Source organism: Balaenoptera acutorostrata, chromosome 3 (genome assembly GCF_949987535.1).
Source record: "Balaenoptera acutorostrata chromosome 3, mBalAcu1.1, whole genome shotgun sequence".
Classification (NCBI taxonomy): domain Eukaryota; kingdom Metazoa; phylum Chordata; class Mammalia; order Artiodactyla; family Balaenopteridae; genus Balaenoptera; species Balaenoptera acutorostrata.
The window spans coordinates 182,849,628-182,985,302 of record NC_080066.1 but is presented as its reverse complement, the minus strand read 5'-3'; the positions used below and the strand labels follow the sequence as shown (position 1 = coordinate 182,985,302).

Below are 135,675 nucleotides of genomic sequence, written 5' to 3'. Positions count from 1 at the left end.
ACCTAAGCACCTAAAGAGCTTCCAGGCCTCAGGGGTCACTGGGCTGTGGAAGCAAGGGCCACGTTCTCCGCTGTCACTGAGGCCACCCCAGGCCTGTCCAGCCTGCTGGCCACTCCCCTGGCCGGATCACGGGGCCATCACCGCCAGAGGCTGCTGCAGCCGAGGGGCAGCGCGAAGCTCCACCTGCGTCCGGGCGCCGCCTGCGGCTCCCGCTGACCTCGAGGGGCTGCTCGGTCCACAGCCTGCTGTCGGAGGTGCCCAGGGCCTAAACGGGACAGCATCTCCCGAGGCCAGGGCACAGGCTCTGGGAGGTGCGTGTCCCCCCACGGCCACCCAGATGTTCCTGTCGCATGGCAGGTCCCAGGGGCGGGTCAGGAGGGAGAGGGTCCAGGAGGCTCCAGGCACAGGTCAGGCAGTGGGTGCTGGGGTCACCGCCACGAGCGGGACCCAGGAGAGGCAGGCTGGGCGGGAGAGGGAGGGCGCCTGGGACACGCTGGCTTCCTTCCCCACGTCGTGTGGGGTCCCTCAGCCTGGGGAGCCCCCGGTGTGAGTCACCGCAGTGTCCGTGGATCCTTAGACGGGGGGCAGGGGGCTCACCCCTACAGCAGGGCCCTTTGTCCTGTGACTCATTCCTTGTCCCCTCGGAAACACCTGGTGGGGAGGCAGGTGAGGGGACCACCTCGCAGGTGCCTGGGGCCTGGAGCACCCCTCCGCACTGGCTTCTTTCCCCCTGTTGAGAGGGGTGGTAACTGGCGTCCCAGGCGGGGCTCAAGGGGAGGGCAGGTGGGCATCCAGGTCCCGCCTTCCTCCTGGGTCCTCCATGACAAGCAGGCACTGGAGCTTGGAGGAGCCCCCAGTGCCAGTCTGTGGTTCTTCCCAGCCCCCCATCCCAGCAGGGACCCCAAAGCCCTGGTGAGCTTCCACTTCCCACGCTGTGGCCCAGCAGCCCGGCTCTGCACGGTCCCAGTGCGAACCCCGCAAAGCCCAGCTGACACATCTGAAGAGCGTCGTGAAAGCTTGGCTGAGCCCACGGGGGTGGAGGAAAGTCAGGAGCGGGCAGCGGGCTGTGGGCTGTGGGGAGCCCTGGGTTGTGTGATGCCGAGGTCCCTCTGAGCTGGGCTTCATATGATGGCTGACGGTGGCGACTGTCCCGTGTAACTGACGCCTAGAATCAACAGAGGGAGGCTGACAGGCCTAAGGTTTCAGGGCTCATTTCATACTTATGGACGGATTCCTTATCGTTTGTTTCTTGAGGGCACAGCAGGTGAGCCCTGGCTCCCACGTGGGGAGGGCGTGGGCTCTGAATTGGGACACCTGCACAGGGACCCCAAAGTTCAGCCCCGCTATGAGGCCTGGATGGAAACCAGCCCTGGAGTAAATCCAAGCACTCCTGCCCTCCGGCCACCCGAGCTGGGGCAGAGGTCCCAGGCGGCCGGCTCCAGCCAGCCCACAACCCCTGGCAGGACAGCCCCTCCCACTCAGGAAACGCCCACGGATAACGCCCCATCAGGCGTGAGCTCACAACCGCCACAAGACGTGCGAGGGAGCTGGCCCGTGGGAGGGTGTGCAGGCACTGTGCCGTGGCGGGGGTCCTGCCTCCAAGACTGCAGGTGCTGGGAGGGTCACGTGCAGTGACATCAGTACGTTGGGTGAATGTAAGGAGATCAGAGACGGAAGGAAAAACATGAGCAGAGAACAAGAGACTCGAAAGGGAGCCAGATGGAGTGTCTAGAAATGAAAGACATGATCCCTGAATTTTAACGCAGTGAATGAGTAAAAAAAACCCGCCAATTAGACACAGATACAAAGAGCTCACAAACTCAAGTTCAATGTCGGTAGGTTGCCTGGACAGAAGGACGGTCCTGCAGGATGGGGGCGGGGGGGAGGGTGCAGAGCGAGGTGAGGACAGGGCGAGAGGTCCAGCACGTGCCTGACCAGAGCCCCAGGAAGCAAACAGAGGGGCATCCGGAGAGCTGGGGTGTACAGAGTCTCAGATTCAGGGGTCCGAGGGCACGGCAACTAGACAGCAGGCGGCCGCCGTCGCAGCTTCAGAAGCCAGAAGACGGGCTGCAGCGGGGCCGGAGCTAAATCAGACCTCTGGGGGAACCGTCCTCCAGAATCGGGGTAAAAGTGCATTTCAGATGAACCAAAGCTGGGGCAGGCTCTCATCCACAGGGCTTGCGAGGGCTGTCTTCAGGGAAAGGAGGGAATGACCTCGGAAATGCAGCAGATGAAGGAAAGGGAGCAGGCAGAAGACTGGCCGACATGTGGGCAGCTGTGAACAGGGATGGACAGTGTGAAGTCACAACAACAACCACGGCAGGAATAGTAATAATAATAACATCTGACCTATGGGGTTAAACAGGCAAAGAACCCCCACGACTCCCATAACTGGGACCAGAATTGCACGCCAGCCAAACGTGGGGCCGTTAGAGCAGCAGTGTCCCAGGGTTTGTGCCCACCAGGAGGTGAAGGTTTTCTCACTTTAGACACTACTAAGTATGCACATTAAAACATCCAGGGTACTCTCAAAAAGATTAAAAATGGCTTAATAATCTCCAAACCAATAAAGGGGGAAATAGACTAAAAACTAAACTCAATAAATCCAAAAGATGTATTGTTTGCTAGGGCTGCTGTAACAAAGGACCACAGACCAAGTGATTTATTTTTTTACTTTATTTTTTGGCTGCGTTGGGTCTTCGTTGCTGTGCACAGGCTTTCTCTAGTTGTGGTGAGCAGGGGCTACTCTTAGTTGTGGTGCACGGGCTTCTCATTGAGGTGGCTTCTCTTGTTGCAGAGCACAGGCTCTAGGCATGCAGGCTTCAGTAGCTGTGGCACGCGGGCTCTGGAGCTGTGGCTCATGGGCTCTAGAGTGCAGGCTCAGTAGTTGTGGCGCAGGGGCTTAGTTGCTCCGTGGCATGTGGGATCTTCCCGGACCAGGGCTCGCAGGCATTGGCAGGCAGATTCTTAACCACTGCGCTACCAGGGAAACCCAGACCAGATGATTTAAATCACAGATTTCTTCTGTTGTAGCCCTGGAGGCTGGAAGTCTGAGATGGAGGTGTGGACGGGCTGCATTCTTCCGAGGCCTCTCTCCTCGGCTTGGGATGGCCGTCTTCTCCCTGTCCTCACATCGGCTTTCGTTCACACGTGTCCCTGGGTTTAAATGTCCCCCCCCCCTTTTTTTTTTAAAAAAGAATCCAGGTACTTGTTTTTGGGGTTTTTTTTAAAAAATTTATTTATTTATTTATGGCTGTGTTGGGTCTTCGTTTCTGTGCGAGGGCTTTCTCTAGTTGCAGCAAGCGGGGGCCACTCTTCATCGCGGTGCGCGGGCCTCTCACTATCGCGGCCTCTCTTGTTGCGGAGCACAGGCTCCAGACACGCAGGCTCAGTAATTGTGGCTCATGGGCCCAGCCGCTCCGTGGCATGTGGGATCTTTCCAGACCAGGGCTCGAACCCGTGTCCCCTGCATTGGCAGGCAGATTCTCAACCACTGCGCCACCAGGAGAGCCCCTAAATGTCCCCTTTTTATAAGGACACAGTCATACTGGATTAGGACCCACCCTAAAGACTTCATTTTGACTTGATCACCTCTGTAAAGATCCCATCTCCAAATCCAGTCACGTTTTGAGGTCCTGGGGGTTAGGACTCCACATATCTTTTTTTTGGCGGTTGGGGACACACAATTCAACTCATAACAGAAGGCGAATAGAGAATAAACTCTCTTCAAGCCCACAAGCAACACTTTGGAAAATGACTCGGTTAGTGACCAGGATGCAGGACGCGGTATTGCCGACCTTGTATCCTCGAGGCCATCGGCTGGGGGATGGGTGATTTAGGGTCACATTAGGAAACCATCTGGAAAACTTTAACCCTGGCGCGTCCAGTCCGCAGCTGACAAGAGCCTTCTTGCCCCTTCTTGCGCTATCACATCTGATTCAGGGGGTTCCCAGCGACACCCGCCCTCACGCTGTCTCTGCCCCACAGGAAACGCCACGCCGGTGACCAGCCCTCTGCCAGGGGCCCTGTCGACTGGCGTATCTCCCCAGAACTGCACGGTGCCCTTCGACGACAGCAGGGTGTTCCTGGTGACCGTGTACAGCACCGTGTGCACGCTGGGCCTGCCAGCCAACTGCCTGACCGCCTGGTTGACGCTGCTGCAGGCGCGCCAGGGCCACGTGCTGGCCGTCTACCTCTTCTGCCTGGCGCTGTGCGAGCTGCTCTACGTCAGCACCCTGCCGCTCTGGGTCGTCTACATCCAGAACGGCCACCGCTGGCCCCTGGGCCCGCGGGCCTGCCAGGTGACCGCCTACGTTTTTTTCTGCAACCTCTACGTCAGCATCCTCTTCCTGTGCTGCATCTCCTGCGACCGCTTCCTGGCAGTGGTGTACGCGCTGGAGACACGAGGCCGCCGCCACCGGAAGACCGCCATCCTCGTCTCCGTGTCTGTCTTCGTTCTCGTGGGGCTCGTCCACTACCCGGTGTTTCAGATGGAGGAGGAGGAAACCTGCTTCGAGAAGCTGCCGATGGACCGCGAGATCGCCGGGTACTACTACACGCGCTTCGCCGTGGGCTTTGCAGTCCCTCTGTCCGTCATCGCCTTCACCAACCAGCGCATCTTCAGGAGCATCAAGCAGAGCACCAGCTTGAGTGCCGCCCAGAAGGCCAAGGTGAAGCGCCTGGCCGTCGCGGTCGTGACCATCTTCCTGTTCTGCTTCGCTCCCTACCACCTGGTGCTCCTGGGCAAAGCCATAGCCTTTTCCTACTACAAAGGAGACACGGGCCCTCTGTGCGCCTTCGAAATCAACCTGTGCACGGTCTCCGTGGTGTTCCTGAGCCTGGCCACGGTGAACAGCGTGGCTGACCCCATCATATATGTGCTGGCCACGGAAGTTTCACGCCAAGAAGTGTCCAGAATCCACAGGGGGTGGAAAACGTGGTCCATGAAGACAGACGTCGCCAAGCTCACGTATTCGAAGGATTCAGAGGAGGCACGATCGCCCACATAGCTCACAAACGGCTACGCCTTCCCCAAGCCTGTCCGCCCACCAGGGCCACCGCCGGGCACGTGGGCCTCGCCATGCACCCTGGAGGGCCCGACTGAGGAGCCCTGCCGAGCCCAGCATGGGAGTCCAGGGCCGATCGCTCGGCTCCCCGCGGAGCCTACCCGCCAGTGTCCACAGCGCCCCCTCTGGATGACACGTCACAGATGTCTTGTTCTGGGAGCTTCTGCCCCTTGGGGGTCCCAGCCCCCCAGGCTTTTCCACTGGGAGCGGAAGCCCCACAAGGGAGGAGGCAGGACGCCGAGGGTAAGGGCGAGTCTGCCAGCTGCAGGGAGAGCCCGTGGCAGGCAGGACGGCTTGTTCTGGCTGGCGCTCTCGGCTGTGAGCGCACCGCAGGGTCGCAGGCAGAGGCCGTGTGACCGCTCGGTGCTGCTGGCAGCCGGCACAGGCCGTGCGTGCGGTAGGTGCCTGTCAGCCTCCGCGTGATGGCTTTATTTTCCGTGCTTTTCTGCAAGCGTTGCTTGGATGACTGTGACAGTACGTGGCGGGGCCTTTGTTCTCCTGCCCCAGATCGTCGGTGCAAACTGTGCCCCTTCCTGCGGTGACTGCTCACGGGGCCTTGGCTGGGCCTCTCTGTGCCGCAGACCCTGAGGGGAGCCGGGGGGCGGGGTGCACTCACGTGGCCTCCGGAGGGAGCCCCAGGTGCTCGTGGCAGCAATGCCCATCAGCCGGGAGGGCCGGGGGGCACCCCAGGCAGGGTGACACGCCGCCAACGGGCTCCGAGGACGGCGGTGAGTCCTCCGCACCGAGGCTTCCCAGCCCCGCTGTCGGGGAGAAACCGCCGAGGGCCAGGCCAGGTCACAGCGCTACCTCCGTTCCCCCATCCGTGACAGGGCCAGTGACACCTACCTCCGCGGTTGGCATTGGGGGCTGACCACACCCACCGCTTACGTTCGCATTTCCCTAAGGCAGCGATCGATGTTTTGCATTGTTAGAGACCCTGAGAGGATATGTGATTCAGAAAATACGTTTAGAAATAAAAGCGCGGGCTTCCCTGGTGGCGCAGTGCTTGAGAATCTGCCTGCCGATGCAGGGGACACGGGTTCGAGCCCTGGTCTGGGAAGATCCCACATGCCGCGGAGCAACTAGGCCCGTGAGCCACAACTACTGAGCCTGCGCGTCTGGAGCCTGTGCTCCGCAACAAGAGAGGCCGCGATAGTGAGAGGCCCACGCACTGCAATGAAGAGTGGCCCCCGCTCGCCGCAACTAGAGAAAGCCCTCTCACAGAAACGAAGACCCAGCACAGCCAAAATAAATAAATAAATTAAAAAAAAAAAAAAAAAGAAATAAAAGCGCAAGAATACACGTCAGTGCCAACTTCCTAACCTGGGGTAATGTCATTTTATCTTGTCAGGCGAACGTTTCCCTCTAGGGACCTCTTGGAGGGCCAAGCCCTGGGGGAGGGGCGTGTGCCTGGGCTCTCCAGGTGATGGGCCGGCTTCTAGAACAGTCTGGAGTATTCAGGGCCGGGATCACAGGACGTTTCAACAACATCTGACGTATGACTTCCCGGGGCTGCTGTAACTAATTACTGCAAACTGGGGGGCGTAAAGCAAACAGGATTCTCTCAGCCTTCTGGGGGCTGGAGGTCGGAGATCAGGGCGCGGGCAGGGCTCCTTCTGGCGGCTCTCAGAGGAGCCGTTTCCATGCCTCGCTCTCGGCCTCTGGTGCTGCCACGCCGCCCCCCCCCAGCTTCACCCCCCTCTCTGTCTCTCTTCTGTCTCTTTGGACTTAGGGCTCCCCTGGATAATCCAGGGTGAGCTCAGCGCTGCATCCTTAGCCAAAGCCGATTTCCAAATAAGGCCCCGCCCCCAGATTCCGGGGAGTAGGTCGAGGCGGATCCTTCCGGGGGCCACCAGTCTATCCACTACGAATGGCAGGAAGGAGCGAGAATCCTGCTCTGAGGCTCCCAGGGGAGGAGTGGCCCCCAGACCCACCGCCCGCCCCTCGTCGCTCCGCACCTGTCACCGTCCACTTGGCGGTGACCGTGACAAACGTGGGAAGACACGGTTACCGCGCAAGCACCCCACGGCTGTGCTCTGGCCTCCCAGTTGCTGCGAAAACCTGCTGTACAAGAAGAAGAATGATGCCAGTCTCTCTGTCTTTTTCATTAATACCCTTTCTTGGCAGCCTCATGCCGCTTCCTTGGCAGTTTTAGGAAAAGTTCCTGGCATCCGAAATCCCAGCCTGGGGCTCTCCCTCCAGCCCCCTCACCTGGCAAACCGCCCCCCAGGACCGTCCTTGCACCCTAGCCTCTCCGGCAGCGTCACTGGCCCTGGGGTTTCGGCATCTTACGCCTCAATTTCAGTCACGGAGGTAAAGCTCGTGCTCCCACCGAGGGGAGCCGCAGGGCCTTGTGAGCGGGGTCCCCACCTCCACGTCCATGAGAGTCCGGGGCTGCCGAAACAAGTGATCACAAACCTGGACGAAATGTCTTAAAACAACAGGAATTTACCCTTTCACAGCTCCGAGGCCCCAAGTCCAAAATCAACGTGTCGGCCGGGCTGCGCTCCCTCCAGAGGCTCCAGGGGACAGTCCTTCCTGCCTTTTTCAGCCTCTGGTGGCTCTAGGGGTCCCTGGGCTTCTGGCTGCATCACCCCAGTCTCTGCTTCTGTCTTCACGTGCCCCCTTTTGTGTCCCTCCGGGTTGCCCCTTCTGTCTCAAGGCCGCGTGGTGGGCCCCAGTGGCCGTCTGGACGCCCGGCGCTCGCCCTGCCGGGTCCGCAGTCCTCCTGGCCCAGCGGCTCTGTGGCGGGGCACTGCTTTCTGTCCGCTCTCCCCGGGGAGCTCAGAGCCTGCCTTGCCCGCACCAGGGACCCCAGGCTGGGCAAGGCGCAGGGGAATCGGATGGGGGCTGGGTGAGAACTGTGCCCGACGGTCCGCACCCTCCACCCTCGGCCGTGGGGCTTCATCCGCACTGGTCCGGGCGTAGCGGGTGCGGGAGCCTTAGCGGTGGGCCCGGCCTGTCCCCCCTGCCCCTCGTCTCTCCCTCTGTCCTCTCACGGGACTGTCTCAGAGGACCGCCTGTGTGTGTGTGTGTGTGTGTGTGTGTGTGTGTGTGTGTGTGTGTGTGTGTCATGTGACCCTGGACGCAAGCCCCCAGCCCCCAGCCCCCAGCGAAGGGGCTTCCCCGTTAGTTCACCACCACCTCTTCACACCCAGGCTGGGAACTGCCTACTTTTCCATCTTTTGCTGACATTTTTGCAACCAATAAACGGCCCCTTTCTTCCCGGGCAGGGTCCCATCAAGCGCTGCCCGGCCCACCAGCTCCCCACTGTGGCGGAGGCAGGGCTCAGGCCCCGGAGCCGCTGGCTCAGGAGAGGGGCTGCCAGGACTTTGCCGGGAGGGGTGGCCTGGAGGGTCTCCGCCCCCGGGAGTCTCAGAGGGTACCTGCAGGAGACAGGGGGCCACGTGAAATTAGAAGGCGGCTGCGTGCAGGGGCTGTCACCGCTGGGGAGGGCAGGCTCCGTGCTCAGGGCCCAGCCAGGTCCCAATCCGCCATCCACAGGCCTTAGTGGAGGGGCTGCCCGGGGGTGGGGGGGCCCCGAGGGAGGGGCTGGGCTCCGGTCACCTGCCAGCTCCGTGCTGGACACAGGGCCACCCAGGGCGTGAGGCGGCCCTGCCCTTGCGGCCGAGACCCTGGGGAGCAGCTGGGGAGGCGGTGGTCAAGGGCCCACCTTGGCCCGAGGCACAGTCTTCCCGGACGCACACCTCCCCTCCCCCCAGGGCGGTCTTATCGAGGCTGAAGCTTCCTTCACCGACCACAACCTTTCTCCTTCGTCTGACTCACGCTGCTCAGGGAAACTTCTCACTTTCATAGTGGGGTTACAGAGCCTGAGAGCTGGCCAGACAGCCTCCCCTCCCTCCATCACCCCCCTCCCTCTGACCCTCCCTCCCCCTCTTCCGCCCACCCCCTCCCTCCCTCCCTCCTCCCTCTCCCACCCACCCCTCCACAAAGTGCTCCCCGCGGTTCCGCGAGGTGGGGAGGGAGCCAGGCACAGTGAGGCCCACCCTTGCTGTCCTGGGGTCCATGGAAGGAGGCAGGGGCTGAGGAGGGGAGTCCCGAGACCCCTCGGGGCTGCCCGGCCACCTCGAGCAGCCCAGCCTACACTCCTGGGCTCTCTCCTCAAGTGTGTCCCAGACCAGCGCTCCCTGGAGGGACACCCTGCTATTTGTTCACTGATGTATTCCCAGCTCCCTGGACAGGGCCCGTTGCTGTTCCCTGAGGGACCGATGGTCGCGTGCGTGGGCAAGCACCCTGCCAGCTGGGGAGACCCACCCAGGCTCGCCCGACACTTCAGCACTCACATGTGTCCAAATATTTGAAAAGCCAACAACCTAACAGCCCCGTCCCACCAGACACACCCCGGCTCCCAGCCCTGCCAGATACACCCGCACATCCGGTGCAGGGTCAGGCCCCCTCGGGGGCCCACCCTCACTCCGCCGGGCTCGCGAGTGGCCGCAGCCCACAGGTGTGCCCACCGGGCGGACCCCGTGGGGACAGGCCCAAGGAGAAGCCACGGCAGCGGCGGAGGAGGTGAGTTCTGAACGGTTTGGCTGGGAATCCTGGGGTCACGTGGTCTGGAGTTGGTCTAGAAGGGGCGGCACAGCCCCAGGAAGGCACACTGCTGCCCAAAGCCTCCTGACCCAGCGAGAGGGACCTGCCGGGGAGGCCCTCCTGAGCGGACAGGAAAGCACGCTGACATTCGTGGGAGCACTCGGTCCTAGTGGGGAAACAGCCGCGCTCCCCGTGTTACTCTAAGACCTTCCGGAAACCCCGGACGTCGGAGGACAGCTCGCTTTGGACGAGGTATTTCACCCCCGCCAGCCCAGCGTCGTCACCTGTGATCTGGGAATGGCCACAGGACCTGCCCGTAGGGCTGTTGGGGACGTTCACTGACATCTTGTCTGTCCCCCGCTTAAGCTGTGCCTGACACCGAGTGGGCGCTCAAGACTTAGAGCCTCGTTTCAGCTTCCTGGGTGGTCTTTCCCCGGGGTCCTGCGAAGACCCAAGTTCTTGATGACCAAGGCCCGCCCGTCCCAGTGACGGCCCCTAGAGGGCGCCCGCGAGGCTGAGCGCACCGTGCATGTCCGGCCCGCGGCCGCCAGGGGGCAGCACCACCCGAGGCGGCGGCGGCGGACTAGGCGGCCCCACCGCGGCCTGGGTCTCAGCGCCCCTTCCTCGCCGGATCCGGACCCCTTAGAGCGGTTCTAACGGGAGAAACCGCAAGGGGCCACGCAGGCAGGGCGTGCGGAGGCGGGCCCAAAGCCCGGTCTGAGAAGGGGAAGAGAAGCCGAGAGAGGCCCTGCGCCCGGTGACAAGTGACAGTGACGTGATGGTTGACGGTGACATCAACCGGTGCTCCCGGCCTCGTGCGAATCCGGAGAAACTGCAGGGTCACGGGGCTTCGGGGCTGGGCCCCGGGGGATGGGAACACACCCCTGGGGCGGGGAGGGCGGGGACCAGCAGGGCCGGCAGTGGCCCTGTCGCTGGGCGCTGGGCAGAGCGGAGGTGGCCAGGGCCGCGCAGCAGGGAGGCCCTCCCGGGAGGCACCCAGAGCGCACCCGCCACCAGCCGGGGCAGCTGCTGTGGACACGGTCTGCCGGTGCCTCAGGTTTACACGTGACCCAGCAACGCCACTCCGAGGGCGTAGCCAAGAACGTTGAAAGCATCCGTGTACACAAATGCTGGAAGCAGCATTATCCCCAGTAGCCAGGTGTCCATAGTAAAACGTGGTCTACCACACGACGGACTGTTACTCGGCCACGAAAAGGAATGAAGTTCTGACACCTGTTACAGTGTGGATGAGCCTCAAAAACATGCTGAGAGGCCAGACACAAAAGGCCACATAAAGCATGATGCCATTTCTAAGAGGTGTCCAGAATAGGGAAATCCATAGAGACAGAGGGGAGATGAGTGGTCGCCTGGGGCTGGGGGCGGGGCAGTAGGGCGTGATAGCTAAAGGGCAGGGGGCTTTTTCTGAGGGCATGAAAGTGTTCTAACATTGACGTATCTATGGATACACTAAAAACACTGGCTTGTACACTTTAAAAGGGTGAGCTGTATGGTATGTGGTCACATCTCAATAAAGCTGTTTTGTCAAAAAAGACACATCAGACCCCCTTCATCCAGCCTGCAGCCCCAAGGCCCCTGAAGGGACATTCTGGGGCCACCACAGCTCAAAGGAGGGTGGGCTGAGAGGCCTCAGCCCCAGTGGCCCCCATGTATCCCCCACTCATGGCTCTGGGGCTCCACAGCCCCCTAGTGACAGAGGCCTAGGTTTCAGGCAATGGGCAGGCAGGGTGGGCAGGGTGGCTGAGGGTCCCCAGTGGGCTCTGCCCTCAGCCCTGCCAGACCACCTCCCAGCCTCACCCCAGGGTGTCAGGTGAGGTAAGCAGGGTACCTGTTGTTTCTGATGCTCAGGAGATAATCACCTTCCTCCATCATGACCATTCCTGACCCGCCTGGAGATGACAGCACACCCTGCCCTGCCCGCCCCTCCACTGCTGGGTTTGGGCTCTGGGTGGGCTCTGATTGCTTCTCAAGTTTCAGCCTACATCAGAATCCCCTGGTGGGCCTGTTGAAACACAGACAGACAGAGCCTAGCCCCAGAGCTTCTGGGTTGGAGAATTTGCATCCATAACAAGTTCCCAGAAGATATCGCTGCTGGGGGGTGCAGGCCTACACCTGGAGAACCTCTGCCCTAAGCCAAACACCACTGGAAAGGCATGTGTTCAATTCTGGCCAGTGAGAGGTGGGCCAGGACTTCAGTTTGCCTCCTGGAGGAAAGGCTCTCTCTTTCCACAGAACTCCTGTGAGACTGGGTGCAAGGTCTGGTGCTGCTGCAGCCACTCTGAGACTCTGGGGGCAAAGCCATCTGAGCAGGAAGCCCACACACAGGGGAGGACCTTTGTGCTCTGCACCTGCCCATCCTGCTCCTTGGCCTCTTCAGGGCTAGTGGCATTTGCCTCCAGTCCACCACAGCTCCTGTGCCCAGGGCCTGCTCCACATCAGAAGGTGTGCCAGCCACACGCTGATCGACCCCTTTTACTTCCTTCAGCTCTCTCACGCTGCCTCCCCTGCCGTGTCTCTTCAGTTTCACAAAGACACCGTTTTCTTTCCTTTATTATTATATCCATGTATACTTATAGAAGTTGCACTTTTCCTAAACGTTTGCTTGCCTATATAGGTACCCATGGAAACTATATAGAATTATTTTGTGTATATACTTTTATCCAATTTTTAGTTTTGAAATAATTTCCAGTTTACAGAAAAGCAGCACACACAGTTTTGTGGAATTAAAGAGACTAAAGTAGGAGCTGGGACAGGCCTGTAGGGGAAGCTCTCATGCCTACTATGCATTATCAATTACCCCAAACAGGAAACGACGTTTACCTACATCTCCCACAAAAGGTGCCTCCAATTACAATCCAACAGGAAGAAGAAAACCTCTCTCTGCCCCACGACAGCCCAGTCAGGGGCTGTAACAGCCCAACCAATGAGAAGCCTTCATACTCGGGGCTCTGGGCTCGCTCCCACCCTTTGGGTATCACAGCCCCTCCCAACTCCCTTCTTTTCCCTATAAAAGCAAGTTCCTCCTCCTTGTTCCCTGGATTTGCCTGGGGTCCACCATAGTTCACATACGCAGAATTGCTGTTCCTCTGGCTATTTCTGAATAAACTCACTTTTGCTGGTAAAATAACTGGCTACTATATTATTAAAGTTGACATATTTGGTGTCAGAAGTGGGGTCCAAAGGAGGCAAACCCCGAGAGATGACAGGTCGTGGAATGCAGTGACGTGCCCACACTGAGCCCCTCGTGCTCATCACGTCTGTGAGTTGCCACCTGCTTTCGGTTTGGTGCGTCTCCTCTTGGATTCCACGCCCCGCTCTTTTTGTGTTTTGAGCTCTCAGACTTTACATGGGACCTGGAAAGGTTTTGTCCTTTCTGGTTCAAGGCGTTGTCCTTGGTAAGTGCTCAGTTGTTTTCTGGAGTGCGGCAGCAGGGTTCTCTTTTGGGGATCACGCTAACCGGGACCTTTATTCCCTTTGGAATCTGGGCTCGGACTCTAGCAACTATCTTGGGTTTCCAGGAGAACTGAGGGAAATGGCATCCCAGTCTCCTAAGTTCTCTGAGGGCAGCCCGCCTTCAGGGACTCTGGCCAGTTTCATATTCAAAAACTATGGACCCCCATATGCACATTTTAACTAAGTGGGCCAAACAAATTAAAAGTAATCCGGAATTACAGTGCACATTATGGGGAACTTTTAATCTCAAACTCATTTTTGTTAGGATTACATTGGAGGACCGTGGTCCTAAAATTAAACAAAATGAATGGTAGATTTATTTTTATTGGCACCTAAAAGCTTCCAAATGTGCACAAAACTCTAAAATTGCCTCTTTGCAAGGTACCGTTTCTAAATTGGCCAAAACAACAACAAAAACCTAGAAAAGAACAAAATGGCTTATGAAGCCTGGGGCTCCTTGTGTTACCTCCCCCAGCTTCTTTGTCTTGCTTGTCTTCCCTGCCTGCTTTGTCTCAGACTCCACCCCTTTGTCTCAGGCCCCACCCCCTTGACTCAGACTCCACCCCTTTGTTTCAGATCCCACCCCTTTGTCTCAGGCCCCATCCCCTTGACTCAGACCCCACCCCCTTTGTCTCAGCTTCAGCCCTTAGCACCATCTCCCTCTCTCCTCCTCAGCAAAAACCTGCCCCTTTAAAATTGGATCCAAATGCTAAACCTTTAATTACTGTTTCTACCTTAACTGGAGCAAATAACAACTAGAAGGAAAGATTTAAATAGCAATTGCCCTAGGTTTTTGATTATAGACAAATATACTCCAAAACTTCTAGGAGAAAACTTGCTTTCTGTTTCTGTTTGTTGAAGCCTTTCGGTAAGTCACCATCCTGTTCTAAAGGCGGAAACTTTGTTTGAAATAAGTCCACCTTAAGGGGCACCCTTAAAAGAGAGGATTCCAAACGTCTCTGGAGACCATGTAATGCGTTCTTTGATTGGTATGCAGAAGCTTCTAAAAGACAAATTGACTTCACAAACAGCTCTAAAAGGATCCTTACAGCACAGTTTGGATCTAACTATTCTTTTGAGCTTATATCTAAGACATGGCTAGAATTTTAAATGAAACTGTAAGGTCCCTGTTTGCATCTATCTGTATTTTCATGTGTGTCTATATATGTGTTGTAGTTGTGTGGTATTATTTTTCTCTTCTATCTCTGGTTGTTATTGTTAACATTAATTTGTAAAAGGGCTCTAATTAAGTGGTTTAAAAACAAACAAGTCATTATATGAATTAAAATATAACAGACTGGCCTAGGTGCTTTTGGGGTTTATGTGATCTGGGATTAATTTTGGTGAATTAAAGCTAACTTGGAGTTGTTGGTTTAATTAAAATAAACATGCCTCTGGGGTTATCAACGCTGAAAAGAAGGCAGCCATTCTAAGACCTAAATAGACATTTTTCCAAAGAGGATATACAGATTGCCAACAAACACATGAAACAATGCTCAACATCCTTAATCATTAGAGAAAAGCAAATCAAAACTACAATGAGATATCATCTCACACCAGTCAGAATGGCCATCATCTAAAAATCTACAGGGGCTTCCCTGGTGGCGCAGTGGTTGAGAATCTGCCTGCCAATGCAGGGGACACGGGTTCGAGCCCTGGTCTGGGAAGATCCCACATGCTGCGGAGCGGCTGGGCCCGTGAGCCACAACTACTGAGCCTGCGCGTCTGGAGCCTGTGTCCTGCAGCGGGAGGGGCCGCGATAGTGAGAGGCCCGCGCACCGCGATGAAGAGCGGCCCCCGCACCGCGATGAAGAGTGGCCCCCGTTTGCCGCAACTAGAGAAAGCCCTCGCACGAAATGAAGACCCAACACAGGCAAAAAAAAAAAAAGTAGCTATTAAAAAAAAAAAAAAAAAGGAGATATGTACCACAATGTTCATTGCAGCACTAGTTACAATAGCCAGGACATGGAAGCAACCTAAGTGTCCATCAACAGATGAATGGATAAAGAAGATGTGGTACATATATACAATGGAATATTACTCAGCCATAAAAAGAAACGAAATTGAGTTATTTGTAGTGAGGTGGATGGACCTAGAGTCTGTCATACAGAGTGAAGTAAGTCAGAAAGAGAAAAACAAATACCATATGCTAACACATATGTATGGAATCTAAAAAAAAAAAAAGGTTCTGAAGAACCTAGGGGCAGGACAGGAATAAAGATGCAGACGTAGAGAATGGACTTAAGGAGACGGGGAGGGGGAAGGGTAAGCTGGGAAGAAGTGAGAGAGTGGCATTGACATATATACACTACCAAATGTAAAATAGATAGCTAGTGGGAAGCAGCCGCATAGCACACGGAGATCAGCTCGGTGCTTTGTGACCACCTAGAGGGATGGGATAGGGAGGGTGGGAGGGAGATGCAAGAGGGAGGGGATATGGGGATATATGTATATGTATAGCTGATTCACTTTGTTATAAAGCAGTAACTAACACACCGTTGTAAAGCAATTATACTCCAACAAAGATGTTAAAAAAAAAAGAAATGAATATGCTCAAACTACAAACAAAGATTTAAAATTTAAAAAAAAGCAGGCATTCTACCGGAGTTATTTATTTATTAATATTTGTTTATTTATTTATTTAGGCTGCTCTGGGTCTTAGTTGTGGCACGTGGGATCTTTTTTAGTTGCGCATGCATGTGAGATCTAGTTCCCCGATGACCAGGGATCAAACCCGGGCCCCCTGCTTTGGGAGCCCAGAGTCCTACCCACTGGACCAGCATGAAAGTCCCCTACCTGGGTTTGTTGGTCAGACAAGACAAGTTCATGTTATCTTTGTTAAATAATTTGTCAGCAAGAAAAATAACTGGGTATGATAAAATTTTTCATGAGTGATCTAAATATGACTGTTGAAAACAAATGAATTGAATGGATGTGGATGAGATACAAGTTTGTAGGTAAACCTTTTAAATAGGTTCCTCAGACCTTTTTGGTAACCTGAAACCTTACAGTTTTGCTAAGTTAAATTAAATGATGGGTAGTCATTAAATATCTAGATTATTCCCAAATAAGATAAAATACTGAAACATAACTAAAAATAGTTTCATTCACTTTTGGCTTCCTTTACAAAGGAAATAACGATATTTGGGTCTATTGGTAAACATGCCGCATTGTAAAATTTACTACAAGGATAATATGCTTTTAAGAATTATGAATTGTATTGATAAATTTCTAGTAACAGACCATTCATAATTGTTTAAAACTAGTACAAATAATAAAAGAAAACAACTCTATACAAGGAAAGTAGGATGTGTGTTTTTGGTAAGAAAAGGTATGAGGAATGGAAATGCACTTTGTTGAGGGAAAGAAAGTACTTTTGTTCTAAAGTGAATCTGATTGTTTCAGAATAGGAAAAAGGAAAGACAGGACAGAAGCTGGATGGTAATACTAAGTTGTAGGTTTGTGGAAAAGGAATCTTAAAAAAAGGAAATTTATGTGTGGTCAAGATGGCTAAAATTGAATTGCTATTACAAGGGTTTTAAAAATAAGCTTTAAAAAATAAATAAATAAAATAAAATAAAATAATAAAAAATAAAAATAAGCTTTAAAATCAGTAGTGTACTTATGTAAAACTAAAACCTAAGTTTCATATGCTAACAGGACGAGGTTTTCTTGAATTGTTGCCTGCTTCTGATAAGAGATTGTGAAAGGTTTTTCCTTACCTTTTAGTAATCTGCTTAGAAAACCAAAATTGTGTTTTACCCAGATTATTTCCTGTGTTTCAGGTTGTCTTAATCAGGTATTTGATTACTTAAGAAAACTGAATCTTCTCAATATTAAAATAGCTACATTTTGCTTACAACTATGTAACTTTTTTTTTTTTTTTTTTAAAGGATTTTCTTATTTATTTATTTATTTATTTATTTTTGGCTGTGTTGGGTCTTCGGTTCGTGCGAGGGCTTTCTCCAGTTGCGGCAAGCGGGGGCCACTCTTCATCGCGGTGCGGGGACCGCTCTTCATCGCGGTGCGCGGGCCTTTCTCTATCGCGGCCCCTCCCGTCGCGGGGCACAGGCTCCAGACGCGCAGGCTCAGCAATTGTGGCTCACGGGCCCAGCTGCTCCGCGGCATGTGGGATCTTCCCAGACCAGGGCTCGAACCCGTGTCCCCTGCATTAGCAGGCAGATTCTCAACCACTGCGCCACCAGGGAAGCCCACAACTATGTAACTTTTTAATTTATCTTTGAAATCTTTTATCATTACTTCGGTCAAACAGATAATTAAGCATCATTTCTTAATGGTCCATTGTCCTGTTTGAGCAAATGTCCAAAATCTTTTGATATTTTTGACAAACTTTCCAAAAGTTGGGTTCTAAGTGAAGTCTTTCTGACCTTGAAGTAACTCTGGGCTCTTCCAGCAGGCCTTTGGAAAAGCTCAAAGGATTTGTCTCTCACCCGGTAAAATGTTAAACTAATCAGGCTTATTTGATGTTAAATTACATGGGACACTTGTTAAAGAAGAAGGAATACTAAACCTTTTAACTTTATATTTGTATACGTATGTATTAATATAACTATTCCAAAATTGTATGAAATTCCCAAAATTCTGAGATGTCCTGATACAATGTCATCAGTCATAATTTAAAAGTAGATGACAGAAATAATATCTTCGTTGAGCTTGGGGATTTCCCTTGTTGTGTAGTAAAGAAAGGAAAGTTGCCCAAGGAGAGGTGTGGTCTTTGCCCTCGGGTCCTGGGAGGGGATGTCCTGCCAGCTAGTAGTGTTTTGCTGGGGGCCTGGGGCCACACCACATAGTCTAAGTTGAGATTTAGGGTGGGGGTGTGGCCCCACACACGGAAGATGTAATCTTTATCTCTGCATCCTTTCGCAGTAATAAACCATGACAATAACAGTTTTCATCTAGTTTTGTGAGTCCTTCCGTGTATCCTATTTAGGACCTCTCCATTAAGAAGTTATTTTTTTAAAGAAACCTCCTCTCCTTTCCATTTCTTTTTAATTAATTAATTTATTTTTGGCTGCGTTGGGTCTTCGTTGCTGCGTGCAGGCTTTCTCTAGTTGCGGCGAGCGGGGGCTGCTCTTCGTTGTGGTGCGCGGGCTCTCGAGCGTAGGCTCAATAGTTGTGGCGCACGGGCTTAGTTGCTCCGTGGCATGTGGGATCTTCCCAGACCAGGGCTCGAACCCGTGTCCCCTGCATTGGCAGGCGGATTCTTAACTACTGAGCCTCCACGGAAGTCCCTCCTTTCGACTTTTGTGATTTCATTTCTTACAGGTAAACCTGAAGCCCCCGGAGGGACGAGCAGTCCAGGGAGCACAGGCGCCGGGCTTCCCTCCCCCACCCCGTCCTCTCCCCCTCCCCCACCCCGTCCTCTCCCCCTCCCCCACCCCGTCCTCTCCCCCTCCCCCACCCCGTCCTCTCCGGCCCTACCAGCCCCACCCTCCGGAGGCCAGCGCAGGCGCACTGGGGCCGCGCGCGGAGACCTGGGAGCCGCCGGGGGCGGGGCGGCCGAGGGCGCGGGCCCAACGGCCAACGCGGCCGCGCGGGAACTCGGGCGCCAGGCCCCGCCCATGGTTTGAACCAGAGGCTCCGCCCCCGCTCTCGGCCAATCAGCGGGCGGGGCGGCCGGCGCCACGGCGACCCATTGTGGGCGCTGCGCGGCACCGCCCCCGGCGGCCCCTCCCCGGCGGCTCCGCCCCTCCCGGCGGCCCCTCCCTCGACGGTGGCGCGGGCGGCGCGGACGCGGGCTGCCAGGTGAGCTTCTCGGCGGGGCTCGGGCCTTTGTGCGGCGGCGGGGTTCCCGGGAGGGTTCGGGCGTGGTCGGGGACCCTGGGAGCCTGTGGGGTCCTTGGGGGGCGGCCTGGGGCGGGGGACCCGGAGGGCTGAGGACAGCCTGGGGAGTTGGGGGTGGCTGGGGGTAGTCCGGGGGAGGGGGCGGCTTGGGGGTCCGGGGGCGCGTCGGAGAAGGGGGCGCAGTCGCAATGACCGGCGCCCCCCGCCAGCTCGACGAGTGACCGGCCTCCTGGGATTCCCCCTCTGCTGCCGCAGACTAAACTTTGGCTGTTCCGCACCATTTCAAGTCAAAAGTAATATATAGCCTTGCCTTTAACCTAATTGGGGGCTCTTTTTAAGAGGAGAAACAGTTACGATGGGTCTGTTGGGCTCCTCCGCAGGGAAGTCCCTACATTGTCTTCTTACCTTTGACTTGGAAGGGGTCAGTGCAGGCCCTCCTTTTCCTCCTGGTTCCCACGAAGACCCTCCTGGGAGACCTGTAGGGACCCTGGGGAGCCACTTGTCTGGCCGACTTGGATTTACAGCCCTGACCACAGTGCCACCAAGTTGCCGCTCCTCTGTCACTCATCCATCCCTCATTCTACGCCTCCTTCCACCCACCGGTCGATCCTTCCATCCATCATCCACCCATCTACCCACCCGTCCACCAATCCATCATCCATTCATCCATCCTTTTATGCACCCATCTGTCCATGTTTCTGGGTTTCCTTCCTAATCTGCATTCCTTGTAGAGTGAGGAGTGGGTGGTGAGTGTTCGCGATGGAACACTTGAATTTCATCCTAGGTCCTTTTAGCAGAACTGGGATTTGCAATACTATACTGCCTTCCAGAAGTGGCCCGGCCAGGGGCACCTTTCTCTGGAACCCCGGAGGGCAGGGCTGCCTCCCTGTAGTAGGCTGCATGCCTGCGAGTGTTCAGTTTGGGTTCTTTTCCTTTGTGTCTCAGTTTTCATTGCTTTGAAAAGGAATGTTAAGGATATTTTGCAATAGCTTCCCTCCCCATACTGTAGGAGACCCAGCTTCTCTCTAAGCTGGTCAAGGGGGTATCAGGGAGCAAGGAATGCCAGCCTTGGGTGGCCTGAAGCTGGCGCTCTGTCTGCTTCCCCTGCAGGCTGGCCTAAGCTGCCCAGTCCAGTGGAGACAGACATCAGGGAGGGGAGCAGGATGTGGGGGGAGGAGGACTCCCAGACCCTGGCTGCTAAGGGAGCTGTCTTCAGTGGGCTCCTTGTTCCGCCACATCCTGCTGCAGTCAGAGGACTAGGAAAAGTACCAGGCACTCACTTCCACAAGTCAGAGGCAAGCGCAGCTCTACATTTTCAAAAGCTTACTGTCCCCAAAGCAGGATTCCCAGGAAAAGCATCCACCAGGTAACTGTTTGCTGGGAGAAGCTGTGGTCCAAGTAGAGGGTTTCCATCTGCTGGAAATCGCCGTGTTTCCTCTTGTGGGGCCCTGTGTTGCTTACACAGAACAGCCAGACTGAGTTTACTGTTATGTTAAAATGAGCCAAAGAAGATACTGTCCGCTTACAAAATTAAGTTAAATATTGTATGAACTTCCTACATACAATTGCTCTTTATTTTCAAGTTTCACCATGTATTATAATTAAAGTAGAAATTCAGAATAAAAAAATCAGTTACAACCTTTTTTTTTTTCTTTTTTTTGGAGAGAGAGAATGACAGGTTTTATCTTGGAAGGAGGGCTGGAAGTTTCCCTCAACTTGCTAGGAGAACATATTCCCAGGCAGAGAAGGTTTGTGTATTTTATTCCAAGTAACAAAAGTACTTGAGGGAATTCCCTGGAGGTCCAGTGGTTAGGACTCTGCGCTTTCACTGCTGTGCGCCCGGGTTCAGTCCCTGGTCGGGGAACTAAGATCCCACAAGCTGCACGGCACAGCCAAAAAAAAGTACTTGAAAACAACTTTTTAGTGCTAGCTTATGAAAGCTGCAGACAGGCGACAGTGAAGGGGTGACCGCCACACAACTCAGAGGCAGCCTTCTCAAAATTTTGTTTTGCCTGCTCTGCCTTCAGTTTTCTTTGATGAGTATTTCAAAGCCAATCTGATAGTGAGACAGAAACTGAGAGTGTTCATGTTGATTTGCCTTAGAAACCTGAAATGCACGAGAGTGCTTGGCCGTGGCTGAAGGTCATGGTGACGAGTCTATCCCCAGCGCCCCCAGCCCTGCTGCTCTGGATCTGGGGATCTGCATTTCCACCGGCTCTTGGGATGGTGGCCACGTGGCGTGAGAGCTGCTCAGGAACGGGGACCTGGCTGTGACTGGGGTCCCCTCTGCTGGGAGTGCTTGGGGTGGGCGGGCGCAATGCTCCCCCTGGCTTCACCGCCACGTGGAACTCCTGACCTGTCTGTCCGTCTTCATGTTCCTCTGTCCGGCCTGCGCCTGGTCTGGAGGAGGCCTGAGGGCGGTGCTGTGCGGCCACGGGGGTCAACCCTGGCGGCTGGCTGTCCGGGGATGTTGGAGGGTTTTGTGTGGCACATGCTAACTGTGGGGACTCGGTGGGCCTCGGGTGTTTAACCAGCTACGTGGCGAGACGACTGTGGAGGTGACGGAGGTGGCTAATGCCTAACATTTTTTTGTTCAGCACTCAGCGGTGAGTCAGGCTCTGCGGTTAGGACAGCCTCAGAGGCGTAGGGCCTTGTGTCACCCCGTGTTGGAAGGGTTCAGTGCCCTCCGGCCACAATCACTGCTGGGCAGGGAGCTGTGCTCCACCAGGCCAGCCTAGGGGTTCTAGGTCCCCACCTCTGCCCTGAGCATCTCTCAGGGTCCCTTCTGAACCGTGCTCTGTTCTGACTTTGTCCCAGACACAGATGTCTGAGGAGGGGGAACCCTCGCAGGCCACCTTCTGAGATCATCGTGACCCCACCCACTCACCCAGCCTCTGGGTGGCGGGCACTGTCCACGGGCTGCCCCCTTCCGTAGATGTAAGTCGGCCAGCATCTTCTTTGTGGAGTGTGGCACAAATTAACAGTCGCTTAGGCTTTGGAACGTTTGTGGGAAGTAGTTTGGGCTGACTTGGAGCCTGTATGTGTTCTGGCCTGCCCATCGGGGCGCCGGGGGGGGGGCAGTATCTAAAGTGTTTAGATTTAATGTGGTAGCCACCCCCATCACATTGGTTATTGATGCATTTTTGTTTATTATGAAGGTATAATTTGATGCAATGAAACGAACAGACGTTAGTTGTGCAGTTCAGTGAATTCTGACAAATGCATCCTCTCGTGTGACCCAGGCGCCCATCTGGAGGGGCTGTATTCCCACCGTCCCAGGGAGTTCCCGCCAGTCGTGACTCATCAGTGGCAACAACTTGGGTTAGCTTTGCCTGTTCAGTGAGTTCATATACATAGCAGTACGGTCCCTGTGTTCCTGTTCTTGCTTTGTTACTCATATTCACGTGGTGTTTTGAGATCCATCGTGGCGTGTCCTTGCGTCTCATGGTGGGTTTTGTTTGCCAAGTGGTGTCCCGTTGTCAGATACACCACACTTCACCCATTCAACTGGCTGATTTTCAGTCTTAAGTAATGTTATGTCGGGTGGTGAAACCGGCTGGTGGGGGGGCCCGAGCAGGCAGAAGTGCTGTGTGGGGTGGGAGGGGTAGGGATGTGGTCGGGGGGGTCTAGCTGGGGCTGGGACCGTCGATGAAGCGCAGGGGGAGCTCATCAGCAGCTGTGACACATCAGTGCAGGAGAAATGGCGGAGGGAGAATTGGTTCTTCCTTCCTTGAAGGCAGCTTGGTAAAGTCGCGCTGCCCCTCGCCCTGCAGATGCACTGAGGAGTCAGTGCTGGAGCTGGGAGGGCCGCCTCCACCCGCCTGGAAGGCTGGGAGGGCAGAGCCCTGGGTAAGCCGTCAGTATGATCAGGGCGTTGTATGTTGGGACAGACTCGCGGCTGTCAGAAGTGGTGGTAAAGTTCTGAGTAACAGGGAAGGTGTGGTGAGCAAGGAAAGCAGGACTTGCCGAGACTCAAACATGCAGAGGAGAACGTGCTTGGGAAGCGCTGGGAGCCGGCGTGATGACTGCTTCCCGAGTGTCTTTGTCTTGTGCTTTCTGCTTCTTTCCCGATTATCTGCAGTGACTGTGGAGGTGAACGAAGGCTGCCTCGCGAGGAGAGCAGAGGCTGTTTATTCCAAGCTGCTGCGGCCAGGGAGCCGCCGCCACCACTGCCACCACCGGGCTGAGCAGGGACTCGGGCAGCAGGGGAGAGGGGGCTCGGGGGTCCTGATGGGGGCTGCGGGGCTGGGGAAGCTGGACGGCCGGCGAGACCCGGGCGCCACTGTGATGGCTGGGGCACGTCTGGTTTTCTCCGGTTGGTCCTCAGTCGGAAGCGAGGACAAAGACCGTGGAAGCCATGGGTTATTGATCAAGCTAGGCCATTGGGGCGTATGTCACAGGGCAATTGTAGGGCTTCCTGGGCTGTCGCTAGAGATGGAGGTCTGACTTCTTGCAGGTCTGGCGCGGAGGGAGCGGGCTGCTTCCTGGGCTGGTTCCTGTGATGGTGAATGGGTGTCCCAGGCGGATCGGGTGTCATCGCTGTGTCCCTTCCGGCTCTCAGAGCGAATAGCCGTAAGCCTGCCCTCTGCCCTTCTTTCCTGGTAGTGCTGCCCCAGGTGTTGACTACACCGGGCTGCAGCCGGCCCTGAGCTCAGCCCCCGGGGCTCCCCCTGGGTTGACCACTCGTGAATTCGTGGGCTGGGCGTTCTGAGGACCCCTCGAGGAAAGGGAGGTGGGGTCCCAGGGTTTCCTGGCTGTGGGTCAGCTGTGGTCTCCGGCCCGACCCCGCCAGCCTGAGTGGCCACTGACCTGAGCTGCATGGGGCCTGTGGAGGGTGGCTCGACTTCCTCTGTTGGTAAACTCAGGCTTAATTGTGTTATTCGAGGGAGTTTGGTTTGGGCCTTAAATAATCTTTATTTTTTTTTTGGCCACGCTGCAGGGCTTATGGGATCTTAGTTCCCTGACCAGGGATGGAACCTGGGCCCTTGGCGGTGAAAGCGCGGAGTCTTAACCACTGGACCACCAGGGAAGTCCCTGGGCCCTAAATTAAATTGGTCGCTGTGCAGAGTCAGGATTTTAGGTTTGGTCGAAAAGATGCTAAAAGCCAGAGGTGATTAACTTGCCACAGAGGAACCCTTGAAGCTTAATTTTTTTCACCCCAACACAGGGTGTCTCTTTATAGACATAATTCATATGAATTATAAATTAATTATAGTTAATTACAAATTGATTTATATTATAAATAAATTACGTCTTTATTGACATAATTTATAGTAATTCTCAATATGCTTAGACAATTTAAGCCAGTGACTTTTACACAAGTAACTGGGGGGAAAAAGACTGTAAAAGTTGAATTTGTAGCCAAGACAAAAAACCTGAATCCCTTATTACTAGAAGTCACTGAAGTATTTTTCCTGTATTTTGGTGGTAAGCTGCTGCTTTTGTAAACGCAAGTTCGTGTGCGGGATGCACACTGAGGCCAAACAAACTGAAACACCAGAGTCTGGAGCAGAGAAAGGCGTATTGCAGGCCCTGCACGGAGATGAGGTGGCTTCTGCCCTGAAAAGCCTCGAGCTCCCCGGGTTTCGGCAAAGCATTTTTAAAGGCCGGGCGAGGAAAGGGGCGGGGGGGGGGGGTGGTCGCAGGGTACGCGATCAGGTCGTGCACGATTTTCTGATTGGCTGATGCTGAGGGAACAGGGCGCTGTCACAGGGGTTCGCAGGACCAGTCCTTAGGCTCCAGGAGGCCTGGGGCTACGCGCTCGCTCCTGGCCATCAAGTGGTTAACGTCTTCCATTTGGTGGGGGAGGCTTTCACATCTGCAAAACAACTTCAGGAAATGTGCATCAATTACTATCATCTGGGTACTTCGGAGAGGAGCTAAAGCAGAGGCTGTGGGGGAAGGCCTGTACCGGGAAGGCCCCCATGGTGTCCTGCCCGGTTGCACTGTCATTCACTTAAAGACAGTTAATAAGCGGGTGTGTGCAAGTGTTACGATTGGCTGTGGCCTCGGGGTTATGTTGATAAGTTAGACCTGTTTGCTGTTCTGGGGAAATTAGTCTTGAGGGGAATGAGCTATAGTCACTTAGTTTTTAAACTTTTTGTTTTGAAATATCAATAGTTATGGGTCCAGGGGCAGTTGTAAAGAAGCGTCCTGGAGGTGCGTCCTTGCCCCGCCGCCCAGTGTGGGCGTCTGCGTGAGATGCCCAGACACGCATCCCCACCAGGAAACTGGCTTCCGAGCAGCCACGGAGCTGATTCGTGTGTGTGTGTGTGTGTGTGTGCGCGTGCGTGCGCGCTTGTGTGCGGTTCTGTGCAGTCGGAGCTCACGTAGCACTTCCTGGACCCCCCACCGTGGTCCCCACAGGAGCCATGTCCTCGCCCCAGAGAGCCCCTTGGGCTCACCCTTGGCCGCGCACCCGTCTGTCGTGTTAGGGTCCTTACATAGGTGGAGACTGCCCTGGGCAGCCTTCTGAGATTGGCTTTCTCGCCCTGCGTGACCCCCTTGAGACCCATCCGAGTCCCCCAGCCACTGGTCACTCCTCCGCGCTGTGTGCTGGCACCTGAGTGGCAGCCTCTCTTCGCCTGAAGGGCTTGGTTTCCAGTGTGGGGCCCTGACGAGTGGAGCTGCTGTGGACGTTCTGGTACATATTTTTGTACAAACATTGGTTTTCATTTCTTTGGGATAAATGCCCAAGAAGTCACTTTTAAAAAGTTTTTTAAATGTTAAATACACAGGAGGTGAGAGCTACGACCTTGAAAGGAGATTCAGACGACAGGGGACCTTTTTCCGTCTGTGTAAGGCTGCGGCTGGCGGGGCTGGGGGCAGGTGGGGGCAGGGCCGCTTCTTCCTTCACCACAGAGCTTCCCATCAGCCGGTCAGCACAGGCGCTGCCACCCGGTCCCAGAGCCCCTGGCCACGCCGCATCGGCCAGCAGCAGCCGCAGGGGGCCACGGGACGGTTTGGATTTGTTTTAAAGAAGGAAATCCAAAAATTAGCATATTTAAAAGATTCTAACTCTCTTGGGACTTCCCTGGTGGCACAGTGGTTAGGAATCCGCCTGCCAACGCAGGGGACACGGGTTCGAGCCCTGGTCCAGGAAGATCCCACATGCCACGGAGCAACTAAGCCCGTGCGCCACAACTGCTGAGCCTGTGCTCTAGAGCCCGCGAGCCACAACTACTAAGCCTGCATGCCACATCTACTGAAGCCTGCGTGCCTAGAGCCCGTGCTCCGCAACAAGAGAAGCCACCGCAATGAAGAACCCATGCACCGCAACGAAGAGTAGCCCCCGCTCTCTGCAACTAGAGAAAAGCCCGCACCCAGCAATGAAGACCCAATGCAGCCATAAATAAATAAATTTATTTAAAAAAAAAATTCTAACCCTCTTGATGAATAACTCAAATGGATTATCTGAAATAAAAATGTTTATCTACTTTATGAACTTGAAAAGAGTTCACGCGTTATAGCTTAACTTTGTGCTTGGAAGGACAGACCTCGCCAGAGTGCTTGTGGGGGAAATGCTGGGGCCCTTTCTTGCTCCGCTTTTTAATTCCCCGAAGGTCTCCCAACTTGGAGTCTGTTCAGAGGGACAGCTTCCTTGTGCCTCTGGGAGCAGAGGTGCAGCGAGCTGGCTGCGTCCGGTTGGCATCGGCCCGGGTGAGGCCCAGGAACCAGCCAGCATCGTCACGCCGTGGTGCTGGTACGGAGTCCACTCTGAGTGATGCCGCCTGGGTGGCCGTAGGCTGCCCCAAGCCCTGGTGAGGACCCCGCCCCTGGGCCTGGGCCTTCCAGACACGGAGGGAGGGGAGGAGCTGGAAGCGGGGCGGGTGGCCTAGCCGAGCAGGCAGAGCCCAGCCTGGCGGAGCCCGCCCTTGGCAGGAGAGCGCTCGTCCCGGCTTGCTCCGCCAGTGCCCCGGGGGCTCCCTGCAGGTCCGGCATCTCCCCTGAAACTTCTGGGGCACAGCTTTTCAGGGGGGCTGTGTGGCACGCGTGGGGGCCCCCTGCTGGTGAAAGCACTGAGGAGCCTGCGCCTGCGTGCACGAACGGCTGTTGGTGGCCAGGACCCCTCAGTCAGCCGGCTGCGCGTCACTCAGCCCGCCAGCGCCCAGCGAGCGCGAGGCCCCGTCCTGCCCGCGGCCCCCGTGCTGTGCCCAAACTCCTCCCTCCCAGGCGCCAACACTCGGAAAGTCGGTGTGCCCGTTCAGCCGAGCTCTTTAAGATGCATTTATGCTATTTTTGGTCCATTTATTATTTTTTAAAATTTATTTTATTTATTTTTGGCTGCGTTGGGTCTTTGTTGCTGCGCGCGGGCTTTCTCTAGTTGCGGTGAGCAGGGCCTACTCTTCATTGCGGTGTGCGGGCTTCATTGCGGTGGCTTCTCTTGTTGCGGAGCACGGGCTCTAGGGCCCGCGGGCTTTAGTAGTTGTGGCTCGTGGGCTCTAGAGTGCAGGCTCAGTAGTTGTGGCTCATGGGCTTAGTTGCTCTGCGGCATGTGGGATCTTCCCGGACCAGGGCTCGAACCCTTGTCTCCTGCACTGGCAGGCGGATTCTTAACCGCTGCGCCACCAGGGAAGCCCCATTTATCTTTTCTGATGGAGACAGTTGCGCTGCGGTTTAGAGGTGGCATCTAGAACAGCCTTTACAGCGTCTCTGTGGCTGGTCTTGAGCCAGAGGCGCGCAGGGGCTGCAGCCGCCTGGAGTTGCCCCTCAGCCCCGTCCCGCGCCCCTGTCTGCGTGGGTCACTCCTGACGTTGAGACTGAACCTGGGGCAGAGTCTGCGGGGACCCTGAAGTGGGCTCAACGGCATCTTTCTCGGTTTCCGCAGGGCACGATGTTTGCGCGAGGGCTGAAGAGGAAGTGCGCGGAGGACGAGGAGGCCGCGCCCGCGTACAGTCTGCAGCGCCAGTCGCTCCTGGACATGTCGCTGGTCAAGCTCCAGCTGTGCCACATGCTGGTGGAGCCCAACCTGTGCCGTTCGGTCCTCATCGCCAACACGGTCCGGCAGATCCAAGAGGAGATGACCCAGGACGGGAGCTGGTGCGTGCCGGTGCCCCAGACCGCGGGGCGGGCGTCACGCGACCGCCTGGTGTCCACGGAGATCCTGTGCCGCTCGGCGCGGGAGGGGGCGCGCCCGGCCCCTGACCCCGGAGACCCGGCCTCTGAGCTCCAAGTGGTCCCAGCAGCACAGGCTCCCGGGGCCCCTCCCGGGGCCGTTTGGGATGGGGACGGTCCTCGAGAAAACAGAGGAAGCTTTCACAAGTCGCTCGATCAGATATTTGAGACACTGGAGAGTCAAAGCCCCGGTGCGGTGCAGGAGCTGTTTTCCGACGTGGACGGCTCCTACTACGACCTGGACGCCGTGCTGACCGGCATGGTGGGCGGTGCCAAGTCGGGCCAGGACGGGCTGGAGGCCTTCGCCGCCACGGCCGCCCCGTCCCCCAGTGCCGGCTGCAAGTCGGACCTGGGCGAGCTGGACCACGTGGTGGAGATCCTGGTGGAGACCTGAGCCGCGGCCGCGGCACACAGCAGATGTGTTTGCGAGGCCCACGAAAGCAGCCGGCGTGCTGGGGGTGTGGGTGCCCGCTGCCCTGCAGCCGGGGCTGGCCTCTGGTTTGTCTGCGATTAGGAGACCGACCCAGAACAGCATCCGGTCCGCCCGCTCCCCCCTCTCTCCCTCCCTCCCAGGGCTGGGCTGCTTTCCCGCAGGCCGGTCATCGCGGCTGCCCTGGGCCCTCGTCTGTGTCCTGCTACGGCCCCGCTGGAGGATGCCAGCCCCCTTCCGCATCCAGCCTCATCCAACTTTAGATAGGTGAATTTTCTAAAATTAAGTTTTATATGTTTTGGGCAATATTTTGTCTTAAGATATATTTTTAAACTTTTAATACTTTTATCACTTTAGATTTTTTTAGCTATTTTCTTAAAAATATATTTTTTCTATAAACATTCTCTGCTGCTACATTAGAAACTTTTATAACCTAAACAGTTGCAGTTGGTGTATTTCATTTTTTTTAAGGTTTAACACACACTGTTCTTTTTCCAACAAGCGTCACTGCCCTGAGTCTGCCGTGTCCACACATTGTGATTTCCACTTTAGACTCGGGTGTGAGCCTTGCCCATACCCACTGCTGCGGTCAGAGCGAGGTCAGAGTTGAAGGCCTTGCACGGTGGTGCCTTTACCAGATCTGCTGTGCGAGCCACGTCTCAGTTAGACTTCAGTGTAGATTTTGGAGGGTTTTATTTATGCCTATTTATGTTTAAGTGTCTTCAGAGCCGACGGTCAGGTACGGTCTACCTGGAGATCATGCGTGCCCTGAGGTGTCTTGGGCGGTCCTCCAGAGGGTCTGTGACTCGGGGCCCCTCCTGCGCGGGTTCCCAGCACAGCTGACCTTCCTCCCGAAGATGCTGCCCTCCGCGTGCCCCTGCCTGGCCGGGCTGCTGGACCCGCGTCAGCAGGGCCAGTGTGCCAGTGTGTTTGGGGAAGGCGCGTGTCCGTGCACCACTGGATTGGAGAGTGGTGGCATAAGTTTAAGTCTAGGGTTACAGAAGTCTGTACCCATGTCATCTGTGGGCCCTCGATCTTGAGGGTCGTTGACGGTGGGGTTGGCTGGGTGGTGTGTGTGCCCTGTGACCCTGCCCCAGGCACCGAGACCGCCCGCGACTTTTAGATCTTTTTCACTTGTTTGCAAGTGAGACTGCACTCTCTCTGCACACCCACCTCACGTTTCCCGTTTCTCGTGCTTTTTCTTCCTTCTCCAGCCCTTAGCCAAAAAGGGTTGTTTTCTTTTGCGCATGTGCCATTCTTAGTGGTGTGCACCTCATTTTATTAAAAAATTATCCAACAAAGTGGAAATGTGTTGTCAATTATCTACCATGTCGTAGTCCTCGAGTGGGTCTTTTTACCCTAGCTGAGTTCAGCCAGATTATCTAAGGGAGACTGTGGGGCTGCGAAGGGATTCCCCGTGGGTTGTTGACAGGCAGGCGGTGGGACGACTTCATCACCTGACCTCGCAGGGCTCTGAGGCAACTCTCCCCACCCCAGCTCTTGTGGCAGAAGACAGGTGAGGGGCAGCGCCCTTGGATTTGGGCCGATGGTGGGAGCCTAGCCTGGTCAGGAAGCTGTGGGTGAGAGGCAGGCTGTGGCTCTCAACATCCAAGGGTTGCTTCCTTCCGAGTTTGAAAGTATTTCCTTGTGGAAAGTAGCTTAAGTATGTTTTATAAGCAACAAACCTAAAGCGGTACTTTGTGTCTTTATGGCATTTCTATCTTTTTAAAACATTTGCTCAGTTTCAGGGTAGCTACAGTGTCTTATCTGGCAGCCTTCCGCAGTATGACACAGGCAGGGCTCAGGGTGGGGAGCGGGCAGCGCCTATAGCCAGGCTTCGGCTTTAGGGTTCCCAACCCCTGAGAGGCTGAGACCCCAGCCTCCTTTCTGCCCTTGCTAGTGACCCCTCCTTCCTCCCTTTGCTCTTCGGGTTCTTTCCAGCCACCCACTCATTTCGGCAGCTCCATTGAGGTGCTGATGGCCTAGATGTCCCGGGCAGGGCGAGGTGGGGCCCCGCTGGACACCGATTCCTCTGGAAGCATCCGAGTTTCTCCAGAGAGGAGCAGAGGCAGGTGGCCAGTTGCTGACATTGGATTTGAATTGACTATGGAAGTGCGGTGCGGGGCGGGGCTTTAAACCCCCGTGTGCCTGTGGTCACGTGTCTGTAAACGTTGGAAAAGGAAGGCTGCTGCCTTCACCCCACCTCCTCTCCTGGGCTGGTCCTGGGCTCCGGGTAAGGAAGCTGGGTTTGTGCGGAGCGAGTCATGGTGTGTGTTTGCAGTTGCTTCTGAGCACAGCTGAGCTCCGGCCAGCTCCTCCCCCGGAAGGACTTGGAATTCGCTTGCTGCTGTCTGCAGGGCCTGATGTCCCGGGAGCACGTGGAGGGAGGGGAAGTGGGGTTTCGTGGAGGGAGGCAGCAGCCAGCCCTCGAAAGGAAAGACTCTGGAGGGGTTCCCAGCCCTGAGGACAGTTCAAGGTACAAGCCTTGGCCAGTGGCAGGTCCTCACACTGAAACTTCTGAACCGTCGCTAATAAACATACATCGAGTTATCTTTATGGACAGTAAGTGATATGAGATTATCATCACACACGAGAAGGTGATTAAAAAGCTCGTAGGCAATGCAGGTTGAAGTACTGAGATGTGTCAGGCAGTGATGAATCCCAGTTCTGTTACTTTTCTGGAGTTTGTGAATTCCACTCTAAGCACTGCTTGCGTTGCTTCCCTCCATATTTTGATGTTGTATTTTCCTCGTCATTCATTTTTAGAATAAACGTTGTCACGTGTCCTCCTGACTGTCTGTTGCTTCCTCCCCCATGTGGCTGGTTCCTGGGCTGGCAGACTCCAACACTGGGTCCCTGGGCATCTCTCGGCTTCCGTCTGTGTGGTCACTCAGGACCCCTTCCCTAGCGTGGAGGCATCAAGGAAGCCAGGCTCCTTTTTACACAATGGCCAAGGTCTCTCCAGGCCTGTGTCTCTGAACCCAGCTCTGTGACGCTGATTGAGACTTGGTGGCAGAAACCCCAGAGTGCCCGCCAGAGGGGCTTTCTCTCTGCTCTCCGACCCCCACTTCTGCGAGAGCTGCCTCTGCTCGGGGGGGGGGGATTTCTTGCAGCTCTCCCCCTCACGCCTGGGCTGGAGGATGGGCCCAGACCTGCCCGCCGCTGGGGCTGCTCGGGACTGGACTCTGCTGGCCCAGCGTGGAGCTGAAAGTCTCCTCGCTCGCCGCTGGGGTGATGAGAGCGGCTGTGGGCCTCTTCTGTTGCCTAACTTCAGTAAGTATTTTAGACTTCTTTGTAGTCTTAACCGTGTTCATTTTCAACCACGGTTTGGTAGCTGATTGACTGGGCTTGTTCTGCTCAGGGTGTGAGTGACCGCCTCCTACACCCTGTACGTCTGGATCAGGTGACCAGTCAGCACTTAACCGTGTGCCAGCCTGTCCCTCCCAATTCAAGAAGCCCCCTCCTCAAGCACATGGGCTGGACATGAGGACACAGAATCAGAGGCAGACTTGATGTCTGATTAGACGGGGAGTGAGGGGGAGGGGAGCAGTGGCTTCTGGCTTGAGGAGCTGGGTGGGTGGCGGAAGAGCAGAGCGGGGTGGGGGAAGAGTTCGGATTTGGGGCCTGTGGAGTCTGGGACTCCCGTGAGGAGCAGCTGGAGACCCAGCTGGACGCTGGGCCGGCGAGGGGAGGGGAGAGCTCGGCTTGCAGCCAGGGGGCAGGGAGGGCAGCTGTGAGGACAGTAAAATGAAAGCATCTGAGTTTGAATCTCGGCGGAGGGGAGGCAGAATGGCATATTTTGGGTTGTCACGTCTAACTTTAACCAAAGGCTGGGAAATGACGGCACGGCCCAGGTGATCTCTGCCGGTGGGGTCCTGGGAGACCCCAGAGTGGATGCTCCCCTTTGACGGAAGCAGCATGGCAGAAAGCAGTTTCCAAATTCCCACCTCTTTCTGGCTGAAAATGGAAATTAGGCAGATTTCCCAAACATACAGCCCTCCAAAATCTGTTACCTCTTAACAAAGGCTCAGATCCACAGGTGGTCTGTGGAGTGGCCGAGGGTGCTGGGGTGCAGGTGACAGCCAGCTGCCTCCTTCTCCCATGTGACAGGTGACATCTGCTGGTCACTGTGACCCCACTTGGCCTCTGTCTGGGTCTGACACCTCCATCGATGGAGCTGGCGTCTGAGGCTGCCCCCGGCTGTGGTCTCCCAGACTCGACAATGGCCTTGGAGGGACAGTGACACCGGGGTCCTGCTGTGCGTGTGCCGGGCCCCGCCAGCCTTCAATCTCCAGGCCTCCCTGAGGCACTGGAAGGGCTGCCTGCCAGGGTTTCCAGCACCAGTCCCCACAGAGCCGGTGATTCAGCAAGAACACAGCTTGTCCAGGCTGTTGTTATTTAATAAAATTTTACAAAAGTCAGTGCCAACTGCTGGGCTCTGCGGTCATAAGAGGTTCCCTCAGCTGAATCCTGCTGGCAGGCAGACATCACCACTGGGTAGGCACCCAGCCACCGGGCAGGCGAGCACACTTGCTTTGCGGAAACAGCACCTACCCTTGTGAGTGCCCTGCCACGTGGACACCCAGGCCAGGGGCCAGTGTGGCAGCAACGCACGCAGGGCCTCCTGGGTCCCTGAACGGCTGCTCCCGGTGACAGACAGTTCCAGCCACGTGCGAAGCCACCCTGGGGTCCCAGGCAGCCAGGCCTGAGGTCCCGCACAGGTGCCCCCAGCGGCTGGCAACACCTTCCCAGGGGAGGGTCCCTGGAGCCAGGCTGGGGTGGGGCTCCTGGGGACCCGGGTGCCCCCTTCCTGGTGACTGGCTCTGCCGAGGGACACACCCCCCATCAAAGCATCAGCCCTGATATGGACCACCCCTACACCAAATAGCTCTGGTTTCCAGTACCAAACCAAACCGGTAAGAAACCGTAAAATCCCTCATCAAGACACAAAGTCCTCCCGCTTTAGCAAACGTCACTGTTAAACAATGTCATCTTTAGGTTAGGAGGAGTGAAAATCTTCTTTTTCCTTGGAATTGTGATGTATTGCCCGTTTCCGCGTACGGGGGTCTTGAGGAAGAGGCTGTATGTGATCAGCCTGCCCTGTCTGCCGCCCGGCGTCCCTGAGAGCTGGCAAGAGAGGAGGGACAGGTCGGGGAGAGCACGCGCGCCCCCAGAGACGCCCCCGGCCGCCCGCGCCTGCCCTGGGCCCCCGGCCCGTCTCTGGCGGCGTCTCCTTCCCCTCATCTTGCGCCCCTCCCCACGCGCTGCCACCACAGAGGCGCGCGGGGACAGAAGCCACAGCTTCTCCCGGAGCAAACGGGACTGCGCCGTGAGCAGTGCCCGCTCTGCCCCGGGGCCGTGTCGGCCTCCTGTCCTCCTCCCACCCGGCCGGTGGCCCCAGGGACATTCCCAACGAACGGCTGCGTGGCCGCGAGCCCCGCAGGGGCTGCCCGGGGTGGGGGGTGGGTGCTTGCTGGGGACGTTTCTGTCTTGCTGCTCTAAGATGGCCCCAGGCACGTGCCTCTAGAAGGTTCCGCCTCCTGCCCCGCGGTTTCGCAGAGCAGAGGGGTGGCCCCTGTGCCCGTCTCCCGCCAGCCGGGCGGCGCCAACTCACACCGGAGCCCGCCCCCTCCACGCCCTCCTGCCGCCCCAGCTCCGGATCAGGCCCGTGACCTCAGAGCCCCCTGCGTGGCACCGCGCACTCCACGCTGTGCCGTCCCGCCTTCTCCCTGGGGGCGGGGGGCGCGCAGAGCCAGCTCCACATCCGGGCAGCACGGGGTCCTGGGGCGCGGGGGTGGGGACGCGCCCCGCGGGAGCTGGGCTGCTTACGGCGCACCCCTCCCAACACGTGGTCCCAGGGTGCGCGGGAGACCCCGTTCCCGGAAGAGGCTTTTCCTCCAGAGGGGCTGCAGGACGGAGGCCGCCTGCCTTCCTCCCGCCTGCCGCCCCTCTGACTCTCACGAGCCCATGAGAGTTAAAGGATCGAAGCGACTGGAACCCGAGACCCAGGCCCCAGGCGTCCCGGGCGCTCACCTTGGTCTGGATCAGGGCTGTGCAGCGGTGCAGGTGGAAGCCGAGCTCTTCGGGCTCGTGGAGGCCAGGGTCTCCCAGAGTGCGGCCCGGGTCCTCCGAAAGGCTCTGAGGAAGTAAACCAGTGTCAGCAGAGGGAAGGAAGATTAAAAGGTCGTTTTCTCCCGTTTTCCCTTTTTCACCTGGGCCCTGCAGCACGTCTCCCTGGAAAATGGCAACGTGGCCCCGACTCGGGCTCCGCTGGGGGCTGCCAGCCGCCCACCCCGGCTCACGCGGCCCTCCGGCCAAGGACCGCGGTGCCCTTCTCAGCCGAGGTCCTCGCCGCCTCTCCTCCCCCGTCCCCCCACTGTCTCCCTCCCGCAGAGACTCACCAGCCAGGTCACTCTCCAGCCCCGCAGGCCCCCTCCAGGCCAGTGTGGCCACGGCCACCATTCCTGTGCCCCCGTGTTCACCGGGGCCTGCCTGCCAGCCCCTTCTGTGTTTTCCACTTTTGAAAATTTCCATAATACTTAAAAAATGGAAAAAGATCTTTGCCAACTTGGTGCCTGAAAGACGACCATCCTTACAATTTGTGTTTCTTTGATGACTCATGCATGAGCCCTATGGCGTGTAAGTGGCTGTGAGTTGGGTCTCAGTGAGACACGTGGCCTCTGGCCGTGGCCTTCCCGAGCGCGTCCCCGGCCACCGCTCTGCTCCGGCTTGGCTGGCGGTGGACCCCACACCTCCCCTGCACACCCCGCCTGCGGCCCTCACAGTGAGCCGGCCCCGCCGGAGCCCCGGCCCCCAAGCCCACCGCCTCCAGTAGCACCTGTGGCGTGGCTGCGCCCTGCGGCCCCCAGCAGAGTGCGCCGCTACATCACCGCGCTGCCAGGGCACCTCCTTCACCAGGCGCCGAGGGCAGGGCTGCGCCTGACGGCCCGTCGAGGAGCTGCTGGAGCCAGACGAGGGCGCCCTGGCTCGCCCTTCCCGCCTTCTGAAACGGCAGCGTCCCGGCTGCAGGTGCGCGCCCGACCCCTGCCCCGTCCAGGAGCGGCGCACAGCGTGGCTGGCAGAGATGCTCAAGGTCCAGCCGGCCCCCAGGAGCCCACCTCCACCCAGGTCATTTCACCTTCTGAGCAGGGTCTATTCCGAGAACAAGAAGGAAGTTTTCCCGGCAACGGGACTCGCTCCAGAGGCATCGGGAAGTCATCACGGTCCTGGTGTTCTGAAGAGCTCTCCAGAGTTTTCTGGATTCAGAACTGGAAAAGAGCGGCATTAATTACAAACTAACCCAGAAGGCCTTCAGAAGGGAGGCAAAGAGGGCACCTGACCCTTCAGAACTCTGACAACAGAGCCCCGGCTTCTCACCACTTTGTTCGTTTACTCAAGCATCTACTGTCCTGCAAGTGCCCAGCACTGCCCCCTCCTCCCGGCTTTATTTCTCTCCACAGAGCACAGCCCTGGCCTGAATGACCAATTTCACCATCACGTGTCTCCTCCGAGGGCAGAAGCTCTGGGAGGCCAGATATTCCACAGTCTTGTTTCCTGATGATCTCAGGTGCCTAGAACCACGCCAGGTACCACAGAGATGTCCAGAAACTGAGAGGAGCAGATGCCCAGAGGGATAAACACGAGTGTGAGCCGCAGCCCCGCCCTGCTGCTCAGCCTGGCCTCCAGGAGAGGAGGCGTGGCAGGCGCGCAAATGGCTACAGGGGGACAGACTCGCCAAGTGCCGAGTCGCTTCCAGACCACCCCAGAGTAACCCTGACCCTCTGTGTCACCACAGCGTCCAGCCCGGCCTGGTCCCGACACTCAGGACCACCTGTGCCTGCGGGTGCCCCAGGATCACACGGCCCGCCTTCTGCCCTGGACCACGACCTGGGGAAGCAGCATGCCCAGAGGGCACACCAGCCACCTGGGCTGTCCTGGTCATCCAGGCTCTGGCTTCTGTCCCCAGGCCTCTGCTGGGGTGGGGGGAGAGTGCTCTGGGCAGGCGCTGGCTGGGACCCCAGCTCGGACCCCCACCAGAGCCTAGGAGAGCCCACCTGCAGAGCTGTCTGACAAAGTCTCCGCCTGCCCGCCTGCCCGGCAGCGCACAGGGACCAGGGAAGTCAGCCCCCACACACCTCCACCTCCTCCCTCTGCGGCCTGGGTCCAGCAGGTCCCAGCCTGCTCAGCCGCTATTTTATCCATTCGAGCTAAACTGGTTTTTCACTCAGTGCTCAGTGAAAGGGTGTCTTAGAAAATGGCCATCCACAAACAAGTACCTTTGTGATCTCCCTTAGGGACCTTGCCCTGGGAGTGTCAGCCTTGCTGGCTGCCCCAGGAGCAGCGGTGGGCTGACCCTGTGGTGGGCCTAGAATGTCTCCAGGGCGCTGGGGTGTCTCCAGGGTACTAGGGGGTCACTCGGTCCAGTCCCCCAGGAGCCCCTGTGCCCGCCACCCAAGCCCACTGGTCCCTCCCTCACCCCCAGCACTCTCACCAAGACCCGAGGAGCTGGCACTCCCTGGCCCACTTTGCTCCGGGTGAGCAGGTGGGGGGCGAGGGGGGGGCTGGACATGGTTCCAAAAGGAGGAGCCGCTGCACCTGTGCCACCCGGTCCTTCGACCCTTGGACCACAGGTGGCGGAACCTCGGGAGGGACAAAGCTCTCTATAGAGGTAAAAACGGAAGACCCCATGCGTCCACCATATCAACCAAAGGCATAAATGCGGAGCTGCCAGAAGAAATGTGAGTACCAACTCAAGTTCATTACCACAGTTTATGCACAGATTCAAGGCCAAGTTTTTCTTCATTGCTTGTTTCTAAGAAATGGTCAAAGGTGGAAACATCTTCAGTTGCCTGTGGGACTGGTACTTCTTGAAAAGCGAACCTAAAAATCTTCTCATAGCTGACAATAGGCTGAAAAAGAAGAAAAACATACCAAAATTAGGAGAAATACACACATCATGTCACCTTATTCCAAATTTATAATTTTGGTACAAATGAAATTTGTGAATGATTATATACCGTTGCTGCTACTAAAACATGACATGTTTGTTCTTAAAAATCACTGCACTGTGCATCGTGCAGTGGAAACCAGTGTGTGTGGAAAAGTGTGATTAGGGGACAATAGTCATAAACTTCATCAGTGGCACATGGAAAAAAGATATGCACACAATAAAAATGTGAGCACTCTTTCCCACGTGTTAATTGGTTGAGAAATCCATTCCTATTACAATAAACATGGCCCTTCCCGGAAAAGAGGTTTGCAGGTTGTGAATTAGTGTGAAGTGCTGGAAGGCGGGTTGTCTGATGTCGGGGTGGGTGTTGGTAGACCAAGGTGGCTGGGAGAGGTGGGCGTGTGCATGGTGTATATTCACATGGGCCTCAGTTCAGCAGGTGTGGTTTTCTGCATTCACCTGGGGTTTCCTGCAAAGTTCACATTATGCTTCAATTGTTCCCGATACAATAATCGCATTGGAAGACAGTCCTGTCTTCAAAACAAGCATTAAAGCAGAGCTAACTGTACGAAGACTGGATCTTGTCAGAGGTCCTGGTTTAGAAAACAAACGGTCCATCCTTAGAACCAGCACATCGTCTCCTCCCTTGTCTGTCTCACTTTCGGTGTTTGGGGTAAACCGTTTGGGAAGAGAAGGCAGAGAAAGAGGAGGTTGAGAAGCAGCCACACTGAAGGGAAACCCTGGAGGTCAGGGCAGGAAGGGTGGGCGGAGCAAGGGGGCGAGTCCCGGGCTCTCCAGGCCACCTCCAGTGCCCGGTCAGTGCACACACACTGAAATGTGACTCTTGGTGAGGTTTTCTAAATAAGTAGATTGACAACTCAGACGAAATGCTCTTTCACCCCGTGCCCTAAACTGGGGCCAGGAAAACACAGCCTGGTTGATGGAGAGTGGGCAGACGCTCCCCTCAGGAAGGTGGGGGGAAAGGAAGGCGGGGGTGGGATGAAGGCCCGGAGAGAAGCAGACCCCCTCCCTGGCCAGCCCACCAAAACATAGGAGACACGTCCTGTGCAACATGGCAAAGACGAGTACTTTAGAAGTACCTCAGAAGGTGTGATGGCGCTGGTTCCTGTCACCCCAGGTCCACCCTGGTGAGATTGGCGAGAACCACGCTCCTCCTGGGCAGAAATGGTTCTCGGCGGCTGAGGTTCTGTGGGCCTCTCCGGGAGCTCAAAGGACTGAGAGAATTGTTCAGACCTGGCTGAGGATTCCCGAAAGCCTTCAAACTCCCCCCAGGCACCGCTGTGTTCCCCTAGGTCTGGACCACTGGCGGAGGCAGACAAGCCCTCTCCGCCGCGCCCAGAGATCCTGGCTTCCCCATCGCCATCCGGCGGGGGAAGGAGGGAGCGGGGACTCGCCCACTCGACAGCGTCACTGCTCTGTCTCCCAGGTGCCGAGCCTGCACCGCTGTCTTTAGAAACCCGGCAGAAGGAAACCCCGCCTGCTTGCTCTGCGAGGTCACTCAGAAACGCGCAGCGAGGGGGCATGTGGCCAGGTGCTGCCCCCAGCTCCCGCTGGCCTTGCATGTTGGTGCCGCCAAGCCCGCATAGACGCGACGGGAAGATGTTCAGGAGACATGCACACTGCTGCGTGCGAGCTGTCCGGGGCTGGACAGGGCCCGAGGGGGTTGCCTGCTCGCCCACTGCCCAGCAGCTGCCGGCGGCTCCCTCGGGAGTACGGATGGCCTGGTGTGGGTCCACTGTCGCTGTGGAACGGACACAGACCGCATACACAGCCTGGTCACCCAGGGAAAAGTGACTGGAGCCGCTGCCCGGCTTCTTCCTCCACGCGTCTGGGCGAACGGTCCAGCACAGGGGCGTGTCCTAGAGACCAACCAGGTGCTGGGGGTCAGCACTGCCTGGGAGGGTGGACGAACTGCGGGGTCCTGCCTCGGCCGCGGTGGGCAGGGGTCTGCGAGGCCCAGTCTGGCAGAGCCGGGGAGAGTCCGGGCGCCCGCGGGAGGGCGGCGCCCGGGGGTCCCCGAGAGTTGGGTCGGGGGCTCGGGTAGTCCCCTCGCGGGGCGGGCGGGGGTCCGAGGCGGCCGCTGAGGACCACGATCGGGCCTGGCCTACGGCTCCCGAGGGGCGGACTTGGGGCGCGCTGGGGCCCCGGCGTCGGGCTCGGGCCCGCACCCACCTCGGCCACGTCTCCGCCTCCGCCCGCAGGCGCAGCAGGCTGCCGGGGGGTCTCCTCGGCCTGCGCCGGAAAGTTGCCCGGCAACGACGCGCGACTGTCCAGCTTCCGTCGTCTGCCGCCCTGGCGTCAGTGCGCCGGCGCCGCGCGGGGCGTGGCAGCGCCAAGCCCCGCCCCCGCGCCGGCGAAGTTCTGTGCGCGGAGGGAACGGACTGGCCTGCTGGGACCCGTCACCGCCGCGCCTCTCAGCCGCCGCACGAAGAGGCTCTGGTTAATTAGACGACTCCTCGTGCTGCCACCCAACGTGGAGCGGGCGCCCTACACTCCCCGCGGCCGGGAGTGAGCAGGCGCGTGCTGCCGCCAACGTCCTTCCCCCCAACCCCGGCGGCCAGCTGCAGCCCTCCGACCCGGGCCGCCCTGGATGCCCTCTCCTGCCCCTGCCCCGCCGCAGTGGGGATGTCTGTAGCTGTGCCATCTGTCTTGCCAAATCCTGAATCCCCAGAAGCTAGTACTTCCAAGCGTGGGTCTCCTGGCAGGCAGGAGCGGGGGCGCGACCCCGTCCCTCTCGGGTCCCATGTAGTGCCCTGATTCTCGGCCTGGTCACCAGCCAGCCCCAAGGCAGAGCAGGGCCAGTCTGGGCCATGGACCACCAGCCCCTCCTGCTGCCACCTGCCCCAGGACAAGGGGCACTCATGGGCTAGCCCTGCCCTCCTGCTAGCTCCCTTCCCAGGCGCTCCAGGCCTTTCCCCATCTGCCTAAATCAGCCCTCCACAGATGCGGCCATCAGGCCCCGGCTGAAGCCCTGATCCATATGCGGTCTCCCAGTCTACCTCCATGCTCAGATTTCTCCACCCTGGGACCTCCTGGGGATCTCCCTGGGCCCTGTCCGGTTTGCATGAATCACCTGCTCTCTTAATGGTCCTTCACAGCTAAGCTACCGAAAATTTCAATTTTAAAAATTACCAGATGAGATCGTTCTCTGAACCCTGGACCGTAGCCATCTGCCCCGTCCCCTGCTTCCCGAGGGGCACAACGGCCAGCAATGCAGTGTTGGAGCAATGCAGTCAGACTGCCCAGTGCTGGGCAGACACCGGGGTGACCCTGCAGGAAGGTGACCAGACACCGGCTCTCTCCTGCCTCGATGTCACCCAGGGAGAGCGGTCCCGTGCTGTCCACCCACTGCTCGGACCCCCTCATCCACTGTCCTTGCCATCCTTACAGTCCAGGGGCTGGAAAGGGGTAGGAGGGGTGTTGTCCTCGTGTCCCAGTGAGGAAACTGACGCCCAGGCATGAAGGCCTGAGTAAGAAGTGTTGCTGGGGCTGGAGCCGGCTCTCCAGACCCTCGGCAGCTCCCCACACGCTGTCTGGACCTCAGTGAAGAGTGAGGATGGCACTGTGACCCTCAGGGGACAGAATGAGGTGACCCGACAAGACACAGGCCCGCGGGTGGGTTGCTCTGCGTTATGTGGTGTGGTAGCTGAGTAAAGCCTCCTGCAGGAGCCCCTGCTGATCCCCAGAACCTGTGAATTTGATGTCTTACAGGGCAGAAGGGACTCTACAGACATGATCAAGTTACGCCTCTCACGATGGGAAGAGGGTCCTGGGTTACGCCGTTGAATTCGATGTAATCCCAAGGGTCCTTACAAGAGGGAGGAGGGAGGGTCAGAGTCTGAGAGAGAAGATGGCAGGACGGAAGCAGAGGTCAGAGTGATGCAGGGCCACCAACCAAGGAGCGCAGGTGGCCTCGGAAGCTGAAGAAGGCCAGGACATGGATCTGCCCTGAAACAGATCCCCGGGAGGAATGCAGCCCTGCCGACACCCGGAACTGTAAGGGAATAAATGAGAGTTGGTTTAAGCCACTGCCTCTGCGTGTGTGTGTGTGTGAGTGTGGTTACACCTGGCTGACCCCTGGCTACCCCTCTAAGGAGGTGCTGCCTTGGGGGAGCCAAGACTCCGAGGAGGCAGCAGAGGTGACCCCGACATTGGGTGCCGTGCCCTGGATGCAGGAGTGGGTGGGAGAAGCCCAAGGAGCTGACAGGTGGCCCCTGGCTCCTCAGGCCAGCATCTGGGGGCTCTGGGCATGACGTGGGCAGAAGCCGAGGGCCAGGCCTCCAGGCGGGTGGGCAGGGCAGGCAGCTGTTGAAGTTTAAAAGGCTTCATGTGCTGGGGGAGACTGGCCAGAGGGGGCAGGTCCCCATTAAAGTGGGGGCGCAGGGCACACAAGCCACGACTCCCTGAGGTGCTGTGCGGGGTGGGCACAGTGTGGTCAGGAGAAAGCGCCCATGTGGCCCTCCCAGGCTGCTCCTCTCTCGACACCTCGGTCCAGCCCTGAGCCCCTGAGCCCCAGCCCTGCGGAACGGCGGTGGGGGCAGCTTCTCCTCTGCCATTGCCTGGCCAAGCCTCCCTTGACACAGCCTCAGGAAGAAGGGGCCGGCGGCCACTCCGCCTGGAGCCCTGCAGTATCCTAGCAACTGTGCACATCGCCTGGTGAGCCATGGGGAGGGGTCACCGGCTCCAGGAAGCACCTAGCTTTCCGCTCCTCAGCCCCGAGTCCTTAGGGTGAGTCCCCAGGCCTGGAGTGGGCACTCAGCTTGGGGGAGAGTGAGGCAGTTAGAGGCCGGGGGCCAGCAGACGTGGAGCCCTTCCCCCCGCCTCTGTGCAGAGGACTGGGTGCGAGGGCAGATGGCAGTGGAGGACGTCCCAGGTGCCCCCAGCACCCTGGTGTGCCCCTCCAGCTGGGCTGGGCTAGGCTAGGGCAGGGACAGTGGCAGAGCTATTTTTGCTTATGCTGCCGCGGCTGCTGCAAGGAGGCATCAATCATTGATGCTCTGGGCATCCCTGCCTGCCCGGAGTGGCACGGAGAGCAGCCAGCCAGGTGGGTGGGGCAGGCCTGGGGCTCTGCTGAGGAGCTGGGGCCCAAGGAGCTACGGCCGCCGGCAGCCCTGGCTCCTCACCCTGTCCCCACCAGCGCACTGCACCGCCAGCCCCAGCACCTGGGTACCCAGTCTGAGACCCGCGACCAGCGGGCCGGGCCAGGGCTGGGGTGTGGCGCCAGCCTCCCTGGCACGGTGGTCCTAGGGGGGAGGCTGAGCAAGTGCGGGCCAGCAGGAGAGAGCGCGGGCCGCTCACAGCCCCTGCAGGCTGCCCCCCGCAGGGGTGACCCTCAGAAATGGTGCGGGGCCTTGTGTGTGCCAAGGGTGGCTGTGAGTCAGCCCGCGTCGCCTTGCTTCTTGAGGGGCAGCTATTCCTGAGCCATGCCAGCTGCTGTGGCCTCCACCAGCGGGGCGTCTGTCCCCAGAGGGGGACCTCAGGACGGGGCTGGAGCGGAGCGTGAGGCAGGAGCTCCTGGCTGCGCAGGGCTCTGCGGCAGGCGCCTGGCCAGGCTTCGGCTGGGCGGTAGGGAGGGCAGGGGTCAGGCACAGATGGGCCTCACAGGTCCTACCCGGGCAGCCTTCTCCCCATCAGGCGCTGTGACCCCGGGGCCGGGCTGGGGTTCCAAGGCCCCCACGGGTTGGGGGAGGGATTGGTAGGAGGAGGCAGGGCCCGGCCTGGCTGGCCTGGGGGCGGACTCATGGGCGGTCTCCCTCTACACAGCTGCAGTCCGCCGTGTGTGGGGTGTACTGCCCAAGGGACCACACCCTTCCAGAGATGAAATGGGCCTACAGGGCCCCAGGTGGTACATGGGGGTGCGCACAGCGGGTGAGGCCAGCCCTCTGCCTCAGGGGAGACAGGAGAGAGGAAGGGGCAACCCCTTGGCTGGGGGTGGGGGGCGGTCCCTGCCTACCCTCATCCTGAATCTGGGGCCCTGAGCCAGTGCTGAGTCAACTCCCTGGCTGCAGAGCGAGCTCGGCCCCAGCAGGAAAATGTAAGCCCACCCAACCCTCACCAAGCCCAAAGGCAGAAGTGGCCCCAGGGAGGGTCCCTGCCTCAGCCTCCCCCAGGCCCTGGCTGGCCAGGATTCCCAGGGAGCCCCCAATTGCCCAGGGACTGTCCCCAGAGGGGCCAGCGGTGCCCGCCTCCACTCTCCCTCAGTGGCCATGTGAGACCCCCTCCTCCTGGCCTCTGTTTAGGTGGGGCAGCCCCCTGGCCTCCCCACCCAAGGCACCATCCTCCCCCTCCCCGCAGAGCTGACAGAAGCCACCACAGCCCTGGGTGCACCATGCTGGACAACCAGGATATGTCACCCAGGGTGAGGCCGCTTCAGCTGAACGGGGGCCCAGGATCCACACGACTTATCCAAGTTCCCATGCCTAATAGGGCAGGGGGACAGAGAGCTTGTGCTGACTGCACAGACGGCCCCTTGTTCCCAGGCCCGCAAGGCCAGAGTCACACACACAGAGGACAGGCAGGCTGAGCCCCCCGACAGGCCCGAGCAGATGCCAGACACACCCAGGGACACATACAGCTGTCTCCCTGTGCCCACAAGTAACCGATTCCCATCCGGACAGAGCAGGCCAGGGTCTCGGGCCCCAGGGCAACGCTGCCTGGCCCGAGAGAAGACACCAGGGCAGGAGGGGTGAGACCCAAGCCCTAGTGTCCCCACCTAAAGGACAGGGCTGTGCCCCGTCACGCCATGGGCTCGAGAGACGGGAGGCTGCCAGGGCCTCTTCCCGGCAGTGATGTGTGTGTCTGTCTGACCGTCTGCTGGAAGGCCGCCCGGCTGCAGCCCAGCTAACGGGAACTGCCGGGCATGAGCCGTCCCGCTGGGCAGGCTCACCTGGGCCCTGCCGGCTGTGCGTATCCCTGAGTGAGCCCAGGAGTAAGTGGTGTGCTCTGTGTGTGCACCTGTGTGTGTCTGCATCCTGTTGTGCACAGCCCGGCACGTGGGCCTGAGTGGGTGCATGTGTATGAGCATGTTCCCAAGCATTTGTGTGTGTGTGTGCGCGCGTGTGTGTGCCTGTCTCTGAGTGCATGCGGACATATCCAAGTAGACCTGTGTCTGTGTATTGGTGTCAGTGTGTGACATCTCATCTACAAGCGTTTGTGTGTCTGTGTCATGTGTGTGTCTATGTGTGTTTCTGTGTCTGTGTCAAGTCTGTGTGTCTGTGTGGTCCTCCTGTTTCAGCCTGGCCCCTTTCTGCCCCAGGAAAAGTTGTTTGTGTGTGTTTCATCTGTCCCAGCACCATCAGCACCATTCCAGGGCAGCCCCCAGGAACGTTGTGGCCCCGGCTCCTCACCCCCAACGCCTGCAGGACCCGCACTCCCCAAGGGGCCCTTCCTCAGGTCTACACCAGGCTGGGCCTCAGGTAAGCCCCTACTTTCTCAGAAACAGAACTCTACCAGGCATCCCCACTCCCTGCCCACACCCCCAGACGTGCCACCCGCTGAACGACACCCAAGCTGGAGCCCAGGGTGGCCCCTAAACCTCCCCAGTGGTCTTCCAAGTTCCCTCTGCCAGCTTCCAGAACATCCAGGACCCTCCTCCCTCATCACAACCCCGCCCTGGTCCAGCCCCCACCCTCTCGCGGGGCTCCTGACCTCCAGCACTGCGCCCCTAGGGACATCCCCCAGCCACCTGGTAGTCAGTCCTGCTGCCCCCTGCCCCCTGCCCCACTGAGCCTAACTTTCAGCGGCGTGAACCAGCTTCGGCTCTCTTACTCCGTCCGTCCTCTGCACACACACTACTGCGTTGCTTCGGTCCAGAACGCTGTTCCCTACTCCTGAAGTCCGAGCTTAGACTGTCCGCCCGGAGCCTTCCAGGACCCCTCCCCCCCCACCCCCACCGTGGCACCATGCCACCCCGCTGCGCACACCTCCAGACCAGGAGCCCCCAGGGCCGGGCTAGTGGGGTCAGATCACGTGCCGTGGCCTCCCTGGGCTCCCGCTGCCCCTACGCCCTCGCCCAGGGTGCCCGGCTCCCCAGCTTGTGACTGAAATGTCTTGTCTCCGGACTGGGAGGCAAGACTGCGGCGCGCAGGTCAAGTTCGGTAGTCTTGGCGCGGCGTCCGGGGACCCCTCCCTGGCAGGCGTCCAAAGTCAATCCTCAGGACTCCGTTGGGGCGCGGGGCGGGGCCCATCTAGCGGCGGGGCGGGCCTGCCGCGGAGCCTGTGCCGGTGATCAGACTGGAGGTGGGACGTTGGCTGCGTCGGGGCTGAGAGGCGGGGCCTTAGGGGGCAGGGCCTGGGTCACGCTGGTTCCCGGCTGGACAGGGGCGTGGCGTGGCCACTAAGGGCGGGGCCTGGCGGGCAGCAGCCAATGGGCTGAATGAGGCCGGCGGCGCCGCCCGCGCTCGCTCCGCAGTGGCTGGGCTCGGGCTGGGCTGGCCGGGGCGGGGTCCTGGCGGCGGCGGGGTTGGGGGCGCGGGCTCCGCCCGCAGTCCGAGGTCTGCAGCCAGCGGCATCGCGGGGCTGCGGAGGCAGAGCGTTGCGCTCGCCCGACCCCCTGGCCGCCCGCGCGGCGGAGCCGGGATCTGCGACTGGACGCGACGGGCCGCCGCCGGCCAGCACCGCCCGGCCGCCAAGATGTGCGACTGCTTCCACATGGTGCTGCCCACCTGGCCCGGAGCCCCCGGCAGCGGTGCGCCTCCTCCCCGCCTGCAGCCCGCTCCCCTCGGGGCGGGTGGGCTCCGCGCGGGGCGCGCGCCGGGCGGGTCCTGGGGCGCGCAGTGCGGGTGGGCTGCGGCGCCGGCCGGGGTGGGGGTGCCTCCGGGACCGGCCCGCGGTCTCGAGCGCGTTTCTGCGCCTCGGGGGCTGCTCGGGTCTGTGCGTCCCTCCTCCTGCGTCTCGCCTCTTACCTGTCCCTGTCGCTCGGCCTCCCACCCCTCTCCATCCCTGCCGCTCACTTTGTTTCTCTGGGTCGCTGACTCGTCTCTACCACTCTGTCACCCCTCGCCTCTCTCTCTGTCACTCACTGTCCTGTCTGTCTCTCCCTCTCTGTCAACTGTACCCCTGCTGTAGCCCTCTGGGACGTGTGCTGTCCCTAGAGGCAGCCGCCTTGGGAGGGCCGCACGTGTAAGTGGGGCATGACTGCCGTGGGTCACCAGGCGGTGGGAACCTGCCGCCAGGACTGCCCTCTGATCTGCTTTTGGGGAGAGCAGCCTGGCTGGACCAGGAGTTAGGGTTGTTGGCTTTGGTCCAGGACTGCTAGGCTGGGCTGGGCTGGGTCCAGCGTGCGGCTGCTGTGTGCTGGCTCCCTGGCTAGGTGGTGGCTGAGGTCTGGGGCTTGGTGAGGGGCCTGAGTGGGGTCAGAGCTCAGGCCACAGGGTCCCCCAGTTCTGACCAAGGGTAGGTGGGGGTTCCCCATGGGGTAGGACCCCCTCCCTCTGCACCTCTGGCCGCAGAATGAGAACCAGGTGCTCTGTCTGTCTGTCATCTGTCTGTCCCTGCACTGGGCCTGGCTCCAGGGCCTGGGTGTCTCAGCATCGTGGAGGGCAGGGACAGTCTTTCCAGCCCAGGGTCAGTAATGCCGCAGCCTGGCCACACCCAGGACACCTGGCCAGCTGCCGGCAAGGGGGGCTGGGGCCACACTGCATTAGCACAGGCGGAACCCCACTCCCTGGGGAAAGCAGAGATCGATGACGATGGCACTGCTGATGCAGAGGGGGTGGGGCTCCCCTTCGGCTGCAGCAGGAGCCCCCATGGTCCCTCCTGCTGCCCATTCACCTGGTTGGCACTGAAGCCCAGCTGACGTCCTGTTTCGGGCTCCCTTGCCCAGGTGGGAACCCAAGGCACCCCGATTCTCCCTGGACAGCCAACGGGAGAATGATGGGTCCCCAACCCCCTCCTCCTGACTGTGGCGGGCCTGGCCCACATCCCTGGGAATCTGCCGCGTCACAGGGAGAGGAGCAGGGCCCAAAGGACTTGGGGCTGTTGCTCTGCCTCGCATCCCACAATGGCCTTCTCCTCACTCAGCCACCGCCTGGAGACTCCCAAGCTGCAGGGTCTCGGGCCACCTTCTCCACCCTCCTGCCTTGCAGAGGCCTGTGCTGGGAGCACCTCCCCAGCCGAGGCCCTCATTCTTACTCTGACGTGTGGTTCTCTGACCTCTGGGGCAGTTCCTCCTTGTGTCCAGCCTGCAAAACCATCCCCTCTTAGGGAACAAGATCAGTGGCTTTCACGGGGCGTTGGCAGGAGACCTGGCCCTGGGGGTTGTGTCCAACATGCAGATTCCCAGGCCCTCCTCATCCTTCTGAGGAGGCCAGGGAACATGCATTCCTAATAAAGAACCATGGGGATTCAGTCCAGGCATTTTCCAGCTGCAGTTCCCTCCTAGCAGGCCAGAGGTGGGCAGGCCCTCCCCGTCCCTCGTGTTTCTGCCCAGCCCACACCTGCCCTCCTGGACCAGCCCCTCCAGGTCCTCTGAAGACCCCTCCCACATCCTGTCGGTGCCCCAGACAGGGGCCCGGGGGAGGGAGCCAGGTCTGGTCCAGCCTGCACTCGGAGGCTGCCCCCTGGTGGCTGTGCTGGGAACACACCAGCACAGGACCCGCCTGGCCTCCCTGTGCCTGGCCAGTCTGAGTAGCACCCGCTCACCCCCACCCCACTACTGCCTTCCCAGGCGACCTCCCCGTTCCCGCGGGGGAAGGGAGCTCCGTCTGGGCGCACCGCCCTCATGCAGGCACCAACCACTCCACCTGGAATGGGCCCCCCCCTTCCTATCCCAGGGGCAGCTGGTTCCTTCCCGAGGCAGAGCTGGGTCCTAGGCAGCTAGACTACTGATAGGGAGCCCCCAGCTCCCCGGCTGGGGCTCTGCCCTGCAGCTTCAAGCCCCTGGCTTGGCCTGAGGCCCCTCCCACACCCACCCTGAGAAGCCCCCACAAGGGTCAGAGAGCCCCAGGTGCAGATGACACCATGAGGGGTATCTGGGTGGTCTCTCCCTGGCAGGGGGCCGCGGCAACACTGGGGCCTCTCCCGAAAGCAATGCAATGTCGGGCATCCCCTGTGGTGGCCTCACCCTTCTGAACAGGGCCAGTGGCCTCTGCCCAGGCCTGGACTCTGGGCTATGGGCTCGATCTCGAATCTATGAACAGGAGTGACCATGGCTGCTCACGGCCCAGGCGGGGCAGAGAGGTAGAGCTGTGTAGCCAGGGAGGCCAAGGGGTGGCTCCAGTGAGCTGTCCACACTGGTGGAGGGCTGTGTCCCCATTTTGCAGACAGGGACACTGAGTTTCAGAGCGGTGAGGCAGAGCCCCAAACCAAAGTGGAGCCTCTCTGGCCTCCACAGGGGCCAGAGCAGCCATGCCACACGCTCTGATGCTGCCCTGCCCCCCCAGGCAGGGGGCCCACAGGGGCGGGCACGGAGAAGGAGGCCTCAGAGGCCATCCTGGGCAGGAGTACCGACCCTCCTGACACTTTAATGAGGACGATTCTGAAAGCCACCGCTGGTGATAGCATATGTGTTGCTGAGAACACCCCCACTTCTTCTCTTTGTGGAGAAACACTGGATAGCCTAGCTCCAGCCTCAGGAAGCGGGGTGGGGCCCAGGAGTGGATAGGAGGGTCCAGTGCCCCAAACCACCTGCCTCCCCCTGTGTGCCCACTCCACCTGGGGCTCATCAAGGCCTTGCCCTTGGGAAGGCCACGGCCTTCTCTCCCTCTGGCCAATCTCTTCCATCCTGGGCCCAGCCAGGAGCTGCCTCTTCCTGGAAGCCCCCTGGATTGTTCTCCTTCAGACTCCGACCCTCTCTGTATCTTCTCTTGTGACTGCCTTTGCTGAAAGGCTGTGTTTCGGGTTCAGCCTGGGGCTGCTTTGCCTGGGGGTGGGGAAGTGGAGGTGCCAGCGAGGAGAACCCCAGGGAGGTTGGGTGGGGCATGGGCCATCTGGGGGCCCCCGCCACCCATTTCAGGGGTGAAAAGCCCAGATTTCCCCAGCTTGGCCCTCTGCCTGGACAGGGGCAGTAGGAGGCAGACCCTACGCTTAGGGCTAATGCGAAGCGGGGTTGCCTGTCCACCCACCCATCCATCTGTGCATCCCAGGGGCCCCGGGCCTTAGATGTTCACAAATTGGGGAGCAGGGATTCACCAGTGTTCATTCATCAAAGGTGAGACAGGTAGGGCTTCTGCCATCAGTGCCACCTTGGTGCACAGGGAAGTCAGGGAGGGCTTCCAGGAGGAAGGGCTGCCTGATGCGGCATCGTGTGCAAGAGGCCTGGAGAGAATGTTGACTGGGGAGCAGCAAGTAGCTTAACAGGGAGGGTCTGGGGCTGGGGGTGGGGGTTAAGGGTGGAGAGGGGTGGGGACTGTGCTGTTAGGAGGGAGGGCTGTGTTCCAAGGGCACCGGGGAGCCTCAGAGGGCTTCAGGGCGGGTCCCATGGGAAGGGATAAGGCCCAGTCGGGTGGAGGAGGGGGCACCGGAGGAGCTGAGGCTGAGAGCGGGGAGGGTGGACGGGGAGCCTCACGAGAGCTGGCCACGCGCCCCTGAGCCCCCTCCCCATTCTAAGGGCAGCTGCCCCTTTTGGCCGGGGTCTGGTCACACTGGGTGCCTTCAGGGGCATCTCTAGGCCCTGCCTGCCCGCCCTGCCTCTTCCTCCAGGTTTCCCTTTGTTTTTCTTTTTTTGGAGGCACAGGTGGCCAGGAGCTAAAGGTCCACCTCGCTGGGATAAATATTTAATAGAAGCACTTTCTAAAATGGAAAGATGGAGCTGGCCCCGGGAGGCCTGAGGGGCTGGGGCGGGGTGGGAGATGGCGTCCCACTGTGCCCACTGCTTGCCTGGTTCCTGCCCTGCGGGGAGCCGGAGGACCCAGTGTGTGTACCTGAGGGTGAGGGGCGGCGACGTTGGGCCCCTCCGCAGAGAGCTTGGTGGCAGAGACTCGCCCGCGCGTCGCGCCCAGGGCTGCTGGTGGAGCGGTGGGCGGAGCTGGGGCTCCCAGCCGCCAGCAGAGGCGGGCTTTCCACCTTCTTAGCTGGTTGAACGCCAGGAGTCCCGGGAAGGTCCCAGAAGGGCTCCTGCCTGGACACAGCACCGGATGTGGGTGTCCATTGCCGAGAGGATGGCCGAGGCTCAGAAAGGAGCGGCCCAGGATACCTGGGCGGGGTTCTTATTTGGGCCTCCCTGTCACAACAGTGGGGTGACAGGCTCGCTCAGCCCCGTTGTCCACTGGAGGGTCCACCCAGGTGCCGGTGTCTGCATGGGCTGGAGGCCCCGGAGGTGAGGCCCCGCTGGGCCAGGTCAAGGCTACTTTGTTTGGGGCTCAAGCCTCCGACTGGCTGCCCACCCCAGGGTGGGGGTCAGACCGTGAGCGGCCCACATTGGGCTCTGGGTGCCCCACTCCTCCTACACCTCCCCTGACCCTGGCTGATGCCCTTGTTTCCCAAGAGCTGCCAGCGCTGCCAGACCTTTGCAGGCGGGAAGAGGATGGCCCCCCACCAGGCACCTGACTGCGGGACCCCTCCAGGCGGCTCCCCCCGCACCCTTGCCCCAGCAGGCCTTGCTCCTGGGTGGCAGAAGCACCTGCGGGCTCCTCCGTGACACAGCCCCTGAGAATGCCACGCTTGCCCCACCTCCTCGCCAGCTGATTCACTATCAGCTGCCCCTGGCCCTGCCATGCCCTTTCCCACGGTGACTCCAAGGAAGGGCCCGGAGTCCAGGCGGCTCTGAGCTACGGCTGCCTGTGCAGCGGGGGTCGGCGGACACGTGCTGGACAGCCTGCATCCAGGCCTGGAGGTGTGGCAGCTCAGCAGCTGCCCTGCCCACCGTCCCTTCAGCTGGCCCAGCACCTGCCTGGAGCCAGGGGACCGGCAGGTGGGGTCCCCGGGAGCCGGGGTGGGCGGACAGGGCCTCCTCACCCAGAGCCCTTATCTGCTGGGGAGCCAGGTGCCCGCCTGCGGGACTGACGCCAGCCCAGGGGCGGGGTGGGGAGTGGCCCCCTGACTCTCGCCGCTACCGGATCACAGCGGTCCCGACCCGGAGCCCCGTGCCAGCAGCTGACTCCTTCCCTTCCCAGCCACTTCCCATCGCCCTGGAGCTGCCCCCGCACAGCACTGCAAGGGCTGCTGGCGCTGGCGCTGGGCCCCTGAGGGAGCGAGTCCAGGGTCTGAGCCGGGGCGGGGGGGGGTGGTGTTGGAGTCTGGAGAGGGCTTGTGGGGGGCGGGGTCAGAGCACAGGGTGTCTGGGGAGAGTGTGGTTGAGGCCCCCTCCAGCCAGTGGGCGGGGGGTGTCTGGCCGCAGGAGGTGGGAGCCCGGCCAGGCTGTCACAATGGTCCAGGGCCCGGTGGGTGGCCGCGGGGGAGGTCGTAGGGTTCAGGAGGATGGGGGACGGCGTGATTGGGACGGAGCGTCCAGGCTCAGGAGGGGACGAGGCGGGGTGACCCTGCTGCGTGTCAGCATCTACCCCCGCCTCCCAGCTGAGTCAGCCGCCCGGCCCTGCGGGGGGGCGGGGGCGGGGGATTTGGGGGTGTCGGTAACAGTCTGGTGGGGTGTCGGGCAGTAAACGAAGAATTCCCAGGTGAGAACCGTGTGGGCCGGTGGAGTAGGTGAGGCCACTGGCCAGCAGGCCTGGCCGGTTTTCCTGTCTCAGTGTGACTAGAGTCTTTTATGACCGTTAGGTTTTCAGGGGGGACAGGCCGGGAGGGCCCTGGTGCTTTTCCTCCTTCAGGCCTCTCACCCAGTTTTCCCAGCAGTGCCGGCTGCCTCGAGCTGGTGGAGCCCTCTGCCTCCCTGGGGGCCCTCTGAGCGGCCAGGGGCCTCCCCCTGCTGTCACCCGACCTCAGGCCGCTCCGGGCTTCTGCTGCCCGGTGGGGGCCCGGCCTCCCGGCAGCTGCTTTCGGTGCCTGTTGCCCTCAGTTACGCAAGGAGCCCTCAGCTCTGCGGCCACCGTTGCAGGCCTGGTGTGTCTGGTGGGGGTGTAGGTGTAGGTTCGGGCTGACCCATCGCCGCCCTTGAACCCCAGCCTGGGCCCCTCAGCTGTGCCGGCCTGCTCCGACCTGCTCGTGGGATGCAGGTGCCCGCAGCCAGCTGGGCCCCACCCCACGGGGCTGTGAGGTGCAGGGCGGGGCACCCCCGGGACCAGCAGCAGATCTGTGGATAGGCCAGCCCGTGGTCCTGCCTGGACCTGCCGGGCCTGCCCGGGCTCCTGAAGCTGGGAGGGGCCTTGGAGCCAGAATCCGCGTTCTCCTGCCCCCCTCAGGGGTCCCCCAGGGCAGGGGCTGGGAGTCCTGGGGGGCAGAAGGGTGAGGTGACAGGAGGGGGTGGGCCAGGCAGGTGGCGTCTGGGGAGTGGGGGAGTTGGGGGGTCTTCAGCACGTGTTCCTCAGTTGCCACTTATATCCAAGGACTGGGGAGGGGTTGGTTAAAGCTGCTGGTTCCGGGGACCCACCGCACTCAGCTCATCAGATGCCCTGGAACTTTGAGGGATGAGTTTTGGCTGAGAGGGCTAGAAGGTGGCCGGGGTCAGGCTGCCCTCGAGGGGCATGGGCAGGGGGGCAGTGGCCAAGGCCACCTTCCCCAAGGTCACTGGCCCAGGCCATGGGTGGGCTTGGTCTGGCCCTGCTCTGGCCTTTGTGGCCTTGGCTGTGGAAGGGGCTGGCTGTGCCCTGGGCAGTGGTCTCAGCAGAGCCCGAGGGGCCGTGCAGCACTGAGGATCCAGAGGGAGCAGTAGCCTGTGCCCATCCTGGGTCCCTCCTGGAAGGGCCTCCGTCCCTGCCTTGGGCTATGCCTCCACATCCCTCCCCTGCACCCCCAGCCCGACTGCCCTCAGCCTCTGTCCCAGGCTCGTGCACAGCTTGCCAGGACGGTCCTGTGTGACATCTGAGCCTGTCCACACAGCAGGACTGGACTGGACCGGGCCGGGCGGGGCGGTGGCAGTGACTCACACATCCCTGAGCTGGGCGGTGTTTCCTCCCCGAGTCAGCTGCTCGGCCTGGGGGGGCGCTCTGGGGGAGGGGCGGGGGCCTGGCCCCGCTGCGGGGGCCTGTAAGGGGACCCGCCCAGTCCCTCTGGTAGGTAGAAGGGGGCTTGGCGGGCTCTGGGCCCCGCGGAGAAGGGGGCCTGTGGGCGGGGCAGTGGAGGGAGGGGCCGTGGAGGGGAGGAGTGGGGAGGACGGCCAGAGGGAGCTGCAAACCTGGGATCTTCACTTCGGGGCAAGTTGGGAGGACGTCGGGTTCGGTAAGCGGCTGCGCTGTCTTCTGTACCCACCCTCTGCCCCCTGTCCCCTGCCTTCTTCCTGGGTTTAGCCCTCGGGCACCTGACCACCTCACCACCCAGCAGGTGGAGGGTGGGGGCCCGTGGTGGTGGGCCGCCCTGTCACAGGGTCACACCGTGCTGGGCATCTAGGTGCTGGCCTTTCAGCCCAGACAGAAAGAGACTCGGGCCCGCTGGTCCTGTTGGGGTGGGCAGGAGGTGGGGACGCCCCTTTCAGCTGCCGGGCCCATGGAGGTGGGGGACTGGAGTGCCTGCTTCAGGTCTCGATGTCTCCAGGTGCAGGAGGAGAAGCACCAGGCCCACCTGCTGGCCCTCCCAGCCCTCGAGACCCCGCTGCACCCTCAGGCTGGGCGGGACTCACCTTCCCTTCCTCTGCCCACCTATGCCCAGCACTAGCATGCACCTACTGGGTGCCGGGCTCTGAACGTTTGTGAGAATGTTCTAGGGACCAGGGACCAGGCAGTGGCCAGAGGTGATGACAGGGTGGCCAAGCTGGACCGTGAGATGGCGGAGGAAACTGCGTGTGGAAGGGACAGAGGTCGGGCGAGAGCCTGCGCTGGAGGTCAGCTCCGAAGGTCTGGGGCCCAGGCAGCAGCGGCACAGACCGGGGAGGCTGCCGATGATGGCGGGCCAGGCAGACCGACAGGCCGGAGAGGGCGATGGGAAAACCTCCTGGCTGCAGCGGCAGCGGCTGCGGGGTGGGTGAGGAGTCCTGGCCCCCAGGCCCGGGCGGGCTGAGGCTGCTTCCCGAAGCCTTGGAGGCAGAGCAGGAGCCTGTGGGTGTTGCTTCAGAAAGTCTGACAGTCTCGTGACGAGTCAGCAGAGCTCGGCACTTTCCTCGTGGGGTTCCAGGATGGGGTGAGGCCAAGCGTCCCATGCGCTGTGGGCACCGGGCTCCAAGCCCGAGGGCAGCGTCCCCCGAGGAGGGAGCCTACATCCGGGGCTCCCACCCCCTCGGCTCCCTGGGCTGGCCGGGGGCCTCAGCTGAGGCTGTGCGCATTCACACACACACCCAGTACAAGCACGAACACCCCGTGAGCAGAGGCCCTCGTGCTTGTCAACACACACACGCACGCGCGCGCGCACCCAAGGCTGGACACTCAGGCCGCTACCTAGGGCCCTCCTTTGTTCGCAGCTCTCCTCCCCACCGCTCTCACAGCCCCCCAGTCCCACCGCGGCCCTCGTGACACCCCAACTTGCGCCCACACCCGGCCCCACTTGGAGGCTGGAGCTGGGCCCCGGCAGCGGCCAGTTTGGATGCAAACTTGGGTTCTGTTTAAGCAAAACTGCCACACCCACGAGTGGCCCTGCTCTGGACCCCTAAGAAGCCGCACTTGGCTGTGGGCTGGCGGGAGAGGCCCCAACTCAGTCCGGGGCCCAAAGGGCAAGGTAAGTATGGGGAAGTCATCCAGGCAAATGCCCCCTTCCTGCGTCCCCCTCCACCTGGTGCCCCGCAGCCAGCATCGCACATCTCCTCGGCTCTGCCCCCTCCGTAGACTCACTTCCTGGAGGTCCCACCCCGGAATATTACAGTTCCCGGGAGTGAAGCTTTTCAGCTGACGTGGCTCCAACCCCCTCCCCCAGGTGCCCCGCTAGGGAGTGTTTGAGGCCGCGGAAGAGTTAGGGTGAGGGGCTGGGGCCTCGGCGGGGCCTTGAGCCTCGAGGAGGAGGGGGAAGGGCGTTTGGCGAAGTACCAGGTGCAGCAGCGGGACCTGCTGGGCCTGGCTCAGCATGCCACCTCCACATCCTTCTCTGTAAAGTGGGGCTTTGGTGACTTTATTTTATTAGTCATCATTCGAGGCGACTGCGGGGCCAAGGCCAGGCCAGGCAGGCTGTTGGGACACCTCCCATGCACTCGGGGTGGGGCCCCAGGACATGGGGGCTCGCAGGCCAGTGCTCTGGGGGGTACTTGAGTGCCTCCTTTTCCCTCCCCAGGGGCATGTCTGAGGCTGGCAGGGCTGCTGGCGGCCTTGCCCCGTGGCAGGCAGGATTTCCTCCTTCCTGTTTGTGCATCTCTGGGCCAGGCTCCAGCCAGCCTGGGGTTCTGCCCTAAGGGTGCAGAGGGACCCTGAGCTTAAAACCACAGCCAGGCATCTTCCCAGCGGTCTGAACTTGGGCGAGGCCTGTCCCCGCCTCCCTGAGCCCCGCTTTTTGTTCCTACCTTGGGTGTAGGGCTCTTGCACCCAAGGGGGTGGCTGGGAGGGCAGGACTGGGCCGGGTGGGGGCCCAGAGGCAGGAGCGGTGGTCCAGCTGGAGCAGGGCTGGCTGAGCCTCCCCCGTCCCCAGGTTCCCGGCTGTTAACACCTTTCCTCACCCCTGCCCTGGAGCGGATCTGGGGGTACGGCTTCTCAGGGCCCGGGGGTCCCCGCCCGAATTTGGGGCCTTCCACCGCATCCCCCCTGGCACACAGCGCCCGGCCCAAGGCCCCGCTGGATGGACCGATCGCACACCCGCTCGGGGTCCCCTCCTCCAGCAGCCGCGGTCCAGAGCCTCCCCAGGTCTGGGCGGACCTGGACCGCCGCGCTCGCCCCCAGGGACACGCCTGCCTGCCCCGCGCGGAGGGCGGTCCGGGCCTTGTTTTGCTGTGACTCAGAGAAGGCTGCGGGGCTCAGGGGAGGCCAGGCTGCCTTTCTGGGCGCGTCCGCGCAGCTCCGCAGACCTCCCCGCCCCTCTGCCAGCTGCCGCAGCCCCGAGCCCAGGCCGGTGGGGACCCTCCGACGCCCCCAGCCGGGCACAGGGCGGGAGAGGCAGCCCCGCAATGACCGGTCCCGGGCTGGCCGGGGTGGGAGCGCGGCCACCCTGGACTCCGCCCGCCGCGTCTAGTCCCCGCGCCGCCCCGCGGGCTGAGCCACCTCGGGCCAGTGGCGTCCCCTCCCCCAGCCTCAGGTTCCTCGTCGCTCACCCACAGCGCGCCCACTTTGGGGATGGGGGTGAGGGTCTCGGCAGAACTGGAAGGGAAACTGCGGCCGGAGAGAGTGGGGTCAGCTGCCCTTGCCCTTGGCTCCCGTGCAGGGCAGCGGGCTCGGTGGGGAACAGGCTCTGATCTCCACCGCTCCTGCGGGCGGGGCCTGAGTCAGCCTGGGACTCGCTCCCCCCTCCCCGCCGCGCTCCCCCCCCACCCCGCCTCCACAACCCCCTCTCCGCGCCGCCCCCCCACTCCCCGCGGTCCCTCGGGGCTTCCGGGTGGGCAGAGTAGCCCTCTGACATCCATGGGGAAATCAAGGCTCAGAGAAGGGACAGGCTTGCTCAGGGTCACACAGCAAATTGGCCAGAGAGTAGCAGCCAAACCTGTACTCCCGCCAGGACTGGGCTTCCCCCGTGTGCTGCACGGGGACAGGGACGTGCCTGGTGCCCTTGCCGGCTGCCCGGGCTGTGGGACAGGGATTCCCTCCCGGCTCTGAGCCCTGCTGGCTGCGGTGGGTTGGGAGTGGGCACCCGTGTCCCCTCCTCACCAGCAATGCAGTCACAGCCGCAGAGGCTGAGGCTGAGCCCAGGGCCAGACCTAGTGTGAGATCCTGGGCTGCTTCTCCTGGAGTACTGAGTACAGTTCCGGGGGCGCTGGGCCTGGAGTTGCTTGTGGACCGGTTTTAAGGAAGGGCTTTGGTTGTTGAACCATCACAGGACTATTTACGTAGCCTGTTTCTCCTTGTGCGGTGCTCACAGCGTTGTTTCTCTAGGAATATGTCCAATTCCTCTACATTTTCAGATTTTTTGGCATAAAGTTTATAATTTCCTCATTTCAATTTTATGTAGAATTTAAACATTTTGGGAGAAAGGTACAAATCATATGTGTGTAGCTGGATGCATTTTCCCAAAGTGGACACACTGGTGGAACCGGTACCCCTTACCCCCACCAGAGGCCTCTCCCCCGCTGGTCTGCCCCCTCCCAGAGGACTTCCAACACCAGTGCACCTGTGAACCGCGTGCAGCGGGTTCTGTTTGAGCTCTCTTTATGTCTAGCTTTATTGCTGCACTAAGTTTGTGAAATTCACCCACACTGTCTGTGGACGCAGTTCATCAGACAGAGACTCCCAATTTTTTTTCATTCTACTGGTTTTTTTGGCGGTGCTGCACATCATGCGGGATCTTACTTCCTGGACTAGGGCTCGAACCCGTGTCCCCTGCATTGGCAGGCGGATTCTTAACCACTGGGCCACCAGGGAAGTCCCTAATTTAATAATTTTAACAATTAATCAGTTGTTTCCTTTAGGGCTAGTGTTGTCTGTGTCCTGGTTAAGAATTGTTTCCCTATCCCCAGTGTCATTTCTGTTTATCTTCTGGAAACTGTATCATTAAACTTTGGATCTGCAATCCACATGAAATTAATACTTCCTGGGTCTGACCTAGGGGTCGAGATCAATATTATTCCTTGTGAATTTCCAGTGGACCTCACACTGCTGACTGAAAAGATCATTACTTTCCCACAGCGCTATATCTGTATGAGTCTGGTTCCGGGACCTTTGTTTTGTGCCATTAGTTTTATTAATAATTTGCATTTCCCTGACGACTAAAGAAGTTGACCATCTTTTCCGTGCTTACTGGTACACCTTCTTTTGTGAAGTGTCTGTTTAAATCTTTTGCCCACTTTTAATTGAGGTTTTTTATTTTTTGTCTTTTTCTATTGATTTGCAGAAATTCTTCTGGATGCAAGTTCTTTGTCAGATATACTGAATTGCCTTTTCATTTTCTAAAGAATGTCTTTCAAGAGAAGTATTTAATTATGATGAAATATGATTGATCAGATTTTCTTTTATGATTCACACCTTTTGTATCCTGCCTAAGAAAACACTGCCTCCCCCAAGGTGGTGAAGAATTTCTCCTCTGTTTTCTTCTAGAAGTTTTATAGTTTTAAGTTTTACATTTAGCTCTATGATTCATTTTGAGTTAATTTTTACATGTGCTATGTTGTAAGGGTCTAGGGTTTTTTTCCCCAAATAAATATCCACTTGTCCCAGCACCATTGTTGAAAAGACTATTATTTTTCTATTGAAATAATTTGGCTGCTTTGTCAAAAATTAATTGATCTTACAAAGTGTGGGACTATTCTGAACTTTCTATTCGTTTTCACTGATATTTGTGGTTATACCGTACTGTCTTGATTCCGTTGAGAGTCAGAGAAAATACATAGTTGATTTGAAATGGTCTTAATTATTTTAAATTTACTGAGACATTTAAATGAGCCAGCATATGATCTATCTTGGTGAATGTCCCATGTGCACTTAAGACGAATGTGTACTCTGCTCTTGTCAGGAGGAGTGAGCTGCACTGTGGTCTCATTGGTTGATGGGTGGATCACTGTTCTTACCTATTCTGTTTTGTAAGGTTATCGATTACTGAGAGGAATGTTACAATCTCTATTGTAATTATGGATTTGCCTTATTTGTCCTTTAATTTTTGCCAGCTTTCACTTCAGTGCTTTTAGCCTCTGTTATTAGGTATATACAGACTTAGGTTTGTTATTTTTTTTAATGAATTGTGCCCTTTATTATTATGAAATGATTAGTTTTTGCAGTGTATGTATTTTTTCTTTCCTTTTCTTTTAACTTCTTTATATTTATAGTCCATTTCTCCTAGATAGCATGTAGTCAGGGTTTGCTTTTTAAATTTAATCTGATAATCTCTACCTTTTTGATCGGAATTTTAAGTCCTTTTATATTTAATGTATTGTCAAAATGGCTGGTTTAAATCCTACCATCTTGCTAACTGCTTTCTATTTTATTCCATCCATCCTTTGCTCCTCTTTCCCTGGTTCCTTATCTTGTTTTAGAATTATTTATTTATTTATTTATTTTTTTATTTTTGGCTGTGCTGGGTCTTCGGTTCGTGCGAGGGCTTTCTCTAGTTGCGGCAAGTGGGGGCCACTCCTCATCGCGGTGCGGGGACCGCTCTTCATCGCGGTGCGCGGGCCTCTCACCATCGCGGCCCCTCCCGCTGCGGGGCACAGGCTCCAGACGCGCAGGCTCAGCAGCTGTGGCTCACGGGCCCAGCCGCTCCGTGGCATGTGGGATCTTCCCAGACCAGGGCTCGAACCCGTGTCTCCTGCATTAGCAGGCAGATTCTCAACCACTGCGCCACCAGGGAAGCCCCTTGTTTTAGAATTAATTAAATGTTTACACAGGTATATAATTACTTAATAACATACATTATATATATAATAATAATATATATATATATTATTATATATAAATATAAATTTTGTATTTATAAACTAATATAGATGTATACGTTATAATTAATTATATATTAAATTTATATATTAATGTAAATTATTTATATACATTATATATATGTATAAAAACAATGTGTATTTTTAGTATTGCATTTTATTTCCACTATTGGCTTATTAGCTACACATCTTTTTCATCTTTTTTTTTAAAATAAATTTATTTATTTTATTTATTTATTTTTGGCCACGTAGGGTCTTCATTGCTGCTCAGGGGCTTTCTCTAGTTGCGGCGAGTGGGGGCTACTCTCTTCATTGTGGTTCGTGGGCTTCTCATTGCAGTGGCTTCTCTTGTCGTGGAGCACGGGGTCTAGGCGCAGGGGCTTCAGTAGTTGTGGCGCGTGGGCTCAGTAGTTGTGGCATGTGGGCTCTAGAGTGCAGGCTCAGTAGTTGTGGCACATGGGCTTAGTTGCTCTGTGGCATGTGGGATATTCCTGGGCCAGGGCTTGAACCTGTGTCCCCTGCATTGGCAGGCAGATTCTTAACCACTGTGCCACCAGGGAAATCCCTATTTTGCCTTTATTTTTGAAGGACAGTTCGCTAGATATAGAATTCATGGTTAACAAAGTTTTTCTTTCAGCAATTTGAATATATTGTTCCACTTTTTTCTAGCTTCCGTGGTGTCGACTAGTAATTGTATTGCTGTACTATTAAATGTGATGGGCCACTTCTCTCTTGTTGCTTTCAAAATTTTCTCTTTCCCTTGAACATTTTGATGTGATTGTCTAGGTCTGGATCCCTTTGTGTTTATCCTACTGGGGTTTGTTGAGCTTCTGAGATCCGTAGATTGTTTTTAGCCATTATTCTTTCAAACATTTTTTCTGCCTCCCTCTCTCTCTCTCTCTTGTTTCCTTCTGAGACTTCAACTACACATATATTGGTGTTCTTAATGTCATCTCACAGATCTCTGAGGCTTTATTCATTTTCCTTCAATCCTTGTTCTTCAAATTGGTCAATTTCTATCAATCTACAGGTTTTTTGTTTTGTTTGGTCTTTTTTTTTTTTTTTCTGGCGTACTGTGTGTCTTGAGGGATCTTAGTTCCCCAACCAGGGATTGAACCTGCGCCCTGGCAGTGAAAGTGCCGAGTCCTAACCACTGGACCACCAGGGAATTCCCCTAATCTACAAGTTTTTTGCTTCCTTCCACTGGCATCTCAGCTCTGCTATTGAGTCCCTCTAGTAAACTTTCAACTTCAGAGTTTCCATTTGGCTTTTTTTTTTCTTTTTCTTAATATAATTTCTGTTTCTTTATGACATTCTTTCTTCATTGGGCCCTTATATTTTTCATTAATTCTTTAAACATGGTCTCCTTCACTTTTTTGAATAAATTTATGAATGTTGCTTTGGAGTCTGTGCCAAATCCAACAGCTGTGGACATTCAAAGATTGTTTCCATTAACTGCTCTGTTCCTCAGTGTGGATCATACTTTCTTGTTTCTTTGCATGTCATGTAGTTTTCTGTTGAATGCAGGACATTATAGTTTATATATTATAGTAACTCTGGATTCTGACTCCCCGTCAGGGTTGTAGTTATTGTTTTATTTGTGTGTTTGTTTAGTAACTTTCTTTGACTGAATCTGTGAAGTCATCTACCTTGTCTGAGCCTGCCCCCCCATCCTGGCTCACTGCCATCACACCTGATCTCGCAGCCTCCCCGGCTCAGTGGCTGTGGGTCCTCCCCCGACCCCTGCATGTGCTCCCAGACCCAGTGTCCAGGGTTACACCACTGCTGTGGTATCCAGCCTCTCCTGGGCCCCTACCCCCAGCTCCACCCTCTGCTCTGCCCACCTGCAAGGCCCCACTGACTCATCCTCTCCCTTTGCAGTGTCTGGCCGGCAGTTGCAGCCTGAGGAGCCAGATGCAGAAACCGAGGAGGACCACTGTGTAAGTGAGGTCCAGGGAGCATGTGTGCCCCACTCGTAGCCCCCACCCCCCTCCTTTCCTGGACTTGAGCAGAGCCCGAGTGGCTGAGGGTGACCTGAGTCTCTCCTCCTGCCAGGTGACTGAAGGGTCTGTGGATGAGATCATTCGGCCCCGGCCACAGGGGTCCTCGCCTGTCTACGAGTACGTGGCTGAGGGTACCAGCTTCGGCCTCCCGGTAAGCCTGCTCCGCAGACGCCCACGGGCTTAGGGGGGGGCTCAGGTGTGCGGCCACGGGTGACCACGCCTCCTGCGCCCCCGTGTGGGCAACTCACGCACCTCCTGTGCAGCCACGCTGCCCTGCCACGGCGGTGGCCACTCGGCTGTCTTCCCTGACTCCTCGGTCCGTCACTGGAGCCCTCCCATCAGCTGGCCAGGACACACTCGAGATGGCGCACGTGTGTGTGTGGGGGGAACAGACCTTGTGCTCCTGTGTGCGATGGGGCACAGGATACGTGCACACACGTGCCCTCTCTGACGAGGAGACACAGACAGGGTCCCGCGGCCGCCTCTGGAGACACCTGGGGGAAGGCATGGACCAGGTGTGTTTACTAAAGGCCTCATTCTTTTTTCAGAATTGTTTACGTACTTACTTCTTTTGGCCGTGCCGTGCGGCATGTGGGATCTTAGTTCCCTGACCAGGGATCGAACCCGTGGCCCCTGCAGTGGAAGCACAGAGTCCTAACCACTGGACGGCCAGGGAAGTTCCAAAGGCCTCATTCTTGTACTGTTTCTTTTTTGCCCCCTCTACTTGCGGACACGGGGACTGGGCCCTGTGGGACTCACCAAGGCCCAGAGTCACCTTCCCCCTGGAGGAACTCAGCTCCCCCTGCACACAGTGCACTCTGGGGGATCTAGCCCCTGAGCTGGGGCCTCCCCGAGTCCCTCCTGTCCCCTGGGCTGGGGCAGGTTGGTGACCCGCCGTCTGTCGCTGCTGCAGGAAGACACGCCAAGGAGGCGGAGGTCCTGGTGGAAGCGGGATTCGGGGGATTCGCAGACGCGTTCCAGGATGAGCCGTCTGGAGGTGGGTGTGCCGGGGGGCGGCCCGTCCACACGGGCTCCAGCGGGGGAAGCCAGGGCCAGAGCGAGAAGGCGAGGAGCCGGAAAGCTGGCAGCGTGCCCCTGTGCCCTGGGGAAGGGCGTGCCACCTCCCTCATCAGGCCTGGGGGTGGGTAGGGGCTCCAGAACACTGGTCCAGGCCTCCCCCAGACCCCTCTACCCTCATGGTGAAGGGCCCAGACTGCTGACCAGATGGACCCGGGTGCACGGACCTCAGTGTTCTCAGCTGTACAGTGGGTACGGCTGCTGCCTGCTGCATCCAAGGCCACGGAAGGGGCTGGGTTCTGTAGGCTCCCAGCCAGGAGGGTGCGCTGCCTGCTGTCATTGGCGGCCCCAGCAATTCTAACGCTCTCCCAGACCCAGAGGAGCTGTCGTGTCCGAGGTCAGGCTGGCCCTGCCGTTTCCGGTATTTTCCTCAGCATTTATGAGCCGCCTTGGTCTGAGCGCCGGCTGCCTTGTATGTGGTGGGTGCTTGGAGTGAGTGTGCTGGTGAACCAGGAGCTGATAAAGGAACGCTTTGGCCACGTGCAAGCAGAAGACTCTCCCCTCTGCTTGCCAAGCCCCGCTGGGCCCGGATGGCCGGGGCCGGGCTGCTCCTGAGTCCTGGCAGGTGGGGACGGGGACAAGGGAGGCTGCTCCCAACGGAGGTGGCTGCAGCTGGCTTCCCGCGGAGCCTGGACCCTGCGCCCGGGCTCAGCTGCCCGACGATGGGAGGACTCTGGGGCCCCTGGCCGCAGGGGAGGCAGCCTCCCAGCACCCACGCCCACTGGGGGATAGGCGTATGCTCACTAAGGCCTGATGTGCTTCCGCCCTAGTCCACGCAGGAGGCGACGGGTGGGACACTGAAGACCAAGGTGGAGGCCGGAGCCAGTGGCTACATTGTCGCGGGCGGCGGGGACCAGGGGATCTTTGTCAAGCAAGTGCTGAAGGAGTCCTCAGCTGCCAAGCTCTTCAGCCTGAGAGAAGGTGCCATGGCCCATCCCCGTGTCCCCGTGGTCCCATCAGGATGGGGGGGCCTGAGGGGGACGAGCCACAGTGGACTCAGCATGGCCCCATCCCCGTGTCCCCGTGGTCCCATCAGGATGGGGGGGCCTGAGGGGGACGAGCCACAGTGGACTCAGCATGGCCCCATCCCCGTGTCCCCATGGTCCCATCAGGATGGGGGGCCTGAGGGGGACAGGCCACAGTGGACTCAGCATGGCCCCATCCCCGTGTCCCCATGGTCCCATCAGGATGGGGGGCCTGAGGGGGACAGGCCACAGTGGACTCAGCATGGCCCCATCCCCGTGTCCCCATGGTCCCATCAGGATGGGGGGGCCTGAGGGGGACGAGCCACAGTGGACTCAGCATGGCCCCATCCCCGTGTCCCCGTGGTCCCATCAGGTTAGGGGGGCCTGGAGGGGGACAGGCCACAGTGGACTCAGATGAGCCCCTAGAGACTGCTTAGCTGTGTCCAGGCTGGGGCCACTCGCTCTGACAGGTTTTCTGCTTGGAAATGGGGGCTCCTTCCCACCCGGGGCTCAAGAGGAGGAAGGGGCCGGGCAGCCCGAGCGGGGTCGCCTTCTCGGTCACGCACCCCTGTGGACCCCTCCCGTGAGGCCCGACGAGGTCCGGGACACTAAGGGGCGGGGGCCACTCTGTCTTTGTCTAGGGGATCAGTTGCTCAGCACAACCATCTTCTTTGACGACATTAAATATGAAGATGCTCTGAAAATCCTTCAGTACTCAGAGCCTTACAAGGTTCAGTTCACAATCAAACGGAAGCTTCCTGCCAGGGAGGACGAGGAGGGAGCTTCCGGCGGCGCTCAGCGTGGCTCAAGGGGCAGCAAGGAGCAGGTGAGTTTGCGTGGCCCCACAAAGCTGGGCCCTGGCCGCGCTCCTGGTGCCCAGGCTGAGGCTGGGATGGGACCCCCGCTGCCCGCTCCCATCCCCCGAGCCCCTTCCTCCGACTCCCTGTACGGGGGGCCAAAAGGTTCTCTCTCCCTGTTTCAGGACCAGGATATCGCCGACGGGTGCACGGAGACCCCCACGAAGACGCTGCCGGAGGACGGAGACCAGGAGAGGCTCATCTCCAAGCCCAGGGAGGGCAGAGGCAGGCAGCCCCAGAGAGAGCGGCTCTCCTGGCCCAAATTCCAAGCTCTGAAGAGCAAGCGTGGGCCAGGGCCCCGGAGGTCACACAGCTCTTCGGAGGCCTACGAGCGAGGGGACGTGCCTGACCTGCCCCCCACGAGCACAGACACGGAGGGCCAGCTCACGGAAGAGGAGCAGGTGCCGGAAGCAGGGCCGGGCAGCCAGCGGAAGAGAAGTTTCCCAAACCTGAGATTCCGGGTGGGCTCAGGGAAGGGGCTGTCGGGCAGGGGAGCCCACGGTGGGACAGTCCAGGCTGGGGTCCTGGTGGAGACGGGGCCCTGGGATGCCGGGCGCAAGGCCGCCAGGGCTGCCGCACATGGCGGGAGAGAGGACAGGACGGCAGGGGTGCCAGAGGAGACCGAGCCCACCATGGAGCCCGGCCTCCCCAGTGAGGGAGCCCCGGGGGAAGGGGCCGGCCCAGCCCCAAGACAGAGCGGGGAGGGGGCCAGGGAAGGCACGCAGGCACTGGAGATCGGCATTGCCAGACTGTCTCTGCAAGACTCAGCAGGCCGAGGCAGCCACCAAAACCACCAGCCAGAATTCCACGTCCGCATACCCATTTTAAAGCCACCCAAGTTTGGACTTTACAAAGAAGTGCTCGAGAAAGAAGGGACCACGACAGCTCTCCAGGGGGGACCATGGCAGAGAAGGGTCTCTGGTGAGGACGCGGAGGCCAAGGGGGAGGACGCAGGTGAAGCAGAAGCGCACAGGACCAGACAACCCCCAGTCCATCAGGATGCTCTGCCAGCACAAGCGGGAGGAGACACGGAGGAAGATGCAGCCCGGAAGGGAGAAGAGGACAGCGAGGGGGGGGACCCGCACACGGAGGAGAAGGAGGGAAAGACGAAAATGCTAAAGCTCAAGCTGCCCTCCTTTGGGTGGTCACCAGCGAAGGAGGCAAAAGGAGACAAAGTGACACAACTCCAGGAAATGGAGAAGGAAAAGGAAAGCAGCACCACAGTAGTAACATCAGAGACAGACATAAAAGGCAAAGATGGACTAGAGACAGACAGCAAATTCAAAATGCCCAAGTTCAGGATGCCATCCTTTGGGGTGTCAGCACCCAGAAAGTCTGTCGAGGCCGCCGTGGAGGTGTCCGTGCCCAAGGCCCAGGCCGAGGTGACCCTACCCTCGGTGCAGGCCGACGTGAAGACCAGTGACCTCAGTATCAAGCTGCCCTCTGCCGAGCTGGAGGTCAAGGCCGCCGAGGTGGGCGTGAAGCTCCCAGAGGGCCACATTCCCAAAGCGGAGCCCAAGGAAGCGGCCGCGGGAATCGGACTCAAGGGCCACCTGCCGAAGGTGCAGGTGCCCAGCATCAAGGTGCCCAAGGGGGACATCAAGGCACCCCAGGTAGACATCAAGGGGCCCAAAGTGGACCTGAAGGATGCCAAGGGCGAGGTGATGGCCCCCAAAGTGAAGGTATCACTGCCCAGCGTGAAGGTGGACACCCAGGCTGCGAGCACCAAGCTGGAGAGTGACATGTCACTTGGGGACAAGGAGGTGGCCGCCAGAGACAGCAAGTTCAAAATGCCCAAGTTCAAGATGCCGTCCTTTGCGGTGTCAGCGCCCAGCAAGTCCGACGAGGCCGCCATGGAGGTGTCCGTGCCCAAGGCCCAGGCCGAAGTGACCCTGCCCTCGGTGCAGGCCAACGTCAAGACCAGTGACTTCAGCATTGAGCTGCCCTCCGCTGAGCTGGAGGGCAAGGCCACCGATGTGGGCATGAAGCTCCCAGAGGGCCACATTGCGGAAGCAGAATCTAAGGAAGTGGCAGCGGGAATTGGACTCAAGGGCCACCAGCCCAGGGTGCAGATGCCCAGCATCAAGGCCCCCCAGGTGGACATCAAGGGGCCCAAACTGGATTTGAAGGACACCAAGGGCGAGGTGACGGCCCCTGACATGGGGTTGTCACTGCCCAGCGTGGAGGTGGGCACCCAGTCCACAGGCACCAAGCTGGCGGGCGACGTGTCCCTTGGGGACAAGGAGGTGGCCGCCAGAGACAGCAAGTTCAAAATGCCCAAGTTCAAGATGCCGTCCTTTGGGGTGTCGGCGCCCAGCAAGTCCGTCAAGGCCGCCGTGGACGTGTCTGTGCCCAAGGCCCAGGCCGAAGTGACCCTGCCCTCGGTGCAGGCTGAAGTGACCCTGCCCTCAGTGCATGCCGACGTGAAGACCAGTGACCTCAGCATCGAGCTGCCCTCCGCTGAGCTGGAGGTCAAGGCCGCTGAGGTGGGCATGAAACTCCCCGAGGGCCACCTTCCCGAAGCGGAGCCCAAGGAAGCGGCAGCGGGAATTGGACTCAAGGGCCACCTGCCCAGGGTGCAGAAGCCCAGCATCAAGGTGCCCAAGGTGGACATCAAGGGGCCCAAACTGGACCTGAAGGACGACAAGGGTGAGGTGACAGCCCCTGATGTGGAGATGTCGCTGCCCAGCGTGGAGGTGGACACCCAGGCCGCGGGCAGCAAGCTGGAGGGCGACGTGTTCCTGGGGGACAAGGAAGTGGCCATCAGAGACAGCAAGTTCAAAATGCCCAAGTTCAAGATGCCATCCTTTGGGGTGTCGGTGCCCAGCAAGTCCGTGGAAGCCACCTTGGAGGAGTCTGTGCCCAAGGCCCAGGCCGAGGTGACCCTGCCCTCGGTGCAGGCCGACGTGAAGACCAGTGACCTCAGCATCGAGCTGCCCTCCGCTGAGCTGGAGGTCAAGGCCGCCGAGGTGGGCATGAAACTCCCCAAGGGCCACCTTCCCGAAGCGGAGCCCAAGGAAGCAGCAGCGGGAATCGGACTCAAGGGCTACCTGCCCAAGGTGCAGATGCCCAGCATCAAGGTGCCCAAGGTGGACATCAAGGGGCCCAAACTGGACCTGAAGGACGACAAGGGTGAGGTGACAGCCCCTGACGTGGCGATGTCGTTGCCCAGCGTGGAGGTGGACACCCAGGCCGCGGGCACCAAGCTGGAGGGCGACGTGTCCCTTGGGGACAAGGAGGTGGCCGCCAGAGACAGCAAGTTCAAAATGCCCAAGTTCAAGGTGCCGTCCTTTGGGGTGTCGGCTCCCAGCAAGTTCGTCGAGGCCGCCGTGGAGGTGTCCGTGCCCAACGCCCAGGCCGAGGTGACCCTGCCCTCGGTGCAGGCTGACGTGAAGACCAGAGACCTCAGCATCGAGCTGCCCTCTGCTGAGCTGGAGGTCAAGGTCGCTGAGGTGGGCGTGAAGCTCCCGGAGGGCCACCTTCCCGAAGCGGAGGCCGAGGAAGCAGCAGCGGGAATTGGACTCAAAGGCCACCTGCCCAAGGTGCAGAAGCCCAGCATGAAGGTGCCCATGGTGGACATCAAGGGGCCCAAACTGGACCTGAAGGATGCCAAGGGTGAGGTGACGGCCCCTGATGTGGAGATGTCACTGCCCAGCGTGGAGGTGGACACCCAGGTCGCGGGCTCCAAGCTGGCGTGCGACGTGTCCCTTAGGGGCAAGGAGGTGGCCGCCAGAGACAGCAAGTTCAAAATGCCCAAATTCAAGATGCCGTCCTTCGGGGTGTCGGCACCCAGGAAGTCCATCAAGGCCCCCGTGGAGGTGTCCGTGCCCAAGGCCCAGGCCGAGGTGACCCTGCCCTTGGTGCAGGCAGACGGCAAGACCAGTGACCTCAGCATCGAGCTGCCCTCTGCCGAGCTGGAGGTCAAGGCCGCCGAGGTGGGCGTGAAGCTCCCAGAGGGCCACATTGCAGAAGCAGAACCCAAGGAAGCGGCAGCGGGAATTGGACTGAAGGGTCACCTGCCCAAGATGCAGATGCCCAGCATCAAGGTGCCCAAGGTGGACATCAAGGCCCCCCAGGTGGACATCAAGGGGCCCAAACTGGACCTGAAGGACACCAAGGGTGAGGTGACGGCCCCTGACGTGGAGGTGTCACTGCCCAGCGTGGAGGTGGACACCCAGGCCGCGGGCACCAAGCTGGAGGGCGACGTGTCCATGGGGGACAAGGAGGTGGCCGCCAGAGACAGCCAGTTCAAAATGGCCAACTTCAAGATACCGTCCTTCGGGGTGTCGGCGCCCAGCAAGACAGTCAAGGCCACCGTGGAGGTGTCCGTGCCCAAGGCCCAGGCCGAAGTGACCCTGCCCTCGGTGCAGGCCGACGGCAAGACCAGTGACCTCAACATCGAGCTGCCCTCCGCCAAGCTGGAGGTCAAGGCCGCCGAGGTGGGCGTGAAGCTCCCAGAGGGCCACATTGCCGAGGCAGAATCCAAGGAAATGGCAGCAGGAATTGGACTGAAGGGCCACATGCCCAAGGTGCAGATGCCCAGCATCAAGATGCCCAAGATGGACATCAAGGGGCCCAAACTGGACCTGAAGGACGCCAAGGGTGAGGTGATAGCCCCTGACATGGAGATGTCGCTGCCCAGCGTGAAGGTGGACACCCAGGCCGCGGGCAGCAAGCTGGAGGGCGACGTGTCCATGGGGGACAAGGAGGTGGCCGCCAGAGACAGCCAGTTCAAAATGCCCAAGTTCAAGATGCCGTCCTTTGGGGTGTCGGCGCCCAGGAAGTCCATTGAGGCCGCTGTGGAGGTGTCTGTGCCCAAAGCCCAGGCCGAGGTGACCCTGCCCTCAGTGCAGGCCGACGTCAAGACCAGTGACCTCAGCATCGAGCAGCCCTCCGCCGAGCTGGACGTCAAGGCTGCCGAGGTGGGCGTGAAGCTCCCAGAGGGCCATCTTCCCGAAGCGGAGCCCAAGGAAACAGCAACGGGAATCGGACTCAAGGGCCACCTGCCCAGGGTGCAGATGCCCAGCATCAAGGTGCCCAAGGTGGACATCAAGGCCCCCCAGGTGGACATCAAGGGGCCCAAACTGGACTTGAAGGACACCAAGGGCGAGGTGACGGCCCCCGATGTGGTGGTGTCACTGCCCAGCGTGGAGGTGGACACCCAGGCCACGGGCACCAAGCTGGCGGGTGACGTGTCCCTTGGGGACAAGGAGGTGGCCGCCAGAGACAGCAAGTTCAAAATGCCCAAGTTCAAGATGCCGTCCTTCGGGGTGTCGGCGCCCAGCAAGTCAGTCAAGGCCACCGTGGAGGTGTCCGTGCCCAAGGCCCAGGCCGAAGTGACCCTGCCCTCGGTGCAGGCCGACGGCGAAACCAGTGACCTCAACATCGAGCTGCCCTCCGCCGAGCTGGAGGTCAAGGCTGCCGAGGAGGGCGTGAAGCTCCCAGAGGGCCACATTGCCGAGGCAGAATCCAAGGAAGTGGCAGCGGGGATTGGACTGAAGGGCCACATGCCCAAGGTGCAGAAGCCCGGCATCACGGTGCCCAAGGTGGACATCAAGGGGCCCAAACTAGACCTGAAGGAGGCCAAAGGTGATGTGACAGCCCCCGACATGGAGGTGTCACTGCCCAGCGTGGAGGTGGACACCCAGGCCGCGGGCACCAAGCTGGAGGGCGACATGTCCATGGGGGACAAGGAGGTGGCCGCCACAGACAGCAAGTTCAAAATGCCCAAGTTCAAGATGCCGTCCTTTGGGGTGTCGGCGCCCAGGAAGTCCATTGAGGCCGCTGTGGAGGTGTCTGTGCCCAAAGCCCAGGCCGAGGTGACCCTGCCCTCAGTGCAGGCCGACGTCAAGACCAGTGACCTCAGCATCGAGCTGCCCTCCGCTGAGCTGGAGGTCAAGGTCGCCGAGGTGGGCGTGAAACTCCCCGAGGGCCACCATCCCGAAGCGGAGCCCAAGGTAGTGGCAGCAGGAATTGGACTCAAAGGCCACCTGCCCAAGGTGCAAATGCCCAGCATCAAGGTGCCCAAGGTGGACATCAAGGGGCCCAAACTGGACCTGAAGGACACCAAGGGTGAGGTGACGGCCCCTGATGTGGAGATGTCGCTGCCCAGCGTGGAGGTGGACACCCAGGCCGCGGGCACCAAGCTGGAGGGCGACGTGTCCATGGGGGACAAGGAGGTGGCCGCCAGAGACAGCCAGTTCAAAATGCCCAAGTTCAAGATGCCATCCTTCGGGGTGTCAGTGCCCAGCAAGTTCGTCGAGGCCGCCGTGGAGGTGTCCATGCCCAAGGCCCAGGCCGAAGTGACCCGGCCCTCTCTGCAGGCTGACGTGAAGACCAGTGACCTCAGCATCGAGCAGCCCTCCGCCGAGCTGGACATCAAGGCTGCCGAGGTGGGTGTGAAGCTCCCGGAGGGCCATCTTCCCAAGGCGGAGCCCAAGGAAGCAGCAACAGGAATCGGACTCAAGGGCCACCTGCCCAGGGTGCAGATGCCCAGCATCAAGGTGCCCAAGGTGGACATCAAGGCCCCCCAGGTGGACATCAAGGGGCCCAAAGTGGATATGAAGGACGACAAGGGCGAGGTGACGGCCCCCGGCGTGGAGGTGTCACTGCCCAGCGTGGAGGTGGATACCCAGGCCGCGGGCAGCAAGCTGGAGGGCGACGTGTCCCTTGGGGACAAGGAGGTGGCCGTCAGCGACAGCAAGTTCAAAATGCCCAAGTTCAAGATGCCATCCTTCGGGGTGTCGGTGCCCAGCAAGTCCATCGAAGCTGCCTTGGCGGGGTCCGTGCCCAAGGCCCAGGCCGAGGTGACCCTGCCCTTGGTGCAGGCTGATGTGAAGACCAGTGACCTCAGCATGGAGCTGCCCTCGGCCGAGCTGGGGGTCAAGGCTGCCGAGGTGGGCGTGAAGCTCCCGGAGGGCCATCTTCCTGAAGCGGAGCCCAAGGAAGCAGCAACAGGAATCGGACTCAAGGGCGACGTGCCCAGGGTGCAGGTGCCCAGCATCAAGGTGCCCAAGGTGGACATCAAGGCCCCCCAGGTGGACATCAAGGGGCCCAAAGTGGACCTGAAGGACGACAAGGGCGAGGTGACGGCCCCCGGCGTGGAGGTGTCACTGCCCAGCGTAGAGGTGGACACCCAGGCCGCGGGCAGCAAGCTTGAGGGCGACGTGTCCCTTGGAGACAAAGAGGTGGCCGCCAGAGTTAGAAACATTAAAGTGGAAGGCGGAGGTAATATCCAAATCAAAAAATCACATTTTAAAATTCCCAAATTCTTCTCTTCGTCTGGCAAATCCTTCAAAAGTTCTGCACCAGTAGATGTTAATTTTGGGGTTTCTCTGCCCCCAAGTACCTCTGTCACGTTCTCAGAATTTAGTGGTGGTGGATCTTTGACGCAGGATTCGGCCACCAGGGAGCCGTCCGTGCCTCTTCCCTGGTTGGGTTGGCCTGGTGTTTCTGGCAGCCTTGATCTCAGTGGTACCCATGCCGAGCCTGCCTCTCTGTCTCCTGCCGAGGGCATCATACTCACAAAATACCAAGTGACTCTCCCCGGAGCCGCCGTCCCCCCGGAGCTCCCTCTGGAAGCAGCCCCTTGTTCCCAGAACGATGCCCATCTTCCCAGCACAGAAAGTTCTGCCCGTCTCCCAACCCAGGAGAGAGTTGCAGTGTCCCAGACTGACCGTCCCGCAGGCCCTGTGGACCCCATGTTTCTTGCATCGTACGGTCGGGTGAGTTTTCCTAAGTTTCATCCACCAAAGTTCGGGTTTTCTGTCCCGGAAGCAGCTGATGCAGAGGTGGAGGCCGGTGCCGGGGATTGTGCCCCCTCTCTATCCACTGCTGGCCCTGCCCGGGGCCTGGACTCCACAGCTGTGCCGCGCGGCGCGGGGCCGTCGGCAGTGGCTGCAGGTGAGACCCCAGCTAAAGATACTGAACGTGGAGGGAAAGACAGTCCCTTAAAAACGCCGTGGATCAAGCTTCCGTCATTCATGTGGTCCCCAAAGAAGGGGACGGTGCACCCAGGGGACCCTGAACGCAGCCTGGACGCCGCAGAGCTCGGCGTGGCTGTGGACACGGGTCCCAAGGGCGTGCCCCCTGGGTGTCCTGTGTCTTCAGCGGAGGTGGCAGTGGACGCGCTTCCGGACAAGGACGGAGAGGGGAGAGGCATGAAGTCGCCTGGCTGCGCCGTGCTGGAACACGCGCCTCCCGCAGCGCCCGCTCCAGAGGGAGCGCCCGGCCTGCCACGGGGAGACCCCGCTGCTCCACGCTCTAGGCCCCCGGCGGGCGGTGGCGCCCGTGCCACAGGGAGGGCTGGTGGTGCGGCTGGTGCTGGGGGCACCGGCACGGTGGTCGGCCCCCCAGAAGGAGCGGGCGCGGACCTCTGTCTGCCACAGGCCCCCGCTCCCCTTTTGGACTTTGCCAGACCCGACCTCAGACCCAGCAAGGCCAAGGTGGGGGTGAGCTCGTCTGCTGGTGGCCCTCCGTCTCTGGGACACAGCAGCCAAGGGCACGGGCTTCGGGACGGCTCGGCAAGCCAGCCTCTCGGCGAGGCGACGGCCCCCTCAGTAGGAGACCCCCAGCAGCCGTCCTGCAGCCCAGCAAATGTGGATGTTCCTGCGGTGGAGACCGCGGCCTCGCCTGGGGGCTGGTTCAGGATGCCCGTGCTCCGCCTGCCCAGCATCCGGCGCCCCGCCAAGGAGAGGGGGGCGGCTGGGGCTCGGGGGGCGCCCGTGCCCGCGCCTGCCGCCAGCGCACTGAGGGAAGGAGAAAGGCCAGCTCCAGTCAAGGGTCAGGGGGTTCCTGGGTCAGAGGTGGAAGAAGCTACGTCCCTGCAGCCCCCAGAGGCAGGGGCAGACGAGGCAGCTGCGGAGCTCGCGTCCTACGCAGACGCAGACATTCTAAAGAGAAACCTTGAGGAAAAAGGCTCAGAGCCGCACCTCTCTGCTGCAGGGGTGCCCGCTGCGGACCTTTCCCCTTCCGAGGTCAAGGTCCGTCCAGGCGAAGGCTCCCTGCCTCTTCAGATGCCCAGCGGCAGACTTTCCGGAACCCAAGCTCCACTGGGAGAAATGGGCACGGCTCCTCCTGCTGGGCCTGCAGGACTGGACCTTGCTGCGGGGGAGGGGAGGGCAGAGGAACGGTCCTCCCAGCCTGAAGGCCCCATTAAACTGAAGGCGTCCAGGACCGACGGGCCGTCCCAGGTTTCTGTCGTTAACATGGGTCAGCCCTGGGAAGGCTCCGTGGTAACTGTCAAACTGCCCAGCTTAAGCGTGCCAAGGTTCGCCTTTCCCGACCCCAGCTGCGAGGCTGACATCTTTATCCCCGCTGTGACGGAAGTGCGGTGCCCAGCGAGCAGCCTTGCCCACGCCCTGCACGAGGAAAGCCCGGGGGTCTGGGCTGCCAGCATCCTGAAGGCAGGTGCTGGGACCCCCGGGGAGCAGCCCATGACCCTTGACTTCTCCCCGGAAGCTTCCCCCATTTCCAAGGTCAGAATGTGCACTCAGCACGCGCAGGGAGAGAGCCCCGAGGTCGCCGTCCACAGCAGGGTGACGGCAGAGTTGGCTGACCTCTCAGGACCCGAGGCTATTTCCACCCGGGTCGTGCGGCAGTCGGAGATCCCCGCGTCCGAGATCCAGACGGCTTCTTATGGCTTCTCGTTGCTAAAGGTGACGATGCCGGAGCCCCGCACGCAGGTGCGTGTCCGAGACTCCCGGCTGAGGGAGGGCCTGCAGGAGGCTTCCAAACAAGCTACCCCGGGAGCAGGCCCCGCTTCTGGAGATCTGCAGCCGGACACCGGAGAACCGTTTGAAGTGATCTCGTCCAGTGTCAACGTGCCTGGACGGCCAACATTCACGCCCAAAGTGCACTCTGGCCACCAGGGTGCCGACAGCTGCTCGGACGACGAGGAGGCTGCAGAAATTCTCGAATTTCCCCCTGAAGACGAGAGCCGGGAGGCAGCTGCCTGCCTGGCAGAGGAAGGCAGGGCTCCAGAAGAGAAACCAGAGGGTAAAAGATCTTCCGGGCTGTTCAGGTTCTGGCTTCCGAGCACTGGGTTTTCTTCCTCTGCCGAAGAGACACGTGCTCATTCCAAAGATGAAGCCCACTCCTCGGCTCCCGTCCAGACACAGCCTGGGGCATGGCCCGAGGCAGAGCCACCTAAGAAGCCCGAGAAGGCGGGCTGGTTTCGATTTCCCAAATTAGGGTTCTCCTCCTCTCACACCGAGAAAAGCAAAAGCTCTGAAGACGAGGCAGCTCTGGCAGAGCAAAAACTCCAAGAACAAGCGGTCACGTTCTTCGATGCCCCAGAAAGCTTCTCCCCAGAGGACAAGGGGGCCGGGGAGCCGGCGGAGACTGCGGGCGCCAGGCCAGGCACCAGAGCGGTGACCACGTCCACAGCAAGGACGGAGCTGGGCCTGCTGGAGCAGGACCCAGAGGGCGGGATGAGCCTGCACCCGGGCCCACCACCAAGTGAGGACAGACGGACAGACGAAAGGAGGCCCTGCGAAGCCGCCACCGTGAGGGCGCGTGTGTCCACCTTGATTCACAGCACCGAGAGCGGAGCAGAGATGCCTGAGCGCGGCGGGGCCGCACCCTCACACAGCCCTCCCAGAGCGGGGCCCCAGACGTGCCGGCGCCCCGGAACCTCGGCGGCAGAGGCGGCGTCCGGACTCCCCACGAGGCCCTGCGCTCCTGAGGGTCCTCATTAGACACGCGTTCCTCGAGATCCCGGCCCGCGAGGCCCTTGCGAACACAGCTGCTGCTTGCAGAAGGGGCTGTGACGGCTGTGGGTGCAGAAGTCGTTTGGGGTTCAGCTCCTGTCCTGCTGCTGCTTCCTGGTGGAGGTAGTTTCCCTGTTTCTGGCGGAGTCCGGCATATTCCAGGAAACCCCCTTCCCTGCTCGCTTAGAACCGGCTCACTCCGCTGTTGGATGTCTCGCCGCGCAAGCTTTGGGATGCGTTGTGTGACGATGCACGCGCCCTGGGCTGGGGGCGGGCGAGCCAGCAGAGGCCGTTCAGACGGCCGTGAGTTCCCACGAGACGTCTGTGGGCGTCCGCTTGCCCGCCAGCACCCCCCCCCCCCCCGCGTGCCCGGCCCCGCAGTGTACCCCCGCAGCCAGGCTGCAGACGGGACCTATTTGGCTGCTCCCTGGACCCTGGACGGGCAATAAAGGAAGTGCTGCTTCCCCAGTGATGACCGCGAGGTGTTTTGTTCTGCGTTGGAATTCAGCCCTGCTCTCCCCCCACGCGCTCTGTCCTAAACGCTCCTAGGTTGCTCTGGAAAGCAGAGTCAAGGGCGGCTCACTCATCCGTTTGTCCGTCCAGACCCTCCTCTGAGCCAGCGGCTGCGAGAGAACAAGAGGAAGAAGGCGAGGGCCCAGGAGTCCACAGTGTGGCCGGGGACACAGACACCCCCCCCCCCCAGCTGGGAGGCAGCGCAAGGCGTGGGTGGTGGGCAGAGCAGGGACAGCACACAGAGGGGCCCTTGGCCTCGGGGGCGGGGGATGGGTAGCTGGGTCCTGGGCCACGATGGGGGCCCCTCTCAGAGGCTTCCTTTGCCGTGGTGGCCCTCCTCCCCAAGCAGCCCACGGGAAGCAGATTCAGAACAAGGTTGAAGGAGTTTCCTACAAACTTCCAGGGGTCAGATCTCCTCCCGGCTGCCTTCAGACGCCCCTCAGGGGCCCGTGGGCGTGAGGCGCTCGGAGGGGAGCTGGGGCCTGGCCCACCTGCCTTCTGCTCGGAGAGGCGGGGCTGCCCTCGTGGCTGAGGCTACAGGAAGAAGAGCAGGGCGGGGGCGGCGGGGGGGGGGTACGCTGGGCCCAGAGGGCATCTTGCTGCTGCCAAGGCTGCTCTCCCCAAGCCCCCTCCCCGTGCTGCCCTGAGAGGGCCTGGCAGGCCGGGTCCTTCCCCCGGCCACCGTGGGAAGTCCCATCTCCCGTGGCCGGCTGGGAAGGTCCCCCAAGGTAGGGGATGTGGAACCCTCTAGAAGGCGGGGCGGGGGGAGGGAAAGCTCAGTGGGGACTGGGTCCCGCAGTCAAGGAGGCTGCAGCAGCCTCTCCCAGCCCCAGCCTCGCCCGGCCCATCAGACCGACGTGGGGAGCACAGCCCCCTGGGAACACTGCGGTGGGGGTCTGCCTAGCTCCGTGGGTTTCATTCCTCTCCGAACCCAGAGTCAAGGCATGAGATATCGTAGCCTCGGTGCTGGAGGCCGAGCAAGCAGCTGTCAGCCCGTGGGGAGCCGCTGACAGCACAGGCCCTTCCACCTTCCGTGTGGCCTCTGCTCTGTGTGACAACGTGCGTGAGCCACCTGCACTGTGCCGACATCACCGCAAACGAGTGGCTTGAAACAACACACATTTATGATCCCCCAGTCTCTGTGGGTCAGGAGTCCAAGCACAGCTTAGCCAGGTCCTATGAGGCCGCCATCAAGGCACTGGCCGGGCTGCCGTCTCATCTCCAGACTCAACGGGGGAAGGAACCACTTCCCAAACTCACAAGGCTGCTGGGTGCAGGCTGGGTGCGTCCTGGGGCCCTGTTTCTCGCTGGCTGGAGGCTGGAGGCCACTCCTGGGGCCCTGCCCTTCGGGCATCTCCATAGGACAGCTCACGGGAGTTTCCTTCATCAAACCAGCAAGGGTCGGCCCCCCGCAAGATGCTGTTACCACCTCATGTCACATAACCACCTCTGCATTCTACCCGTCGCAGGCGAGGTAGCTGGTGCCCTCCCTCGAGGGAGGGGTCACACAAGGGCCTGGGTTCCAGGGTCCCAGGAGGCAGGGTCTGTCCCCCACACCCCAGAAGGGGTCCCTGGGGCCTCTCACGCCTCATCAAGCTGGGCCTCCTGTGATGGGGGTCTGCTTTGGAGGCCTTTGAGGCTGCCACTGAGGTGTGGCCCCCAGACCCACAGTGTGTGAAGTGGGCCTTGCACTGGCTACGGCCTTTCGCCCTGTTGCCCCGCCATAGCCTGGCGCACAGAGCCCTCCTGGACCACGGCTGATCAGCCTAGGCAGCAGAGGGCCTGGGGTCTGCTGCTCCTGGGGCGCTGCCCTGCAGCACAGTTGCAGTGGGAGCGGGGTGCCGCCAGGGGCAGCTCACGCACAGACCAGCTCCCAGAGGCCCTGGGCACCTCTCAGGCCGCTTGGAGCCGTGGCACTCTCTCCAGATCCCCGCGGGTCTGGGCAGGGAGACAGGCTGGGTTTGGGGATCTTCCTCGCAGACGAGGACACTCACGTCAAAGGTGTCCAACAGTAACCCAGCCAGGTCTCTCTGGGGCCAAGATGACGTGGGGGCAGGGGAGCAGCGGCCTGGGGTCCACTCGCTCAGCTCCCTCAGCGGCCAGGGTCTCTTGGACATTGAGCCAGCCCCCAGCTCTAGCCTCAGTTGCCCTGGGGGCCTCTGCAAGGGCAGGTGGGCTCTGAAGCCGAGGTCAGAAACCAGGAAGTGGCGAGGCCAGGGCCGAGACAGGCTTCTGACCCAGCATTCCTAGCAGAAGCGAGTTGTCAGACCAGGATTCAGCTCCTGCCTCTGCAGGGCAGGTGCTGGGTGAGTCCCAAGAGAGGGTAAGCTCCAATGGGGCTGCATCCAAACCCCATCCTGGCTGGTGTCACCCTCCTGCCAGCTCAAACCCAGGTCCTCTCCACTCTACAACTCTACCGCCCGGTTCCTGGCCCCTTATACACCAGGACTGGGTGCCACGAGCAGGTTGGCCTCTACAGGCCTAGGCCCACCACCCCAGGCGCCAGCCCTGCCCCCAGCAGGCCTCCCCCCCACCCCACGCCCCCATGCCCTGCCCAGGCACCAGCCCCGCCCCCATCAGACCTGGGCCCACCCCCGGCGCCAGCCCCTCCCCCTGCTCTGTCTCTGGGTTCCTGTGGGCAGGAGGCTGGATGCTGGCAAGAGTCAGCGGCTCGCATGGCAGAAGCCCAGCCCCGCCTCAATGTGGCCTCGTGGACACAGGCGCCTCGCAGGTGGGTAGAGGCTGAACTCCAGCCTGGGGCTGAGAAGGTGGGACGCAGCCTGACTCAGGACTCACAGGAGAAACAGGGAGGCACACAGTATTGTAAAGGCTCCGTGTGTGGGCAGGAATTGCGGCTCTGTGGGATCCAGGGAGGGCATCCTGGAGGGCTCCCTGGAGGAGGTGGGGCTTTAAGACGGGCTAGATTTGGAGAGCAAACAGTTTGCGCCTGCCCTGCGTTGGGCAGTCCTGCCCCTGACCAGGGCTTGTGCGGATGGAGCTGCTCGGGGTCCACACTGGGGGCCAGGCAGGGAGGCCTGGTCGGGAGCAGTGGGGCTCCGCAGCCAGGAAAGGCTGGACGTCAGCCCTGCCAAACACAGTCCTGGCCCTGGGCCTGTCCGTCCAGGCCTACAGCGTAGCGGGAACTCCAGTCTCGCTCAAAGAGTTGCCGCAGCTGCTCCTGCACGGTTGTCACCCCTGGCTGGGTGCTGGAGGCCCTCTGGCTGACCACCAGGCCCACACCCGAGGTGCTGCTGAAGTAATCTTCGGACCAGTTGGAAGTGCCTGTGGGCGGAGACGCTGGGTTACTGGGCTGCACGGGGGGGTCCTCTGCTGCCTGGCCCAGCCCGATGGCCCCAGCGGCCACTCTGCCGTGGTCCGACTGCAGCCCTGCAGCCTCTCTGGTGCTGAGTGCAGCCCGCTCTTCACGTGAGGGACTGCACCCCAGCAGCCCACGGACTCAGTGCTCGGGGGGGCTCGGTGCCAGGGGTCCCCACCTGCCTCCATGGGGGAGGGCCTGAGCCCTTCAGCAGGTCCCCACCCGGGGTCCGCGCTGGACGGAGAACAGCGCCCTCTTCAGCACCCTGGCCTGGCCACCGCCCAGGCGACACGATCCCTTCTGCGGGCCTGTGTGCCCTCTGCTGGTGTCCGCTCGCTCCGCAGCCCACAAGGACTCGGGTCCTGAGCCCCTGCCCGCAGCCCTCACCCCTGCTCACCTATGTAGGCCGCCTTCTCCGTGACCATGAACTTGCTGTGGTTCACCCTGCTGAAGGGGATGTTGGAGTGGTTCCTCACGGGCACAATGAAGACTTTCTTGGGGGAACAGAGAGGGCGTGTCAGCCAACAGGGAGGCTGCTTCCCGGCCCGGCCAGGGGGTGGGTCCTCACCACGTCCACGGACACGTTGGCCGCGGGGTTGCTGAGGGCTTGCAGGGACCGCAGGTAAGGGAACATGCTGGGGTCCGTGTTGAGCCAGCAGCTGACCAGCAGGTGCACGCGCACGCCCCTGCTGACGGCCGCCGCCCGCAGCGCCGTGTCCAGCACCGGCCAGTACCTGGGGAGGGGTGCGGGGGAGGGTCAGGGTCCTCAGGTCAACCGGGCCCTGCCCACACGCCCCGAGTGGGCAGGGGTCCTGGCGGGCGAGGAGACAGGCCAGGAGCTGCCCACGCACGGGCAGAGGGGCCTCCCCCGTCCGGAGCTGCCCGGCTCCCGCCCGGCCTACCTGGCGGGGTGGGTGAAGCGTGTGGTGGGGAAATACTCCATCACCGAGGCATAGATGAACTCCCGGGCGCCCCCCATCACCGCCAGCAGCGCGTCCAGGTCCCGGGTGCGGCCGTGGGGGCAGAGTGCGGGCGGTGATGCCTGTGCGGGCAGAGAGGTCCCTGAGGGCACTGCCCACCCGGTTCTGAGCCACTGGGTTCTTGGACCCGTGATGCCACGGTGCACCCACCCTCCAGCACTGGGAACCAGGAGGAAGACAAGACGTCGGGTCTGAACAGGGGCCCCGGGCTGGCCTGACTCCGGAGGAAGCTGCCCGCGCGGCTCAGCCTGGGCCCCCACGTCTGGGGAAGCGTCCCTGCCTCCGAGGCAGGGTCTCCACTGTAGCCCAGCACTGGGGCAGCTGCCGTGTACCCTGAGGGAGGGTCGTGGCTGGTGGGCATGACCGCCCGCCCCTCAGTCCCCCTCTCCTCCCCGCAGAGTGACAGAATTGCCTGATGCACGGGTCCTCCCCCCACCCTCCCTGGGCCTGAGTCAGACCCCATCCAACAGTGTGCTTGGAGGCCCCCAGGGCCACAGGACGACCCCCACAAGCACTCAGGTTGCCTGTCTCCCGTGGATGACGAAGACCGCGTCCTCTCCTGGGGCCGGGCCTGCCCCTCACCCTGGGGCCGCAGTGCCGTCCACGGCGCTGGCTCCCGGAGCCGTGGCCCCGAGGACCTAGCAGACTCTGAGGTGTCTGCAGGCCAGGCCCAGGGTGGGCGGGGCTCCCTGTGCCTCTGGCCAGCCAGGAGAGCAGGGGCCCCCGTCGGCCCCCCTGACCACCCTTACCGAGAAGTAGGCAGTGGTGGGCACCCCGTCAAAGTAGTCCCGGAGGGGCTGGAAGCGGTTGATGCGGGAGGAGAAGTTCCGAGGCCAGGGCTTGGGGAGGACAGCCTTCGGCGCCCCCAACACCCAGTAGGTCTGGAAGGTCTTCTCCAGGTCCTGGGCCAGGCGGCTGCAGTTGCAGATGATGGTGCCGAGCTCCTTCACCTGCAGGGACCGGGGCAGCGGTGCGGGAGGGGCCCCTCTGGGGCCGTGTGGACCCCCCGGCCGGGGGTGCCGGGCAGGTGCGGCGCCCGGCTCGGCAGCCGGCCCACAGCAGCATCCACCCCCCGCGAGAATCCGTAGTAGATGGTGCGCTCGGGGAAGCCATGGGGTGGGGTGCCCTGCGGGTCCCTGTTTTCCTTGAACATTGTATTCCAAGGGCAATACGTGTTTATTACCAAAAGACAATAGAAGACGCATAAATGCCCAGAGAACAAAGAAAAAAAAAATCATTCTCCACTGCTAGATGACAGCTGCTGTCACCGTTTTGACTCATGGTTAAAGCACTGCTTTCCCTAGAAGGGCTCGTGCTTTGTCTGCATGATTTCCCGGATAAGGTGACCTGAGCATCTTTCCGGGCGGTTAAATGGCCTTCCGCAGCAGGAGTTCAGTGCCGTTTGAATCCGGTAACCAGTCTCCGGGTGTTTCTACCACAGCGATGTTACAGACATGGCCGCTTCCCCCAGGGTGACTGCCCGCATGGGGACATGGGGCATCCCCACTCGGGTCTCGGGGACTCACCTGTGTCAGTGACCGCCAGTCCATGTTGGCACTGCCCACATAGACGTGCCGCCCATCCACGACCCAGAACTTGGAGTGCAAAACGCCGCCGGTGAGCCTTCCCATGGGCACATGTCGCACCTGGGCGCCTGACGAGGGTGCAGGACAGTGCGGTGAACCCGCTTCGTGCTGAGCCAGATTCTCAGCTCTTTCTTTGCAGGTGGGTGGATTCCTTTCTCCTCACAGCAGTCCTACTCAGTTGATGTTGTTATTCCCATTTTACAGGTGGGAAAACTGAGGCATTGACCAGCCAGGGGTCCCTCCAGGCAGCCCGGCTCTGTGAGGATTGTCCCTGCTGCCTCTGGCTCCAGGCCAAGCCGCCACCCACAGGCTGAAGCGTCTGGGCTCAGCAAGGCCCGGAGACCACCCTGTGCTCTGCCCCCTGGGAAATGACACATCCGGCTCCCTGGAACTGGCCCCCGGGGAAGCCCACTTGAAGGCGCTTGCAGCCCTGGGCTCCCGGCCTCCCCCTCCCGGGCAGCCCCACTGCTCTCGCCCGTCCCCAGGCCCAGGACGGCAGGAACCTACCTCGGGCCACCAGGACCTGCAGGTCGGTGGAGTTCCGGACCAGTGTCGGGGTGCTGGTGGCCACAGCCAGGGAAACGTTTCTGTCCAGCAGCTGCTGCAGCTTCTGCAGAAGGGCCTCTCCCTGCGAGAGCAGGCCAGCGGTGAGAGGCCAGCCCCATCCCACCAGGAAGGGCCCAGACTTCCCCAGGAGGCCGCCTCTGACTGCCCACAGCTCGGTCAGACAGATGCGCTGCCCGCCAGGCTTGCTGTGTGTGTGGCCCCTGGACGGCCCGCAGCCTCCGAGTCGGGGGACGGGTGGCGCACCAGCTGGGAAGACGAGTCATTGACCCCAGTGTCGGACCCCGTGAGGGACCAGTAGAAGGAGGCCACGTGGACACTCTCCCGGGCGGCGTCCAGCAGCTGCAGCCAGGCCTGGGCCAGGGGCTGGGCAGACGGGCTGCCTGCTGCAGGCGGCAGGTCCTGGGGGATGCTTTCCACGAGGACAAGCCTGCGGAGGGAGGTGCCAGGTGTGAGCGCAGGAGCCACCAGCCAGCCTCGCATCACCTGCTCCGTCCCGTCCAGCCAAGCGGGAGGGCTGAGCCCAGGCCGCGGGTGCAGGGAGGGGGCCGCAGGCCAGACTGGGCAGGGCAGGCCGGACACCCAGGAGCGCCCCGGGGAGGGGCCTGAGTGGGGGACCTGAGAGCAGGGCAGATGGGGCCCAGGCCCCCCCCAAGCCCAGGCGCTGTCTGCTCAGGGCTGTCGCTTGCGGAGCCCGGCAGAGGTGTTGGGTCTGGGCTCCTGCAGCTGTGGAGGCCCTTGGAGATGCCCGGGCTGGCCCAGAGGGGAGGGCTGGGCCAGTGGGGGTTGGGGGTAGGCCGGGGGTGTGCTGGGATCCCAGGACCCCACAGCGGGGCGGTGGGGGCGGGCGCTGCGACTCCACCCCAGGTGGAAGGGCTGCGATGGTGCCACCTCGGCCCGGGCAGGACCGGGGCTCGCGGCCTTGTCGGAGTCCCTGGCTGGCCGCCTGCGTTTGCTGCAAAGAGGCCCCAAGTCGTCCCCATCCCCCGCCCCCACTCCGGCCCGTACAGTTCGGGGCTTCTCCCCTCCCCCGACCACGCCCCCTGCCTCACAGCCCGCCCTCCCCGGAACCTGCCTCTTCCAACAGGAGGTGGCAGAGGGCGACGCTGGTCCCTGTGGGGCGCCCAGGGGGAAGGCAGGCGGCGGCCTGGAGCAGCGACGCGCCGGCCACCCTGGAGACCTCGCGGCTCACTCACCGGCAGGAGTCGTTCTGCTGATGCCGCCAGGCCTCCCCTCCCAGGGGCGCCCAGGCCAGGCTGGAGCCAAGGCCGCAGGACGCGGTGGGCCCTTCCTCGGGGCGCACGTGGGGCCGGGCGGAGGAAGAGAGCGCCTGCCACAGCGCGTAGGTGAGGGTCACGGCGCTCACGCACAGCAGGGCCAGAGTCCCCCGCACCTGCAGCCGGAGGAGGGCGTCACCACGGGGTCCCCGGGGCGTGGCCGCGCTCTTCCGGGCGGGCCTGACGGCCTCTCCGGTGCTGAGACAGGCCGTCCCTGCTGCCCCGGAGGCCAGGCCTGCAGCCGGGCGGGGCTGGCGCGGATGGGGCCACACAGGCCCGAGCCCACCGCCGGGGCCCAGCCCGGGCCCGCACGGTCACTGGCCATCTTCCCAGGTCCCCCGAGACGGGGCATGTGGCCGGTGCCGAGCAGCCCACCCGTCAGGGTGCCCCGGTTCCCCCGTGGCTAGTTCTGTCCTTGCCACTCTGGCCCAGGGGTCCTGTGAGGCTGCTGAGCCCCCTCCCTCAGGCCCCCAAGTCCTGCTGTGCGGGCCTCCCTGTCCCGTGGGCTGTGGGGTGGTGTGGATCGGGGCCACGCAGGGGCCACCGATGCGCTCTGCAGAGGCCTCGGCACCTGCTGGGGGTGACCTGGCATCACCCACAGCTCCAGGCCCGGCTGCAGTGGCTCCACGGTGCCTGGGCAGCTGGGCACCGGGGCCACCACCTCGTGGGGACCCCTACAGCCACCACTCCTGCCCATGGTCGCACCCTCACCACAGCCCGGCCTGAAGCTGGCGAGTCCCTTGCCCATCACTGGTGCGTGTGCATGTGTGCGTGCATGTGTGTGTGTGTGCGCCCCGGTCTGTTCCCGGGACACACGTGACCCGCTGTTCTCCCTCTTGGACCCCCTCTCGGCGGGCATGTGGGTGTCTGAATCTCAGTTCCTTGTTTCAGTCACAACCTCAACGAGTCTGATGCCATTTCTGCTCTCCAGCTTGGCCCTCTCAAGGCTGGCCTGTAAATAGCTGCTTCCCTTCCCGGGCTGGGCGCCCCCGTCCTGGCCCCTTGCAGTCCCTCCTGGGCGCCGGGCAGCAGCCCTTGTCCTGGCTGGGGAGACCCGGCACTGACAGAGTGTTGCTGTTCAGGGGGCTGGGGCTGAGTCGGGACCCCTTGATGCTGGCAGCGGGGCTCTCCCTCTGCAGCAGGACTCTGCAGCCAGCTGGGGACGGAGGATGCGTCTCGTCCCCTCTGAGTGGTCACTCCCACGAGGAGCTGGAAGCCAGGCCGGCTGGGCCCCGGTAGGAGTTGGGCCCCTCCCCAAAGCAGCCTCCAGTGCTGCTGTGAGGGGGATGCCCCCGATCTCAGCACGCCCGCCCCGGAGTGCAGGGAGGGGCCCACGCGCAGCGACAGGGATCCCCCCACCCCGCCCCGCCCGGCCAGCCAACCGTGAGGGGTGGGTGCAGCCCTCCCGCCTGGCCTTGGTGGGGAAGTGGCCCCTGCAGCCTGGGGCCTGGGGCCTGGGCTGCGCTGCCTGCCTGCGAGTGCAGCTTGGCCAGGCAATGGGGCCCTGGGAGCAGGTGTCCTTCCACAGGACCCGCTGGCCCGCCTCAGTGTGGGGAAGGGGCGGCCATAGGAGCTGGGCCCGGGGGCTGCGATTGCCCTGAGCCAGAACCATTACCGGGTGGCGGGGGCCCCAGAAAGCAGAGTGAGGGGGGGACTCAGGCAGAGTGCCCGAGGCCCGGCACCCCTCCCTGCCAGGAGCCCCCATAGAGGGAAGTCAGGGTGCTTCCCCACCCGCACGCCGCAGAGGAGCGCCCGGGGGCCTGCCACTCCCCTCCCTGCCCGGGGAGGGCTGGGGCTGCATCAGGCCTTCACGGTGAACAGGTCCCAGGCCCCTTCACTGACCCGCAGGAGAGGCAATCGGGGTGCAGTCCTGGGCGGGGCCCCAGGGCCATCCTTGGACAGACGCTGCCCCTGCTGCACCGCCCGGGGCCCCAGGCAGACAGGAAGGTTGGAGCGCGGCAGCCCTGCCCCCACGGCCCCCATCTGGGACTCGGAGCACGGCCGAGGCACCTGCCGGGCCACCCATCCCCTTGGGAACTACAGGGGCCTGGGGAGGCCAGCTGTCCAGGGGGGCTCTGGGCAGCTGCAGCCCTGGGGACCCTGTATGTCCAGGGGTGGGGCTGGCTGTTGGGCGAGGATGACCCACTAGCGCTGGCATCTCAGGGCCGTGACGGGTTGGGAGGCTCCCATGGGACAGCTCTGAGCTCCCCCCCAGCCCTGTGTTGGGCAGCCGTGGGACCCTGCAGGCATCGGAGGTCATGGGTGAAGGGGTGAGACTTCCTGCCGTGCAGGGCATGTGGCGCAGCTGCCCGGCCCAGGCTGGGGTGGAGGGAGGACCTGCTCTGAACTCTCTAGGAGACCCCGAGGCCCTGGTGGTCCTGGCTGCACAAACTGGAGGAGGAATGGGTGCTCTGCAGGCCCAGCTGGAGACTTTATGGCCCTTTGGGCCCAGGGCTGCTGGCAGCACAGGGCCAGGGGGCAGTGGACCAAAGTCCCCGTCTCAGGGCCTTTGGCCTGACTCTCCCATCCGGCCTCACTGGCACTTACCTCTGGGGGTCCTGCCTTGGCGTTCATCTTGGCTTTGCCACAGATGCAGGCCCTCAGCTCGCCAGCGAGCGCCCGATCAGGTCCCACCTGCCTCCTCTCTGCAGCCTGCTGCTTCCCCTTCTGGCCACTTCCTTTTCTTCCTGAGTACCTCCCTCCACGCCCTTGACAGACATCTGGAGCTGGGTGGGCCAGCCAGGGGGTGGGGCTGAAAACTTTCACATCCAGAGAAAATCCCTCTCCACCCCCCAACCCCAAGTCACAGGCTTATGCATCTGAGTTAGTTTTGGTGCAAACCACCGAGACTCTTGACTTGAGGAACCAGGGCTTGAACATTGTTTTTCTCCATCACACTGAACAGATTCTGGGGCTGGCAGCCTAGGGATGGTATTGGTTCCACAGCCATCAGGAGCCAGGTCCCTCCAGCTCTCAGCTCCCAATCCCTAGGGTTGACTGGCAGCCTCATGGCCCCATAATTGCTGCTGGAGCTCAGCCATCACCTCATGTTCCTAGCAGAGCATAAGAGATATCCCAGAGGAGACATCCTGGAAGTCCCACAGGGCACTTCCATTTATGTCTCATGATTCAGAACTTAGTCACATGACTGCATCTAGCTGCAAGGGAGGCTGGGAAATGGAGGCAGCTAGGACCCCCATCCTGGAGAATGCAGGTGGGCGGCTTACTGGGCTGCCTGAAAAGGCAGGCCTGGCTATAGTTTGCTGGTGCTCAGCCTGGGTCCCCAGCAAGGATTTCTGCCTCCGCCTGCCCCATCCCACCACCACCCCCCGACCAGGACTCTCTGAATACAGGACCCTTTCACCCCCAGCCCCACCCCGTGCCCCCTGCCCCCCCGCAGACAGTGGTCTTTAGAATAGCCCTTCTCTTTGGTTTTTTGTTTTGGATTTGGCTTTCTTTTCCTCCCTTCGGCTGCTCTCTTCATTCCTTCCTTTTTTTTTTTTTTTAAATAAATTTATTTATTTTTTGGCTGCGTTGTGTCTTCATTGCTACACACGGACTTTCCCTAGCTGTGGCGAGCAGGGCCCTACTCTTCATTGCGGAGCACGGGCTCTAGGCCCACGGGCTTCAGTAGTTGTGGCATGTGGGCTCAGCAGCTGTGGCTCGCGGGCTCTAGAGCGCAGGCTCAGTAGTTGTGGCACATAGGCTTAGTTGCTCCGCGGCATGTGAGATTTTCCCAGACCAGGGCTCGAACCCGTGTCCCCTGCATTGGCAGGCGGATTCTTCACCACTGAACCACCAGGGAAGCCCCCTGGATTTTTTTTCTTGTTCCATTTTCTCCTATTCCCTGAATTCTAGGCTTTGGGGAATGATGCTTTGTGATGGACACTCACACAGACCACTCGGACGCAGGGGAGGATTCTCTGCCCTGGCCACCCTGCGGTCCGGCAGGTCACCAGCCATCCTGCGGTCCGGCAGGTCACCGGCCACCCTGCGGTCCGGCCGGTCACCGGCCACCCTGAGGTCCGGCAGGTCACCGGCCACCCTGCGGTCCGGCCAGTCACCAAACAGGTCCTGACCGATGCATTGTGAGTGAAGGGGCGTTATGTCAGTTCTCTTCTGAAGCCTTTAATCTTGGGTGTAGGAAGTACTGCTGTTCCCTCCTGTCTGTTCTGGGCTCTGACAATGCAGCCCCGATGGGAGAGCTCCTCGGGCTTGATCCGCAGCAGACTTTCCATCAGCAGTAACTGTTCTTCGGTTGTGTTGATCCACTGACGTTAGGAGGTGGTGTGCTTCCACACTACTCAGCTTATCTTTAAAATTTTGCCCCACAGACATAAGGTATATACATAATAAACATCTTTCCCTCTTCCTGAATAACGTGAGGGCGTTTGAATACTTCAACTCCAGTGATCTCCCCCTTATATTCTGCTGTTGTCATTTAAAAAAAAAATTCCAGCTTGTAATACTATTATTATTATTATTTTAAACCCCCAAAGGGAGTTCCCTGGTGGCCTACTGGCTAGGATTCCGGGTTTTCACTGCCATGGCCCGGGTTCAATCCGTGGTCAGGGAACTGAGATCCCACAAGCCGTGCGGCACAGCCAACAACAACAACAAAAAGAACCCCCCCCCCCAAATTATGCATCTTATAATTATTTTATGCACTCAGGGTGTGTTTAAGAATTACTCACTTTTATGGATTTATCTACTCATCTTTCCTTCTTTTATTTCAGAGCTTCCCTCTGTGGTCACCGTCCTTCCTCCTGAAATAATCTTGTAGAATGGACTTGATATAAAATTGATATTTTAAGGCAGGACAAGAAAAAAATTAAACGTAAAGTTCTCTCTCTGTGTTTGTTTGGGCCTCCTCCCTCCCTGTGTGCCAGGTGCATCTGCGTCACACCTTAGCCAGAGATCCTCACAGGTAGGCGTGCCTGCCCCCCCACCCCGGGAAGATGGGTTTTCCCTTTCTTCTGACACTGGCAGTGCAACTTCTTAAAGAATAGTGTTCCTTCCCAGCTCCGTAGGGGTCACGGTGACCCGCTGCCCACTTTGTGCTTCCCTGGGCTGTGCCTCCTTGGTGACCTTTATGTAAAATACCGCATGTCATTGTGATGTACGATCCTTTGTCTCGAAAATGTGCGTGGCTGTGTCTTCCACTCCGAGCAGGCAGAACCGTCCTCAGAGCTTCTGAGAATCTGCTTCCCCAGTTAGAATCCTCAGCTGGCTTGAATAAAGTTCCCTTTTTTTCTTCTTAACTTGATAGTTTATTGAATTTTCGTCAGCAGACTTCACTAATCGTTCAGCTGGGGATAAAGTTCTCAGTTGCCAATTATTTTGCATGAACTGGGAGCGTGTTGACAAATGCTCAGTTTTTAGTAACATGAAAATGTCTCTAATTCTCCTTCATTACTGAAAGAACTTTTCTAGGTACAGAATTCTTGACAGTCATTTTCTCTGGAACCCCAAAATCTTTAGGGTTCCATCATTGTTGGGAGACCTGCTGTCACACCTTTGTAAGGACTCCTTTGCTCTGCTTGTTTTTAACAGATTCTCACTGTCGATGTCTGTGTCTATCCTTTAGTGTTACCATGATGTAACCAGGTGTAGTTTTCTTTTCTTCCTTTTATCCTGGCATACATTATGCTTCCTGTAGCCGTGGATACATGTTGTATTAGTTTGCTAGGGCTGTTGTAGCAAAGTGTCACAGACTGGGCAGCTTAAACAACAGAAATTGACCGTCTCCCAGTTCTGAAGTCTAGGAGACCCAAATCAGCGTGTCGGCAGGGTTGGTTCCTTCTGAGGCCAGGAGGGAGAGTCTGGTCCAGGCTCTCCCCTAATTTCTGGTGGCCCCTGGGGTTCCCTGGCCTGTCTCTGGCGTTCTCCCTGTGTCTTCACATCATCTTCCCTCTGCACACATCTGTCTCTGTGTCCACATTTCCCTTTTTCTAAGGACACCAGTCATATTGGATTAAGGTCCATCACAATGACCTCATCTTAATTTGATCATCTGCAAAGACCCCATTTCCAAATAAGGTCACATTCGCAGGTCCTGGGTGTTAGGACTTTAACATCGTTTTGGTGGACACAATTCAACCCACAGCACATGTCTTTCCCAGTTCTGGAAAATTCCTCTCTGTTCTCTCTGTGAATACGTCCTCTCCCCTGTTCTTCCCTTTCCCTTGTCAGGAACGCCAAGTCACTCAGTCCTCTCTGCCATCAACCCATCTCATAGCTTCTACTTCCACGTTCCTGTGCATTGCATTTGGATAACTTCCTCTCATCTTTCTCATCACTGACTTATTCTTTTCTTTTCTTATAAGTTTATTTATTTACTTTTGGCTGTATTGGGTCTTCTTTGCTGTGCATGGGCTTTCTCTAGTTGCAGTGAGCAGGGGCTACTCTTCGTTGCGGTGTGCGGGCTTCTCTTGTTGTGGAGTATGGGCTCTAGGCGCACAGGCTTCAGTAGTTGTGGCACACGGGCTCAGTAGTTGTGGCTTGCGGGCTCTAGAGCGCAGGCTCAGTAGTTGTGGCGTGCAGGCTTAGCTGTTCCGCGGCATGTGGGATCTTCCCGGACCAGGACTCGAACCCATGTCCCCTGCATTAGCAGGCGGATTCTTAACCACTGCACCACCAGGGAAGTCCCCACTGACTTATCCTTATTTTAGCTGTGTCTAACCTGTTATTTAATTCTCTTATTGAGGTTTTTACAAAGCTTTCTTTAGAGTCATTATCATTCTCAGTGTGATGCTTTTCCAACTCTGGCTATAGTTTATATTCTTTTGCTCTTTTCTAATCTTTTTTCGTTTTCTTTTGGCCACTCTGCATGGCATGTGGGATCTTAGTTCCCCTACCAGGGATCAGACCCGTGCCCCCTGCATTGGAAGCACGGAGTCGTAACCACTGGACCGCCAGGGAAATTCCAATACAATTTTATTTGTTATTTCATGCTGGTGTCGCTCATGGTGTGTTTTATGACATTTGACCAGGAATTCGTCCTGGGCTAGACGTACTGTGGGGCAGTGGAGGGCCCTGGGCTGAAGAGGCCTTTCTCCAGACATGATTTGCATTTGCTTCTGTGGGAACCTAGGATCGCGATCAACCTAGAACCGCTTTGAATACATCACTTGTCCTGGAGGCTCTTCACCCACCTGGGGTTGTGTATATAAATTTGAGCCCCAGGCCCACATGACACAGAGGAAACTGAGAAGAGACACGCATGGGTGGCCCTCACGGCTCTTCTTTCTTTCTGTAGGTTTGGAAGATGCTGGCGCAACAGTTCCAAGTTAGATTAAAGAAAGAACAAGCTGACATCGAGTCCTGGACCCAGAAACTCTTAATACGAGTCTGTTACCCAGCCAGGAGGCCCTGCGGTGGGAGCTCCCAGACGGCGTCTGCCCCCTCTCCCACTGAGGGCATAGAGATCTTCAGGGATGTGGTCTGTCTCCCTGTTTTTTTCCCACTGCGGTGTAGTTGACTTACAATGTTATATTAATTTTAGATGTACAACATAGTGATTCAATATCTGTATAGATTACACTCCATATAAAGTTATTATAATTCCCTGTGATGTACATCACATTTTTGTAACTGTTTCATTTTATACCTGGTAGTTTGCACCTATGCGCCCAGCTCCACGGGGAGAGGGTAGCTTGCCCCGCGGGGCACCCAGGGCGGTGCTGGGCCGGTCACAAGGCAGGGGGCGAACTGTGCAGAAGTGCCTTTGTCGCGGTTTCTGCGGGAAGCGGGGGTGAGGCAGGGCAGGCAGGCTTAGGATGGGCGTTATGTTAGAAGGGCACCCCACCCCAGAAGCTGGTGTTCACTGTGAGTGTGCCGAGCGTATAGTTTGAAGCTGTGTGAGGACTCCAGGTACCCCAGGCGAGTCTTCATTTGCTTAGCGATGGCTGACAGGCCCTCAGGTGGCTGATGAAGCATCAACTGACAGATAGTGAAGTGTAGCTACTACCCTCCCTGACGCCTGTTTCTAGCGCATCCGGCCCGGCAGTACCCGCCTGAGCTTGCCTCTCTGCACGTCTGTGGGGACCTACAGGACGGGGTGCTGTGTTCCTCCTTCACTTGTGTGTTTAACCCGCTTTCCACTATGTTCCACATATACCAGGCAGGGCCTAAGGCTTTCTGTTCGGCTTCCTCTACACAAGAGAGTTTTGGGGGGTTTGTTGTTGTTGTTGTTGTTTTCATCCAAAGCTGGGGCAGAGACAGACAGGTTTCTTCAAGTTTGAAGGCAGGTGGATTTTTGCCTTTCTATCCTGACACAGAGAGTGTAGGCCCTACAGATGTCCCAGATTTGTGTAGCACCCCCAGCTTGGGTGGACCTGTGGCCCGGGCCGGAGGTCATCAAACTACAGCCTTGGGCCAAACCCAGCGGAGTACGATCCTTGGCGTTCATCTCATCACAGCAAACCTCCCCTAAAAACAAACTCAGTGGAGGTCTTTTGGAAAATGATCAAGGAGGGAAACATGGAAATCCAGGAGGCAAAGCAGAACACCAAAGGTACATGCAGGCAAAGGGCAAATGGACTTTAAAACCGACAGCTGACTCTGGGGTTTACAATGTGTGCGAGGACAGAGCTCTGTGGGGACAGAGCGGGGGAGGGGACAGAGCAGGCGTGGGGACAGAGAAGGGGAGGGGACAGAGGGCTGGGGACAGAGCAGGAGAGGGGCAGAGCAGAAAAGGGAACAGAGCAGGCCTGCGGACAGAGCAGTCGCGTGGACAGAGCAGGCGAGGGGACAGAGCAGGCGTGGGGACAGCACAGTCGTTGGGACAGGGCAGGCAAGGGGGCAGAGCTGGCGTGGGGACCTGCTTGGGTACAAGTGACTCCCGCGCAGCTGGCCAAGTGACCTGCGAGCAGGCTCCGGGGTGGCTTTGCCTCGAGGACACTTGCTCCTGCTGCCTTGTCCCTCTTGCTTCTGGGTCCGCCCTGTAGCAGGAGGTGGGGGACAATATCTCCCCTGGGCTGGAGGGACTGAGTGGTGTGACGTCACCCCAGAGCAGGGGAGGCCTCAGACCCCTCTGAAGCCATAAAAAGGGAGAAGGAATCGGGAGCAGCTGGGCCCCGGCACACAGGGCCTGCGCCCCTCCTGCGCTACGTCTACACGGGATGGCCTACCTTACAGGGAGCTCTTGCACGCTGCGTCACTGAACGGCTTGAATATGAGGAGCAAACCTCCGGAAAGTTCCCTGCTTTGCTTTCTTGCCTAGGTCTCCCCCTGGTGGCAGCACGTCTGCATCGCACCGTCCCTGGTCTTGGGGGTCAAATGGGATTTTCCAGCCCAGGAAGGGAGACCCCTCCCCACCCCAAACACCACCACTGGGGAAATGAGGCCAAGGCGACAAACGCCGGCATGTTGCCACATGATAGAAGAATGATTTATTAGAACAAATTCCATGACAAATCATATAAAATAACCATTTTCTGAAAGACATCCATAAGACCACCTGAGGACAAAACGCACAGAGGTGCCTCCAAGAAGCCAGACAAATAAGTTACCAATCCCAAGGCGAAGGCTGGAGGGGGAGGAGCATGAATGTGTGAATAAAAAAACTGTACGGCGATCACCGCGGGGGGTGCGGATGGAAGTGTGGTGGACGGACGGCCACTGCTCGTGCCCGGGGGACAGGCTGTGGGCAGCTGTGCGGAGCATGCGGGGCGGGGCACCAGGACTCGCACCTCCTCTGTGTGCACACAGCAGGCTCGCGGACGGGGCCGGCCGCGGACCCCACTGCCACTCACACACGTACACATCGGGGAGGGGGCGCAGGGCCCGGGCATGGGGCCCCACGTCAGCTAAATGTAAACACGGACACACGCGTCACCCACCGCGGCCCCAGACCCGCGCCCGCTGGCCTCTGGTCCAGCCTCGGTGACCCCGCCCCCCGCAGTCGGCCCTGTCCCGCAATCAACATCCGCGCAGGTGCCAGGCAGGGTGTGGGGCACCCCAGCCCCACCTGCCGCAGCCAGTGGGCTCTTTGGCTTCGAGGCTGCGGAAACATCAGCCCCCAGGAGGGGGCTGGGCTCTGCTCGCCTGGCACGTTCCCAGCTGAAAGAATCCTGAGAAATAAAACTGTTCCTGGGGGGCTGTCCCTACCCCCCCCCACAGGACCTGGAGCACAGAGGCCCGTGAGGCACCCAATTAATGCCCACAGAGTCCGCAGGACAGCGGGGAGGGGAGCGGGGGGAGGGCACGTTGTCCAGGGAGCTTCTGAAGCCCGGTTTTTGGCCGCTTTGGTTAATCGCTCCCCTCCATCTGGCCCAGAACCATCGGAAGCCAGGTGCCGGGCTCGTGTCGGGGGCTGAGCCTGGGCTCGTGTGAGCACAGGCGTGCCTGGTGTGTGCATGTGCTTGTGTGCACAGCGCCCGGCCCACGTGCTCAGTGAGTTTGGCAGTTGTGTTGGCACCAAAGGCTCGAAGTGGTGGGGTTCCTGCCACAAATGTTTCCACGGGCTGCGTCCCCGCCCCGGGCCACCGGACTCTGGGGCGGCTGGGAGCTGCCATCGCCCTGCCCAGCCCGCACTCTGCCGCTTCAAGTCCCGGGGCGTCACGAGGCGTCCCCCCACCGCCCTGCTCTGTGTTTGGCACTGAAAGACCGCATCGCCCAGTCTGCTCCCCCCACCTGGTCCCGGCCAGCACAGAGGGGCAGGGCGGGTACGCACGTGTCCCCCAGACCACGAGGCAGAGCGGGACCCTCCAGGCCGGGGAGCCTGCTGCAATGGCACAAACTACTCCTTCCTTGAAAGCTAACGACAAAGTAACAGCGATGGAGAGGAGGCTGGGCACACGCCCGACACTGGCCCGTGGCATCGGCCACAGCGGGAGCTGGGCCAGGAGGCCAGCGGGGCGGGGGGGGGGCGCTGGGAGCTGAGGAGGGGGCCTGGGCACCCACGGGGTTATGGCACGTGTGGGAGTCTTTGTGGTGAACCGTCCAGGCCCAGGGTGTGGGGAGGCCGCCCGGCCCCACCACCTAGATCAGGAACCGCTCCGTGTCGGGGAGGAAGGAGGGGAGGAAGGAGGGGTCCGGGAGGCCAGGGGTCCCGCAGTTTGCCCGCTGCGGGAAGCTCCTCGCCGGCAGGGCTGAGGTCGGGGAGGACGGACTCTGGGAGGCCGGCCGGCCTCTCCCGAGCTGGGCCGAGCCCGCAGAACCCCGGTTTCCGGTCAGCAGGTCCAGGTTCCCACTGGGGTCCACAATGGCGTTGATGACTGGGGGGGTGGAAAGGGTCAGGCCGGCCAGAGGGTCCTGCCCTGCCTCCCGTGCCCACCCGGGGGCCTCCCGGCTGGTTAGCTGTGGGTGTGAGCCAGGCTCCACCAAGGCCCCTGCCAGCCCTCCCACCACCTGCGCCCCACCCCCCCGCATGGCCAGAGGTACCAGTGCAGCACCCCCCCCCCCCCGGGTCTTGGCCACACCCACCTTCCAGCTGCTTCTGCACTCGCCTCAGTTCCTTCAGGATGGAGCTGATTTCCTGGAGGCGGACAGGGAAGAGGCTGGTGGAGGAGGACCACCCAGCACTCGCCTCTCCCTGGGGTTCCGGGGGCAGGAGTCGGGGTCCCAGGCTCAGGCAGCTCCCCCGAGTCTCCCTGCAGCTGGGCCAGAGGGGCCCCTCACCTTGTTGGACGTCTTCAGGATGGGCACCTCGTTCTCCGCGTTGATCCTGGCCTCCAGGTCCTCCCAGGCTCGCCCTGTGTTCTGAAAGAGGATCCTGTGCCCCGAGGGGCGGGGGTGGGAACAGACAAAGGACAGTCACCAAGAGACCCAGGCATGGTGCCCTCCCAAGCCACCCCGCCAGTCACGGGGAGGTCCATGCCACCCCCTCCTGGGCACAAGGGCAAACTGAGGCCTGGAGCAGGACCTGGGCAGGCCGGTACCAGTGTCCTGTCTCTGGGCCTCATGTGGGGAGGGCTGGGAGGAAGGAGGGGGCAGAGAGGGAGGGGCGGGTCATCCTGGGGGCTCTGGCCCTCCCAGGCCCAGGGTCTGGTTGCCAAACCGCGCACGCGCGCGCATGTGTGTGTGCGTGTGTGTGTGTGTGTGTGCGCGTGCACACGTGGCACTGTCCTGCCGCACAGGCACTTGTCTGGACCCGTGTCAGGACCTCGGGCTGGGTGTCCGCTAAGCAGCGGTGGCTCCCCGGCCCGTCCCCCAGGGGCTCTCACTGGCCAGCGGGCACGCGGGCCGACTCACTTCATCTTCTCAGCGAGGTGCTCCGTGTTCTCGCGGATGGCCTGGGACAGCTGGGACACGGGGTTCAGCATCAGGTTATCGAAGATCACCTGCGAGGACCTGGCATCAGCCCGGCGCCTGGACGCCCCAGGAAGCCCTGTGCCCTCCACGCCCTGACGCGGCCCAGAGCCCAGAGCGAGCTCTCTGCGGGGAGGGGCGCCTGCCTCCTCACGGTTCCGAGGCCGCGTCTTGCCGGCCAGGGGGTCCTCGCAGCGGTCGTTCATGTTCTGGTCCAGGTCCTGAGAGCGGAGGGAGCCGGGCGGCACCTTCTGGAAGTTGAGGCTGGCCTCGGGGATGCGCTGCACCAGCTGCAGAGGTGGGGGAGCAGGGGCATGGCCCGTGGGACGGGGCGCCCGCCAGGCGGTGGACAGAGCAGACGCCGCCCGGCCGCTCGGGGTCCCTGGGCGCCCCGCCCTCGTGGAGCAGGTGCCGGGCCCGCGCTCTCAGGGTGACCGGTGGGGGACGGTGCTGGGCACGGGGTGCGGCCCTGGGGAGGGCTCACAGCCACGGCCCCCCACCTGAGCGCGCAAGGGGCTGCCGAGGGCAGGCTCACCTCCTCGCGGGCGGAGATGGTGGAGGCGGGGTTGCCGGGCGCACTGGCGCGAGAGGGGCTGTGGGCAGGCCCCGGGCAGCCCGGCGAGTCGCTGTCCCCGGCCACATCGTGGATCTCGCGGGCCAGGGTGGCCACGTCCTTCACCAGCGTCTGGCTCAGCCTGCAGCGGCAGGAGAGAAGGCAGGTCCTGCGGGGTCCTCCTGGGCCCGGCCTCAGTGCAGGGAAGTGTGGGGACAGAAACCAGATGGGACACGACGTCATCCCCCCACAGGCAGAACCCCCCGCCGCCCCGCCCAGGTTGGGTGGGAGTCCCTCCCAGGAGGCAGCCACTGGGTCAGGGGCAGGGCCAGGGGTACACAGCCTCCAGCCCGGCCCAAACCACACCCAAACAGCCACCAGCAGTGCCAGAGGGACTCCCACAGGCCGCCTCAGCGCCCGACCCCCTGAAGGTGGGGGGGGGGGGGCTGGGGCGGGGCCCTGGGAGGAAGGGTGGGCAGAGACACCCACAGGCTCCTGGCCACACCCACTGCTCCTCTGGCCACCAGGGCCACACGAGCCCCGCTCCACAGGCAGGGAGACGGAGGCAGAGTCACTGCCAAGGGTCAGAGCCAGGCAGGCCCGGAGGCCAGGGACTCTCCACAGGGCAGGGAGGCCAAGCCTGCAGCCCCAGAGACAGCCTAGACCTCCGTCCCCTCCGCCCTGACGACGGTAACACACGCTTCCCTGAGAGGCTCCCGGGCCACCCAGGAAAGGACACAGGCCAGCTGGGGACCAGCTCCCTGCCCCCGACTGCCCGTGAAGCCCCAGGGCTGGAGCCAAAAGCCTCCGTCGCCCGCCCTCGGAGCACCTCAGCCCCACGGCCGGTGCGCTCTGCGCTGCTCCAGCCCTTGGCCAGGCTCGGGGCGGGGGGGCGGGCTCCGGCCTCCGGCTCCCTCAGCCCTCCAACGCCTGCAGTCACTCCAGGGACGGGACCCCAGGACCCACCAAGGACCAAGGAGCAGGCCTCCACACGCAGCTGTCCCAGCTCTGCTCAGGGTGCCCCCCAGCCGGCCCTCGTGCCCGTCCGCTCTCAGCGGCAACTACAGCCCCTCCCGACAGGTGCTGGGCACAGCTGGAGAAATTCCCCTGCCTGGCCTCTGCCTCCTACCAAGGGCTGCCCCAGGCCCCCTCAAGATAGGGATCCCCGACTTGCTCCCACCCTTCCGACATCAAAAAACACAGAAGGACCCCCTTCAAACTGCTGGTGACCCGTGCCCCTGCCCCCCGTGCCTGCCCCCAGCCAGCCCCGCCCTCCGCTCCCTCTGTCCTCCGCACCCTGCTCGCTGCTGTGTTCAAGCTCGCCCACTCGGGAAGCCCCCGGGGGCCCCCACTTCCCCTTCCTCTCTCCCTCCACCTCCACCCCCTTCCCTTCACCCAGGTGCGGCCGCCCCCCTCCAGAACCCCACACCCTGTCTCCTTGGCCGACCCCTCGGCCCCCCCGCAAGCATCACTCTGCACAGGCAACTTCCCTCCAACCACCCCCCAGGTGTCCCGAGAGCTCTGTCCCCAGCCCTCTTCTCTTCATGCTCTGCACGTCCTCACACGGCCCACAGCCTCGGTCACCGTCTTCGTGCTGATGACGCCCACACCTCCATCCCCGACGTGGGCCACTGCCACTCACCTCCCTCCAGGTGCCTCACCGGCTCAAGTTCAGCATCCTTAGCACCAAAACTCACCACTCACCAGCCCCAGCCGTTCACCTCCTGCCCTCTCCACAAGCCCTGCAGGGCCAAGCCATCACAGCACCGACCACTGCTCAGCGAAAGACCACTCTCTTTCCCTGCCACCTCTGCACCATTCTTTACAGCGCCTGACCTGGAAGCGATCCTTCCACTGAATGACTGCATGAAGGAACTCATCTTTAATAAAAATCTTGGAGAAGACCTTCCTGTACCAGAGGTTCCCCCACCCTTCTGGGCAGATCTCCATCCATCCATCCAACCACCCACTGCCCATCCAACTGCCCATCCATCCATTCATCACGCACTCAACCATCCAACATCCATCCACCCAACTGTCCATCATCCATCCACCCAACCACCCATCATCCATCCATCCACCCAACCACCCACTGCCCATCCAACTGCCCTTCCACCCAACCGTCCAGCATCTATCTATCCACCCAACCATCATCCACCCATCCACCCATCCACCCATCTATCCATCCCCCTGACAAGCATTTCCCAAGCCCTTTTAGGAACTAAAGCCCTAGCCCAGTCCCAAGGAGAGGCGCCCTGTGGATCAACAGCTTGTGCTGTCCACTGACACCACTCACCTGGCAATCTCAGCAATCTCGGCTGTCTGCACGATGAAACCATAAGGGTCGGGCTCTTCTTCCTCGTCATCTGTGTCCCGGAGGCCAGGGGCCTGGGGTCGGGCCCGGCCGGAGCTGCCAGCCCGTGGGGTCTGCGTGGCTGTTGAGGCATGGGGGCGTGCGTGTTTGGGGGAGCCGTGGTGGGAGCCATACTCCTCCTCGGATGTGGACGTGCAATCCGAGCCCTGCTGCCGGCGACGCACGTCTCGGGTGAGTGAATTGGTTCCAAAAGCAAGAACAGAACAAAGCAGCCCTCAGCACCGGCGGCAGCCCTGGGCCCCTCCAGGCAAGGGTCCGGTGCTGCAGGGCGAGCTGTGTTGCGGCTGACACCCCCGCACCCAGACACCCTTTGGCTGAAGCGCCAGCAGCTGCTGGGCTCCGGGGACTGTAAGGCCACCGCGAGCCCAGAAGCACGTGCACAGACGGGCAGCCTGGCGTGTCCATGGGCCCTTGTGGAGCAGCCCAGGGTCGTGGCTGGTTGGCAGTGGCAGGGGCCACGTTCCGGGGAAGGGGTCTGTGCCCATCAGGCGGGAACCAGCACCCTCGGTTAGGGTTAGGGAACTGGGAATTGGTGCCTGCAGACACCCGGGTGGGGGTAAACCCCTCCACGTGGATCAGCCATGGCCCTGGGCTGGGCCGTACACGTGGCCACACACAGCCCGTGGTCAGAACCCAGTTCAGCCACTGCAGCCCCTCCCTGTACCTGCCCGGCCTCAGTCCCGACTCCTCGCCCACCCCTGCGCTGAGCCCCTGTGGCGGCCGCAAACGTGCACAGTACAAGGAAGGGTGGGGCAGGGGGTTCCCACCAAGCAGGTGTGGCCCTCACCCCTCGGCCATGGGGCAGATGCCACCTTGGCCCCCTGCAGCCCTGGCGGGCAGGGAGGGGCCCAAACTCCAAGGCCGTGGGTGCGGGAGGGGTTGGGGGTTGGGGCAGGTGTGGAAGCAGCGGCACGGGGCTGGACCAGCAGTGCTGACACCTGAGACCAGTTCATTCAGAGGACGGGTCAGTCCCCCCGCAGGGCGAGCCTGGCTGCAGGGAGGCCCACATCCACCCCGGCAGGAGCCGGCTCCGGTGCCACGGCAGCCATCCCTCCCTGCTGCACACGTGGGTCCGCAACTCCAGGAAGGACCAGGCCCAGCCCTCCGCCTGCAGTCAGTCACCCAGGCCTGCTTGCGAGTCAGAGGCAGTCCCTCCAGGCTGGAGATGGTCGGGGTTTTCTGCGCTCACACCAGGACCGCCTGGGGGCTGCAGGAGGCCCGCCACCCGTGCACACCCGGGTGCACATGTATGTGTGTGTGTGGTGGGGAGAGAAACACCCGCCGATGGGAAAAGGGGCTCCTCCAGGGCCAGGACTGGGGGCCCCGTAGCTGGTGCAAGGCCGACGCACAGGAATCTGCAGACACACTGCCCGTGCCGACCGGACCCGGGGCCACCCTCCCGCTCCCAGCACTCACTGGGTGAGGAGTATCGGGCGCTGCCCGGACGGGCCCTGCTGAAGGGCTGGCGGGGGACCGTGGTGGTGTTGGTGGCCTTCCTGGCGGTGGCCCGAGCCTCGGCCATGGCGGGCTTGCGACCGGTGCAGTACAACTCGACGCTGCGGCCTGAGAAGCCGGCGCGGGTGGGGGCCACCTCCGAGTCGCTGGGCCCTGTGAAGGAGCCGGCCCGCTTCCGGGGCATCGCCAGGATGTCCAGGCGTGACAGCTTCTTGGCCTGCTCGGCAGCCGGCTGCCCCACCTGCTCGGGGTTGGCCGCGGGCCCCCGTTCGCCATCTGCGGCCTCTGTGTCTGAGGCGTCCCCCAGCCGGGCCCGCCTCAGCCGGGAGGCCCGCGTGGGCCGTGGGGTGGACAAGCTGTTGGAGCGGGTCAGCGCCTGCTGCACCTTCTGGACGCTGGCTGAGCCGCGGCCCTGTTCTTCCCGGGCAGCAGGGGACGGCGGTGGGGCCGTGGGTTTCCGGCGAGGCCCCCGCTGCCCTGCCCCCATGGCCCCGGAGGTCTCATGGTCAGAAGTGACCGTGTCCACACCGGGCAGGTGGGCAAGGCTGGAGCCTCGTTCCTCATCGGGCCAGTCCAGGGACCCTCGGGGCCCATGGCCACGCCGTGTGGCCAGGCGCCTTGCCGGCTCTCCGCGGCCCCCATCCGCTGGGCCCAGCGGGCGACGCTGCTTCTCTGAGAGGCGCTCGCGGGCGCTGCTCAGGCCGACACCCCCCAGGTCCTGCGCTGCCGGCGGGGACGGCAGCTTCTCCTTCTGCAGCCCCGTGGGCTGCGGGCTGGGCCCATTCTTACCGCTGAGCAGACTGACGGTGCTGGCCGTGTCCACGTCGGAGTCCCCGGACAGGGAGTCCTCTGGCGGCCCAGGGGCGCCGCCCAGCTCACCCTCCGGCTCCTCCACGGACTTGGAGAGCAGTCTGGCCTCCAGGGCGGCCAGCGCCGTCTCCGTCTCCTTGAGGATCAGGTGGGTGTCCTGAGTGCGCAGGTCCATGCGTGAGGCCCGGGCCGCGGCCAGGTCCTGCAGGAGGGGATGGCTGCTGACGGACGGCAGCTGGCCAGGAGCTGCGGGGCCGCTGGCCGGCTCCTTGGTGAAGCTCTCCTGCCGGATGAAAGCCGGGGCCTCCTTGGGGGGGGCCGGGGCGGGGCCCTCAGGCTCCGGGGACCGCCCTGTCCGCAGCTGGATGACCATCCTCCCGCTGGTGCTGACGTACACGCCGTCCCGCGTCAGGGGGCTGGGCTGGGCTGCCCGCCCTGGGCCCTCCGCCTGCCCTGGAGCCACCGTCGCTTTCCTGGGGACGGCCGCCTCCCCGTTCTGGTCCCCAGCAAAGAAAGAGGTGGGGGCCGGCTCCCCAGGGGCCCTCGGTGAGCGCCGGCCCCTCGTCCACGCCAGTCCCTCCTGGGGGCTCCCGCATCTTTCTTCCTGCAGGCCCCCGCCTGGCTCAGGGCCCCGCCCTCCGTCCGACCCACTGGCGTCACTGAGGCTGTCGGGCTCCAGGTCTTCCTGTCCCAAGAGGAGGCCGGCCTGCTCGCTGCCCAGCTCCGGCGGCCCCGGCCCGCTCCTCCTGGTGGCCTCGGGGCCGGCGGGGCTGTCCGCCCTGTCGCTGGGCAGCTGTGGGAGCAGTCGTCGCTGGCGCACAGGCAGGGCCCCCTCCAGCTCTCTGGCTCTGCGCCCGGGGCCGTCATCTGGAAGACACGGGGGCTGGTTAGAGGGAGCGCTGCCCGCGGGCCCACACGAGGAGCTGGCCCTCCCCCGGGCACAGTGACGTGCGCGCCCCTCTGCCTAGTGGGTGGCCTCAGGCTACCCCTCCCTGCTGCGGCACTGGGGCCACTTACCTGACAGGCCTGGGTCCGAGTAGCTGTCGGCCAGACTGGCCCAGCGGGACACCCACTTCTGACCCCCGGGGGAGCCCGGTACTGGGAGGCCCTACGGAGAGGAGGGCAGGAGCGTGTCCACGGCAGGGAGAGACAGGAGCCCCACGGGGAGGTGCTGGGGGCAGGCGGGGGCGAAGCAGCCCACCCCAACACCTGGCCCCCACACCATCCCCATGCCTGCCACCTGCCCCCAAGAGAAGCAGCCAGAGAGCCCCCGTGGCCTCACCTGGCTTGCAGGACCCTGACATAACTAGCCACGTCTCAGCCCGGCTGAGTGGCTTGGAGATCAGTGGTCCCCACACCCCAGACTCAGCCAAGCCCCGCCCATGGGCACATATACCCGGGCACCCTTGATCCCTCTGCACAGGTGGGCACCAGAGCCTGGAGCCCACAGCTCGGGCATGACCAGAGCCTCCGAGTGCATGCAGGAGGCAGTGACCGGGGCCCCGGCCCAGACGCTGTCCTCTCCCCGCCCAGTCCCTCCCCAGGGAGGTGTCTGGACTCAGTTCCACACACCTGGAGCTCCACCTGGGGGGTCCCGCCCACTGGCCGGGAGGCAAACTCCTGCAGCAAGGCCATCCGCTGGGCCACTCCGTCACCAGGCTCGTCTCTGTGCCCTCTGATAACTGGACGGAAGGTGGCCGAGGACGCTCTGGAGAGTTCAGGGGACTCCCGTACCCCAAAGACCTGCCAGGAGGGACAGCCGGGCAGCAGGTCAGAGCCCATGCCCGAGGCCGGACTCCCAGGCCTGCTGCGCCAACACGGGTACCTGGTCAATCATCTTGCGGGCCTCCTCCACCTCCTGGTCCTGCGCCTCCGTCTCAATGGTGTAGGTCCCTGCGTCACTGAGGCTGTCGTCCTCCTCCTGTTTGCGTGCCTTCGTCACTTGGGGGTCAGCAGGGGGTGGCGGTGGGGCCGAGGGGGCCACGGGGCTGGCCCCGCGGGGCAGCGGCGGGGTGGGCAGTGGCGGGGGGGTCTTCTCGGGGCCTGACCGGGCAGCCGGGGAGCCATCCCGCAGGCAGTGGGCCATGAAGTCCTGGGCCAGGCGGGAGCGGCGCCCCACGCTGCCAAAAGGGCGAGCAGGGGCCCGGGCGGCGGGCAAGGGGCTGCCCAGCCGCTCCTCCGTCTTCTCCCGCTTGAGCGAGCCGGCCCGCTGCGGCCCCGAGCTGCTGCCCGCCCCCCGGGCCGAGGACGGGGCGGGGGCAGCCGGGCGGTCCCTGTCGGCCGGCCCAGGGCCGCGGCGCCTGTCGGGCCTGGGGTCCCCGGGTGGCGTGTGCGTGAAGGACTGAGAGCGCTTCTTGCGCGGCGTGTCCCCATCGAAGAACTCGATGACGAAGGCCTGCTGGCTGTGCAGCAGCTCCTGGGGGTCCCGCTTGAGCTGCCTCTGTAGCCGCACCTGCTCCCCGCCGGCCTCCGAGGGGACCCCAGCTGCCCCGGCCGCCTTGGCCATGGGGTCCTCCGAGTCGCTCTGCGTGCCGTCCTCGTGCTTGTGGCCTGGAGGGGGCGGGGGCCCAACTCATGAGGCCGAGGGAAAGGAAACGCCCCGGGGTCGACACACAACCACCGCTGTCGCGTGGTCGGGGACACACTGCCCCGCCGTGAACCCAGCACACGTGGCCCAGAGGAGCAACAGGACCACACTGGACGGCCCCCGACGGGGCAGGCGGCTCTCGGGCAACGTAAACGGACCAGGGGGACGAGGCCGCTGAGGCGAGGGCAGCCAGCCGCGCACTCACCCTTCAGGGTGCGCGTGTGCACCGGCAGGTCGCTCTTGGTGCTGTGCCGGTCGTCGGCGGGGCCGGCCCGGTGCAGCAGGCTGGGGTCGTTCTGCACCAGCCAGTCGGCCACCTTGGTCTCCGCAGAGACCACCTCGATGGGTGTGGGCTCCTTGCCAGGGGGCCGGCGCTGGCGCAGAGAGAACTTGGTGACGTGGTCCTTGATCTTCACCTTGCCGGGGCTGCAGTCGTCAAACTCGATGGTGAAGCAGGCGTGGCTCTGCACCACGGGGGCCACCCCGCCCCCGCCCGCCTCCGCATCCCTGGTGGGCGCCTCGTGTGCCGGCACCTCTGGGGCCCGCGGCGGGGGGGCCTCCTTGGTGGGGATCTCGAAGTAGCTGGGCTCCCGGCGGAACGGGTAGCCCTGCGGCTCCGCGGGGGCCCGGAAGGCGGCCGGCGTCCCCACGAGGTCACTGTCCCGCGGAGCCAGCTCCTTGGGCCGCTCTGTGGGGGGAACACGTGCTCAGGCCAGGCACGTGCTCACGGGTGGCGCCCTCACCCCCCCCCCCCCCGCCTCCGCGAGGACCATCAGCTCCGTCTCTCCCGCCCACGGCCCCGCCGAGAGGGCACCTCCAGAGCAGGCTGCCCTCCAGGCCTTACCCGTGTCGGGCTCGTCCTGGCGCCGTTCCTCGGGCGGGCTGCTACCATCGTCCTCACCCCACCAGGAGGGCTGCCCGTACAGCGGTGTGCGGTAGGCCGCCGCCTCTGCAGAGGGAGAGTTTGACGCTGGGTCCCTGTGGCCCCGACACAGACAGAGGCGGAGCCCCGGAGCCGGGGAAGACGCTGGGGTCTGCAGGGGGCCCCGGCACCACCTCCCAGCTCAGATCTGCAGCTGCCCAGAACCTCGGCCAGCCACCCTGGCGGGTGACAACGGCAGTGACAACCTCCCCAGGGGGCGGCTGTTCCAGGGGAGGCTCGTCCCTGGGGTGGCACTGTCCTCAGCATTCCGGTCCTGGGGCAGGCAATCCCTTGAGCCCGGCCTGGGCCCTCCGCCCCCAGGGCCTGCCCCACAGCAGCGAGCCCCACGCAGGGCTGGTCTCTGCCCCAGGGCCCCTAAGTGGTTCGGGCCACTAACAGGTGACCTGGGGGCTGAGGGCCACTGCAGTCTGACTGAACCACGTGGGGCAGGGGCGCAGGAATGCAGGCACACATGCTGGGGGGCCGTGGGGGAGGGGAACGTGTGTATGTCGGGGTGCGGGGGTGAAAGGTCAGCTCCTGGACGAGGTGGATCAAGGCCCCTCCCGCACCCCCCTGCACACCATCCTACCTGGCCCCGGCCTCCGGTCCCCCCTCTCCGGTCTGGGGCTCGCGGCCTCGCAGTAAGGCGCCTGCTCCGGCACGGCCTCGCCCCTCTTGGGCGCCGGGCTCGTGGCGCTCACCTGCAGCTGGCTGGTGTACTTCTCGTGCTGTGGGCAGCGGCCGGGGTGAGGGGCGGGGGCTGCCTCGGGAGGACGCCCCCGCCCAGGGCACCTGCCTGGCCGCTCCTCGGCCCCACAGCGGCATGAGGTCTCCCTCACGACCCCCGCGGAGCAGACAGCCCAAGACCTGCCCGCGTCGCGAGGCTCGAAGCTGGGGGTCCGCACCCAAGGCTGGGCCGTCGGAGGGGAGGCAGCCACCCACAGGCCCCTCCAGACGGAGGGGTGGGACAGCCCTCAGGAGCAGTGGGCGGCGGGGAGCAGCAGCCTGTCCGCGTTTGCGTGTGTGCATGTGTGCGCGTGTGTGCGTGCACGGGTGCGTGTGTGCACGCCGGACCCCAGCTGGCTGAGCTCGGTGGTCATCGGCGCTGGGCTCACACCGGCCCTGCCCCTCACTGGCCGTGTGACTCCAGGCAGGCCACCCACGCTCCCTGTGCTGCCCACGGTTACTTTGGAAGATGGGACTAAGCCTCCCCCCAACCCCCCGCCATGGGGCTCCTGGGTGAGGCTCTGGGCAGGGTCCCCCGAGTCTGCTCCATGACTCCTGCACAACCGAGCAAGGGGGAAGGAGAGGCTCCACCTGCCGTGAGCCGACACTGGGACCTTTGAGCCCCAGCTGAAGGAAGGGTGCTCGAGAGTGCCCCTCGCCCAGGACCTCCCACAAGGCCGTCCCCTAAGCTGCCCCCCTGCTCGCCTCCGGCCTGCTCCTGGCCACCCCCACCCATGGTACCCAAGATGCCGGGTGCCTCCCTCCCCCCAACCACCCCCTTCCCCCCCAACCACCCCCTCCCGTTGGGCAAAGCAGCCTCCTCTGGGGCTCCAGCCACGCCCGCAGTCTGGCTGCATCAGCGGGGTGGGGGGGGGCGGGGCGGGGGGGGCATGACTATCTTCCCCACCTGCCAGACTGGGCCATCCGGCAGGGCAGGCCAAACCAGGCTGACTCACGGCACCATATCGGGCCAGGGCGGCCCAGAGGCCTGGGGGAGACGGGCAGTGGGAAGTGGAGGGCTGTGGGGACACAGGGATGCAGGGGCCCCAGGCCCAGCACCAGCACTGACCCTGAGCGCCTCCTCAGGGACGCGGTGCTGCACCCGCTCCAGCACGTACATGTTGGAATGTGACAGCTCGTTAAGGAGAACAAGGAGCAGGAAGAGGGCGGGGCCCTCGGACAGCGTCCTCTGCTCCCAGGCGCGGTGGATGAAGAGGGAACGCGGGGTGGGGGCAGGGCTGGTGCAGATGCCTGCAAGCTTGCCCCCTGACGCGTGTGCACTGGCCACGCGTCCACACCACAGGGACAGCCTGCAGGCCGTGCTGTCCCCGGTCAGGGGACAGGACAGAGGCTGCTCCAGGTCACCGCACACACGCGCCCTAGGTCCGCGGGGATGCTCTCCTCCCCACTTTCAGCCCAGGAACCCAGCGGGGCCCCAGAGGCCATGCCACATGCATCCAGCTCCAGCTCCCATCCCAGACCACCCCTCAGCCCTGGGCCTCCTGAGGCTTCAGGGGTGGGGAGGGCCTCAGCCAGCCGCTGGGTCCACACCCGCCAGCGGGTGTGCCCAGGTGAATGCAGATGGAGAAGAGGATGCATTCCTGCCACATGTACGGGTCCCCGGCTGCCCAGGGCGGAGGCATGGCCCCCACTCACCCACGTCCTGAGCACAGAAAGCCATGCCTGGGCGGCCCCCAGAAACACCAGGACTCCGGGTCCCGGGAAAGTTCTCCCGTTCCCCGGGCCCTGTGTGAGCTCAGCCCAGAGGGCGGGCAGAAGGTGTCCGTGGCTGGGGTCTTGGCTGGGGGGCAGGTGGCAGGGGCTGGAGTTCAGGCCGGAGCCTGGCCCGGGCTTCACCCTCTTGCCTCTAACCCCCTGAGGCCCCCACCCATTTCCGGCATAACAGGGCGACTGAGGCCCTGGGGACAGAGGGAGAGGCCAGGAGGGGTGAGCGCCCCCGGAAGGATATCGTAGCCGAATCGGATGACATCGCTGAGCTTCAGCGTGACGTATTTCTGGTCTGGGATGCGCACGTCGTTCACGAATGTCTGCGGAGTAGGCAGGTGGCGGAGATGAGCCGGGGCAGGCGGGCCGACGACTCTGGAGCCCCCAGAAGCGGATCACCAGGCCCTCCTGTGCTGCCGCCCTCCCAGCAGGGGCGCACCAGCCTCACAGCCCGACGGGACCACAGGACAGATGGCCGCAGGAGGACCGGCCGAGGGGGCCGAGGCGCCAGACCCCACCCAGCACCCAGGGACCCTGACACAGCCCCTCAAGCACAGAACCCGTGGACACCCCTGTGAGACGGCCCCGTCTCTCATCCACACAGAGCCTCGTGCCGGCCCCAGCCCCCAAAGCCCTCGGGAGCGAGCGCCGAGGCACAGCCACAGGGTGGCCCCGGGGCAAGGCCGGTCAGACTGTGCGGCCCATTCAGGCAGGGATGCTTCATCCGACGGGGTGCCGAGGGAGGAGGGGCTCAGGGGGCAGATCCCAGCAGAGCCTGAGACCCTCGGCGGGGGGCACTCTGAGGGGGACCGGGGGGTGGCACCCAGCACTTGCTGGAGTGCTCACATGGCAGAGGCAGGGCCAGCCTGAGGCTGCTGCGGGACCCCCAGCTCAGGATGCAGGGAGCCAGACTTCACAGGCTGGGAGGGAGGGGGGAAGGGCCCTCCTCAGCTGGTATACGGGGGTGGAGACTGGTGGTTTGTTTTCTTACTGAAACAGCCTCGCAGGGCAGGAGACCAAACACAGAAAGAACAAGGCACCCAGACAGATGTTGGACCTTGGAGAGAGCCCCTCCCTGTCCCTCCCGCCCTGTCTCCACCTGAACCCCTCTCTGCTCCTGCAGCCAGGGACTTCCTCTTGGTCACCTCCTTGTCCCTGTTGCCCCCCAACTCACAAAAGAGCTCACATATACCCCTTAGGACAGGATACCCCAGCACAGCCCTATCCATCACAGGAGCCCCATTTCCCAGCCTGCAGGAGGTCCCAATGCCTCCCCTGCCCACCTGAGGGCCCACTTTCCTCCTCACCCAGCAGGCAGCCCCACCTCCCAGAGGCCCTACCCAGTGGGAGTCCTCCCAAGGAGGCCACCAGGGCAGGAGGTCCTGGTGGGAGCCAGGTGGGGACAAAGCAGAGGGGTGGGGCCATGATGCGGGGGCAGAGCCAGGGTGAGGATGGAGCTGGGGTGGCGCCAGCACTGAGGGAGGGGTCATGGAGGGGTGGGGCCAGCACAGGGGGTGGGTCCTGGACAGGGGCAGGGGGTGGGGCCACGATGAGGGGTGGAGCCAGGGTGTGGGCAGAACTGGGCTGGGAAGAGGGGCGGGGCCAGCACAGGGGGCGGGTCCTGGAGAGGGGCAGGGGGTGGGGCCACGATGAGGGGTGGAGCCAGGGTGTGGGCGGAACTGGGCTGGGAAGAGGGGCGGGGCCAGCACAAAGGCCCTGCACTCACCCCATTGAGGCTGCCCAGGTCCTTGACCCAGTGCTCGTCCCTGTCGTGGTCGTAGTTGATGACAGCATGTTGCTTGTCCACACTGCGGGACTGGGGAGACACAGAAACCCTCGGGCGGCCGTCCGGGCCAGGCGGCCCAGGAGGTGGAGGCACCCCGCAGGAGGCCCCGCTCCCCACTCTCCAACCCTCCCCCACCCGACCACAATACCACCACCAGGCCCCTGGCCACGCAGCCCACGAGGTCCCACCCACGCCTCCACACCTCAAGCGCATGTGCCCCAGAAAGCCCACCCAGGCCTGACCCGGCCAGCCGTCCTGGCCACGGAGCAGGCCACGGGGTTCCTCCTGCCCCAGCCTGCCACCCGGGCCCCTCCCGTTGTGATCAGCCCTCCACGGCACCAGGAGGCCAGTGCCCCCTGCCATCCCAGCCACTGCTCCCGGGTCAGCGTGGGAGGGGCTGGGAACGCTCGGAAGATCTGGGACACGCTGTTCACTCCCAAGGGCAGGGCAGGCTGGCCGGGCGCGGCAGGATCAAAGGGCTATGGGTGCTCAGGGGGAGCCCGCCCCCGCCCAGCCTGGCCCACAGCGCACACCTCTCGGAGCGACGGACACGTGCACACACGCGTGACGTGCCTCAGGCCCCACTGCCTTCTGCTCGCGTGCACAGGCTCACACGTCCTGAGCACACCCTCCACCCAGATGCCACAAGCGCGTGAACACGTGCAGGTAGCTCCGCCCCGAGCACTGCCAGCTCTGCCCTGGCCACCAGCCGACCCAGGACCCCTCCCCAAGGACCGTCACCCAGCTCCCTCACACAGTCAAGCTGGAGGGCCACAGCCCCTCCACTCCAGGGACACAGAGGCAGGGACAGGGCCACAGGGTCACATTCTGCTGGATCAGGCACCGCCAGCACGAGCTGCCTTGCCCAGCCAGGGGGCCGGCGGTCTTGACACAGAGCGCATCACCACCGCCCAGCCCGCTGCCCACACCTCACTGCTGGAGGTCCCATGTGTCTGGGTGGCAGCTGCATCCCTCCCCCACCACCTGAGGAGCCCAGGCCTGGGGCAGCCCCAGGAAACACCAGCAGGACCGGCCAACCGTGGGGTGCTGGGGCCCAGCCCTGGGCAGATGACAGTACCTGCCCGGCAGGGCTCCCACGAGACACCCAGGACCCCCACTTCAGGAGTATGTCACGGGAACGACGAGACCCACACACTCACTCCCCACCGCCTGGGACAGGCCGGCCGGCCCTTGGGAGGGTACCCCAGCACCTGAGTCTCTGCATCACCACCCTCCAGGCTTCTCAGCTCTCCCAGGTGAGTGCCCAGACCCCTCCCCCAGCCAGCGGCCACCTCCACAGGGCCACTTTCTCTCTGATTCGCTCCCCCTACCCAGCCCCTCCGGCACCATCCAGAAATGGCCAGTTTCGGGGGGGGGGCCCAACACCCTCCCCCGAGGACTGGAGCTCCCAGGGCTGGGCCTCCCTCACCCAGACACAGGAGCGCACAGCAGGGTGGGGTGGGGTGGACGTGGGCTCTGGCCCAGCCCCGCCCCCACCCAAGGTCACGCCGCTTGGCCGAGGTGCCAGGGCAGGGCCTGGCAAGGAGACTGCAGCAGGCAGGGCTGTGAGGCGCCAGCGTCTCCTGGGCTCAGAGGCCTGAGGTGGCTGGCTGAGTGCACAATGCGGCTGCTGCAGCGGGGGCCCAGCGGGGGTTTGCACGCCCACACCTCACGCTGCCACGGACCCTGGGGCCTCCAGAAGGGAGCAGGGGTGCAGCGGAGGTTTCAAGGGGGGGCGCAGAGTCTGCGGGGCCAGCCGGGGACTCCTGGACACAGAGGCCAGCCCGGAGCCGCCTGCCTCAGCACCATCCTCGTGGGCCAGGGGAAGAACGGGCCTCCCTCCCCGGGAAGCCCCCAGGGCTGATCCTGGCGGGGCTCCAGTGCCAACTCACCTGCCTCCCAAAGCAACGGGTCTCTGGCGAGGAGAGTATGACCTTGAGACCCCCTGCCCCGCGCCCCCGGCCTCATCTCTTCCCCCGTCCCGAATTCCTCAAAGTCGGCACCCACAGCTAGACAGCTCTGGGCCACCCTGGCCGCAGCCTGTGCCCCGGACGTGGGCACCACCTCCTCCACTGGACTCCCCAACTGGTCTCCGAGGCAGCCCCGCCCACTGGCCTGGCCCAGGCAGGGGTGGGGGCAGGGCACGCTGGGGGGCCCCACACGCCCTCCTCTGGGCCTCGGTCTCCCGGCTGCAGGTGCTGGCAGAGCTTCCCCAGGACCCAGTCCCCAGGCGGCCTAGACAAGGACCAGCAGCTGTCCCAGGGGCCTGCGTGCTTGGGCTCGCCCCACCTCAGGCCAGGGAGCTGCCCCGCTGGGTGGCCCCGTGGGTCAGGCATTCCTTAGAGTCCAGCCTGGCAGCTGGGAGGCCTGGGGCTCACTGAGGGGCTGGGGGCTCGCCTCCTCCTGCGCCCCCTCCGTGCCCAGCCACCTGCCCACCTCAGCCCTGCCCAACACCTGGATGCCACTGGGGCCGGACTCTGCCCTCCACATGGCCGGGTATCGGGCTCCCGGGGACCGCGGGCCTGAGAGGGGCTGCTGGTGCCTGCACACCGGGACGTGGCGGGACGCGGGCTCTGCTCGGCCTGAGGCAGACGTGGAGGACGACAGCGGGAGGGCACTCTGTGCCTCAGGCTTGGCCGCTACCTTTGCCGAGGTGTAGCCCCCTAGAGGGGTTTCTGGGCCGACCTTTCTGGCCTGAACACCTCCTCCCACCTCCAAGCTTCAGACTCCCAACTCAAGCCCAGCCTGGCCAAACCCAATTCCTCCTCCCTGCCCGCCTGGCCCTTCAGCCTCCCCGAGGAAGGCCGCCAACCAAGCGCCCACCCGGCTGCTCCGGCCACACCCCCTCAGCCCCAGGCAGCGACCCCCGCTGGCCTTCCTGGCCAGCACCCCTCAATCTGCCCCCGCCTGCATCCCTGCAGCCCTCCCCAGACCTCCCTCTCGCCGCTCTGCCCCCGCCTGCCTGCTGGCCAGATGCTTTGCCTCTGCAGGTGCCACGCCCTCTCCTGGGCCACGCTCTCCTGGTGCCCACCTTCCCTTTCCCAGCAAGACGCCCCACCCTGCCCCACCCCCGCTCAGCCCTGGGCTCCCCAACGCTTGTACCCAGAGCCTGGGCTGCCCCACCCCCTCCCCAGACTGCGGGGAGCGCCAGGACCCCTGAGCACAGGCAGGGAGTGTCCCGCATCCAGAGACCTCCCTCCCTCCCGGCCCGAGGCAGACCCCACCCCCGCCCCAAGTCCAGGTGCCCAGAGGCTGGAAGCCCATGCCAGAGGGGGAGGTGGTCCCTTGGCCCAGGCAGGACTCGACTTAAAAGGACACAAAGCAGGCCACGTGGCAAATGGACTGAATGGGGCACAGACGCGTAAAATAGCCTTAAGAGGCTCCAAATACACGGAGTTTTGGAAAAGGACCTAATTGTTTGTAGTCACTTTAAAATGGAATAAAGATGTGCTTCCAAAATTTGGGTCTGACGCCCTCCATGGGTGAAAGCCCCGCCCAGGCTCTGGCAGCGGCCCAAACCCCAGGCTCTGGGCACACCCTCCTGCCAGCTCACGCCCAGCGCCACCCCAGCGGGGCCACGGCGCCCATGGCCTGTGTGTGTGCAGGGGGATCCCGAGCTGGGTCTCTCGGGCCGTGGTTTCCGGGTAAGGATGCGTGCAGATGAATCCCAGCTGTCACCCCTCCCACGTGGCAAACCAGGCGAAGGCAGAGAAGACACCTTGCCACAAACACGCACAGGCTCTCTCTCTCACACACACACACACAGACATGTACATCCACACACGTGTGCACACAAGCACATGTGCGCATACATGTTTGCGTGCGCACATGTGTGCGCAGACGTGTGCCGATGCACAGGAACTCGCCCGTGCACATCCACACACGTACGTACACGCACGCCCTGCGCCAGAGCCCAGGGACACAGGGGCAGGAACCACACCAGGCAGCCTGGGCCCGTGTCCCCGCTCACGTCCTCACTGGCCCAGCTTGTGCCAGGCTCGCCCTGGGGGTCAGGACCCTGGCGAGCGGGTGGCCCAGCTGGAGAGCGTGGCGGCACGAGGCCAGGCTGGCGACTCTGCCGCTGGGACACAGCGCCCCTGCCCCCGCCCCTCCGAGGTCCACACGTGGGCACTCCTGCCTGGGTTGTGGTACAGCCTCCTGGACAGCCCCTCTTCCCCAGCCTCGTCTCCTCCCGCCACGCTGCCTCCCCCTCCCCGCCGGACAGAGGGCCCCCCCACCCCCGCCTCCGCCAGCGCCCTCTGCCAGCACCGTCCCCCATGCTCCCACTCCTCAGCTCTCAGTACAACATCGCCGTGTCCAGTCGGCCCCCAGCCCCCTGTCCCAAATCCGGTGCCGCCTTTGGGTTTGTCTCCTGGGGGGTCACCTGGCTCCTGCTTATGTGTTTGTGGGCGGCCCAGCCCTGGAGTGGAGACCCCAGGCTCCAGCGTGGGGTCAGTGACCATAGAGTGACAAATGTGGGAATGAACGCGAGGACACACAGAGGGCAGGCCCGGGTGCTCCGGGAGCACGTGGCAGGGAGAGGGTGAGGATGGGGCGGGCGTGGAGGATGCCGGAAAGCCAGGCAGGTGGGGAGAGGCTGTGGCCCCGAGGTGGCCTAGCGGCCGGGGGTACCTGTCCCTGCACCCGGGGTGGGGGTGGGAGCAGTACTCGGGGGTGCCTGAGGCACGAGGTGGGGAGAGGGAAGGTCGGGGTTTGCCCCCGGACACCCGGCGGGGTCGGAGGAGAAGGGGGTTTGTTCAGCAGCACCAGGCTCGGGCTGCCTCTGAGATGTCCAGGAGCTGATGACGCAGGAGACTGGGGACAGCACGGTGACAGACACCATTTGCATCACGTGAGCAGAGGTGGAAACCGAGGCTGTGGGTGTGGACAGGACCTCCAGGGAGGGGTCTCGTACACCCAGAGCCCAGGCCAAGGGGGAAAGCCGCAGGGGCCGCCAGGCAGGAGCCAAGAGGCCCGGGAGCCTGGAGCTGCCATCCTAGGGGGAAGCTGTCGGGGGGGACGGCGTGTGCAGTGGCCATCCGGGCGGTGGCGTGGGGACTGAGGCCGTGGTGTGCAGGAGGAACTCCCTAGCAGGGGCTCCACAGAAGAGTACAGGGTGAAGGGGGCTGGCAGGCAGCACAGCAAGAGGATGGCCGCCCTGAGCAAGGGGCAGGTGGGCTGGAGGGGGGAGGCATTGGGAGGGGGCGGCATTCCCACACCTACTCTACAGCTACGTGACCTCCCTGAGCCTCAGTCTCCCCGTGTGATGGAGACACGGCCACGCTGCCCAGGACAGCCTGGGGCAGAAACGCAGGTGCACCCAGGCCAGGGCCAGCCCAGCATGGAGGGCTGAGGATCCCCCCTCCCTCCACCCTGCTCAGGGCTCCACAATGATCGGCCCAGAAACTAGGAATTGGACCCCAAACTCACGCTGAGCACCCTGCCCACCCCCTGTCCCAGCAGCCTCTCCCCCAACCCCTGGGAAGAGAAGCAGGCAGAGTGAGGGCCTGGTGCAGGGCACAGAGCGGCGGGCGGGAGGCAGGAGGCGCAAGCGCGCTGGGCCCCCAGCACTCACAGGCTCCCATCAAGTGCCACCTCCTACGAGAGGCCCTCCCAGCCACCCCGGTGGAAGGGCAGGGCCATCGACAAGCCACACAGTCACAGCAGGGAACACACAACTCCCTGCCAGGGGTCAGGGCCAAACGTGGTGACCCCTGCAGATCTCTCGCCAATGGACAGACAAAAGAGGTCATGTCACGTGACACCATCAGGGGGCCACCGGCCACATCAAGACCTCCACATCGGCCACCCCAGGAGGCCGGGGGGGGGCGACCTACGGCCTCTGCTTGCTTTACGTGGCCTGAGAACAGTCTTTACACTTTACGTGGTCAAAAAAAAAAAAAACTCTTTCAGGACAGGTGAAAATGATATGAAATTGACATATCAACATCCACAAAGTTTGACTGGCGCGCCTGTTTGTCTTCGCAACAATAGCAAAGCTGAGTGGCTGTGATGGAGGCGTGTGGCCCGCAAGGCCTCAAATGTATACCCAGCCCTTTACAGAAAACATTCACCCAGCCCTGCACAGACCCACCGACTTCCAAAGGCAAGAAGCAAAGAGAAAAAGAGAGAGACTGCTCTAGATCAAAGATACTGAAAAGACCGAACAAGCAAGGGCGGGTCCTGCTGGGTCTGGAGTCAGGCAAATTAGAGGACGTTTGGGGAGAAGTCAGGGTGTCTGGACACGGACAGGCCTTGCATTTGCTGCCCAAGTGGACATGCACATGGTTGGGACCCCCGGCTGCAGCCCAAGCCCCGTGCATCCCAGGGAGTGAGTGGGCAGCAGCAGCCAGGGCTGCACATGGAAAAGGGGAGGGGGTCTCACCCTGCACCCAAGTGGGCCGCTTGGTTGGACTGGGCAGTGCAGCCCACCTAGGACACCTCCTGAGAGTCCCATAGTGGGAGTGTGGAGCTTGGAGGGCTTGGGGACAGGGACCCAGGTGCCATGCTGGGGAGGGGTCAGGGCTGCAAGGAACCCGACTCAATCACCCCATGAGGATGGGGAAACCCTGTGGACCCTACAGGGTCAAGTCCCCCGCCCCCTCCCCTCCTCATTCCTAGGAGCCGGACACGTGCACCCCATGGAAGCCAAGGTTGGCTCAACTCAAACTCAGGGACGGAGAAATTCCCGATTGCCGAGTGCCTGGTGTCCTGGCTCTGAGTGCCCTGCCAGCCTCTCAAGCCTGAGAAAGGCCCCCACCCTCCACCCCAGGGCACTAGCCTTCCACTGGACAGCTCTGATGGTCAGAGCTGACCCTGTGGCCCCCTGATTCACGGCCCTGTGGGGGCCCCCGGACAAGGATGTGGACAGATCTGCTTTCAGGCACCCTCCCAAGGTGGGCCCCGACACCTTCAGAATCCGATAGCACCTTCCCATCAGAAACGGTCCAATACGCAAAGACAGGGACCCTCACCCACGAATGCACACAGCCACCCGAGGCCCCCGAGCCCAGGTGGAAACGCCCGGGCCTCCTCCCCAGGGGTCCCGCAGCAAGCGGGGCGGCGCCCTCCTGCCCAGCGCCCCGCCCCGGCCCAGGTGCCCGCACTCACCTGCAGCACGAGCTCACACTCGTCGCGCCCCACGAAGATGAGCTCTCGGGGCAGCCGGTGGCGAGTGCCACTGCTGCTCACCAGGAACCAGGAGGTGACGCTCATCTTGGCACTGGCGAGGCCTGTCCGGCCCTGGGGAGGAGGCGTCGTCAGAGCAGGGCTCCCCCGCCCGGGCCCCCGGACACCCCAAAGGCCAGCACAGATCCTGCCCCGGTGAGGTTCAAGCACCTCCACGGCACCACAGCAGCAGCCGCTTCCAGAAACGCTGGGCTCCGGGCCAGCCCCTCGCCGAGCGTGCCTGTCCCCTGTGGACCCCTCCCAGGCTAAGGTCGCCTGGTCCTCCCTTACACTCTAGGTCCACACATAGCCTCTTCTCTCTCTCTGGGTGCCAGAGGCGCTGGCCACACTGCCTGCATGTGGACCCACACGTGTCCCTGTGACCTGCACGAGCTGCTCCCAGGCGGGACTCAGTGTGGCCCTTCAGGGTCCCCACAAGGCTAGGTCCACACCCAGAACAGACTCTGAACCAGAAGCTCTGCCTCCCCCTGCTGGACACTCTGGGGTGGGCCCAAGCAGGGGGCTGGGAGGAGATGGCTGAAGAGCCCTGAGCCATCAATACGCCTGCCACTGAGAGGGGGCTGAACGTCCCTTGGTGGCCACCGTGGCCGCCCTGCAGACGCCCCCCGGCCAGGACACTACCAGGTGGTCAGGGCAGCAGTGCCCAGGAGGGAGGTGCTGCTTTGGGGACTGATATGGTCAGGATGGACAGGGGAGTATCATGGTGCTTTGAGGGGCACAGTGGGGGCAGCCTGAGTGACGACAAGGGCCAATGTCACCCGAGACCAGGCCCTGGGGCAGCCTGAGGCCCCACGCAGCCAGTGTGCACGTGCTCTCACACAGATGCCAGTTGCCCAGAGCCATGTCACAGGGGCTCAGGTACCAGAATGTGCAGACACACCTGCACCCCACACATGTGCACACAGCTTCCACAGACCCGGAGCACCGCCTACAAGCGCCCTGGCTGCTCTCCTGTGGAAGCTCACACACGCGCGCGCACACACACGCACACACACACACACAGACGCACTGGGTAAAACGTGTCCTGAGCACTGCCATGCGCCAGGTGGTGTCCTGGGCTCTGAGAGACACACACTGTCCCCGCATCACGGGGCTTCCCTCCAGCCAGGAGGGGGGGGGGCAGCAAGAAGGGAAACAGCTTGTGAGAAGGTGCGGGGTGGGGACAGCAGCACAGCCGCGAGGGGTCCATCTAAGGAGGGTGGTCAGGGAAGGCTCACTGGGAGCGGGCGGAGGCAGGCATGTGAACATCTGGGGGCCGTGCTCCAGGCAGAGGGAACAGGCAGGGCCGAGACGCTGGGCCGCACGCTCCCAGGAGTGCTGTGGCTTGTCCGGGAGCGAGGGGGGAGGCCCTGGAGGGCCCAGGACATGCTGCATCCCTAAGTGCAGACCGCAAACGCAGTAGGCCTGTTCCAAAATTATGAAGGATTTCAAAACAGCGAGAGCAGAGTGCTAAACCCAGCGCAGGGTCTGAGTGCAGGGCCCATGCAAGAGCGTGTGTCACACACCCGTGAGGCCAGCCCTGGAGGTCCTGGGTCCAGGATCTGACTCACAGTGTGCAGAACAGATGGCAGGTCAAGCAGGAGACTAGTTAAGACGTGAGACAATAACCAGGGAGAGAGAAGACGGTGCTGGCACCTGGCGGGAGCACAGGACGCAGGGAGTATCCCCAGGCCCTGTCCCTGCAAAGCCCACACCCAGAGCCTCAGCCTGAGGCTCCTAAGAGCCAGGTCTCAACACCAGGCCCCACCCATCGGTGAAGGCCCAAGTGACCACGTAACCCAGGGCAAACCCTCAGGTCACCTCGGGCAAGCAGGTGGGAAGATGTCGAAAAATCCACCCAAAAGACAGCCCCAGCCGGCTAGAGCCCCTCATCCTGGGACCCCTGCCCTTCCTCAGGGTCCAGCCAGCGGGGCAAGCTCTGGAAGCCGAAGGGGCGGGGACTTCCAAGCCCCTGCAGCCTCCGGAGGCCTCATCAGCACAGCCGGAGATGACAGTGCTCTCTCTAGGCGAGTCCCCACCCAGCCCCCAGCCCAGCCCAGCTCCCACACTCTGCCATCACCTGCCACCAGGTCGTGATGGGCAGTTGGTAAGGGGACCCCGCCCAGAGGAGGCCACAGCCTCTGCTTATGGCAAAGGGAGGCCAACCCCCCCAGAGCCGGGTTATGCGGCTGTGGCGGGCAGGCCGCCCCTGCCGCTGCCAGCCCATCTCGAAAAGGCCCAGGCCTGGAGTCGAGGACGCTCCCAAACAGCCTGAGGCCGGTTCAGGGCTAGGCTGGCCATCGTTGCTAGGAGGGAGAATACTAAACACCCCAAACTTGTCCCCCCAGAAGGGCCACCCGCCTGGAGGGGAGGGGAGGAGGTGGAGTCGCCCAGGGGCAAGGGGCGGCGGCGGGCGGCTGGAAAGCGCAGACTGAACGGAGGCCGGGACAGCGGAGAGGCGGCGGCGGCGAAGGGAAATGAGGAGAGAGGGAGGTGGAGGAAGACGGAGGGAGGGACCGCGGGAGGGGAGACCAGGCCCGGAGGAGGCCGGGCGGGAGCGCCGGGCCCGGAGGAGGAGGGAGCGACGCCTTCTCCTGAATCAGCGCTCGCTGGGGGCGGCCAGGGCCCAGCCGGTGCCTGGGCGGGGACCCCGGCGCCCGGGCCAGCGCCCCCCTCTCCAGGCCGCGTAGACGCGCGCCCGGCGGTCCCTCCCGGCCTGACGCAGACCTGGGCCGCCTCCGCGGCGGCGGGGACCGACCTGGCCAGGTGCGCCGGCAGCCCCCACCCCCGCGCCTTTGTCCGGCCCACCGGGCTCCGCTCCCCCGCCCCCTGCCCGCTGCCCGCGCGGCCCCGTCGGCGCGCAGGTGCGGGACCAGGGAGGCCCGGCCGCCGCGGGCGCAGAGCGGCGCGTCTTACCTGCGGCTCGGTCCCGACTCGGCCCCGACTCGGCCCCGGCTCGGCCCCGGCCCTCCCGCCCGGCCGGCCGAGCGCTGGGCGGGGCCGCCGCCTAGGACATGCCCGGCGCGGCCCGCACGCTCGCGGCAGCCCGGCGAGCCCACGGGCAGAGCGGCGGCCCGGCCTCGCGCGGCGGGTCCCTGACGTCTGCGGGCGCCCCGCCCCGCCCGGCCAAGCCCCGCCCCCGCCCCGCCCCGCCCCGCCCCCCGGAAATCCAGGTTGGGGCGGGCCCGGAGCGCCAGGTGAGCGTGGCTCCCGCCCCCGGCGGCTCAGCGGGCCCCGCCCCCGCGCCCACCCCCCCAACCCCCGCCGCCCGGGCCCAGCCCCCTCCCCCACTCCCCCCAACCGGTCGGTCCCCAGACCCCTCCCCTCACGGTCTGCGTACCGCCTCGGCTTGGGGACCCGCCCCTGCGTGCCGGGCGCAACCCGGTGCCCGCAGCAGCCCCGCGTCTTGGCTCTGAGCCCGCGGTTAACGCTTAACCAAGCTCCGGGAGCCCGAAACTCGAACCGCACCCCTGAGCCCTAACCTTTGGCCCCGCCCGCCCAAATGAGGGGTGGAGGGCGAAGGAGGTGTGGTGAGCCCCAGAGGCCCGCCCCGCCCTCTCGTGCTCCACGCGCCCCAACCCGGGATTTCGGCCGGGCTGGGTGAGGTGGGTCGCGGGTGTCGACGCAGTCCTACCCGCTGCTGACTGCGGGCCGGGCCCCGCCCAGGGGCGGGGCGTGGATCCCGGGGTGAGTTCTCACGCGCCGCTCGCTCCGCGGTGGGCGCTACAATAGAGGTGTCCGGTGTCCCGAGAGCGAGAGGGGGAAAGGGATTAACGCTGCGGGCGGGGGCGCTGTGGGAGACGCCTTGTTGGGGGTTTGCCCTGCAGGCATTCCTGCTTTACTGGTGGGGACTGACCTTGACCGAGGGAGGAGGTGCGCAGCGAAGCCAGGGAAGTCCTGGGAGCTGGGGTTGAGGAGGCGTGTGCCGGCGAGTCTGGGCTTCGTGGCCTGGGCGGCTGGCGCCTCTGAGCGTTCACGGGCTCCCTGCCCTGCACCGGGAGCACCGCCCCATGGTCACCAGCCCCCGACAGAGCCAGGCCTGGGGGTTAGTGCGGAGGGGGTCCCACACCCTCGAGTACAGAGGGGAGCCGCATACCCACTACGCAGGTGGAAACCCACCTGCAGAGGGAAGAGCTATGAGGGTGCAGGGAGTGTGCCGGACGGTGGGCGGTGCCACCTGTGCGGGACTCACCGGAAGAACCTGAGTTGGGAGCGCGGACTGCTAGGGGTTGGGGTGGTGGGGGGAGGGGCAGGCCAGGGGAGGGACCTGTAGCCAGGTGATCAAGGAGCTTGGACTTCGTCCCAAGGACAACGTGGCGCCCAAGGAGCGTTTGCTGCTGGCTGAGAACTGCTCAGATGAGGCTTTCAGAGAGCTCTGGGTGCCAAAGGGCATGGAAGGAAGAAGAACAGGACTGGGGGGTGGGGAATGGTCAGGTGTCCAATCCTAGTCCTGGAATGGAAGAGGTGGGGGCAGAGAAGTGGCCTGGGTGTTCCCGGTTTGCCCCCAGACCCACCTTCCTCCCTCCCCATGGCCTGCCCTCTGGGCCGCATCGGTGGCCCCATCCCCCACTCTCCCCTGGCTTCCGGGTGAGTTTGGAAGCCAGCCCAAAGGTTGGGGAATTTACCCAGCTCCCTCCCGGCTGGGCACAGACCTCTGCTCTCCCTGAGGTCCTCTCCCTGAGGCCCCAGTCCCTGCCCTGAGGCCCTTTCTACCCTCTTAGGGCTTTGAGACCAGCCCCCACCCAGGTCTTTGCCACCCTGTTGGTTTCGCCTACCCCTTGCCTGCACCTTGGTAAATGGACCTTTGTAAAAGTCCTTTTCTCTCTTTGCATCTTTCTCCTGCCAGGACCCTGACTTCCTCCAAGGTGAGGAAGAGAGAAGGCAAAGACGGAGCCCAGTGGTCACCTGGACCCCCTACTGTCACTAGGAAACAGGTGAACAGGCCAGGAGAGCAGGTGTGCAGGGGTCAGCTGTTGAGAGTTTGATGCAGAAGGATGGAGAGACCTGGGGACACTCAGGTGAGCTGTTCGGGACAGAGCTAGGGGCAGCTGGAGGCCTCATCACGTGTGGGTGATACTTGGAGCCAGAGGGAGGGGGTAGAAAGAACAAGGTAGACTAGCCAGGAATCCACAGTGAGGACTGGAAAGGAAACCCAAGGAGGGGTGAGGCCACAGTCTCCCCAAGGTTGCATTGAATGCAAGTTGCATTCAATGTAACTTGTAGGAGTAGCTACAGGATTTTTTTTTTTTATAACTATGTGAACCTATCCTGAAATCCATGAGGAAAATAAAGGTGCAAGAATAATTAGCCTGCAAGTACTTGAACAGACATGTCTCCAAAGAAGATAACCAGATGGTCAACAAGAACATGGAAAGATGCTCAACATCATTAGTCATTAAAGAGATGCAAATCCAAACCACAGTGAGATACCACTTCACACCTGTTAGCATGACTACTATCAAAAAACAATAATAATCAGTGTTCGTGAGAATGTCTGTGGAGAATTGAAGCCTATGCATTGTTGGTGGGAATGTACAATGGTGCAGCCTCTATGGCAAACAACATGGCAGTTCCTCAAAAAATTAAAAATAGAACTACCATACAATCCAGCTATTCCACTTCTGAATATATGCCCAAAAGAATTGAAAGCAGGGACTCGAATAGATATTTGTACACCTGTGTTCATAGCAACGTTTTTTACAGTAGCCAAAAGGCGGCTGCACCCCAAATGTCCTTCAGTGGATAAATGAATAAGAGAAATGTGGTCCATCCTTACAATGGAATATTATTCAGCCTTAAAAAGGAAAGAACATGGATGAGCCTTTAGAACATTGTGCCAAGTGAATTAAGCCAGTCGCAAAAAAGCAAATTCTTTATGATTCCACTTCTACGAGGTCCCTAGAGTAATGAAATTCTTAGAGACAGAAAGGATGTTGGTTGCCAGGGGCTGGGGGATGGGGATGGGGAGTGAGTGTTTAATGGAGACATAGTTTCAGATTTAGGAAGATGAAAAAAAGTTCAGGGGACTTCCTTGGTGGCGCAGTGGTTAAGAATCCGCCTGCCAATGCAGGGGACATGGGTTCGAGCCCTGGTCCGGGAAGATCCCACATGCCACGGAGCAACTAAGCCTGTGCGCCACAACTACTGAGCCTGCGCTTTAGAGCCCGCGAGCCACAACCACTGAGCCTGTGTGCCACAACTACTGAAGCCCGTGCGCCTAGAGCCCATGCTCCGCAACAAGAGAAGCCTCTGCAATAGGAAGCCCGCGCACGACAACAAAGAATAGCCCCTGCTCGCCGCAACTAGAGAAAGCCCGCGAGCAGCAACGAAGACCCAACGCAGCCAAAAAATAAATAAATAAATAAAAAATAAATAAATTTATTAAAAAAAAAGTTCAGGAAGTGGATGGTGATGATGGTTGTATGATGACATGAATGTACTTAGTGCCACTGAACTGCACCTTTAAAAATGGTTGTAATGGTAAATTTTAGGGCTTCCCTGGTGGCGCAGTGGTTGAGAATCCTCCCGCCAATTCAGGGGACACGGGTTCAAGCCCTGGTCCGGGAAGATCCCACATGTGCGGAGCAACTAAGCCCGCGAGCCACAACTACTGAGACCATGCGCCACAACTACTGAAGCCCACGCGCCTAGAGCCCGTGCTCCACAACAAGAGAAGCCACCACAATGAGAGAAGCCCGCGCAGCACAACAAAGAGTAGCCCCCACTCGCCGCAACTAGAGAAAGCCTGCGTGCAGCAACAGACCCAACACAGCCAAAAATAAATAAATAAACATAAAAAAAAGAAAGCTCACATTTCTTGAAAAAAGGTAAATTTTATGTTTTTTATGTGTTTTACCACAATTTTATAGATTATTTTTATTTATTTTTGGCTGCATTGGGCTTTCGTTGCTGCACGCGGGCTTCTCATTGGGGTGGCTTCTCTTGTTGTGGAGCATAGGATTTAGGCGTGTGGGCTTCAGTAGTTGCGGCTCGTGGGCTTAGTTGCTCCGCGGCATGTGGGATCTTCCTGGACCGGGGATCCAGCCTGTGTCCCCTGCATTGGCAGGCGGATTCTTAACCACTGCGCCACCAGGGAAGTTCCCACAATTTTAAAAAGTAAAGAAAAAAAACAAAAACAAAAACAGCCTGTATAATTCTAAAAAAGAAGGCGCCGGTCTTGCCAGAGCGTAGAATCTGTCACAGAACCGACTAGAACATTCTGTGATAGGTGGTTGACTGGACACACAGATCAGAGGTCCGTGTGATCATTTAGCATATGATTATTTGGCATTTAAAATCTGCGAGGAAAAGGGCGTTCTTTAATAAAGGGTGTTGGGACAACTGAGCAGCCATCAGAAGGAAACATGACATTGGACTCCTATCTCACTCCAAAATAAATTCCACATGGACCAGAAATACACATGCCAACAACAAACCCACAAAAGCATTTGAAGAAAACACAGGAGACTGGAGACAGTTTAATGATCTCACCATGAGGAAGGCTTTTCCCAGCGTGACAAAAGCATAAGTCATAAAAAATGTTTCTGATAAATTTAAGTAAATTACAAGTTGCAACATTTTGCATAGATCTAACCTTTTAAGTCCTAGGATGTCCCACAAACTGGGAAGAGCTGGTTGCTAACTCATATCTCAACGGAAGGGCCAACTCCCCAGCAGAGTGGGCCTATGAATTAGTAAGGATGGGGGCCGAGCGTCTCACTGGAAGTTGGGCAAGCAGCCCAGACGCATGCAGAAGGAAACCCGCGTGGCTGTTAGCTGAAAGATGCTTAACTTCACCCATGATCAGAGAAATGCAAATGCACGTGACCTTCAAACTTTGGAGGTTTTGAAGAGGGACGGGACGGGAGCGGTGGGGAGACGGGCCCCCAGCTAGGGTGTGAGTCTGAGGTTGAAGGTGGGGCGACAGTGCCCATCACCTTACAAAAGCCCTTGTCCAGCCCGCCTGTCTGCTTCCCGGGATCTGTCCTGCAGGAATACTCGCGCGTGTGCACCAGGCCTAGTCGAGATTTTCATCGCTGCTTTGCCCCTAAAGCAGAGCTAGAAACGGCTTGGCCTCGATCCACCCAAGGGCACCGCTGAGGGCCGCCAGATGCCGTGCAGCTGTGGGTACCACTCGGTGGCTCCCTGGGGGGGCACAGAACTATCTCCTCAGTGTTCTCAGAGAACCCACAGCCCCCTCTCCCTGCTCTGCACGGTCTGGTCACGGGGTGGCCCCTGCACGCGGGAACTGGGGATGGGGAGACCTCGTTTCCACCCTTGGCCCTTGGCTCTGCCTGAATTTTTTAAACCAGGAAGCTGTATTAACAGTGACAAGATTTGCTGTTTTCTTTAGGGGATAGTCAGGAGGGGGCACGGTCCGTGTGCAGAAAGAGGCAAGGGAGCGGCCAGCGCATCCTGTGGACACGTGGTTCCAGGGCTGGGCAGGGCTCTGAGGTGGTGCCTGGGGCTTGACGTAGAGCTGCAGACCCCCTTGGGGGCAGGAGTGGAGCCAGGGGATGCAGAGGAAAGATAAAAGCAGGCCTCCCATCCCCCTCCCAGCCGATCCCCAGCCCTAGGGCCTTGCTGCCCTTTGAAGCCACTGGACTCAGCGGCCTCAGGCCAGCCCACGTTCCTTTGGCCTCCTCCTCAACCCCATACCCCGCTCTCCAGGATTTCACCGGGGTTCTCTGGTTGAACTCATATAACCTGAGCATCTGCCAGCCTAGCGGCTCTGTCCTCTGTGGTCGAGAACCATGGAACCCTGGCTGTCCCTTTGCCTTTGGATTTTTGCATTTAGTCCCTAGTTTCACGTGCATTTGCTGCTAGTGGGAGAAAGAAACCTCAGTGCTGACACAGAGGTGACGGGCCCAGCCCCTGCACCTTCCCAGAGTCAGGCCAGGGCCCGTTCTTTCCATCCCGATTGTCTGTCCAGCCTTGCTGACCGGACACCAAGGTCAGCTGCAGCCAGGAGCTGGGCCTTCGTGAGGGGCCGGCTTCCCACTCGTGTGTCTGCTGCGTGGCTGCCCAGGCCTGTTGGAGCTGCCCGGCCCAGGACACGACAGGGATCGCCTGCAGGCCTGGGCCCCGCCGGCCCGCACCTAGGAGAGTCTTGCAGGGCTGGTCTGGGCCAGGCAGCTGGGGCAGGGAGGCAGGTGGCCCGGTGGAGGCGGGAGGGCCCCTGGCCACTGTCCCTGTCCTCCTGGCTCAGCCTCAGGGCTGAGGTAATTATCCTAATTATCCACAGACGGCAGGAGGGCCAGTCCTAAAGCCTGGGCCTCACTATGTCCATGTTTCATTATTCGGCCCAGCTGAGCCCCGCAGCTGAAGGGTCGGGCTCCATGCCGGGGGGTGGGGGGCACCAGTCCTGCCAGGGTCTAGCATGGGAGCAGCGGGTGCTGGGCTGTGGCAGGACAGTCATTGGCCCCTGCACCCCTAAACCTGAGGGCAGGTGGGAGGGGCTGCCGGGCTGTGTCCCCATAACCCCTGAGCCTCCCTCCTGAAGGGCACAGTGTCGGCCTGCACCCCACGCAGAAGTCACCCCTCAAAGGGGACCCAAGGGTGGGCAGGGCAGTGGCCACACCCCACACGCCCCGCCGGCTTCATGCCCCCATTCTTTCCCCCTCCCCCCATTCACGCCCCCCTTGCCCCCTCCCCCATTCACATCCTGGCCACGGGCTGTGAGCATTGTGCTCCTGTGCTGTGGGTGTCCTCTCGCTCGCGCGCCCTCAGGCTGGAGGGCAGAGTCCATCTCTGCTCGGGGTCTAGGCTCTCATACTCCCCCCGCACACACCCCCCCCCATAACCCTGCAGCTCCCGGGACGGACAAGGCGGGTGAGGAAGGGCTGCAGGAGTCACCTCCTCCCGACTCGGGGTGACCCTTTCTCAGGGATCCCCCAGGGAACTAGGAATGTCTTTGCTCACATCTGCAGCACCGCCTCAGCCCTCCCTCCACCACGGCAATCCTGAGGGGACCCACTCCAAAGCCTCCCGCCCTGTTCCTTCCAACAGAACCAGGTGCTTTCAGCCATCAGTGCAGAGCTCTTGATCTCAGGGAGGATGGGCCAGACCCAAAGCTGGGTGTGGGCACAGGCCCAGTTTTTGCCCAAGTGAGGTGACTTCTGCTGTCGGCCAGGGAGTGGAGAAGGGTGCTCTGGGAATGCTGTTCCTCCCATTTAAGAGATGAGGTGAGGTAAGACACTGCCATCTGCTCACTGCCTTTGCTGGCTGAGGTTGTGATGCTTGGAGCTCCAGCAGCCATAATATGACCAAGAGGAGAAGACCAGGAGCTGAGCAGCAAAGCCAGTCCAGATCCCTGCCTTTGCTGCTGAACTGGACCCAGAATAAACACCTTATTCCTATTAAGTCAAACAGACAAAAAAGCCCTCATTGTCTTTTAAGCTACTTTGGGTTGAATGTTGTGTTAATTGCAGCCCAGCCATCTATGTAGCATAATATGTTCAGATTGGCTTTCTCCAAACTGTTCCTTGGAATGTTAGTAATCACTATATCTATGAAAGAGAAGTCCATTTTGGTGATATTTATTTTTTAAAATAAAAATGTGTTACCCGTCCCCGCCCTCAAGCATGACCACCTGGAAACCACTGATGAGGTCCCTTCTCTCTAGGGATGGTGACATTGGAGATAGGCTCCGTTAGCCCTCCTCCAGGATGAAGCATGTGCCAGAAGACCTGGAGAACGCCGCTGGGCCGAGCTTTTGAGAATCTGGGTGTCGTCCATTCCGTCAGCCCACACACCTCAGGGCAGGAGCACATGCTAGGACGGAAGGCGAAGAGCACGTCGACATCTGCAAGACGTGCTGCTCCTCCAGAGCCTTTGCCCTTGAACTTGCAGCATCGCTGTTGGACGTTAGACGTGAGTTAGACGTGAGTTAGACGTGAGTTAGACGTGCGTGGAGGCATCGTGAACATGTCGGAGGAAAGGTGGGCGGCATCCCGTCCCCTCCCTTCCTGTTGCAATAGACTCGTTTGGCAGTTTTCTGTCAGATGTTAATTCTTGCAAATGCCCTGTGCCACCCACCGCTGGTGACAATGGTGACCACTGCCATGGTAGTAGCAGAGGTGACCCTCTCGAAGCTCTTCTCCCAGCGGGGTGGTGGTTGGCCAGGTGCTGCCATCTTATCAGCCATCCTTCCCCGGGCTGAGACCTGCCTGTGGATCTCCGAGAGTTACCTCAGGAAGCAGCAGAAGAAATCAGACTCCCGATAGGTCAGGACGCTTGAGAGAGTGGCACTTGGACAGCCTGGTGGCCTTCCTCGTGGCCACTTGGATTCTCCTCCTGCATCTGAGGTGGGACAGTGAAAAACTGCCACTAGAACTCCAGGCACTGAGGGTCACTGGAGGAAGACAGTGGCTGGAGGTAAGGTCTCCCCATTGGAAGGTGAATGGTGACATCCACGGGTGATTTGTTGAACAGCTAATAAGAATGGATTCAGTGTACAACCCTCCAACGTGGTGTCACGTGCACATGCGTGTGGCAGCCTGCGGGGCTGCCGAGGTAACGCCATGGTCCCTCTGCAGTCAGTGAGACTGAATCTGGTCTTTAACGAGTCGTGGCACAAAAAATCTTCTGCAATAGCCCTAACCAAAGACTTCTTAATATATTGAAATGCCCCTTTTTATTAAGCAAAATGCCTTTTTATTTTGATGCACAGAATGGAATTTTTTGCTTTATGTCTCGGATTTATATTATTTTTTTAACTCGACATTTACTCCCTTTGTGTATTTTAAGTCACGCACATGTACTCTTTGTACAGTTGTAAAATTTTAATAGAAATCAACGTATTTTTTTAACTGCATTACATCAGCATTTATAGACGTTGTTATGCACAACCTACCTTGGAGTCCCATGTGCACACTGGCCGGCGCCCGGCGTCTGCTCTGTCCCCTGGCAGCGCCCATGGCCCTGTCTGCTTGTTGCTCCAAGCCAGGTACCTTGCTTTACAATTTCAGCCCATATCATGATGCCCATCAATGTTTGTTGCACCCCAAACACAAAACACTGTGCAGACTCATTTCTCCTGCTTCCATGGCTCAAACAGGAAAGTATTAAAACGCAGCAAGATCTTATGGTCTCAAACTGGACCCAAATCAAATAAGCAGAAACCAGAATTCTTCCAAGTAAAGATAAGTGGTTGCAGCCTCCCTGAGGCAGGAAAGGCCTGATGAACGAACTCCCAGGTATCAGAACAAGACATTGCATGTGGCTAGCATTGCTGCTTCCCTTTGTGGTCCATAAACGGCTTTCAGACTATTCTGGAATGGGACTAGGGCTGAGTTAGGTGTGAGATTCCCATGCAGAAACCACTGGCCCGGGGAGTCCCACAGGCTTAAGATTCTTGTGCTCTCTCAGGTGAAGTTTCCTGAGCAGGAAAAGAAAAGAAAAATAAATACTCTATCTTGATATGTTTCCTTTCTTAATATGGTTCTTACTAAAATAAATGCAACTTGATTTCTCTTATTACTGTTATAAAATTTAAAACACAGGGACTTCCCTGGCGGTCCAGTGGTTAAGACTCTGTGCTCCCAATGTGGGGGACGGGGCATGGTTCGATCCTGGTCGGGGAACTAAGATCCTGCATGCCACATGGCGTGGCCACACACACACACACACACACACACACACACACACACACACACACACAATTTTGATAATTTCTTACGTCAAGTAAATCAAGTAGATTATTTTACCACGTACCAAGCAAGTCCATGGCACTCATTATAGTTTATAAGACCACTTAGTGTTTAATCGTGCTTCCAGATATGACGGATAGCAAACATCAGACAAAACCCTGTACCAAAGGCAACTCTAAAAGCCATATTTAAAAATACATAGCTGGGGGTACTTCCCTGGTGATGCAGTGGTTAAGAATCTGCCTGCCAATTCAGGGGACGCAGGTTCGAGCCCTGGTCCGGGAAGATCCCACATGCTGCAGAGCATCTAAGCCCGTGAGCCACAACTACTGAGCCCGTGCGCCTAGACCCCGTGCTCCACAACAAAGAGAAGCCACTGCAGTGAGAAGCCCGCACACCGCAATGAAGAGCAGCCCCCGCTCGCCGCAACTAGAGAAAGCCCACGCGCAGCAGAGAAGACCCAACGCAGCCAAAAATAAATAAATAAATAAATAAATAAAAAATACACAGCTGGGGACTTCCCTGGTGGTCTGGTGGTTAAGACTCCATGCTCCCAATGCAGGGGGACCGGGTTCGACCCTGGTCAGGGAACTAGATCCTGCGTGCCGCAACGAAGATCCCATATGCTGCAACTAAGACCTGGCGCAGCCAAAATAAATAAATAAACATTAAAAAACAAACAAACAAACAGCTGTTTGAAGGCATCGGCGAGCAGCCAAGGCAGCCAGGACTTGAGGGGCTGAGACCCTGACCAGAGGGAATCACCTTGAGGTGAGCTGTCATTCGCGGCCACTCTCCTCCTTGGGGGAGCTTGCTGATTCGTGGATGCTGCTGAGCCTGGAGGCCAAGGGGAATGTGGCAGCACAGCCACGGCCCGGGGAACGGGCCTGGAACCACTGGGCCAGGCGCTGGCCCGGCAGAGGAGGGGTGGAGCCGCTGAGCGTCGAGGGGAGCTGGGAGACCCCGTTCCAGGGGCAAGGTGTGGAAGCCTGGCCAGGAAGTGGAGACAGATGAGAAGGTTTTACTTATTTATTTATTTAAATTTATTTTATTTATTTATTTTTGGCTGTGTTGGGTCTTCGTTGCTGAGCGCGGGCTTTCTCTAGTTGCGGCGAGCGGGGGCTACTCTTCGTTGCGGTGCACGGGCTTCTCACTGTCGTGGCTTCTCTTGTTGTGGAGCACAGGCTCTAGGCACACGGTCTTCAGTATTTGCAGCATGTGGGCTCAGTAGTTGTGGCTCGCAGGCTCTAGAGTGCCGGCTCAGTAGTTGTGGTGCACGGGCTTCGTTGCTCTGCGGCACGTGGGACCTTCCCGGACCAGGGCTTGAACCCATGTCCCCTGAATTGGCAGGCAGATTCTTAACCACTGTGCCACCAGGGAAGCCCGAGAAGGTTTTAAACGTGTGCTCTTTTCCAATTTGGGAGAAGGTGGCAGAACCGGACTTTGAGACACCTCCGCACGCAGTGGAGGGACCAGGGGAGATGGTCCCTCTGTTCCTTCCGAGTGGCCAGATCCCCAGCCAAGACCCTAGTCTCAAAGCCAACCCACTTCTCCTTTTCAGCAGCAGGTGCTCATGGAGAAGGGGTTTCTGAAGTCTGAGCCACAACGTGGCTCTGCTTTTCAGGGGCAGGCCCTGGACTAGCCTGCGGGGAGGGGGCAGGGGGCTGGGGCATGGACAGCTAGTGTCCTGCCACCCCGAGAGGCCCTGGGGTCACCGCGGGGAGGACAGGGGAGTCACGAGGAGGCTGGGAAGCTCTTTGCTAAGCTGGTGGCCACTGTGTTCCCGCAGAACTCCTCGGGGCCGGAGGACCTGAGCCCAGGACCCTGAAACCGGTCCAAGCTCAGCTCCGCCTGCCAGGATGTCAAGTACGTGAGACCCCCCCCAATCCCCTACCTGCCCCCCACCCCACCTGGGGAAGAGAACGGGCCAGAGGAAGCGGGAAGCTGTTGATCCACAGGGAGCGGGGGAGGAGAGGATGGAGGCCGCTGAGATGAGGAGGCTGGGGTTGCTGGCAGGGATGTGCTCAGCCCCATTTCCTTTTCGGGGACGGGAAGGGCAGTGAAGGGCTTCCGTGCAGAGAGTGCAGGTGTCGGGAGAGGGAGCCCAGACTCGGTAGGAGGGGCTCTGGGGCCTGGGGTGGAGAAAGTCAGCACTGGCCCCAGGCGGGAGGGAGGGGCACCCCCAGGACTGAGCACTGCCGTATGCCTATGCCGTATGCGGGGTCCCTGGAGGCCTGGCCTGGCCTCATCCCTGAGGGCCTCACACACCACCTCCACTTACAGGTGGGCCAGCCAGGAAGTCTCTGTGACCCTGGTGGGTGACAGCATGGGTGACACGCTCAGCAGCGGGGCTGGCCTGTATCCTCCATGCCCCGCCCCAGGGTGGGGGGCAGGCTCTGGGCTCCTCCCCCTCAGCCCCCAGACCTACAGGTTGGGGGCTCACAGTTACACCCCAGGCTGAGAGGAGCCATCAGCTAAAGGACCCCTGGCTCCAGGTGGGCAGGAACCGGTCATCAAGGCCTCCCGTGGTGAGCGAGGCGGGCCGCCCGGGAGCTGGTGGGGGCAGCTGGTTTGCCCTGCAGGAGCCCAGGCCGGGCGGTGACAGCTGGGGGCTGAGCGGAGCTGCAGGACTTGCAGGCCTCTGGTCGCCTTCAGAGAACAGACAGTCTGAGCGCTGACTCTATTCCATTCCACAGGGAAAGGCGGGACCCCTCCCCCGCAGCTGAGGACAGATGGTGCAAAACGATAGCCATCCCACTTATGAATACAGATGGAGGTGGGAGAATTAGCGTAAGCAATGAAAAAGAAGAGTGAAAAGCCACCTCTTGTTGAGGATGATATGCTTGAACACCGGACAATCTAAGAGGCTCTAGTAAAAACTACTGGCGTGAATACAATAATTTGGTGAATAGTCAGGAAGAGAAGAATATAGAATAATCCATCATTTTTTCTATTCCGATAATGAGCCTTTAGAAATGAATCTATTCCATTCCCTACAGTGACAAAACAAACAAACAAACAACCTTAAGAAGTCCACTAAGGAGGGCACAGTATCTATATGAAGAAAGCTATAAAATCTTATAGAGCTATATAAAGCAAGATCTGAACAAAAGAAAGGAGTACCATGCAGAGCCCAAGAAGGTCTTTTCAATGGCTAAAATAATCTTAAAATTTATATGTAAGAATAAATGCCCAATAACAGGCAAGAAAAGACTGAAAAAGAGCAAGGGAGGATATTCTGTCCCAAATATGAGGCCAGTCTCTAAAGCTACTAATCCGATAAATACGGTATTGATCTAGGAATAAATAAATAGACCCATGCACCAGAATAGAAATGCTAGAAATAGTCACCATTTTCCAGCAGAATTTCATTCATGACAGAAGAGGAAGGTAAATTCAGTGGGAAAGGATGGGTTATCTACTAACCATGTGCTGGCACAATAGATAACCATCTGTAAGAAAAATTTACATAGTGTGTCAACTTTAGAGCCAGATTGATTAAGTAATAAATGCAGAAACCAAAAGAACTGGAAAAAACACATGCGTAATCAGCACACATGTAATCTAGGGTCAAGAAGAACATCCTACCTCAATCCAGGTACCCTAAAGCTATACGAGAAAGGTAGATATATTTGACTTTGTAGGAATATTAAATTTTGTGTGGAAAAAGAAGCCATAAACAAACAATATAAAAATGATAAATTTGGAAAAATACATATTTGTAAAGCAGACGATAGACAAATGATGAATACCTATAATAGACCGAAGGCTGTTGGAAATTGACAAGAAAAAGATTTTTAGGAACCAGTAGAAAGATGGACAAAGGATATAAATAAACAATTCACAGAAGAGCAATTCATTGACAATCTGTTGGGAAACAGGAGAAGACGTTCAAAGTCACGAGCCATCAGGGAAATGCCAATTAAAGCACCACTGATACAGGGCTCCACCCTCAGGCTGCCAGACACTGAAAACGGGCCTAGTGGTCCTGAGAGTATAAGGGATCAGGGACCCTTGTATGCTGATGGCAGAAATGAGAATCATTACCACACCTTGGAAAGCAGTCTGAAAACTGCAGATACGATTACAAAAACAGATGGACATCGATCCCCTGATGGAGAATTTCTGCCATAAAAATAAAACCTCCGTTGCAGGAAATATATGTTCACAGCTATCCAGTGCAGCATTCTTTGTCGTGGCACAAGAAAAAAGCTATGGTAAATGAAGTGAATGCCGATATAGGTAAATGGTTCTGTCATTATTAATGCTCTCAACAGTTACGTACTGAACTAAGTGCCTGACACTGTTAAGATACCATGGCAATAAACAAATCCAAACTCTAGCCCTTATGGAAGTTTATTCTTGTAAAGGAGACAGAAGATAAGCAAATATATATACTTATTTTTATTTATTTATTTATTTTTTATTTTTGGCTGTGTTGGGTCTTCGTTTCTGTGCTAGGGCTTTCTCTAGTTGTGGCAAGTGGGGGCCACTGTTCATCGCGGTGTGCGGGCCTCTCACTATCGCGGCCTCTCTTGTTGCGGAGCACAGACTCCAAATGCGCAGGCTCAGTAGTTGTGACTCACGGGCCTAGTTGCTCTGCGGCATGTGGGATCTTCCCAGACCAGGACTCAAACCCGTGTCAGTAGTTGTGGCTCACGGGCCTAGTTGCTCCGCGGCATGTGGGATCTTCCCAGACCAGGACTCAAACCCGTGTCCCCTGCATTGGCAGGCAGATTCTCAACCACTGCGCCACCAGGGAAGCCCCAAATATATATACTTAAAATGTTAGGTAGTGGAAAGTACCTAAGACCACAAATAATTCAGGAGATAAAAGGAAATTAAGAAAGCAATTCCATCTAAAATAGCATCTAAAAGAATTAAATACTTAGGAATAAATCTAACCTACTTGGTGAAAGCCTTGTATGCTGAAAACTACAAAACACTGCTGAAAGAAATTAAAGAAAAACGAAATAAATGGGAAGACATCCCGTGTTCATGGACAGGAAGACTCAACATTGTTAAGATGTCAACACTGCCCAAAGGGATCTACAGATTCAGCACAATCTCTGTGAAAAGTCCAACAGCCTTTTCCCACAGAAGTAGAAAAGCCAATTCTCAAATTCATATGGAATTGCAAGGGGCCCCAAATAGCCAAAACAGTCTTGAAAAAGAATAAAGTTGGAGGACCCACACTTCCTGATTTCAAAACTTACCACAAAGTTACAGTAATTAAAACAGTATGGTACTGGCATAGGACAGATATATACACCAATGGAAGAGCACAGAGAGCCGAGAAACAAACCCTCACGTATATGGTCAAGTGATTTTTCGCAAAGGTGTCCAGACCCTTTAACTAGGGGAAAGGACGGTCTTTTCAACAAATGGTGCTGGGAAGTTTGGATATCTACACGCAAATGAATGAGGTTGGACCCTTACTGTACACTGTATACAAAAATTAACTCAGAATGCATCAAAGACCTAAATGTAAGAGCTAGAGCTATAAATCTCTAAGAAGAAAACATAGAGGTAAATATCCATGACCTTAGATTAGCCAGAGTTTTCTTAAATAGGACACCAAAAGCACAAGCCACAAAAGAAAAAATAGATAAATTTAACTTTTCAAAAAATTAAAAACTTCTATGGTTCAAAGGACGCTATCAAGAAAGTTAAAAGACAACCCAAAAAATGAGAGAAAATATCTGCAAATCTTATATCTGATAAGTCTAATAACCAGAATATATAAAGAACTCTTACAACTCGGCAATAAAAAAATGACAAGAAACCTAATTAAAACATGAGTGAAGGATTTGAATAGACATTCTCCAGTGAAGACACACAAATGGCCAATGAGCAGTGCTTCATAGGTGCAGAGGGGAAATGTTCTGGAATTAGGTCTTGGTGATGGGTGATGCTTGCACAACTCTGAATATACTGAAAACCACTGAATTATACACTTTAAATGGGTGAATTTTACGGTCTGTGAATTATATCTCAGTTCAAAGTTCTTAAAAAGAAAGAGACTGAAAAGAGGCATCAGAGACGTTGTGTTATAGCCAATATCCTACAGGCATTTTTCAACAGAGATCTGCGCCTGTCATTGTAAATTATACTGAATTATATGTCAACAAAAAATAAAGGAATAAAACATAATAACAGCAAAAGGACGCTCCCAATGCAGGGGACCCGGGTTCGATCCCTGGTCAGGGAACTAGATCCCACATGCCACAACTAAAGATCCCACATGCTGCAAGGAAGATCCCGCGTGCCGAAACTAAGACCTGGTGCAGCCAAATAAATAAATAAATAAATAAATATTAAAAACAAATAGTAACCTATGAAAGGGAAAATTTTAAAATCGAACCTATGATCAATCAACAGGAAATTAGAACTATTGGGTTGGCCAAAACGTTCATTCGGTTTTTTCCATAACATGTAATGGAAAAACCCGAACGAACGTTTTGGCCAACCCATACAACAAAATAAAGATGTGGCAAGAAAAAGAGTTAGGATAGAGTTACCTTTTAAAACACAGAAAGCTTGGAAATTACTTTAGCACCTTATTGGAACCTGTATCCGGATAAAGATCAAGTCTCAAAGGGAAAACAGATGAAGACTAAGCAGAAAAGTGAGAGTCGACATTTGAGGAAAGATTACTCCATTTATGGGGAGCTCTTAAAATTGGGGGCTAGAGAAATATACCAACGTGGCAGGTAAGGTAGAAGCATAAGGGACTCCAGGTGTGAGAATCGCAAGATCACGAAAGAATAAGTGACAAAATGGCTGTCGTTAAGAAGAAATGTTAAGGAAACATCCACTGTAAATGGTCTTCCAATGCAAACATAAAATCCTACATTGAACTGTGATCAAAGCACAGGAAAGTCTCCATCTAACTGACAAATCAGTTTTAAGCAAGCGAAAGGCCTGCAAGTTTTTTCCAAAACGTGAGGAAGCTTGATAAGGAAATTATGGAGTTTAAAGTCAATAGATATAATTTGG

At 60.4% G+C, this 135,675-nt stretch overlaps 6 protein-coding genes and 1 long non-coding RNA gene across 27 annotated transcripts in view; 4 read left to right on the top strand and 3 right to left on the bottom strand.

Moving 5' to 3' along the window:
• Nucleotides 1–5,657, top strand: part of GPR132 (G protein-coupled receptor 132) — a 12,342-nt gene extending 6,685 nt beyond the window's left edge. The window contains 1 exon segment of the mRNA XM_057543565.1: nt 3,988–5,657. Within this exon segment, the coding sequence (XP_057399548.1) occupies nt 3,988–5,489 (1,502 nt within the window). The 3' untranslated portion in view covers nt 5,490–5,657.
• Nucleotides 5,658–18,551: 12,894 nt separating this feature from the next.
• CDCA4 (cell division cycle associated 4) lies at nt 18,552–31,220 on the top strand. Of its 14 annotated transcripts, XR_009007604.1 has the most exons (5): nt 18,563–18,857; nt 21,000–21,502; nt 21,714–21,833; nt 22,139–22,235; nt 22,978–23,103. XR_009007604.1 is itself a non-coding variant. In XM_057543567.1 (4 exons), the coding sequence occupies exon 4, from the start codon at nt 27,730–27,732 to the stop codon at nt 28,402–28,404; it is 675 nt and encodes a 224-aa protein (XP_057399550.1). In that variant the 5' UTR covers nt 18,840–18,857; nt 23,353–25,539; nt 25,634–25,693; nt 27,724–27,729; the 3' UTR covers nt 28,405–31,220. The 14 variants fall into 14 exon arrangements, 7 of the variants coding, with proteins under 7 accessions (XP_057399552.1, XP_057399554.1, XP_057399550.1 ...); XR_009007605.1 differs by having other exon boundaries at nt 18,552–18,857; nt 21,720–22,235; XR_009007602.1 differs by having other exon boundaries at nt 18,557–18,857; nt 21,714–22,235.
• A 1,605-nt stretch (nt 31,221–32,825) lies between these two features.
• Nucleotides 32,826–39,708, bottom strand: CLBA1 (clathrin binding box of aftiphilin containing 1). The gene is made up of 6 exons (XM_057542889.1): nt 39,584–39,708; nt 38,491–39,270; nt 37,204–37,349; nt 35,579–35,708; nt 34,474–34,578; nt 32,826–33,567 (listed from the first exon to the last, which is right to left on the bottom strand). Exons 2-6 carry the CDS (start codon nt 38,971–38,973, stop codon nt 33,403–33,405), a joined length of 1,029 nt encoding a protein of 342 aa, XP_057398872.1. The 5' UTR covers nt 38,974–39,270; nt 39,584–39,708; the 3' UTR covers nt 32,826–33,402.
• A 6,134-nt stretch (nt 39,709–45,842) lies between these two features.
• Nucleotides 45,843–75,901, top strand: AHNAK2 (AHNAK nucleoprotein 2). 3 transcript variants are annotated; one of them, XM_057542886.1, is made up of 7 exons: nt 45,843–46,097; nt 61,704–61,762; nt 61,878–61,976; nt 62,739–62,822; nt 63,673–63,823; nt 64,509–64,693; nt 64,850–75,901. In XM_057542886.1, exons 1-7 carry the CDS (start codon nt 46,043–46,045, stop codon nt 75,419–75,421), a joined length of 11,205 nt encoding a protein of 3,734 aa, XP_057398869.1. In that variant the 5' UTR covers nt 45,843–46,042; the 3' UTR covers nt 75,422–75,901. The 3 variants fall into 3 exon arrangements, with proteins under 3 accessions (XP_057398869.1, XP_057398871.1, XP_057398870.1); XM_057542888.1 differs by lacking the exon at nt 45,843–46,097 and adding an exon at nt 51,095–51,260; XM_057542887.1 differs by lacking the exon at nt 45,843–46,097 and adding an exon at nt 53,564–53,620.
• A 2,742-nt stretch (nt 75,902–78,643) lies between these two features.
• PLD4 (phospholipase D family member 4) lies at nt 78,644–86,302 on the bottom strand. The gene is made up of 10 exons (XM_057542014.1): nt 86,217–86,302; nt 83,589–83,785; nt 82,639–82,822; nt 82,336–82,456; nt 81,769–81,896; nt 80,992–81,192; nt 80,165–80,304; nt 79,831–79,996; nt 79,660–79,756; nt 78,644–79,228 (listed from the first exon to the last, which is right to left on the bottom strand). The coding sequence occupies exons 1-10, from the start codon at nt 86,241–86,243 to the stop codon at nt 79,026–79,028; spliced, it is 1,464 nt and encodes a 487-aa protein (XP_057397997.1). The 5' UTR covers nt 86,244–86,302; the 3' UTR covers nt 78,644–79,025.
• Nucleotides 86,303–93,038: 6,736 nt separating this feature from the next.
• On the bottom strand, nt 93,039–119,627 carry CEP170B (centrosomal protein 170B). 5 transcript variants are annotated; one of them, XM_057543873.1, is made up of 19 exons: nt 119,509–119,627; nt 115,970–116,101; nt 108,800–108,889; nt 107,318–107,396; nt 106,418–106,476; nt 105,212–105,350; nt 104,545–104,649; nt 103,906–104,388; nt 102,939–103,663; nt 102,686–102,856; nt 102,131–102,221; nt 100,265–101,980; nt 98,771–99,035; nt 96,457–96,616; nt 96,068–96,211; nt 95,865–95,953; nt 95,292–95,385; nt 95,097–95,148; nt 93,039–94,888 (listed from the first exon to the last, which is right to left on the bottom strand). In XM_057543873.1, the coding sequence occupies exons 2-19, from the start codon at nt 116,072–116,074 to the stop codon at nt 94,653–94,655; spliced, it is 4,803 nt and encodes a 1,600-aa protein (XP_057399856.1). In that variant the 5' UTR covers nt 116,075–116,101; nt 119,509–119,627; the 3' UTR covers nt 93,039–94,652. The 5 variants fall into 5 exon arrangements, with proteins under 5 accessions (XP_057399856.1, XP_057399855.1, XP_057399857.1 ...); XM_057543872.1 differs by lacking the exon at nt 119,509–119,627 and adding an exon at nt 118,943–119,116; XM_057543874.1 differs by lacking the exon at nt 119,509–119,627 and adding an exon at nt 118,943–119,116 and having other exon boundaries at nt 98,771–99,014.
• On the top strand, nt 119,626–128,412 carry LOC114236966 (uncharacterized). 2 transcript variants are annotated; one of them, XR_009007676.1, is made up of 3 exons: nt 119,626–119,713; nt 120,873–121,044; nt 126,651–128,412. It is a non-coding gene; the product is annotated as an uncharacterized LOC114236966 (long non-coding RNA). The 2 variants fall into 2 exon arrangements; XR_009007675.1 differs by lacking the exon at nt 126,651–128,412 and adding an exon at nt 122,097–122,365 and having other exon boundaries at nt 119,628–119,713.
• Nucleotides 128,413–135,675: the final 7,263 nt, after the last annotated feature.

Excerpts from the sequence above, each read along its gene's own strand:
- CDCA4 (XM_057543569.1), top strand. The coding sequence starts at position 27,730 with ATGTTTGCGCGAGGGCTGAAGAGGAAGTGCGCGGAGGACGAGGAGGCC.
- CEP170B (XM_057543873.1), bottom strand. The coding sequence starts at position 116,074 with ATGAGCGTCACCTCCTGGTTCCTGGTGAGCAGCAGTGGCACTCGCCAC. Across the intron at positions 105,351-106,417 it reads TCCCTGAGGAGGCGCTCAGG|CACGAGAAGTACACCAGCCA; the intron begins GTCAGTGCTGGT and ends CGCTGCCCACAG. Across the intron at positions 96,617-98,770 it reads GAGATTGCTGAGATTGCCAG|GCTGAGCCAGACGCTGGTGA; the intron begins GTGAGTGGTGTC and ends CTGCCGCTGCAG.
- CLBA1 (XM_057542889.1), bottom strand. The coding sequence starts at position 38,973 with ATGCAAGGCCAGCGGGAGCTGGGGGCAGCACCTGGCCACATGCCCCCT. Across the intron at positions 37,350-38,490 it reads GCGCCATCACACCTTCTGAG|CCTATTGTCAGCTATGAGAA; the intron begins GTACTTCTAAAG and ends CTTCTTTTTCAG. Across the intron at positions 33,568-34,473 it reads CAGCCCTGATCCAGACCAAG|CTCTCAGGGACGCCGGGCGG; the intron begins GTGAGCGCCCGG and ends CTCTCTTGCCAG.
- AHNAK2 (XM_057542886.1), top strand. The coding sequence starts at position 46,043 with ATGTGCGACTGCTTCCACATGGTGCTGCCCACCTGGCCCGGAGCCCCC. Across the intron at positions 46,098-61,703 it reads GCCCGGAGCCCCCGGCAGCG|TGTCTGGCCGGCAGTTGCAG; the intron begins GTGCGCCTCCTC and ends CTCCCTTTGCAG. Across the intron at positions 61,763-61,877 it reads AAACCGAGGAGGACCACTGT|GTGACTGAAGGGTCTGTGGA; the intron begins GTAAGTGAGGTC and ends TCCTCCTGCCAG.
- PLD4 (XM_057542014.1), bottom strand. The coding sequence starts at position 86,243 with ATGAACGCCAAGGCAGGACCCCCAGAG. Across the intron at positions 80,305-80,991 it reads CCACCACTGCCTACTTCTCG|GCATCACCGCCCGCACTCTG; the intron begins GTAAGGGTGGTC and ends CTGCCCGCACAG. Across the intron at positions 79,997-80,164 it reads CGCTTCACCCACCCCGCCAG|GTACTGGCCGGTGCTGGACA; the intron begins GTAGGCCGGGCG and ends ACCCCTCCCCAG.